The 144179-nt window shown below is 41.1% G+C and overlaps 1 protein-coding gene across 1 annotated transcript; it reads right to left on the bottom strand.

The window, feature by feature from the left end:
• Window positions 1-76772: 76772 nt before the first annotated feature.
• On the bottom strand, window positions 76773-134942 carry LOC147718849 (uncharacterized). Its single transcript, XM_086967250.1, has 4 exons — window positions 134577-134942; window positions 99452-99932; window positions 79209-79306; window positions 76773-78191 (listed from the first exon to the last, which is right to left on the bottom strand). The coding sequence occupies exons 1-4, from the start codon at window positions 134940-134942 to the stop codon at window positions 76773-76775; spliced, it is 2364 nt and encodes a 787-aa protein (XP_086823376.1).
• Window positions 134943-144179: the final 9237 nt, after the last annotated feature.

Below are 144179 nucleotides of genomic sequence, written 5' to 3'. Positions count from 1 at the left end.
ACTTTGGTGTTTGTGGACGGAATCGGCTGAAATTTTCAAGAAAATGGCACATTTTGTTTCTGAGCAGGCCCTGACAATTTGGGGGGGTTTCGTCAAGGGGGGGGCTGAGAAAAAGGGGGGTCCCAAAACACGTTTTTCCCATTCATTTTTCCATAGGGCGGTTGGCCTCACTTTTAGCTCGAACGGCTGAATGGATTTGTACGAAACTTGGCAAAATTGTAGGGAATAATAGCCCGATGTGCCTTTGCTAGGTCTCAATATATGTGCTCCAGTGGATTTTGAGAAATTAACGTTTTAAAAAACAGATATATCTGTGACAGCGTCCCGGGTAGCGCTCCGGTTCGCGTACTTTTCGCGTAACGGAACTTTGCGAAGCGAAGCTGTTTGGCTCTCCGGTGTCTGTCAACATTCTAAACAGTCCGGAACGGCCGCCATCTTGTCTCTCGGTAGGATCGAGAGACAAGAGGAGGAGAAAAACGAAGGGCGAATTTAATGAAAGGGGGCAAGGTAGACCCCTCTTGACCCCTTAGGAATGATGTTGGGGTTACTAAAGGGTCACGTGGGGCAAATAAAAAAAAATTGATTTTTCGCGGTAGAAGCGCTTCCCGGTTCGTGAATCGGGTCGCGAACCGGTAGCGAAACGGGAATTCGCCATTTTGTGTTTTGTTTTAATTAAATTACAAGATGGAGGAAAAACAATGTGGGAAATGGGTATAAGGGGGTACGGGAGACGTATCCTGACCCCCTATGTTTTCTGAGGGTGGCTGAGGATGCTCATATATGTTTATACATGTCTTCCAGTGGCTGCGCGTGAGCTGATTTTTTTTTTTTTGCTGCGTGACGTCTGTTAACATTCGATTCGAAGGAAATCAGGAAGTGTTGACCGCCATTTTGTCACTGCGAGTAAATATATTGTTAAAATAATTGTTATAAATGAATCCGTATTGATAAACATTGTCTGCGCCATCTTGCCTTTTTTCCAATGCCACACTTTTGTCGTGCACGGCAGCCATTTTAGATGCCTTGACCAGACCCACTCTCTGCACGCCGCCGATCCTCAGCATGGCTCCCCACCCTCGCAAGCATCTCCCCCACGCACTGGTCACCCCCGCTCTCTCTCTCATGCATGGGCCATAAACCTCCCCCCATCTGCGCTGCTCTTCCCTGAGAATCACACCCTGTGCGCGCCCGACCCCTCCCTTTCACCCTATTCACTACTGCACCCTCTGACACTTCTCTTCCTCTGTGTCCGATTGTCCAGCCCGGTCCCAGGCTATCACCTAGCCCTGCGGATGTAGTTTATGGCCCCAACTGTAAAGAATCACCCCTCTTCAAAGGAGTTACAGTAGATCAAGGCCCCCACCCCATGAGATCCATCACACCACACGCGTTCCTACTATCTGATAACGATCCTGTATTGTGATTGGGGAGGGGATTCTCACTGTAAAGGTGTGTGGGACCGAGCCTGAAGCGGATGCCTTTTTGTACATCAAAGTCTTCACAATTATGTGTCACATTAAAAATATATAGCACTCCAACAAAGTAGTAGGATTATAACACTTTAATAACTTATAAATATATACAATGCTCCAACAAAGTAAACACGTTATAAAAAAAGACATTTTAAACAACTATTTCCATGGCAGCCTGCTGCAACATCCATCTCAAAGCATTCACCGTCCGCTTGATACTGTCCTTGCCCCTCCTTCCCCGGAGTAGCAACAATGGGCTGCTTTGGTCTGTCTTTTAGTCGGCTTTGGGTTATAAAAAGCCTACAAAATCCGTCGGCCTGTGAGGTGGCGTCAGTAGCGGACCGTTGTGTGAATAGGCCGAAGGCAGCACAACGCGCCGAGATCCGGACGGCACCCAGGTGGTGTCCAGCAAGTTGCCGCACTGGTCTGGCCATCCTACAATGCTGCGCCGAAAACGGCATGGGGCGCCCCGGGGGGGGGGGGGGGGGAGGTTGGCACGACTGGGCCTCCCCCGCCTCCCCAGGTGGAGGCTCCTCTGCTGCAGTGGGGCGCTCCTTAGTGTTTCAGTCGCCATTCAGCTGAATTGCGCCCCCTCTTGCGGCACTGTGCCTCATCCGTCATTCAGCTGAGTTGCGCCCGCTCTTGCTGCTACAGCGTCTCGCCCACCATCCACTTGAATTGTGCCCACTCTTGCGGTGCAGCGATAGGCGGCTGCCACAGGACTCTCAAAATGGCGGCCGGCTCTTCGGATTTCGGCCTGGTCCACTAAAATGGCCCTGGGACACATTTGAACTCGGACATTTGCCTGCTAGGTCTTGGGCCCCATTCCCGAAAGTGTCCCCTCAGCCTTGAAGATTCTACAAAAGTCATCGGGGCCCCCGACTCCCGCAGGCTTCCGGTGGGGAGCGGCTGCCATGATTGCTTGCGGAATGGCCACGACGGAGCCACGAGATGGTGGTGCTCTCATGCTGACGCCAGCTTCAGTCTGAAACATCCAGAAACACTGTAGACTACCAATTCGATGACTTCCGGTGGAGCCCCAATGTGACCCGGTAGGGAAGAACTTGCCCTCCCCTCTTTTGACTGATGGTTCTTGTTGCCTATCCCCTCTGTTGTCATCTAACGGAACCTTTTTGGACTGCCGAGTGAGAAAAAAAAGGTGGGGCTTTCATCATTTGGGGAAAAAAAATGTTTCAATCCAATGAAAAGTGTTATTTTTAGGTCATATGATCAAGCCTTCCATCATTAGGAAACCAAAAGTAAAATGAACCAATGAAAAGTTTTATAAACAAGTCACATGACCTGTTATGCGGCTTTAAGCTATAAAAAGCCTACAAAATCCATTGGCCTGTGAGGCGGCGTCAGTAGCGGACCGATGTGCGAATAGGCCGAAGGGAGCACAACGCGCCGAGATCCGGATGGAACCGAGGTGGTGTCCAGCAAGTTGCTGCACTGGTGTGGCCATCCTACAATGCTGCGCCGAAAGACGGCGTGGGGTGCCCAGGGGGGGGGGAGGCGGCGCGAACGGGCCTCTCCCACCTCCCCAGGTGGAGGCACCTCATCTGCCATGGGGCGCCCCTTAGTGTTTCACTCGCTGTCCAGCTGAGTTGCGCCCGCACTTGCTGCTACAGTAGGCCGAAGGCAGCACAACGGTCCGAGATCCGGATGGCACCGAGGTGGTGTCCAGTAAGTTGCCGCACTGGTGTGGCCATCCTACAATGCTGCGCCGAAAGACGGCGTGGGGTGCCCCGGGGGGGGGGGAGGGAGGGGAGGCGGCGCGAACGGGCCTCTCCCGCCTCCCCAGGTGGAGGCACCTCATCTGCAGTGGGGCGCCCCTTAGTGTTTCACTCGCTGTCCAGCTGAGTTGCGCCCGCACTTGCTGCTACAGTAGGCCGAAGGCAGCACAACGGTCCGAGATCCGGATGGCACCGAGGTGGTGTCCAGTAAGTTGCCGCACCGGTGTGGCCATCCTACAATGCTGCGCCGAAAGACAGCGTGGGGTGCCCCAGGGGAGGGGGGGGAGGCGGCGCGAACGGGCCTCTCCCGCCTCCCCAGGTGGAGGCTCCTCAGCTGCAGTGGGGCGCACCTTGGCGTTTCACTCGCTATCCAGCTGAGTTCCGCCCGCTCTTGCGGCACAGTGCCTCACCCGTCATCCACCTGAGTTTCGCCCGCTCTTGCGGCACAGTGCCTCACCCTCCATCCAGCTGAGTTCCGCCCGCTCTTGCGGCACAGTGCCTCACCCGCCATCCAGCTGAGTTGCGCCCGCTCTTGCGGCTACAGCGTCTCGCCCACCATCCAGCTGAATTGCGCCCACTCTTGCGGTGCAGCGATAGGCGGCTGCAACAGGACTCTCGAAATGGCGGCCGGCTCTTTGGATTTGGGCCTGGTCCACTAAAATGGCCCTGGGACACCTTGGAACTCGGACACTTGCCTGCTAGGGCATGGGCCCCATTCCCGAAAGCGTCCCCTCTTTTGACTGATGGTTCTTGTTGCCTATCTCTTCTGTTGTCATTTAACGGAACCTTTTTGGACTGCCGAAAGGGGTTCTGGTCCGACCGCTGGTTGGTGGAGACATTTTGACTATATCCTGGACCTGCCCGGCCTCGCCCAAAATGGTGCTGGTAAAAATGGGACTCGTAACTCCTTGTTGTGTACTGGTTGCCCAACCTTGATATCACGAGATACGTATGCAGTTTTGAAGCACATGGCGGGCGGGGACGAGTACTGATTGAACATTTGGACATCCCTATTGATATTAAGTTCTGATGTGTTATTGATTACTGTACTATTGAAAGTTCGAATTAACGTCACCCATGGTACTTGCCCGCAAATGTATATCTAGATAATTTTATTGTAACTGGCCCTGTCGTACTTTAATTATAAAATGTACGTCCACCGATTCCGCAACTGTTAGACACCTTAGTTCTTGCAACCTAATGGCCCGCCCGTTACGTTCTTCTACAGTGTAAATGTCCCCTCATCATATACGATTGCAGTTTGCTCCGTGGCCGGTTCACGTGGTTATAGGACCGTATTTGTATACTGACATTTTCACAATAAAGGTTTTTAAAACAAAACATGGTAGTAGTACCTAGATTGGTAAAGTTTTGAATAATAGCCACTGTTTTCGAATCAGTAAAAGGCAAGTGAAATAAAGCAGCCCGATTACATGACGGTTAAAAGGTATAATACGCAGGAAAGCTGTAAAGATAAATGGTCAAGGGCTGTTGTGCTTTCCACTCCTGCAACATAAAGTGATCGATAAGAATCCGATATTCATGCCTATCAGCGACTAAGACAGCAGGTCGAGCCTCTTTTGTTCAACGGCTTCCTCATGGGACGAAGAAACGCCCTTTTTCTCAAAATAGGAATATTTTACTTGCAGGACAGTTGTAAATTTCCCGGGAAAATACATTAGCCTGGAACATTGTTAGTGATAAACTGTATATGCATCTGGGTCCTTTGCTTTACAAGTCAGAGTGAGAAAAAAAAAGGTGGGGCTTTCATCATTTGGGAAAAAAAATGTTCTAAACCAATGAAAAGTGTTATTTTTAGGTCATATGACCAAGCCTTCCATCATTAGAAAAACAAAAGTAAAATGAACCAATGAAAAGTTTTATTAACAAGTCACATGACCTGTTATGCTTACGTTACGCGCTGCGCGCCGCGCCCTGGATCGCTTCCGGGAAGCTGCGCCTCGTGCACCGGAGCACTTCCGGTTGCGCTAACGCGGCGCGTCATATGACGCATTACGCGACAACGCAGGTCCAGAATATAGTCAAAATGTCTCTACCAACCAGGGGTCGGAACACAACCCCTTTCAGCAGTCCAAAAAGTTCTGTTAAATGACAACAGAAGGGACAGGCAACAAGAACCATCAGTCAAAGAGGGGAGGGCAAGTTCTTCTCTACCGGGTCACGTTGGGGCTCCACCGGAACTGATCGAATTGGTAGTCTACAGTGTTTCTGGATGTTTCAGACTGAAGCTGGCGTCAGCATGAGAGCACCACCATCTCGTTGCTACGTCGTGGCCATTCCGCGAGCAATCATGGCAGTCGCTCCCCACCGGAAATCTGCGGGAGTCGGGGGTCCCAGTAACTTTTGTAGAATCTTCAAGGCTGAGGGGACTCTTTTCGGAATGGAGCCCATGCCCTAGCAGTCAAGCGTCCGAGTTCCACGGTTGCCCAGAGCCATCCATGCAGGCCAGGCCCAAGTCTGTGGAGCCGACCGCCATTTCGTGAGCTCTGTAGCAGCCGCCTGTCGCTGTACTGCAAGATTGGGTACAATTCCGTTGGATGGCGGGTGAAACGTTGTAATAGCAAGAGCAGGCGCAATTCAGCTGGCCGAGCGAGGCACTGTGTCGCAAGAGCGGGCGCAAGTCAGCTGGTCGAGTGAAGCGCTGGGGTGTAGCAGAGAAACCTCCACCTGGGGAGGTGGGGGAGGCTCGTTCGCGCCGCCTCTCCCTTCTAATGCACCCCACACCGTCTCCTGGCGCAGGTATATGTGATGGTCGGACCAGTGCACCGCAGGACGTGTCTTCAGGTCAAACGGATTGTGGGACAAGGTGTGGAGCAGGCGCAATTATCTCGGGGGCCTCTGTCAAGTGGTTCAGGGAGGCACCGCATCACATTGTTTTCCAATGCAGTCAGGTCCACAAAGAGCCCCCACTTACTTTGAGAATAGTGAAGCTGCAGCAGGTGCAAATAAGCTTCAGACAGTGTTACAAGCGCTGCTCGGAACCCTCCACTATGGCACCCAACATCCAGGACTTATGCCATTTGTGCAAGGCAGTGACATCGAAGCATCTCAGGGACCAAGCAACATACCATATCCAGAGTCCTTCCCACAACCTCTGACTTCCTTCTTACCTAGTTATTGTTCTTTCACTCCCACTCCAGGGTTTTAGTCTGTGGATGGAAAACCATGACCCTACACTCACCTATGAAAATCTTACTATTGATGGTTGATTTTGAGCCACAAACACAAAGGCTTGTTTGGATCGATGTTGCAGCAGGCTGCCATGTAAATAGTTATTTAATAAAACGTTTTACCCTGTTACTTGTTGATTTTGAGCCCCAAATACAAAGGCTTGTTTGGATCGATGTTGCAGCAGGCTGCCATGTAAATAGTTATTTAATAAAACGTTTTACCCTGTTACTTTGCTGGTGTGTTGTATATATTTATAATATTTGCATAGGGTTTGTCGTTATTTTGGGTGGGGTGGGCGGCGGAGCCGAGCTGTCTTGCAGCCATCATGGTGTCGAGCTCAGTTCCTCTCACTAGTTTCGTATTTCTCATGAGGGGTTGTTCATAATGTTTCTATTTTTGCGAGGTCAAAAAGAGATCCCATTAGTGGCCTACTAATTTTGCTTGATTCCTTTTGTTTTTTTAACGATTTTTCACTATCTGCAAAGACTAAACAGAGTATTGCGACTCTGTGCTTGTTTGTAAATAGAGAATGAACCAAAGAGAACCAATTCCAAAACAATAAATGCTAGGATAACAATCAATCAAATGGAGAGGGAAGCAGGCACAACGGATTACAACGGGGGCAAAGGCCTGCGTTACCTACCCTTCACTATCTGCAAAGAGAGAATACTCCTAAAAGAAAAGAGGAGGGGGGGCAGCGTTCAAAGCACATCAGCGTGCATAAACACGAAAATGTTTTTACCTACCACATACTTGACATTTTAAAGCTTTTGATATTTGCTATTAAAAAACCATTGAAATTCACTGAAAAAACCATAGGTTATAGACCATATATAGTTAGGAATTAGCATTTACAAAAAATTGAAAATTCACTGAAAAAACCATGAGTTATAGACCATATATAGTTAGGAATTAGCATTTACAAAACCTTATTTTACTCACACAAAACCATTGAAATTTCATATATAGTTAGTTGCACGAACTATATATCGCGCACCCGCAATCCACTGCTGATCATGTCACATATTACATCATTCATGACATGATCAGTGACATCACTGATGACATCACTGATGACATCTCAAATGACATCACTGATGACATCACTGATGACATCTCATTTGACATTACTGATCACATCACTGATGACATCATTCATGTGATAATACGGTGAACCTCTTCAGACTCTAATATAATCTTAGATACACTCTGAGTAAATAGACACTCACAGACTGTCACTCATCCATGGAGTTACTCACACACCTAGTCAGTCATGCAAAGAATCAATCACACTTCCATTTCCTCAACTATACAGTTATACACACCTTACTTATTCAAACATATACTAACACATATTTACTCTCTTATATAATCCCTGATACAAGTTCACAATGATCCATACAGCCACTCACAAATTCACTGGCTCTTATGCACAGTTATTTATATATGTCAACTCTCACATGTACTGTGTTTTACATATGTACTTACTTTGACATGTAGCACTGAGATATCCATTCACTCACCAATACACTCATGCACACAGTCAACCGCCCATACAGCTGTTTCCACATGCACTTTTGAACCCATACATCTAGTGAATCAACTGCTCACACATCTATGCACAGAGTCATACACCTCCCAGCCACCCACACACACACTCAGTCTCCCATACAAATACTTGGGCAACCAATCAATAACCCATATACTTAATCATAAAGCTACTGATCAACACATGCAGCAGTTTACAGAACAACAGACATAATGATGCACAAATTAAGACAGTTTAGTCACTAACCCATGCACTCAGTGAGAGACATTTAATCACTCACTCATACAGTCAGTCATGCACCTACTAAATCCTTCATCCAGACACTTATACATCCACTCATTCTTCAATATGTAAGACATATTTTGACTTTTCAGAAACATACAGTCACTGGATGTTGTCATCAGTGATGTCATCAGTGATGTCATTTGAGATGTCATCAGTGATGTCATCAGTGATGTCACTGATCATGTCATGAATGATGTAATATGTGACATGATCAGCAGTGGATTGCGGGTGCGCGATATATAGTTAGTGCAACTGACTATATATGCGAATTTCAATGGTTTTGTGTGAGTAAAATAAGGTTTTGTAAATGCTAATATTACCTACTGGCGGTCGCCAGTAGGTATATATAGTTAGGATTTTTTCCCTATGGGACTTTTGAAAATTCTATGTCTAATAACTTTGGCGTTTGTGGACGGAAGTGGCTGAAATTGTCAGGAAAATGGCACATTGTGTTTCTGAGCAGCCCCTGAAAATTTGGGGGGTGTTCGTCAAGGGGGGGCTGAGATAAAAGAGGGGTCCCAAAACACGCTTTTCCCATGTTAATTGCCATAGGGCGGTTGGCCTCACTTTTAGCCCGAATGGCTGAATGGATTTGCACGAAACTTGGCAAAATTGTAGGGACTGTTAGCCCGATGTGCCTTTGCTAGGTCTCAATATATGTGCTCCAGTGGATTTTGAGAAAAATAACGTTCAAAAAAAGATATATATCTGTGACAGCACTCCGGGCAGCGCTCCGGTTCGCGTACTTTTCGCGTTACGGAGCTTTGCGAAGCGAAGCTGATTGGCTCTCCGGTGTCTGTAAACATTCTAAACAGTCCGTAGCGGCCGCCATCTTGTCTCTCGGTAGGATCGAGAGACAAGAGGAGGCCAAAACAAAGGGGGAAATGACCATAAGGGGGCATAGTAGATCCTCCCTGACCCCCTAGGTTTGATGAGGAGGTTTTTTATTTTTTATTTTTTTGCGTGGGAAGCTCCCGGTTCGCGAACCGGTAAGCGGCCCGGGGAGTGTACTATGAGGGAAAAAGAATTATAGACTTTTCAAATATTGTATGTTAATTGATTGTTCGTTTTGTTGTTTTTTTTTATTTATTTATTTATTTTGATTAAATAAAAATGTATTGGTCAGAATTTTCATAGTTCAATAAAACTTCCAGCATTACATCATCTGGAATCTCCTCAAACATGCATGTTTCTATGTCTTGTAAGCTTTCAATAAATTGTTCATCAAAAGACTCATCCATAAAATCTTCATCCAAAATTTCTTCAGTTAAAATCTCTTCTGTTGTAATGTCGAAGGAAACATTGATTTTTTCGTGCTCCCCTTCCATTTTCTTGCTGTAAATTGCATAAAAAAATAATTATATTAGAAGAGTTAGGGCACTGTTGGGTTTAAGTTCAGACAGGTAGTTCTGTTTTTTTAACAGTGAAGTTAAAGTAAGTAAATTCATAATTATAGCAGAGAAGTGTAAGTCAATCAATAAATATAACAGAGGAGCCTATCTGTATCTATAACTATAGTAGGGGGACAGTAAATAATTATCAAAAAACGTTTTTACAAATTAATTTAAAGTGCCACTTACAAATTATCAATTTACTTTACAGGGAGGTGAAAAGGCTCTTGAAATGTAGTTCAGGAAGTAGTAGTGAAAATGGCTGTGTTTCCTTCTCTTCTTTTATATATATTCAGGTACATGACCAATCAAATGTCAGGAAAAAAAAAATGAAAATGAAAGTAACATTTTCATTGGTTGTCAATTCCAACACTTCAGATGTGCTTTGTGAAGTAATTTACCTCAGGGTATTTAGATAGGTCTACAGGCTAAATGGCTAAAAGGAATTCCAAACAAATTTATGAAAATGGCAGGGAATGGTATGTAGTATGAGCTAATCTATATTTGGTGAAAGTGTTTCCAGTCGTTTTACTGTAAGTTACTTTCCCACCTTTTTTGATGGACCGCTTCCCGGGGAGCTCCCCGGTACGCGAACCAGCAGCGTTACGGGAGTCCACCATTTTGTGTTTCAGACGAATTAAGATACAAGATGGAGGGCAAATAATGTTCAGAATGGGTAGAAGGGGGCACGGTAGACGTATCTTGACCCCCTAGGTCTTCTGAGGGTGGCTGAGGAGGCCCATATGTGCGGGAAAAAAACATTTTTTTTTAGAAATTTCGTGCGGTTAGCTTCCGGTTCGCGTACCGGGTAGCGCTCCGGGGAGCGTAGTTTGTTGAAAATTAGAGAAAAAAGTTAGAGTAAAATAATAATTGTGAGTGATCAGATGTAGGGTAGCTCTGAGAAGAGCTTTTGGGTTTATGGTACATTTAGGTACTTATAAGTAGGTACCAATGCACAGTCTTAAATTCAAAATGAAAATTCTGTTGCCCTCATCTGAGAAGTGAACTCCATCTCCTCTGTAGATATCTTGCATGCATTAACGCAAGTTATTGTTGTACATGGAGCCCATTCCATGGTCTCTCATGTAAGCTGAAACAGATTTGTTTACATGCTTCCTCGACTTCTCAATTTGTGGACAAAATTGGTTCGACCACCTCCATTTCTGTCTTTGGCATATATTTGAATATACCAAGGCAGTTTGAGGAAAAAGTGCCATTAATTGCTCAAAGGTGTCCTTTAAAAGCATTTCCAGACCTACCCCAGTCAAAGTGCCCAAATCATTACCTCCACAGTGCACAATTAACAGGTCAGGTTTTGGCAAATGCATAAAGGTTTTCACCAATGGTATCAATTGGTGACATTTTAATCCTCTGTGGCCCAACCACTTAATTTCCACATCTTGTAAATTGAGGTTAGGTAAATTTCTGTTCTCAGCATACCTTTGAGCCCAGTAGATGTAACTATGTCCAACAATTCAGACATAAAACATGGTGAGAGAAGGTTGTGCTGCAGTCAGATGAAGTGTGGTAATGAAAGGGCAGTAGGAGTTTGTAAAGAAAAAAAACTGTGGAGTTTCAGTGCTAATGATTCATTAGCATTGATTGGTGGATTTCCATTTCTGAAAACAGAAAGATAGGGTGCATGGATGTGTTCTTTGAAAGATGTAATTTGAATGGTCAAGAAAAAATCATTTAATGAAAGATTGCACTGGATACGCAGGTGCACTGAGAGTTCAGAGTTCAATTGAAACATTGTTGTGTGAACTTGCAAACATCAGAGGTCTTTCAGGAGGTGGTTGCTATGCAAAAAAGGCAGAGAGGGCAGAGGGGGGAAGGGTTTTGATTTGAAAAAAGTGAGGGAAGAGTTTTGATTGGCTAACATGAGAGATATGTGTAAGGAATATCTGCATTTCTGTGCTTTCTATAGCTTCAGCCTCTGGAGTGCATACTCTTTGTTCTGCTGAAGACAATTTGGTGTATTTCTGAGACTGTTTTGAAACTCATAAAGAATTTGCTAAGGTGAGAAAAGATGTATTTAATTTAGATAGACTATAGTATGCTTTAAGGACAAAATTATGAAGAAAGCTGTGTTTTTAAAATGTTGCTTTGTCTAAAGTGTTTTACAAATAGATTTTGTTTCTTTGAGAAATTGTAATTGAAAATAATGTGAAGTATTAGCACTGTCAGGGTGTTTTTGTACATAGGAGCTGTGCAGTGGTTTCAAATTATTACTTGAAAATCATTTTTGAGGAAAAGGAATGCTTTTAAAATTTATCACAAGGAAAAAATGGTGTCTGCTTCTTTATAAGGCATTTGAGTATCTCTGATGTTATTTTTCCCATTTTAATTTTAGAGCTTTCGCCGTGGGGCTTGTTCCTTGTAAATATGCTCCCACCTGTGCTTGGCAAAATTAGATTTTGATTCTCTGAGTTACATAGCCATGTTAAAAGTGACCCAAAAATGGTGCAAGGGCAATCAAAAAATGCTTTCATGTGTCTTAAGGACATTTTAAGTCATTTCCTCTTGAATGTAGGTATACAATTGATTTATATGTTGTGTTTAAAAACGTTTTTTGAAATCAATTACATTTCTGGATATGTACTGCTAGAGCTTCATAGGTTGTTTGGGGCATATTTATAAGGCATTTGAGTGTCTATGATGTTATTTTTTCCCATTTAAATTGAAGAGCTTTCTCCGTGGGGCAAGTTTCTTGTAAATATGCTCCCACCTGTGCTTGGCAAATTTAGATTTTGATTCTTGGAGTTACATAGCCATGTTAATAGTGACCCAAAAATGGTGCAAGGGCAATCAAAAAACGCTTTCATGTGTCTTAAGGACATTTTAAGTCATTTCCTCTTGAATGCAGGTATACAATTGATTTATATGTTGTGTTTAAAAACGTTTTTTGAAATCAATTACATTTCTGGATATGTACTGCTAGAGCTTCATAGGTTGTTTGGGGCATATTTATAAGGCATTTGAGTGTCTATGATGGTATTTTTCCCATTTAAATTGAAGAGCTTTCTCAGTGGGGCAAGTTCCTTGTAAATATGCTCCCACCTGTGCTTGGCAAATTTAGATTTTGATTCTTGGAGTTACATAGCCATGTTAATAGTGACCCAAAAATGGTGCAAGGGCAATCAAAAAACGCAATCATGTGTCTTAAGGACATTTTAAGTCATTTCCTCTTGAATGTAGGTATACAATTGATTTATATGTTTTGTTTAAAAACGTTTTTTGAAATCAATTACATTTATGGATATGTACTGCTAGAGCTTCATAGGTTGTTTGGGGCATATTTATAAGGCATTTGAGTGTCTATGATGTTATTTTTTCCCATTTAAATTGAAGAGCTTTCTCCGTGGGGCAAGTTTCTTGTAAATATGCTCCCACCTGTGCTTGGCAAATTTAGATTTTGATTCTTGGAGTTACATAGCCATTTTAAAAATGACCCAAAAATGGTGCAAGGGCAATCAAAAAACGCTTTCATGTGTCTTAAGGACATTTTAAGTCACTGAGGAAACACAGGTGATGTAATTGTGAATTGAGGAAAAGAAACTCCACATTTTTCAATTACATCACCTGTGTTTCCTAAGTTTATGAATAACATTGTGCAGATGAAGTTTAGGTCTGTCCACGGACACAAAAGAGATCTGGCCTTTGTTCAAGAGTGAAGTGGACATGACTTACTTCATTGGTAGGCCTTCACATGTATTATCTTTTCTGTATTCTTCAACAAGCGTAAATCTCATCTGCAACCGTGCGTAGGCCTCACCTCAAACAAACCTCTGGATAGGCCACACCTTATCGTCATCCTGAATCAATCATTTAAAATGTTAGGGACAGATTTATGATAGGTGTATGCCTGTTTTGTACCACTGTGCGTCACTTTTGTGACTCAGTGGTGGTGCAAAAGATTTGCTATGTGGCGACATATTTACAACTTGATGCATCTAGGCAGATGTGTCATGCTGTAAAGTCCTGTGCCACATGAAACCTGCGTCAGGTTTCATATAGGTGTTTTGTTGCAGGGTGGGCATTCAACAATTTTACCATTATAGTCTCTGAGATTTGTGTCTTAGTCAGCAACATCTCATTGTTGTTCTCTTTTTTTAAAGATAACAACAACATCAAGCATGAGTGATAATGAGCAATCAGTTGATCTCGATCTTATCGTTGAACTTGTCATTGAAACGTCAGTGGAAGTAGATCCCTTACATCTTTTAAATCCTGAGGATGATGAAGAATATGATGAGAATGCCGATTTGTCAGAATTGTTTGACTGAGGGTGGGAAGCTGATCTGCTTGAGCCTATGTAGTAAACCGTTTCATTTAAAATTAAACAAAAGTTCAAAAATAGTTTGTGTGTAGTGTCTTTATTAAAATAATCAAATATGCTCATAAAATTAGTTCAGATTCACATATAAAACAACACAGGTAAAATGTAGAAGCATTCAATTTTTTTTCTAAACTTGCCAATGCACTAAAAATTGTTCTATGTTAAAATAATAAGTAGGGTGTTAAGTTTTTGATGACTGTTATTGATTTACTGTTTGGTAATAGTGGTTAATAACATTTTTCATTATATTTTACCACAGATTCAACTGCAGATCATTTCAAAATTTGAAAATGCCAACTAAGAATCGAATTAGAAAGGCTACAAAACGTCAAAGACAGCAGGTTCATCTATTACTGCAGCAGTCCTCTACAAAAAAAAATTGTCAAGTCACCAAGAAAGCTCCGGGTAAGACCACGAAATCATTCATAAGAAATATTTGTAGTAAAAAAAGTATTTCTACAGAAAATGTTTCAGTCCAGAAAAAGAGAAGCAATTTAAACGGAAAGGAAAGACCAATCATAAATGTTACTGCTAGAGCAAGAGATAACTCTGTGCATGATAGTAGAAGGAAACAACAGTTTAGGGACATTCGAAAACGAATGATCCGCAACAGGATAATAGTCAATTTGTTAAAAAATATTAAGAAAGGCCAACAGAAAGTGGCATTTTATAAGAAAACGAAAAATGTAGAGAAAATTATTGATCAGGCTTTCGAAATTAAGCGAAAGTTATTTATTTTGGTAATCAATAGAATTAGGAAACTAAACAAGGTAATTTCTGATTTCAAATCAAATAGTAGATGGAAGAGAGTAGTTAATCGTAGTAATTTTTGTGAAGTTTTTTCCGGAGAATGGATGCATAGTTCAAGTTGTGAGGCATTTTTTAATGAGGAGAGTTATTTCCAGGATAATGATTTGGTGCTTGCAGTTGACACCAGTGGTCGAGCTTATGAAGTGAAAGATGGTTGTCCAGTTGAAAAAGAAAAACTTGTGACAACAGAGACAGAAGAGGTGTTAGGTAATGAGGTTTTAGGAAGACGTCCTAAGGGTCCTGTGTACTTTTGGAAGTGTAGTAGTATTTGCAGTGTGCGACAGGATTCCATCAATTTGCTTTGTGATTTTGTACGGACATTTAATAAGAAAAGTTTGAAGCAGAAAATGAAGTTGTTGCAAAAATTAGATCCTTGCAGAGTGAGAGAAGTGACAGGTTTGCATGGTCATTCACTGGCTTGTCTTTCCAGGAGAGTATGCCAGAGTGTTTTTCATCATTTCAGGATGCTAGCAGTGCATCATAATAAAGTGAGGAAATTAGTGAGAATGTTGCATTATGCTAAGAGTCCAGCAATTATGCTTAAACAATTATGTGCAGCTCTTTTCCATGGTTCTGAAATAGATGTTAAGAATATTTGTGAAGAAATTGAGTTTTGTTACTTTGGAAGTAAAGATGAGAATGTTCAAATTGACCCAGAAGTAAAGGGTAATGTTGAAGATAATGTACAAGTTTCTAGTACAGATAATTTTCAGAAGGAAATTGCTACGTTTCAGGTGAAATCAAGTGAGAGGCCTAATTTCACTTGTGTGTGTTGTCGATGCACTTATTATAAGAATCAGATTAAGTTAGTGGATTTATATGCAAAAAGTGAAAGGGAAAATAATAGTGAATGGAAGGATTTCGCAACATACTTGATGGTAGAAAATTGTTTTGATTTGGGATCGGATCAACGTGTTTGTACTTATTGTTGTAACAAATTAAACCTAAACCAGATGCCAGCTAGGGCGGTTCATAATAATCTGGAATTGGTTGAGATTCCTTCTGAATTGAAGGATTTAAATACTTATGAATCTATTTTGATTCAAAGTATCCATCCCTTTCAGGCTATTGTAAGAATGGAGCCAAAGACAGGGAAGTTACCTCCATCTGATTTACAGAGAGGATTAAAGGGAAGAGTTGTTTATTTGCCTCTAGATTTGAACAAAAACATTAACACAATTGGAGTAGAAAAAGTGGAAGAGGAACCTCTGGTTATCTTAGTTAATGGGGTTCCGACAAAGAATAAGAAAATATGGCAAGATTTAGTGGATGTTAGGAAATTCAAAAAGGCAACATTGTATTTGAAAAAAAATAATAAGTACTATAAGAATGTATATGTTGCAGAAGAGGAAGTAAGTGATGAAGAGGATAGCGATTTGTGTGCTGGCCAAATTGAGAAAGTAGAAGCCTCTAAAAGTGAAGAAATATATGAACATTATAGTGTTCATCCTTTGCATTCCAAGGAAGTCATGGGGAATGCTATTGAGTTGTTTCAAATGAAACAAGCCAAAGGGAGTCCCATTAGTGTTTGGGTGGAAAGTTTGGAAGCTCGGTGTTTCCCACAGCTATTTCCAACAGGTCAAGGAGGAAGATATGATGAGCGACCTCATCAAATTCCTGCTTCTGAATACCGGACTTTACGATTGTATGCAGAAGATGCTAGGTTTCGACAATGCATTCCCTATTTGTTTCATCTCCTGTTTGAAAGCGATCTGTCTGGACTGTCATATGCAGTGAACCACATCTTGAAAAGTGGTATACAGATGCGAAACATCTCGGCAAGTGACTTTATGGATAAAGTCAATGTCCAAGACAGTATTTTGGATTCTCACCTAATTAATCTCATGGCGTGTCAGCGTGGTACTAATGAGTACTGGTACCGTTGTCATGGTGATTTAAAATGTATGCTGAGGAACTTAGGAACTCCGACATGGTTCCTCACTCTGAGCTGTGCCGAGTATGGCTGGGAAGACTTACTTGAATTTCTACGAGAGGCAAATGGAAACATTGAAAACATCGAATTCAAGACACCCGGAGAACTGTGCTCTTTGGATCCAGTCAATGTATGCAGGTACTTCAATCATAGATTTGAAGCTATGATGTCTTTCATCATGAATAAGAAGAATCCACCTCTTGGAGAGGTGTTGGATTTCTTCTGGAGAAAGGAGTACCAAGCAAGAGGTGCTCCTCATATACATATGCTGCTGTGGATCAAGGATGCACCTAAATTTGGAACAGATCCGGATGACTTAGTGATGAGTTTCATAGAACAGTATTCTACGTGTGCTGTTCCAAACGCAAAGGAGAAGAAAAGCCCAAGAGAACAAGTTCTACGTTTCCAAAGCCATCGTTGTGGAAAGTACTGTCGTCGTAAATTCAGAAACAAGGACAAGTTCTACACCAAATGTCGTTTCAACTTTCCACGACCGGTGATTTCTAAAGGAAGAGTAAACAGTTTGATATCTTCTCTGCGACATAATGTGACGAGGAAATCACCCAAAAATACATACAATTTGAAAAGGAATAAAGAGTCCAAGTACATCAATGACTACAACCCAGTGATTTTGTCCATGTGGAATGCTAACATGGATATACAGTTTGTGGCTGATAACTGTATGGCTGTGGCTCGGTATGTGACATCTTACATCACCAAAAAAGAAAAGACAGAATTGAAGGATATGTGGGAGGACATTTCCCATGAAAAGAGCCTCAGCAAGAAGTTGTACAGTTTCAGTCTGAAGATGTTGTCGCATCGAGAAATCGGAGCTTACGAATGTTCCGACCGGTTGTCTTCAGCAAGTCTCTATGCCAAATCCAGGAGTATCGTTTGGGCGAGTCTTGGTCTTGCTGCATAGCGTAATCGAGTTCTGAAACCTGTGCGGGAAATTGAGTATTTGGCGGAAAAGGAGCCAAACAGTACCGACATTTTGAAGACCAACATGTTGGATACATATTATCCAAATCGAAGTAGTCACCTTGAGAATGTTTGTTTGTATGAGGTTCTACAAAATTACATATTCAAGAGGAACATCAAAGAAGATATTGAGAAAGGAGTGCATGCTGTAATTGGAAGTGAGGGATGTCTGGTCAAGCAAAGAAAATGCCACTTGGTAAACCATCGAAAATTGAGTGGCGAATCTCCAGAAAAAAAGGAGTTTTTCTATTTAGCACTTTTGCAACTTTTCAAGCCTTGGCGTGCAGAAGAGGAACTGCTTGGAGATTTCCTCTGTTATGAAGACTCTTTCACTGCCGCCAAGGAGACCATAGAATGTCCTGCTTTTCCCAAATATCAAGAAATGTTGACTTTGGAAATTGAGCAGGAAGCAACGATTGCAGCCGAGATTGCCAGAGACAGTTCTCAGGACAGTCAGAGTTCTGTTTCATTGAGTTAGGATCCACTAGGAGGACCTGTTATCGAAAATGAAGCTGCCACTGCTATGAATGAAGTGGAAAGAGCCATGGCACATGCTCAGGAGGAGGCGGTTAACTTAGAAGACTTGGAAAAACAACTCAACGTTGAGCAGAGGAAAATATATGACGAAGTTACCAAGCAAATTGATCATGGATTAAGTCATGAGAAGAAAGAGTGCTCGTGTACGTCGTTGAAGCCTGTCCGACTGTACGTGAGTGGAGAAGCGGGAACTGGAAAAAGTTTCCTCATTAAAGCAATTTCTTGTTATTTGCAGGAAAGGACTGAGTCATCGCTGTCTTGTGTTGTCACCGCTCCAACTGGACTGGCAGCACATAACATTAAAGGTATTACTTTGCATCGTCTACTGATGCTGCCAGTGGAGCATGACAACAAATTACAATACCACAAGTTATCTGGAGATGCTTGTTGTGAAGTTTCAAGAGTCTTGAGGAAAATGAAACTTCTTATCATTGACGAAGTAAGCATGGTTTCCAATGTCATGCTTGCCTTTGTGCATTTGAGAATGCAAGAAGTTCTTAAAACTGAGTATGATGTGTTATTTGGTGGCAAACACATCATTGTTTTCGGAGATCTTCTGCAGCTGACACCCGTGAAAGGACAACCTGTGTTCAAAATGCTCACGCATGAAGATACCAGGAAGTGCCTAGGGAGCATTGGCAACGTCAATATATGGTTAAACTTCAATTATGCTGAACTGCATGAAAATATGCGTCAGGCGAAGGATGAAGATTACAAGAATATTCTACAAGATGTTAGAATTGGAAAAGTGACCGAGCATGGGAAAGAAGCTTTACAAGCACGATTACTGTCAAATTTATATCCAGAACAAGACGTTGTGCCTGAGAATATTTTTCAGAAAATTACTGAGAAGAAATCCGGAATATGTTTGATGCCAACTCTTGCAGAATGTGCCATCTTCAACAACAAAATGTTGCATTTAGAAAAGCAAGAGATTGTGAAACTGGAAGCTATTGACAGAATAGAGCATATGGGATCAACAATTATTTTGTCTGAGAATTTGAAATCAAAATTGGATTCATTAGAGAAGACTATATCTAAAACTGCGGGTTTTGAAAAGACTTTGAATGTGTGCTTAAATTGCCGAATCATTTTGAGAAGGAATTTACATGTTGAAAGAGGTCTGGTAAATGGATCAATGGGTAATGTTGTTGATTTTGAGAAATACAGAAGTAGGGATGGAATTGAATTTTTAAAAATTAAATTTGAGGAAGTACAGCTAATTGGTCGTTGCTCTGCTAGGTTTTTGCTTGTTAAAGACTTATATGTTCGCCGTAAGCAGTTTCCTGTTTGCTTGGCATATGCGGTGACAATCCATAAATCGCAAGGTTTAAGTGTAGACAGTGCATTGGTGAATATTGGCAGTTCTGTGTTCAAGGAGGGTATGGCATATGTGGCATTGTCACGAGTTAGAAGTTTATCGGGATTGTACTTGATTGACTGTGATATCACAAACATTTGTGCGGATCTAGATTGTGTAAAGGAATACCATAGGTTAAGAAGAGAGTATGCGCCACATTTGCCTCAATATCCTTTGTTTGAGAAACGTGTGGTAGGCCGGAAACGAAGAAATATCAGTAATAGTAGGGAGGTTGTAGCAAAAAGCCCAAAAGTCGATGCTAATGTAGTTGGTAATGTTGTCTTTTCATTAGAGACTTTAAAAGAACAGATTGTGATCAATTTGGAACAAAGTTTATGCTGTTTGTTGAATTCTGTGTTAGAGAAATGTAGCACTGATAGAACAAAAGTAGAAAGTGTGTCTGAAGTTCGTTATCTGTTAGACGAATGTTCAGGTCAAACAGAATTCTCAGATAATATTCTGCAGGATTGTCAGGAGTTTTTAATGTATATGCTTGATGTATTGCAAGATGAGGGTGTAGATGTAGATCACCTGTTTGGACTTTCTTATCATTGGCAGCATGACTGGGAGAACTGTAGGGTATCAAGTACTACTAGTGTAGACTCAGAAAGATTTATATATTTAACTTTGCCAGACAGTAAATCAGTGTCCTTTAATAAGCCTGTAAAAGCAGCTGATCACAACATGGAGTGTAGCCAATGTAAATCTGAAATGATGTCAACATTATTTATACGAAGATATGGCCAGTATGTCATTTTAATGTTCCAACGATGTAGGCCTGATGGAACAAAATTGACAACTTTAATAAAAAAATGTGTTGCTTCGCAGTTGTCAATATCAGGAAGGACTTTTGTAACTGCAGCAATTATATATCATGACGGTCCTTCAACAACATCAGGACATTACACAGCTTATTTAAAGTCTAAAAACGGCTGGTCATTCTGCAACGATTCTGTTATAACTTTCAAAAAAAATTGCCGTATGACCTTAAAAATTCTTACCTGGTGTTTTTAAAACCAACATTTTAGGGAAAGAATCTCGGGATGTGCTCTGAGGAATTTCAAGAGGTTCATGGAGTAGAGGGAATGTAAGTCTGCAATGCTGTCTAGATTATTGGTCAAAACTTTTGATTATAATGTCATTTTAAAAATCCAACTATATAAACCTGATGCAAGTAAGTCTGCTTCATAGTAAGCAGTATCAGTGTCATAGGAAAAGTAGAACATGAGTGAGCAAGAAGGGTAAGATATTAGTAGTCCAGGATTGTGAAAGTGATCTTAAACGTTTTCTTTCTGAAACTTGCGAAAATAAAAAATGACGGAATTCCAAGAGTTGTAAATCGCTCTAACATGATTTGGCCATGTGGAAACATGTGGTAGAATGTGAGAAGTCTTTTATCGTATGTAACATATTTTTCAAAACGATAGAGGTTTTCTTTCAGAAAGTGGCGGGCTGAAAATATTAATAGCACAACAGAGTGTAAGCTGTTCATAGGACATCCTTCGACGTCATGGAAAGTAAGTTAATTTCAAGGAGTTTTGAATTATGATTTCTTATGTTGTATGGGTTTTTTAAACACAATCATTTTGATTGTGTTTTTTTTTCCCCGCTGTTACATGATGAATACCTTCAAGTCACTGATTTTAGTGAAATTTGATACATTCTGAGAACAGCAAAAATAAACCATTTAACATGTATAATTAATTCTCTACTTTTTGTACTTATGATATACATTTAGAAATGTGAGGTAGACATGGAGAAACTGAGGCTTCTGTAAGTGTCAAAGTTAATGCATACAGTGCTGCACTTCTGGGTACGGTTTTATTTTGAAACCTGAATAGGCCTCACCTCAAACAAACCTCTGGAAAGGACACATCTTATTTGCATCCTGAAACAATCATTTAAAATGTTAGGGACAATTTTATGATGGCTTTACATCTCTTTTGCGCTGCCATTGCATCACTGTTGTGAGACATCAGCAGTGCAAAAGAGGCACCATGTTCCAAAATAGGCCTCACTTCATCAGCATCAAGATACTGTTAGTTTAAAATATATATCTTTAGGACTGTGTAGGGGGCCTAGAGAAGCAGAGGCTTCTGTAAATGTCAAAGTTGTTGAAAAACTGTTTGTCCTTCAACCTTTTCCCTTGTATTTTCTAATTTTTAAACACATGTTTTAAAATTTTTCAAATGTTTCTTCTCTCTTTCACAGATTGAAAGTATGAAAAAAAATTGAATAAATTATCAAGAATTTTAAGGTAAATGTTTTCTACTCTTTTCGTTACTTTTCTATCACATTCACCTACTATAGGGCTTCAGTCTATAGAGCTTTAAACAAAGTTTAACTAAATGTGGAAATTTGGAGCTGTGCCCGTGGCTTTTAGGTCAATGCGCAAGTGCATTGACCTAAAACGCATGTGCACATTACCAAATCGCCGCCTGTTCCCTCAGGCGCACTCCTCCCACACCTTTGACGTGAAGATTAGCTTCACTTCAAAGGCCCCGGCTGCTTTACACCCTCATTCTGCTGTCCCCGCTCCGTCCCCTCCCCTGTCCGCCGTGTGCATTTCTCGTCCCCCCCATCCCCCACAATAACGCCACTCACACATGCAAGGCCACTCACACACGCAACGCCACTCACACACGCAACGCCACTCACACACACAACGCCACTCACACACACAACGTCACTCACACACACTACGCCACTCACACACGCAATTCATCCACGCAACGCCACTCATCCACGCAACGCCACTCATCCACGCAACGCCAATCATCCACACAACGCCAATCATCCACGCAACGCCACTCATCCACGCAACGCCACTCATCCATTTGCAAAACCAAAAGGACAAACTCTTCTATTGTGAGACCTATTGCATTTTCAATGCTTGATTCTTTCACTTCCTTATCTATTTTGTTTTCCACAATTATATCCTCTTCCATCTTTTCTTCGGTAAATAAATCTATTAAACAGCATCTCTGGTTTAGTCCCTATAGCTGTCTTTCTTTTAACATTACTCCCTGTTTACTTCCCTTGACCTAACTCCTTTATTTTTTAAAAAAAAATTTGGGGTTAGCGCCCGGTTCGAGTACCGGCGAGCGAACCGGAAAGCGAACTAAAAAAAAAACAGCTTGCCAGAGTGTTACACTTTCTAGCAATTTTTGTATAAAGGGGAGGTAGTTCTGAAAAGAACTTTTTTTTATGTTTTTGTAGTTTTATATATTTTTTTCTTTTTTAAACATTATTTGTTTTTTTTGTATTTTTCGAACAATTTTATGTTTTTTTTGTTTTTTTTGAAAGGGAAAGAACAAAAAACAGGCATTGAAAAGGGCTCAACAGGAGCAAAAAAAAAATTATTGCTTGGGGCGTTTAGAGCATTGGTGTTTTTCAAATGCTAAATTTATTAATTTAACACTCATATTAGCACATGAAATTAAAGTGCCACAATATAAACAAGTTAACTTCATATGAAGACATTTTTTTGGGATATTTGGCACTGTTTCTCGTGCCTCTGCAACCGTCAGAGAAATATCAGCTGATGTCCTGGCCACAGAAGTTGGAGGGTTCTCTTGCATGTCACGCATCTCTGCCCGGCTATAATTTAGTGGATGCCACCTCTGCATATGACGGTGCATAGTGTGGTTCCCATAACTGTACTTTTTTTCAGTGCCCCTGGATAATTCATCTTGGCATACAAGGCACGTAACATAGCGTGCATTAACTTTTTTCTTTCCTGCTGGAATAGAAAAAAACTGCCAGATAAAACTATTTTTGTAATGAGATACCCGGGGTAACTCTTTCAAAAATCGTGGTGCCTCTTCTTCCTCTTCCTCTTCTGGATCCTCTTCCTCCTCTGGGTTTCCAAGGAACTGTGGAGGTGGTCCACTCTTCTTATAAGGAGGTGGTGGTGGTGGGGGTCCAGCAGCTGAAGCTACTACTGAAGCCATTTTTTTCACAGAGCAAAATAGGTCTCCCTTTCTCAAAGTTGAAAGTCAGAGTGAGAAAAAAGGTGGGGGCTTTCATCATTTGGGAAAAAAATAGTTCTAAACCAATGAAAAGTGTTATTTTTAGGTCACATGACCTAGTCTTACATCATTAGGAAACCAAAAGTGAAATGAACCAATGAAAAGTGTTATAAACAAGTCACATGACCTGTTCCGCTCACGTTACGCGCTGCGCGCCGCGCCCCGGATCGCTTCCGGTTCGCGGTCCGGAGCACTTCCGGGAGCGCTAACGCGGCGTGTCATAAGACGCATTACGCGACAACGTGATATGTCACGCTTCCGCGACGCGTCACAATGTTGATTTCTAATGCGGCAGTTGCGCAAACGGAACGTTTACCGGTTAGCGGACCGGGTCGCGGCATCAAATTGAGCTAACGGAAAGCTTCCCGGTTCGCGAACCGGCAGCGAAACAAAAAAAAATAATTAAAAAATATATATAATTAAAAACATTATATTACAAAAATGTTAAATATATTTTTGAATTAGAATAAAATACATTTTACAGCTTTTGATATTTGCTATTAAAAAACCATTGAAATTCACTGAAAAAACCATAGGTTATAGACCATATATAGTTAGGAATTAGCATTTACAAAACCATATTTTACTCACACAAAACCATTGAAATTTCATATATAGTTAGTTGCCCTAACTATATATCGCGCACCCGCAATCCACTGCTGATGATGTCACATATTACATCATTCATGACATGGTCAGTGACATCACTGATGACATTACTGAGGACATCTCAAATGACATCACTGATGACATCACTGATGACATCATTCATGTGATAATACGATGAACCTCTTCAGACTCTAATATAACCTTAGATACACTCAGTGTAAACAGACACTCACAGATTGTCACTCATCCATGGAGTTACTCATGCACCTACTCAGTCATGCAAAGAATCAATCACACCTCCATTTCCTCAACTATACAGTTATACACACCTTACTAATTCAAACATATTCTAACATATTTTTACTCTCTTATACATTCACTGATACAAGTTTTCAATGATCCATGCAGCCACTCACACATTCACTGGCTCTTCTGCACAGTTATTTATATATGTCTACTCTCACATGTACTGTGTTTTACATATGTACTTACTTTGACATGTAGCACCGAGATATCCATTCACTCAGCAATACACTCATGCACACAGTCAACTGCCCATGCAGCTGTTTCCACATGCACTTTTGAACCCATACATATAGTGAATCAACTGCTCACACATCTATGCACAGAGTCATACACCTTCCATCAACTCACACACATACTCAGTCTCCCAAACAAATACTTGGGCAAACAATCAATAACCCATATAGTTACTCATATAGCTACTGATCAACACATGCAGCAGTATACAGAACAACAGATATAATGATGCACAAAATAAGACAGTTTAGTCACTAACCCATGCACTTAGTGACACACATTTAATCACTCTCTCATACAGTCAGTCATGCACCTACTAAATCCTTCATCCAGACACTTAAACATCCACTCATTCTTCAATATGTAAGACATATTTTTACTTTACTGCAACATACAGTCACTGGATGATGTCATCAGTGATGTCATTTGAGATGTCATCAGTGATGTCATCAGTGATGTCACTGACCATGTCATGAATGATGTAATATGTGACATCATCAGCAGTGGATTGCGGGTGCACGATATATAGTTAGGGCAACTGACTATATATGAAATTTCAATGGTTTTGTGTGAGTAAAATATGGTTTTGTAAATGCTAATTCCTAACTATATATGGTCTATAACCTATGGTTTTTTCAGTGAATTTTCAAGGTTTTGCAAATGCTAATTCCTAACTATATATGGTCTATAACCTATGGTTTTTTCAGTGAATATATATATATATATCTGAGTGTGTGCTCTATTTAAAGTGACCACAACTGCATTTCCGTTATGTGATCAAGGGCAGTCCCTGCCCGAAACGCGTCATGCCTGCTGAAAATGCTAAAATGGATAATAAAAGCTCGTTTTAACACTCAGGAAGTCGTGTGGTGGTCCTTACCTTCTGTGGTCTCGACGGACGAGCAGATATTGCTTTGCATATATATATATATATATATATATATATATATATATATATATATATATTACACCTACTGGCGTCGCGCCAGTAGGTATATATAGTTAGGATTTTTTGTCTATGGGACTTTTGAAAATTCTATGTCTAATAACTTTGGCGTTTGTGGACGGAATCGGCTGAAATTTTCAGGAAAATGGCACATTTTGTTTCTGAGCAGCCCCTGAAAACTTGGGGGGGTTTTGTCAAGGGGGGGCCGAGAAAAAAGGGGGGTCCCAAAACGCGTTTTTCCCATGTTAATTTCCATAGGGCCTTTGGCCTCACTTTTAGCTCGAACGGCTGAATGGATTTGCACGAAACTTGGCAAAATTGTAGGGACTGTTAGCCCGATGTGCCTTTGCTAGGTCTCAATATATGTGCTCCAGTGGATTTTGAGAAATTAACGTTCAAAACAAGATATATATCTGTAACAGCGCTCCGGGCTGCGCTCCGGTCCGCTTACTTTTCGCGAAACGGAACTTTGCGATGCGAAGCTGATTGGCTCTCCGGTGTCTGTCAACATTCTAAACAGTCCGGAGCGGCCGCCATCTTATCTCTCGGTAGGATCGAGAGAGAAGAAGAGGTGAAAAACGAAGGGGGAATTTAATGAAAGGGGGCTAGGTAGACCCCTCTTGACCCCCTAGGAATGATGTTGGGGTTATTAAAGGGTCCCGTGGGGAAAATAAAAAAAAAATTATTTTTCACGGTAGAAGCGCTTCACGGGCCGCGAACTGGGCCGCAAACTGGTAGCGAAACGGGAATTCGCCATTTTGTGCTTCGTTTTAATTAAATTACTAGGTATAAGGGGGTGCGGGAGACGTATCCTAATCCCTTATGTTTTCTGAGGGTGGCTGAGGAGGCTCATATATGTTGATACATGTCTTCCAGCGGCTGTGCGTGAGCTTTTTTTTTTTTTGCTGCGTGACGTCTGTTAACGTTCGATTCGATGGAAATCAGGAAGTGTTGACCGCCAATTTGTCAGTGCGATAAAATATTTTGTTATAAATGAATCCTTATTGATAAACATTGTCTGCGCCATCTTGCCTTTTTTCCAATGCCACAATTTTGTCGTGCACGGCAGCCATTTTAGATGCCAAGCCGGTCCCAGGCTATCACCTAGCCCTGCGGATGTAGTTTATGGCCCCAGCTGTAGAGAATCCAGACATGCCAACCCTCCCGATTCAGGCGTGAGACTACTGATTTCAGTGCTAGTCTCCCGCCTCCCGATTTCTGCAAGCAAAAACCCGGGGGAATATTACCAACAACTAGCGATAATTTTTGTCTCTAACTTGTTTAGAGACAAAAATTATCGCCGCACATCGGCGATTTTTATCGCAGATAAACCTTGCTATTAAAAAGGTTTATCGCAAATGCGATAAAAAACGGCCGCAATGCATGAATATCGCTGAAAAGTCAGCGATATTCATGCATTATCGAGCAAATGCTCTTAGCCATGTTATCCACCTTCCATTGGATAACATGGCTAAGAACTGCTCAGGGCAGGTGTTAGCTTTTTGAGATATTCGCGCTTAGCGCGAATATCTCCAAAAGTTGGTAATAGGAGATAGCGATGTTAGGGACTGTTTCCAGTCGCTAACATCTTGGCACGCCCACTTTGCATGTCATTAGTGATAAATATCACTGACATGCAAAGCGGGGCCCAAGATGGTCGCTATCTCCTTTTAGCTGTCACTAACTGGTGTTAGCGACAGCTTGGTAATAGGGAGATAATTTTATCTCCGCTTTCTTGGCTTTTAAAGCCAAAAAAGCGGAGATAAACCCCCTTGATAATATGCCCCACGATTCCTCGGGGGTTTCAGGTGACAGGGCTTGGTATTGTGTTACGTGGTAATTCTTCCAGGAAACGTCAGAGGGTCGATGCAGGGGTTCTAGAAGGGGTGATAAACCATGTAAGCCTCATGAACAAGCGCATGGTGTTTTAAAGATCTGTGAAGTACTCGGGGCGGCGGTGTGTGTGTGTCCTCTTTCAGGAGCGGGCGGGGGGGGGGGGGGGGGGGAACTGCCAGCAACTTGCCAGGCCAGGCAGTGTTCAACACTTGCATCACCCTTTCTCTGCCTGCTATTGCGCTCCATGCTTCGGAATGGTAAGAAAAAGAACGTGCATTTGAGTTTGAAATGTCCGATCCTGTAGCAGTACACTTGCAAAGCCCACACATGACAATAACCCGATTCAAGGCCCCATTCACCCGATTTTTTAAAAATATATAACACTCCAACAAAGTAGGATTATAAAACTTTATTAACTTTTAAATATAACGAACGGAACAAAAACTGTAACAAACATTTAAACATTTTTGACCAAAAAAAGCAACAATGGTCAGAAGCTGTCTTTTGTGCGAATAGTCCCAAGGCAGCACAACGTGCTGAGTTCTGGACGGCACCCAGGTGATGTTACCTGGGTGCCGTACTGGTTTTTGGTTTCCTACAATGCAGCTCAAAAAAACAGCGTGGGGCGTCCCGGGTGGTGGCCTCGTCAGTAGCGGTCTGTTGTGCGAATAGTCCCAAGGCAGCAGAACGCGCTGAGATGTGGATGGCACCCAGGTGATGTCCAGTAAACTGCCACACTGGTTTTGGTATCCTACAATGCTGCTCCGAAAATTGGCGTGGGGCGGCCCGGGGGGGGGCGTGGGGGAGGCGGCGTGAACGGGCCTCCCCAGGTGGCGGCCATCCAGCTGAGTTGCGCCCGCTCTTGCGGCTACAGCGTCTCGCTCACCATGTAGTTGAGCTGCTCCCACTCTTGCAGTGCAGCGATAGGCGGCTGCCACAGGACTCTTAAAATGGCGGCCGGCTCTTCGGTTTTGGGCCTGGTCCACTAAAATGGCCCTGGGACACCTTGGAACTCGGACGCTTGCCTGCTAGGGCTTGGGCTCCATTCTCGAAAGCGTCCCCTCAGCCGTGAAGATTCTACAAAAGTCTTGGGGGCCCTCGACTCCTGCAGGCTTCCAGTGGGGAGCGGCTGCCATGATTGCTCGCGGAATGACCACGACGGAGCCACGAGATGGTGGTGCTCTCATGCTGACGCCAGCTTCAGTCTGAATCATCCAGAAACAAGGTGGGGCTTTCATCGTTTGGGAAAAAAAAATGTTCTAAACCAATGAAAAGTGTTATTTTTAGGTCATATGACCAAGCCTTCCATCTTTAGGAAACCAAAAGTAAAATGAACCAATGAAAAGTTTTATAAACAAGTCACATGACCTGTTATGCGGCATAGGGCTACAAAAAGCGTAGAAAATCCGTTGGCACGTGAGGCAGCGTCAGTAGCGGACCGGTGTGCGAATAGGCCGAAGGCAGCACAACGCGCCGAGATCAGGATGGCACCGAGTTAGTGTCCAGCAAGTGGCTGCACTGGTGTGGCTATCCTACAATGCTGTGCCGAAAGACGGCGTGTCCAGCTGAGTTCCGGTCACTTTTGCGGTACAGTGACTCGAACGCGCCGAGATCCGGATGGCACCGAGGTGGTGTCCAGCAAGTTGCCGCACTGGTGTGGCCATCCTACAATGCTGCGCCGAAAGTCAGTGTGGGGTGCCCCGTTGGCTTATGAGGTGATGTCAGTAGTGGACCGATGTGTGAATAGGTCGGAACCAGCACAAGGCGCCCTGCACTGTTGAGCCTTTTTCAATGCCTGTTTTTTGTTGTTTCCCCTCCATCAAAAACAACAAAAAAAATATAAAACTGTGCAAAAATACAAAAAAATCAAAAAATGTTTAGAAAAGCAGTGCTTGTAAGACTGTCTGAAGCTCTTTTGCACCTGCTGCAGCTTCAATATTGCCCTGGTGTGGCCAAAGATCGCCCATGACATAGGCGGCCGGCTCCCGAGGTCCGGCGGAACTTTTTTCCTTTTCCTTTCTGCTTCTTGTCCCACAATCCGTTTCACCTGAAGACACGACCAGGTTCCTGAATGTGTGCAGGGGGACGCTATTGATTGAATGAAAATGGCGGCTTGAAACAAAGCTGACTCAAGCGTTGCTGTTGATGCTATACAGACAAAAATTGGTTTTCAGTTTGTACATTCTTCAGGATTTTTTTTTCCATCCAAGGCTGATTGAGAGTTTGTAGAAAAATGGCTTCAGATTTTCCACATATTACTCTTCAACATTCTTCCTAAATGTAACAATGTGAGACTCACTAGGAAAACGGCTGTTTATCTTTCCTTTCAAAATGCTGCCAACAATATTTTCTGAATGGAAGACACCATCTTGTAGCATAAAGGGCCGAAAGGGGTTCTGGTCTGGCCGATTGTTGGTGGAGACATTTTGACTATATCTTGGACCTGCCCGGCCTCGCCCAAAATGGCGCCGGTATAAATGGGACTCGTAACTCCTTGTTGTGTACTGGTTGAACAAGCTTGATATCACGAGATATGAATGCAGTTTTGATGCTCATGGTGGGCGGGGACGAGAATTGATTGAATATTTCTACATCCCTATTGATATTAAGTTCTGATGTGTTATTTATTACTGTACTATTGAAAGTTCGAATTAACGTCACCCATGGTACTTGCACGCAAATGTATATCTAGATAACTTTTTTGTAAGTGGCCCTGTCGTATTTTAATTACAAAATGTACGTCCACCGATTCCGCAACTGTTAGACATCTTAGTTCTTGCAACCTAATGGCTCGCTCGTTACGTTCCTCTATAATGTAAATGTCTCCTCATCATATACGATTTCAGTTTGCTCCGTGGCCGGCCCACGTGGTTATAGGCCCGTATTTGTATACTGACATTTTCACAATAAAGGTTTTTAAAACAAAACACGGTAGTAGTATTTACATTGGTAAAGTTTTTACTTTTAGTCACTGTTTTCGAATCAGTAAAAGGCAAGTGAAATAAAGCAGTCCAATTACATGACGGATAAAAGGTATAATATGTAGGAACGCAGTAAAGATAAATGGTCAAGGGCAGTTGTGTTTTCCACTCCTGCAACATAAAGTGATCGATAGGAATCTGATAATTAGGCGTATCGGCGACTAAGACAGCAGGCCGAGTCTCTTTTACTCAACGGCTCCGTCATGGAACGAAGAAACGCCCTTTTTCTCGAAAAAGGAATATATTTTACTTGCAGGACAGTTGTAAATTTTCCGGGAAAGTACATTAGCCTGGAATATTATAACATATATGTTTAAAAAAAAATAATGTTCGAAACCAATAAAAAGCGTAATTTTTAGGTCATATGACCAAGCTTTTCATCATTAAAATAACAAAAAAAAAATGAACCAATGAAAAGTTTTATTAACAAGTCACATGACCTGTTATGCTTACGTTACGCGCTTCGCGCCGCGCCCCGGATCACTTCCGGGTGCGCTGACGCAGCGTGTCATATAACGCATTACGCGACAACGTAGGTCAAGAATATAGTCAAAATGTCTCCACCAACCAGCGTTCGGAACACAACCCCTTTCAGCAGTCCAAAAAGTTCTGTTAAATGACAACAGAGGGGACAGGCAACAAGAACCATCAGTCAAAGAGGGGAGGGCAAGTTCTTCTCTACCGGGTCATGTTGGGGCGCTACCGGAACTGATCGAATTGGTAGTCTACAGTGTTTCTGGATGTTTCAGACTAAAGCTGGCGTCAGCATGAGAGCACTACCATCTCGTAGCTCCGTCGTGGCCATTCCACGAGCAGACATGGCAGCCGCTCCCCACCAGAAGCCTGCGGGAGTCGGGGGCCCCCAAGACTTTTGTAGAATCTTCACGGCTGAGGGGACGCTTTCGAGAATGGGACCCAAGCCCTATCAGGGAAGCGTCCGAGTTCCAAGGTGTCCCAGGGCCATTTTAGTGGACCAGGCCCAAAACCGAAGAGCTGGCCGACATTTTGAGAGTCCTGTGGCAGTCGCCTATCGCTGCACCGCAAGAGCGGGAGCAACTTAACTACATGGTGAGCGAGACGCTGTAGTCGCAAGAGCGGGCGGTAAACAGCTGAATGGCGGAAGAGGCACAGTGTAGCAAAAGCGGGCGGAATGGCAACTAAAACGGTAAAGGGGCGCCCCACTACAGCGTGTCTTCAGGTCAAACGGATTGTGGGACAAGGTCCAGAATAGAAGAGTCATCAAAAGGCAAAAAGTTCTGCCGGACCCCGGGAGCCGGCCGCCTATGTCGGGGGCGATCTCAGGCTACACCAGTGCTATAAGACTTGGGGAGGGGGTCGGAGCCAAGCGTCTTCTCCGAGTCCGTGCCATCACACCGCCCCTCGGGGGCCTCCGTCAAGCGGTTTAGGGAGGTACCATATAACATTGTTTTCAAATGCAGTCAGGTCCACAAACGACCCTCACTTACTTTGAAAATAGTGAAGCTGCTGTAGGTGGAAATAAGCTTCAGACAGTCTTACAAGCACTGCTTTTGTAAACATTTTTTGATTTTTTTGTATTTTTGCACAGTTTTATATTTTTTTTTTGTTTTTGATGGAGGGGAAACAACAAAGCACAGGCATTGAAAAAGGCTCAAACTCAGAACTCTGAACTATGGCACCCAACATCCAGGACTTGCCATCCGGATCTTGGCGCCTTGTGCTGCTTCCGACCTATTCACACATCGGTCCACTACTGACATCATCTCATAAACCAACGTAATGTAAATAGTTATTTAATAAAATGTTTTACCCTGTTACTTTGCTGGTGTGTTGTCTATATTTTTAATATTTGCATAGGGTTTGTCGTTATTTTGGGCGGGGTGGGTGACGGAGCCGAGCTGTCTTGCAGCCCTCATGGTGTGGCGCTCAGTTCATCTCACTATTTTCGTATTTCTCATGAAGGGTTGTTCCTAATGTTTCTATTTTAGCGAGGTCAAAAAGAGATCCAATTAGTGGCCTACTGATTTTGCTCGATTACTTTTATTTTTTTACACGATTTTTCACGATTTTTCACTATCTGCAAAGACTAAACAGAGTATTGCGACTTTGTGCTTGTTTGTAAATAGAGAATGAACCAAAGATAATCAATTGTAAAACAGTAAATGCTTGGATAACAATCAATCAAATGGAGAGACAAGCAGGCACGACGGATTACAACGGGGGTAAAGGCCTGCGTTAACTACTCTTCACTATCTGCAAAGAGAGAGTACTACTAAGAGAAAAGAGGGGAGGGGGGCAGCGTTCAAAGCACATCAGCGTGCATAAACACGAAAAAGTTTTTACCTATCACGTACTTGACATTTTACAGCTTTTGATATTTGCTATTAAAAAACCAATGAAATTCACTGAAAAAACCATAGGTTATAGGCCATATATAGTTAGGAATTTGCATTTACAAAACCTTGAAAATTCACTGAAAAAACCATGGTTATAGACCATATATAGTTAGGAATTAGCCTTTTCAAAACCTTATTTTACTCACACAAAACTATTGAAATTTCATATATAGTTAGTTCCACTAACTATATATCGCGCACCCGCAATCCACTGCTGATGATGTCACATATTACATCATTCATGACATGGTTAGTGACATCACTGATGACATCACTGATGACATCTCAAATGACATCACTGACGACATCTCAAATGACATCACTGATGACATCTCAAATGACATCACTGATAAAATCACTGATAACATCTCATTTGACATGACTGATCACATCACTGATGATATCATTCATGTGATAATACCATGAACCTCTTCAGACTCTAATATAACCTTAGATACAATCAGTGTAAACAGATAGTCACAGACTGTCACTCATCCATGGAGTTACTCACACACCTAGTCAGTCATGCAAAAAATCAATCACACCTCCATTTTCTCAACTATACAGTTATACACACCTTACTTATTCAAACATATACTAACACATATTTACTTTACTCTCTTATACAATCCCTGACACATGTTCCCAATGATCCATACAGCCACTCACACATTCACTGGCTCTTATGCACAGTTATTTATATATGTCAACTCTCACATGTACTGTGTTTTACATATGTACTTACTTTGACATGTAGCACTGAGATATCCATTCACTCACTAATACACTCATGCACAGTCAACCGCCCATACAGCTGTTTCCACATGCACTTTTGAACCCATACCTATAGTGAATCAACTACTCACACATCTATGTACAGAGTCACACACCTGCCAGCCACCCATACACACACACTCAGTTTCCCATACAAATACTTGGACAACCAATGAATAACCCATACAGTTACTCATATAGCTACTGATCAACATATGCAGCAGTTTGTAGAACAACAGATATAATGATGCACAAATTAAAACAGTTTAGTCACTAACCCATGCACTCAGTGAGACACATTTAATCACTCACTCATACAGTCAGTCATGCACCTACTAAATCCTTCATCCAGACACTTATACATCCACTCATTCTTCAATATGTAAGACATATTTTAACTTTACAGAAACATGCAGTCACTGGATGTTGTCATCAGTGATGTCATCAGTGATGTCATTTGAGATGTCATCAGTGATGTCATCAGTGATGCCACTAACCATGTCATGAATGATGTAATATGTGACATCATCAGCAGTGGATTGCGGGTGCGCGATATATAGTTAGTGGAACTAACTATATATGAAATTTCAATGGTTTTGTGTGAGTAAAATAAGGTTTTGAAAAGGCTAATTCCTAACTATATATGGTCTATAACCAATGGTTTTTTCAGTGAATATATATATATATATATATATATATATATATATATATATATATATATATATATATATATATATATATATATATATATATATATATCCCAACACTTTAGTTGAGCCCTCTGTGGGAAACTGCAACACAGTCGGAAATTTGCATCCATTTCATTCAGGATCAGATGCAGCATGAGACGCACTCCGGCACAGGCATCTCTCCTGCTCCTTCCAAACTGGTTTCGGGATCATCCTCCCTTTATCAATGGCAGCTGTTCACTCGGAGAACCTTGCGTGCACTTTCATACTCAAGAGCCTGCCCATGTGGGCGTGTCCAAACGGAATTGTGGTTCTTGTAGTGCTTTATGATAATACCTCAGGTGAGTAGGTTCTGCGTGGCAGCAAAATTATTTTAAAAGTATTAAAACCCATGTGGGCAGATGCATTGTGTCATTAGGCATCCAGCTGTGTTTTTTCATCTGGTCACAGGGCTCCGACCTCCCGTAGAGATGACACCGGTTTGTGCCATCACGGGTCCGCCCTGGAGCGGCATACTTCATTCCCGTGGCTGGACTCGGGCCGCAAAACATCCCAACACTTTAGTTGAGCCCTCTGTGGGAAACAGCAACACAGTCGGAAATTTGCATCCATTTCATTCAGGATCAGATGCAGCATGAGACGCACTCTGGTACAGGCATCTCTCCTGTTCCTTGCCAAACCGGTTTTGGGATCATCCTCCCTTTATCAATGGCAGCGGTTTACTCGGAGAACCTTGCGTACACTTTCATACTCAAGAGCCTGCCCATGTGGGCGTGTCCAAATGGAATTGTGGTTCTTGTAGTGCTTTATGATAATACCTCAGGTGAGTAGGTTCTGCGTTGCAGCAAAATTAATTTAAAAGTATTAAAACCCATGTGGGCTGATGCATTGTGGCGTTGGGCATCCTGCTGTGTTTTTTCATCTGGTCACAGGACTCGGACCTCCCGTAGAGATGACACCGGTTTGTGCCATCACGGGTCCGCCCTGGAGCGTAATACTTCATTTCCGCAGCTGGACTCGGGCCGCAAAACATCCCAACACTTTAGTTGAGCCCTCTGTGGGAAACAGCAACACAGTCGGAAATTTGCATCCATTTCATTCAGGACCAGATGCAGCATGAGACGCACTCCGGCACATGCATCTCTCCTGTTCCTGTTATATATATATATATATGTATGACATTTTTATTAACTAAAAACTATTGTGAATCATTTCTCTGCAAATAGCAACCATTTCTAAACACAATAAATGATAAAATGATTACTCATGACAATAAACAGCAATATAATAAATATAAAAAATGCACTGTAATCAATAGTGGAGAAAGGTTGGACTTCAGAGGGCTTAGATTCACTATTCCAAATCCAGTCTAAGCAACAGTAGGGAAAGAGTTAGACTTCAGAGAGGTTAGATTTACTATTCCTACCCCAGTCTAAGCAAACCTAGGAAAAGCACAGGACTTTGGAGGGGGTTATATTTGCTATTTCTACTCCAGTCTAAGCAACCATAGGGAAAGTGTTAGACTTTGAAGGGTTAGATTCACTATTCCCATTCCATTCTAGTAGCTGTAGGGAAAGCTCTGGAGTTTGGAAAGGGTTAGATTTCCTATTCACACTGCAGCCTCAGTAGCACTAGGGAAAACCTTTAACTTGCTCAAGGTAGGATACAAGTATGATCAGGTTCTAGTTATAAACATGATCTATTAGTCTGTCCTTGTGAACACTTCATCCTCCTTGGTTTAACTGTTCACATCAACAAGTACAAGCAGTTCACTGCACCAATATTTGCTATATTTTTACAGTTCTATAGATGTGTCATAATATTATCAAGGGACCAACAGTTTTCAGGCAAACAAAACAGTTAATGAGTAACAGTTTTCAGGCAAAGACAATAGTCAGTAAGGAAAAGCTGCCGGAAACACGGTTAATGTTAGGCTTTATTTCTTCACAGGGAAAAGATTCACTACTTTGTTCATAGTAAGTTATGGTCACTTGATATATGTTCTGAATGCGCTGTAAACAAGTGGCGTTTCTACCACTTAATATGTACACCCTTTCTTGTGCTAATACTTACCTTTCCTTCCCTTCTTAGATATCCAGGTGTAGAAGTGACTCAGAGTTGGAGCCCAGGCATCCAGTCACAGGTGGGAGGATTAACCAGGACATACAGCCTCTCAAGGTGAGTCTCAGAACAACAAACAATTTCCAGAATATGAGCACAGCCTGAAATATTGTCTGTGCCCAAAATGGCCACCACATCTTGCAAGTCTTCAATCTTGTTAGAGTTTGAACATGTTTTTCTAGTTTTTTTCCCTCAATCCTTATTTTCCATGTATGCACTAAGAACGCTTGGTAAAGCCTTTTAATGTACATGCTATTTATGGAGCAGGGGCGCTCTGGGAGCATTTAGTTTTATTGATCTGTGCCCCCTGGAAGAGTCACTCTTTGGTGAGGTAGTGGGCTTGCAGCGCCGACAGAATCTGATTATCTCACAAGTCAATGGGCCCAGATTTATCTGTGGTTCATGAATGTAAAAAGTGATGTCAGTGGTGCACATTGTGATCACTCATTGTGATCACTTTCCTCTGGTGGTGAAGCTGAGGCCCTGATGTGCATGATGTTGCCTGAGATTAGCCGCTGGAGGCACCATAGCCCATGAAAATAAAAGCGTCAATATTAACCCTTTCGATGCTGATGACGAGCTCAGCTCGTCATGATGCACGGTTGAGCTGTGCTGATGAGGACCAGAGCTCGTCATGAACAATGGGAAAGAGGGGGCCTGCAGCACAGGAGGGGAAAACACCTAGCAGCCAAGGTGTTAAACACACTTGTTGTGTCCTACGGTTGATAGAGAATGGATCGAACAACATTTCATTCAGTCATACGGGGGTGGCCAGGGTACAGAGGAGAACTATGTGGCCCATATATAGGGAGCTGAAGCTCGATTGCCCCAGTAATGGAAAGAGATAGGGCCATTCAAGGAAGCCAAAAGCCTTGGTGGCGTCAAGTAATGCCACTACAGGTGAGACCAAGGGTTCTAAATGGTGCATACTACAAAGAAGGTGGGTAAATTATGAGAAGATTAGAAGCCCAGGATAAACCCAGATTGATCTTTGCTTATTATCCTAGATTAACAAGGTAAGACGATGGTTGGCCAGTATCTTGGCAAAGATCTTGTTATCTATGTTGATCATAGACAACGGGCAGTAGGGGTCGCAATGTTACTCAGGTTTGCAAGGTTTGAGGGGTGCCACTATGACTACCTGGCAAGGGGTGGAGGAGGAGCACTGCTAGCTAAGGATTGCTGCTCAAAATTAAATGGTGGATGAAACCTTGGAGTTAATTACTGGCATATCAGTGCTAATTTGTTTCTCTAAGTCTTCTATTTCGTTGATAAGAAGTTTAATATGTCTAGGATCTTACCAAATGCTTAGGTCCATCTAGGTTTAAAAGCATTTATTTGCTGGGAAGAGGGGCACCTCTGAAGAAATAAATTCCAATAAATGTGTGTCAATGTTATTATTAAGTTACATCAAAGAAATCAGATGCATACAATTAGGGGTTCATGAAAAATCTCCACATACATTGACAACAGATATTCCAAATATTATCCATGAAGGTTTGCTAGTCATCACTGTATGTAAACCTACTTCCCTGATTGTCACTTAAAGAGTATGACCTACACATGGGAACTGGACCCTTGAAATTGAGTTTAGCAATAACTAAAGGAACATTTGTGTTACGCATTGTTGTTTTAGTCTCTGCTGTGATGTAACCGTGAAACCATCTTCAGGGCTGAAAAATCGAATAAAGATCCATGACTTCCTCAAAACTATTATTAGAGAAACAAGGAGTCATGAAAATCTAAACTAATAAGAGCTGCATTAGGACATACACCCGAAATAAGATGATAATAATCTGCAATGAGTGTGTGCTGATAGGATACCCTCACCATTACCTGAATAAATAGCATTGTCCAATATGCATATCTGAATGTAGGCAACTAGACATAATATCGAAAAAAAATAGAATGGATAGAATATCGAAGTCAAGATATAGAATTGACATAATATCGAATGGACATAATATAGTGGTTAAAAATATCGAAATGCAGGTAAGTAATATCGACTGTCAAAATATCAAAGTACATGATTTAGGCATTAAAATATATTGAATTTTTGATAATATCGATTTTTTTAAAGTGTTTTGTATGTAAGTATATGTGTTAAAAGTGTATATTATTTTTGTAATAACAAACACACAGTTCCGGTATTTAGCCAGTACCCGCTCACGAGTGGGTCGTTGTTAGGGTCCCGGAGGCCTCAATATCTGCATTCAGGGATTCTCCCATACGAAGAAACGTGCAACGACACACAAGGAGTTGCTGTGCTTCAAAGGTTTAATTGGCAGCAAAAAACAAACATTTTTGTAATGTATGTTTAATTTTGTTAAAGTAATGAATTCTATGTTATTTAATTTTTGTGTAATTTAATTACGCAGCTGGTTGTGGCTTTATAGGGGAATAGGGTGGGAAGTAATTTATTTATAGTAAATTGAACATACATTTTTAGGAATTATTAATTATTTACAATTTCATTTTGAGTTTTAGTTGTGTAGCGGGTTGTGGGTTTATAGGGCCGTAGGGTGGGAAGTAATTTAATTGTAATTAAGTAAATATTTATTTTAATGTATTTGTATTGATAATTAATTTATCATTAATTCACTATTATTTGGTAATTATTTTTTATTAATTGATAATTGTGTTAATTGTATGAATGTATTATTCGGAGTAAATTGTGGGTTTAAAGGGGATTAGTGTGGGACTTAATTAAATAGTAATTAATAATTATTGACATTATTTGTTTGTCTGATAATGTATGTATTGTTAATTAATTATTAATTTGTAAATTGTGTTATTACTTGCTACATTTTTGGTTTTGAAAATCAATTGGTTGGTAATTAATTATTAATAGGTAATTAATTTTTAATTACTAATATTTATTGGCATTTATAATTAATTATTTTTTAATATATTTTGTAATTGGTAATTCATTTTAATTAAGTTTTTATTTGTATTGATAATTCTTTTATTTTTATTTAAATATAAAATCATTACTTTCCCTACTGTTGCACTCACTGGAGTGGGAAATAGTAATTTTTACCCCTATGCTATCCAACGCTTTTCCTACTCTTGCACTCTCTGGAGTGAGAATAGTAATTTGTATCCCTTCGCTAACCAACGCTTTCCCTACTGTTGCATTCTCTGGAGTGGGAAGAGTAATTTTTACCCCTACGCTATCCAACGCTTTCCCTACTGTTGCACTCACTGGAGTGGGAATAGTAGTTTTTACCCTCCCGCTCTCCAACACTTTCCCTACTGTTGCACTCACTGGAGTGGGAGTAGTAATTTTTACCCTACTGCTTTCCAACGCTTTCCCTATTGTTGCACTCACTGGAGTGGGAATAATAATTTTTACTCTCCAGCTATCCAACGCTTTCCCTACTGTTGCACTCAGTAGAGTGGGAGTAGTAAATGTTACCCTCCCGCTATCCTACGCTAAAAATATTGAATATTTTTTAATAATATTAAGTTAATATAAATATGTATTAAAAAATAAAAATGTATATTTTTGTACTTACCTGTTTGTAGATTGGAATTTGGTATTTTGGCATTCTATATTTTGTCCACAATATTTTGGCAGCTCGATATTTTGGCATTGTATATATTGTGTCAGTGATCCCTGAATGTACCCTTCAAACCAAATTAGATAATACATTTGAAAATAATGATAAAAAAGTAAAGAAGAAAACATCCCTTCACCTACTTACATATGAATTAAGTCAAAGAAAATATTTAATGGCTTACTGATTAGTGAGTGAATCTATTACTTGGATTAATTAATTCCCTTTGTCTGTAGAAAGTAATATGCAAATAGCCAACAAGAAAGCTACATTTCTACAATGGATAATCATTGTGCTCAATTTGGAAAAATCATAAAAGTTATGTTTACATAAAATATGGCATATTTACTCTCCCTATAAGTAATGGAGTTTGCATAAATGTCCTAAAAGAAAGTAAATTGAGTGCTTAGTACCCATCCGATTCTATGGGATTAATCAAGCATAACATGGTTTGAAGGAGTCACCTTAAGGTTCAAGAGTTGCCTACATGTCATTGACCATATTATTCAAATGAACCTTGTAGAAAAAGATAAGCTAAAAAACTCCTCAAACTATATTCCAAAATGCCAAAAGCACCATTTATTAATTTAGAGAAACAAGATGCATATTAGGGGGTTGATTCCGATTAGGGAAAAAAAACGTACGTACGATTTGTATCCTGAACCCTCTCCATAAGAATCATACCCGGCCGTCCGAGTCGCGTAGTACGATCTGTATTCCGTGAATCCGTCCAAATCGTAGCGATCCGTACGTGTTGCAAGGCTGAAACCGTGAACCGTACGACTCGTACACATATGCCGTACGACTCGTACACATGCTGTACGACCCGGCGAGTTCGATCCGGACCGGGTTATGAGGACGCGATTCGTACGGTCCATGTCAGGTAAGGGCGAGTCGTACGGAAAAGCACACAAACACATACACACCGTACGGTCCGTACCCCCCATGATCGCAGGGGTACACCCCTGTGATCATGAGGTGTACGAGCCGTTCCCCAATGTACAATGGGTGTACGAGCCGTACCCCATGTACGATGGGTGCACGAGCCGTACCCCATGTACGATGGGTACGCCCATCGTACATGGGGTACGGCTCGTACACCCCATGATCACAGGGGTACGGCGCGTACCCCTGCGATCATGGGGGGTACGCACCATACCCGGGGGTGGCGTTCCGTACCAGTTTAGGTGCAAACTTTGCTTTTACAGCTGTTTTCAGCTCCCGTAAAAAAAGGGTCATACGGTGCATACCCGACATGTATCGTACTTGCTGGGTCGTAAAAACCAGCCGCGAACCGTACAGATGTCGCGTACAGCGGGTTCCGAGAGAGAATCGTACAGAGATTAGAGTCGTACGGACCTCTGTACGACTCCTACGGAGTACAGCTCCTGTTACGAATCGTACTTCGTCGTACATACGGGGGACGTTGCAGGGCATGATTCGTACGGGAAAAACGCTCCGAACAGATTTTCCCGAATTGGAATTGGCCCCTAGATGTGTCTTCTACATTTTTTCCTCCTTAAGTACGATTAGGACTTCATTTAGGCCAGTCCGCTGTAAGGGGATAAAAATCTAAAGTCACTTGGTTCCTGACTGCCAAAGGTGTAAGTGGAAAGTGCCGTCTATGGGTATTTGGTCATGCTGGACCAGGATATTTTCTATTTCAACTCCAGTCTAAAGTAAAAGTCTAGGTCAAAGTAAAAGTCTCAGACCAACTTCAGTGGAGTGTGGGTCAGATAAGATAAGTGGTTGGGACTGGTTACGTTTTTACCTTCTGACTTTTTTGGAGCTTTTTCTCTCAACTTTGATCGACTGGGTTTTTGGATCTAGTTTTGATTTTGACAAATCTGGCCTGATGTAGCCTAATTCCTCTGTTAGTCCTGGAGGTCTTTGTCTTAGTTTTCAGCTGGGCAAACTTGCATGGTCAGGCCGAGTAGCAGTTTAACATTATGGAGCTTTTTCACAAAAGTTGGCAAAAAGTTTCAAATCTTTCAGATCTTCTTCTGAAAGGTTCCTTGATTGTCGGATAGGGTCCACAGAACCAATTAAAGGTTTAGAAGCTCTGGTTTGCCTCTTGGTGTCTTGGAATCTAACTCCCACAAAGCACTTGGCCAATCCAAGTAAAATCCAGGTGAAGCTGGTCAGGTAGAGTTGTTGAATTTGATGTTGCAGGTGGCTACTTCCAGAACTTTTCTACCTGTTGCTGTGGCTGGAAGTCTACTCCTTATCTTTCAAGACAGGCATAGTCCTTCTGTTGTAAAGCCTTTAGACTGCAGGTTGTGCAGTCCTACTGAGTGCAGTCCTCTCTGGTGCAGTCCAGGGGTCCAGCAGAGCAGTCCTTCTTTTTCAGATGTTTTCAGTCAGGAATCTGAGATGCTATTGCAGCTTTTTCATATTTATTCCTCATTCTGGGCTGGCATGGGGGGAACTCCCCTTGCAATGGGTTCAAGTTGCCACCCTCAACCAAAATAGCCTCCTGGGAAGTGTGACATATTTTTGTCCAAAAATGCACATCTCAGCAAAATCAAAATGGAGAAAATTACTCCTTTGAGTGCAAGTCTGGCAAACCCAACCCACAGGTGTGGTTAACTTTCCCCTACACTTCCCTTACAGTCCCTCTACTCATCTAATTAGAGGGGCTCCCATCTGGCTGGGGATCAAGCCTGTGACATCGAGGCTTCTCCATTGAAAAACAGTTTATCTCTCCAGCCCCTTCCAGTCCCCGGCTTATTTAGGAACCAAATCTCCATCCTCAAAAAGTCTGTATTGCTTCAGCCCCAGGTCTCCTTACATCTAACCAGGGTGCAGCTTGTCTCAGGCTGTCTAGGGCTGGTCAATCAGAAGCGGCTGCTACAGGGCGGCTTTAAGTAACTTCAGGAAAGTATGTTCTATAATCATTCCTGCAATAGGTGTAATAAATCTGACCTTTGTAAGTTGTTGGATTTATTATAAATATTATGTTGATACTTTGAATTATGTTGCCAGCTCACCCCTGTCAAAAGGTGGACTTTATTATTAAAGCCTCCCCAATGTTAGCCTATTGAGCTAGCAGCACTGCAATGGGGAAAATTACTTTGGCTACGTTTGCCTCACCTGGTCATGTAATACATGTTTTATAATCCCTCTGCTTTTTTATAACAAGACTCCCTACCTTTGGAGTACATAGGGAAGACCTTAGGAATGGTATACATGCAATAAAAATGTAGTTTTAGTCTTTGGAAGAGCGTTTAATTCAAAAGTAAAATCTGTACACAGTTTTATTTTAAACATACCCTGCAAAGCAAGACTTGTTTTAAAATAACACCAGACACCACAGCAGTGCACACTTAAGGGCATTCATTCCACTGGGGTCTCTAAATATTAATGCCCTACAATATACTAGGGTCTTACAAGTAGCTTGTCTGAAACAACTGTAATTACTGAAATTGCCATAAACATTTAAAGAAGAGCACTGGCCCTGGGCCTACTTAGGAAAACACAGGGCTTATTCAGAGGCAATACCCACCAGTGTTAGTCAGAAAATGAGGTGATCATGGCAATAAATATGACTTTCCTACAGTAGGCTTATTATATGGGAACTATGCTGCCCATAAACAATTGTCTAATCCTGGCTTGACCTCATGAGGTGGCAGCACAAATACTGTTCCATACACTGGTTACCCTTTCAGTCTGCACATCCGTTTGTGGTCGGTGACTTGAGCATAGTCGAACATCCATATCCAGAAGATCACAAAGAGATTTCCTAAATTAGGAACAAACTGAGGTCCTTGGTCTGAGATAAGAACTGAGGAGAGACTGTGCAAACATACAACAGTTTGTAAAAAGGCCTTGAGGGGATTGAAATGTTCCAACATTTTTCAGTTTTTCAGTATTGCCAAGTGATAAAAAGGTTTCAGGCAAACACAACTGTTAGTGAGCAACACGCTCCAGTCAACAGGGTTAATACTATTCTTTCTTTCTCAACAGGGAAAAGATTAGTTATTTTCGCTCAAGTCAAGTTATGGTCAATTGTTGCTTGTTCTAATTGACACAAAATTCGTGGTGCATTAACGCCTGTTATGTATACTCCAGGATATCCAAATGCTTGTCTTTCCCTCCATTCTTAGATACCCAGGTGTGAAGGCGACTCAAATTTGGGGCCCAGGAATCCAAATGCAGGTGGAGGAGCGACCAGGAAATGCATATTCTCAAGGTGATTCTCAGAACAGTAATCAACTTCCAGACAATGGGCGAAGCAATAAAAAGTGGCCACACCCATGATGTCCATCGGTTTTTATGAGACTTCCTTAGTCTCATGACAGTTGAAACAAGTTTTTCTATTCTTTCCCTCATTTCATGGTTTCCCTCAAAGGGCTAAGAGTACTTGAAGGGCCTTTTAATATACATGCCCATCCAGAAACGGGGCACTTGAGGGGCATTTAGTATTATAGATAGGTGCCCTCTGGAAGATGCACCCTCAAGTGACATGGTGGGCTTACAGGCCTGATAGATTTACTATTCTCTCTTCAGTCTAAGCATCAGTAGGAACGGTTTTGGATATCACAGGGGTTAGATTTATTATTCCCACTCCAGTCTAAGCAACAGTGGGTAAAGCATTGGACTTCAAAGGGGTTAGATTTATTATTCTCACTTTAGTGTAAGCAGCGGTAGGAAAGGTTTTGGACCTCGAAGTGTTAGATTTACTATTAACACTCCAAACTAAGCAACAGTAGAGTAAGTGTTAGACTTTGAAAGAATTGCATGATTAATAATGACATTTAAAAAATGTGTTAAAACTATTTACTACATAATAAAGCATAATAAATTATAGTACATAGAAAATATCAATACTATATTAACAGCAATCTTAAAAAATAAAATTTGAAATACAATTGTATGATGCATCAATTTAAGAAATACAACACATATTTAAATGAAAAAATGAGTTCAAATTACAAAAGTCACAATTAACATAATACATAATCAATTTAATAATACATTTGCAACAAATAAATGCTTAAAATAAAATTAAGTCAACTATAATTAACTTGCAACCTATACACCTAAAAACCCAACAACCTGCTAATAAAATAAATAAACTGATCAATTATAAATATTAAAATTAAAATATCCATTAAAATGAACATACAAAATAATATAAACTAGTATTTAAACAATGAACATAATTATTAATCAATTAATGAATTTACAATAAAAAATGTCCTATTGCATTTAGATCACCATGAAGCCACATTCCTTGATGCAGTGTGCTCATTATAACTGCAGTCCGTTAAATCAGTTTAGTCCACTTCATAATGAGGCAAATGTAGAGGGGAGATAGAATACCTAACAGAAGATGAGGGGGGAGCACTACTACAGTAGAATTTTCATGGAAAAGGTGAGTGCACAGGAGGGCTAGGATGAGTTTGCATTGGGGAGAAGGCAGAAGAATTGTTTTATCATACAAAATAGCGAAGAATGAATCACATCATTTTGGAAGATGATTCTTTTTTTATTTTTAAATGTAAAAAAAATACTACAAAATGTTAATATAAAAATAAGTTATTTTGGATACTTTAAAAAAATTACATTATATTTATTTATATTTCTAAATATTTTAAGTAATTTAATTTAAGTCTAAATTATTTTCAATTTTAGTTTATTTCAAGTTTCTGACTCCAATATTTTCTGTAGAAGGGTGTTGCAGCCCCGATGGTTGGCCATGCATTATCCTGGACTTACATTTACAACAGATTCTGGTCCATATTTTGCTGTAGTAGCTGTAGAAATGTGGTATTTAAATAGGAGTGTGATTAGTATTGTGTTGGTGGGTGCACATCCCACCCTATCATCCTCCCTAATCACACCCTTAACCTTAGATCTCCCTAAACCCTCAACAATAGTTGTATACATTTTCCAATTTCCAGCCACTACCCATTCAGACCGCATCAGAATTGCCCGTTTGGATTTGTTTCTGACTGAGCCATTTGGATGGGCTCGGTCAGAAGGAATCCGAATCCGTTTTTTGAATGGCCTTAGATAGAATCGGAGAGCCCGTCCATCATTCAGAAAGCCCACAGTAATTTCTCAGCTGGCTCTTTCCGGCTGAGGGATTAGGATGGCAGCTTCCCACTGCCTTTCTGTGCTGACCTTTCTGACACAGAAGGGCATTGGGAGTCTGTCTTTGGGGGCCCCCAGCTGAACCCTAAGGGTGCAACCCCACCAAATGGCAGCCTAGGGGGCATCTATGGGGTGCCCCTGTTTATCCCTGCACCCAGTGGCAGGCACCTTGAGATGCTTGCCATGGGGTGCAGGGATGAACTGCAACTCTGCTCTTTGCAACGTGAGCAAGCATTCATGTTCAAAATACATGCTCCCATTGTAAAGAATAGGCATGCAACTGAACTGGGTTCGGTCGCATCCTACTGCCTGGGCTGGAACCGACGACAATAGGTCATTTGGTTCCAACTCCAAACCGATGTCCGTCAGACTCCGGTCCATCCGACATTGAAATCGGGCCATAAATCGTATAAGTCCATGTGGAGAGACTTCACAGTCAGGGCAGAGATCTCTACTAAGAACAATATGGGACAGGTGGAGGCATAGGCTTCCACACGTAACTTGTGAATAACATGTTGAAGTGTATTAGTAGCATAATACCAAGTGCAGTTTCTGAGGCAGAAGAACAACACTGCCAGGATATAACCCAAGGGAGGGAAGGTAGAGAGAGCCAAATTAACATCTGCCTAATTAAAGCCGAATTACAAAAATACTTTGCAGAAAAGGCGGCAGCAGAATATTGGACATACAGGGGGAGGGTTTATGAAACTGGGGAGCAGGCTGGTAAGGAATTAGCGCTAAGGATCAGACAAGATTATACTAAGAGCATAATAACAAGCATTCGTGAGAATGGACGGGATGTGGTGGAACCCCAGGGCATCCTTTCAGTCTTTGCTAATTTCTACGAAACCCTGGATAAGGAGGAAATGGATGGGACATATGTAACCGGCAGTTATCCAGATAATGGGCCTAAACTGGTACCAGTAGAGAGAGAAAAATTGGAGCTGGATATAACGGGGGATGAGATCTGCGAGGCATTATCTGACCTGGCTGCTGGCAAGGCGGCTGGGCCAGATGGCATTCCTCTCGAGATGTATAAATGCCTCTCAAGAGAGCTCGGTCCAATATTATTGGACCTATTCAATGGCATCATAGGTACGGGTAAGATCCCGGAAACATGGAAAGATACCAACATCATAGTTTTCCATAAAAAAGGAAAGCCGAGGGAAAACCCAGGGTCATACAGGCCTATATCTTTGATAAACTCTGATACCAAGCTTTATGCCAAGATCCTGGCTATGCGGTTGGGGAGGGTTATTGGCGAACTCGTCTCCCCATGGCAGCATGGGTTTATCCCCGGTCGTGGAACGGCGGACCATGTTAGAAGAGCAATCTCACTGTTTGAGGCCTATGCTGCTGGGGGGAGAGGAGTCGCCATGATCCTCCTTGACGCAGAAAAAGCGTTCGACCGCGTCAGGTGGGTCTATCTATGGAATGTATTGATGACGAGAGGGTTTGGCCCAAAAATCAGGACGGCCATTAAAGCCATGTATTGCGACCCAATGGCCCGAATACAGCTGATGGGCCAGAGTTCGGACAGCATTGGGATAAGCAGGGGCACCCGTCAAGGGTGTCCCTGCTCACCCATCCTGTTTGCTCTGTATATCGACCCCCTGGTTAGGCAGATTCTTGAGAACGGGGGAATACAGCCGGCAGTAACAAATGGATTTACGAGCAAAATATTGGCATACGCCGATGACCTGGCAGTAATTACACCAAAGCCAGCTGAGGCTATGCAGGTATTGGTAGAGATCGCTAGCGAGTTTGGTATGTATTCGGGGTATCGCTTGAATGAGTCGAAGACCCAGGTAATTTGTTCCAGGGGGATAGTTAAAATCGATCAAAGATATGTCGACTCGGCCACTTATCTCAGGGTAATAATTAATGCTGAAATAGGCTCTATTATACAAGATAATTACCTTCCGCTTTTTAAGAAAATCGAATCGGATTTAAAGCGGATGGACTCATTGCACCTTACACTCATTGGGAGAGCCAATGTGTTAAAGATGACCATGCTACCTAAATTACTGTATCTGTTTAGATGTATACCATATTTAATTGAGGAGGGTATGTTAAAAAAGATCGAGTCTATCTTTAACAGTTTTTTATGGCAATATGGTAAAACCAGGAGGGCATTAACATTTATGACCCTCCCCCAGGAACGCGGAGGCTTGGCGATTCCAAATATCAGATTCTACCACTGGGCTGGTTTGTTAACTCAGATGTCCATATTATTTGAGCCAACTTCCAGAGAGAGATATACAAATGATCCTACCTCAGATTTATATGCTTTACCTTCAATTTACGAACTACTGATGGGAAAGGAGGCTGTGGGGGTTTTGTTGAGAAAAACCAGTCGCAGATTTTTTTAAAAATCCCGCTATAAGGCGGCTTTAAGTGCCTGGGATTTGTGGAAAAATCTGCAGAAACTGTTCCATATCCCTAAGATAAATCTATATACCCCGCTGTGGAACTCAGGGTATACACCAAAATTGGGTGTGGATGGGGCTTGGAAGTGCTGGGAGCAGTTGGGTATTCGGACTGTGGGAAATGTGACGTTGAATGGAAGCGTCGCTAGCTTCAACTGGCTGCAAGAGAAATATGGACTCCCTAACGACCAAATCTTTAAGTACTTCCAGGTTTCACAAATACTTAAATCGGCTATGTCTGATATCATGCCTGAGTCATATTGCCCTGTGCTGGGGTATTTGCTAGGAGGAGGAGATAGGATCAGCAGTATATATCAAGCACTTATTGAAAAATCCCCCGACGATCTTGAGAAACACGAGGTTGCCTGGGCAGTTAGACTTCAAGATCCAGATACCGATATCGACAAGGCCCTGAGCTTGGATAAGCAGGTACTTCGATCCTCAAATTTGAAGGTTCAGCATTTTAAAACACTTTTTAACCTGTATTATACACCATCCAAGCTACATGATTGGGGCATGAGAAACGACAGTAACTGCCCCAGGTGTCAGAAAGGTCCAGGGGACTTATTACAAATGTTCTTTTACTGTGAGCAGCTTAGTTCGATTAAATCTGAGATAGAGAAATTTTTAGAGGGGCTGCTAGGCTTAAAGATCTGCCTACCCCCGACAATAATGATTCTCGGGAGTGACAGTAAAACGGCCCGTCTGAACAAAGAAACAGAGGCTTTTATCTTTATAGCTGTTGCTGTTTTACGTATCCTACTATCAGCTGCTTGGAAGGATCCTAATTCCTCAACCTTCCAATTGTGGCTGACCAGGCTTCTTGGTATTCACAATATCGAATCTACTCTATATTCTTATAAGGGTAAGAAAAAACGGGATTTTGGAAAAAAGTTATGGGACCCCTTTAAAATTTGGAGGGAGGGGCAGCTTTGATCACCGGACGATGAGTTTCTAATATGTATATTTATTCGTATATGCAGACCCCTGCACATTTATTTATTGAATGACTAGCGTTATGTATGATGTTTTAAATGTATACTGAAACGTATTATGAAATAATGGAATTTTTCTTCATTAAGATGTATCTGTTTTTTGTACCAATGAATTTTCAATAAAAAAAAAAAAAGAAGTGTATTAGTAGCATAATACCAAGTGCAGTTTCTGAATAGACCCTCAGTATCTATCAGTATCCCTTGGTAGGCAAATAACCAGTCAAAGGCCCTCAGTTAACACGTTTTCTACAAACTACGTAAATAGAATAAACCTACCTATTCCGTAGTCTGTAAACAGTCCTCACAGTCCAGCACTGTTCCAATCTTAAGTGAAGGGTCTGCATTTAGCACTTTTTTGCATACTAATTGAACACTAAAAGCATTGAACATAGTTATTTATTCAGTAGGCAAGTCATATTCACTCCATTCCCGAAGTAATACATGTATCAATTATATATTTGCATTATGCAATTCTTCTGCATTGTAAAAGATTAGAACACAAGCATCTGTTTAGTACTCTGGTAGTGTTTAAGATGGACGCATCACATCTCAGTAGTCTGCAGACATTAGCCTTCACAAAAAGACTGCTATTGAATACTAAACATGACATAAAGTTGTCACATTGGTTGAGGAGGTGATTTAGATATCTTTCCAGGCCAGTGCGCTCCAACACAGAACATCCTACCTAACAGCCATTGAGGAACAAATAAGTAGATTAACATTCAAAACTATTTCTTTTTTAAGCAAATTTAATGCACATTTGATGCACAATTTTGCTATAGTAAAGCTCAGTATTGTGTAGCTATTTCGAATTTCACCTATTTTCCCTTCTAGGAAAAAACATTACCTTTTCCATGTCTGTTGTCTACCTGATTAAAACCTGACACAAATTATTTTTAGGACACATATTTCTGACTACACGAGTTGTATTTTTAAATAGCAAGAGTGGCATTTTGAAGAATGCCACTAACAGAGGGGGTTAGAAACATTTCAAACTTTTTTACCTCTTAGGTGTGCAGGGAAAACATTTATATTTGTAATTTTATGAACATAAATTGCAAATTTACATGCAATCTTCAAGTTTATTGAATTTTCAGCTAACATAGGTTAAGGCCCAGATTTCTGAATCCTTTGCGCTGTACCTCCATTATTCAAGGCAACAAAAGAACAATGCAACGGCTTCAGTAATATTAAAATTGCAAACTTTGTGTAGCTATGTAATGAAGTGTAACGAGCCTACTTGCACTATGTTATGGTACATTTCAACTTAGGAGGAATTCCATGGGTGGAGCATAAGTATTCCCATGCACCCACCCATGGATTTTGGTGCATTCCCAGATTTACTAAAGCTAATAAAAAAATATTATTTGTCCCTTTCCACATGTGCTGAATTCTAGCACACATAGGAGATGAAAATTGCCCTTAAGGTTTGCTTTTGTGCAGGAATATGTAAATTCCTGAAAACCAATCATGCGGATAATGCAGGCACTCTTGCACTATGGTGAATGTGTAGGTATTAGGCAACACACAGTCAACAAGTGCAAAGAGAGAGCAGAAATGCTCCGTATCTTTGTAAATATGGGGCATATCTGCTCTCAACATTTCATGCAATGCAGCACTGATACTCTTGCTTTGTAAGAAATATTAGCATATATGCCTCTTAGTGTTCAAGTTCTGTGAAATAATGCACATGTGCATGTTTTATGATTTATATTATTCTCACAAGCTGAACATCTATTCACACTGTAAAATGTAAAATAACCTTTAAATAAACAGGTCTCTCATCTGGGGGCTATCAACAGAACTGAATTTCACCTGTTTATGTCTTGCACACTCTTTTGTGCCACTTTAACCCCTTCAGCGCGGCGCAAATACTTGCGCTGTGCTGAACGTTCCATTGGGTCTATGGAACCATGACGGAACGGTTCTGTCATAAGCACAGGTCAACCGACGCTCATGACGGAACCGTTCCGTCATGAGCATGGAAGGGGTTAAGTACCATTGAAACCTGTAAGTATAAAGGGTGTTTTTAACTAGAGTGCTAATATATGGCTGAAACATGCCTATGCTCTTATAACAACACATGGTGGTGCCAGTTTGGCTAAAGTACTGTGGCCCTCATTTACAGAGATTTGAGGTATAGCAGTACAACAGGTAAGCAGGAATGCATCATATTTATGTAATATGGTGCATTCCTTTGATTTTCCCCTGCACTGTCCCTGTTCCGGCAGCCTAACGCCAACGCAGCATGGTGCAAGGAGGCCTGAGTTGTCGGCAGGACTGTTTCTGAGCAGGAAGGGACATCTTCCTGCTCAGAAACAATCCTAAGAGACGTTTTCCTCTTTCTGTGTGTGCTGCAGGAGGACAAAATGGGTTGAAATAAAGATATTTCTCCTCGTTACGACTCTCCTCTGGAGGCGTAGGAGTTTGGCTCTTACTCATGCACTGGGGAAATCTGGGGAAATGTAAAAATCCATTCTTGTTGCATGGGAAAACCAACGCAATGCCCAAGAAACGCCTTCTGAATAAAAGCTAAAGCAGAGATTTGCGCTGCCTTGCTCCATATCTATGAGTCCATTCAAAGCCACGCATAGTGGCTTTGCGTGACCTCATAAATATGATTTTGTAATCTGCCCCACTCGTAGATATGCCACTCTCTGTGTGCCGAGGATGCTAGGGAAGCTGGACAGTCCACTTCTGTATCTGAAACTGCAAGCACAGACACACTCCTACTAGTATAAAACAATACAAGGGATTCGGTTTCACTATGGGACACACTCCTACTAGTACAAAACAATACAAGGGATTCGGTTTCACTATGGGACACACTCCTACTAGTACAAAACAATACAAGGGATTCGGTTTCACTATGGGACACACTCCTACTAGTACAAAACAATACAAGGGATTCGGTTTCACTATGGGTTTATTGCTTTGTAGAATCTGCTAATACTGTGATTGTAGTAAAGCATGCGGGCTCGCTTGGCAGCGCCAGGGCACTATTTTTACAATTGAACTCATGCTACTGAATAGCCATGACCCAGCCATTGAAAAGGTCAGATCACTTGTTCTGCCTCAAATGATGTACTTCATCAATCCCACATTACTCATTGAGTGTCTGAGCTCTAACATATTTGACAGCAAATCGTTAATAAAGTGAGGGGAAATAAAAGAGTCCATAATGTAACTACTTCGCCTTTAATTCTGCACATTAATCTCCGTTATTGGCTGTGGCGTGCTTGTGCTCTACCCCATGATGTTTTAATAGCCCCTTTCTCACTCCATATTCGGCATACAGGTCTGTCGATCAATGACAATTATCACTTAATGAACATGTAATGATGGGTAGACCCAGAGAGAAGAGAACAAATAAATCACGAGTTATGGATTACATTGCCAAATAGCAGTGCTTCTTGCTACACAGACGCACAGAGCTGCTTTGTTTAGATTGCATTTTCAGCACTAATCAACACGATCACATGTTCGGAAGTCTGATAATGGTACACATTCGAGGTGCAGAGGAGCAGCGCGTATACACATTGCGACATGTAAACCCATGCAGATAAAACATTTTAACAGCACATGTTAATAAGTATAGCTTCTCCTGAAATGTAATTGGATTAAGGCAATGACGTGGTCTTTTACGTGCATGTATAATTTCATAGAATTGTACCAGGGGTGTAGCTTCATTTGGTGCACGAGGCCCAGTGGCACCGGGGCCCAGATACCCGAGGTACCCTCTGAGCCCTGATTAATGCTTTATGTCACAGCGGCCAGGCGGGCCATTCCTTCCTTGCACAGGGGCCCATGACACACTGACTATGCTACTGATTTGTACTGAAAAAGACTATTCACTGAAAAAGAGAGACTGGAAGAAATGGCACAGCTTTAATAATGGTACTTTATCATCACAAGCAAACATAGATCCTGCTTGCATGTGTTATATATGCAAAGACAAGTGCTCCAAAAGCAGACTAATTGTAATGGTAAAGAAAGTGTTTTACTTTCGTTTTTGCTAGTTTTGATTAATCCAATCTACAATCGAAAATGTACTGCTTTCCAATGTTGTATACATTTGGGGGCAGATTTACAAGCCCCTTGTGCCTCTTTTGCGCCGCCGTTGCGTCACTTTTGTGACGCAGCGGCGGCGCAAAAGGTGCGTCATGGTGCGGGCTATTTACAACGTGACGCATCTGGGAGATGCGTCACTTTGTAAAGCCCTGTGCCTTAAGGAGGCATTCTGGTGCAGGGGGGGGGGGCGTTCCGGCGCAGGAACGCCTCCTAAAAGTGGCTGAGTGAAATCTACAAGATTTCACTCCGTCACTTTTAGGCCAATGCTACGTCAAAACCCTGTGCCTGCTTGAAGCTGGCGTAAGGCTTGACGCAGCATTAGTAGAATGGGCCCCCCCAGAGCATTGCTGGAGCTGCGTCGCGCATGCGACCCAACTCCAGCAATGCGATACCTTTACGGCACAGATGCGTGACGCATCTGTGCCGTTTTTGCTCCATGGTGCGCCGCGTTGTAAATGGGGCGTATCATGGGTGGCGGAGGCATGGCGCACAATTACTGGCACATCCCTGCTAATTTGCAGGGGTGCGCCAGTAATTGTAAATATGCCCCTTGATCTGTTTTGAATTTTTCAAGTATTGCTTGACTTAATCTGCACCGATTATCATAAACAGAAACAAGGCGTTTAGATACTTCATTTTTAATATTTTATCTTGTAAGGAATCCTACTTATCTGTTTTTCATCAATGTCAATCTGAATCTTTTCAGATCTGGTGAATTCTGCTACTAGTGCTTCTGCTTAGTTCCCACACCCATAGGTTGAACCAATCTGTCGGACTGAAACAAAGAATGTTCAAATGTCCAAATAATCTGAATGAAGAAGACACCATAGGTCCAAAAAGGATTTCACTGAAAAAGTCTCACATAGGGAGATATGTACCAGGAAGTGACGGACCGCGACGTTAGACTAATTAACTTAGCGCCAAACTCCGCCAGTTCTGAAATGCAAGGCTGCACCATAGTTACAAAAATGTGGTGCAGCCTTGCGTTTCTCCTGGCAATGGCGCTAAGTTTAGCAACTTAGCTCCAACGCAGGCACCGTTGCACCATAGTGCAAGGGTGTCTGCATGCAGGGGTGGATTGTTTATGTTTAGGAAGGTTTCCCTTCCTACACATAAACAATCTTAAAATGCCATTCTGTCACTTTTATGTGTGCTGATTCATGCAAATGACAAAATTGAATTTTTTAAAGGTTTGTTTATGTACAGGAAGGGACACATTCCTGTACATAAACACACCATGGCATTTTGCTTTTTCCATGTGTGCTGCACAAGGCAGCACACCAGAATTTACCTGGTCTTAATTTTGGTGCTGCCATCTATGTAGGCCACCCTTGCACATAGGGGACAGCGTCAAAATGAATGGGTGTTGCGGTGGATCACCCACGCAACACCCACTGGACCCTTATGTTGAGTCTTAACACTGCCTTGTACATGAGGCGCAGCCCCTATCGCCACCACAACGTCGGTAAAAGTGACGTGGTGGTGGCTATAGGGGTTTGTATATATGCCTCATAGTCCCTGCCTGCATTCTGCCTTCCTGTTCTCCATTCTTCAACATCCTTCAAAATTCCAACTCCTTGGACATCAAGAATAACATCATCAAATGTACACACTCTAAAGGAACATTTAGGGACCGATTCTGATGCGGTCAGGAAGGGCTATGAACCACGGTCGGTACCCTCCTGCCCACATCTTACACTGCTGTTTGAATTCCTTTCTGACCGAGCCTTTCTGAAAGGCTCAGTTGAAAGGAATTCAACTCGGTTTTTCGGTTGGCCTCTGCCATCCGAATACTCTTCAGTATTGCCCTGGCATTCTCTTTCCAGCCGAGGGAGTACAATGGCAGTTTCCCACTGCCTTTCTGTGCTATCTTTTCCAACACAGAAAGGCAGTGGGAAACTGTCTTTGGGGGACCCATGGATGCGAGGCCGCCGAATGGCAGCCTAAGAGGCACCGAAGGTGCACCCCTGTTGATCCCTGCACCAGCTGGCAGGAACCTTTGGGTGCCTGCCATGGGGTACAGGGATGAACTACAATTTTGCACTTAATAATGAGAGCATGCATTCCATGTGGAATGCATACTTCCATTGTTAAGTATAGGTTTGCAACCGAAAAGGGTTGGGTCGCATCCTACTTGCAGGTCCAGAACCAAGAACAAGAGGTCGTACGGTTCCAGTTCCTAACCAATCCATGCCCTTCTCCATCTTTCATGCCACATTCTGCAGCTGTTGAGGTTTATTCGAATAATCACTTGGCAGATTTTCTATTGATTGTCAACAATACTTTTACTTAATTTGATATGTGATTCCCAAAACAGAAAACTTAATTCAGGAATCACTGCTTTCATACAATTTAAGAGATGTAATGTGTTTATTGTGTAACACCTCAGCCACAGGATCGATTCCTACACTTCCCCCTCTGCTTATACATCTCTGCTGAGATCTTCCTGTTCCCCCTTTATGGAGAAATATGTCGATCCATAGCATTGCAGAGGGACATTCCTTAAACAGGTCAAGCTGAAAAAGACAATGTTGACTCATATCTGGAAGGACAGGATAACTCCCACATGGTTTTGGAAAATCACATTGAAGTAGACAGTCAACCAACCCTCATGACCAATGTAGCAGTGCTTCTTACTACCTACACCCACCATCATTGAATGAGGACCAGCATTTCACAGTGCGTGCTCGCACTTGGCCTCGTGAAGCATCTCATGTCAACCAAGCATTGTTAACTAACAATACATCTGGAAATACCCAGTTGTTTGGTGTTCTTGAGCATTCCATGCTGCAAATGCAGCATCTGCAACATGAGCAGTTAAAATAGTGAACAAAAAACTGCAACACATGCAGCAAATCATGTAATTTGGCTTCAATACTGTGCTTAATCAATTGGTGGAAAACCAATAAAAAGGAAGCCTCAAAAATGCACTTGAGTAATTATGTTTACAACTAATAGAGGATAATACCAATCAAATCAGTAGAGAGAGAAGAACTGCTGCATGTATGGATGAGTTAACTCATTCCATTGGGAGATTAGCACATCCCTTTAAAGTAATTGAGGCAGACAGTCAATCTTCAAGTAGAAATGGTCCACTTTTGTGGCGTCTAAAGGAGCCTAGCGCACATTACTTTTGTAGTTGAGGCATGACAAATTGCCCTATAGCTAGTGGGGCAGCTGAACACCAATGACATCTCTTCTACAGAAGCCCACTCACTGCAATGCAGCAGCAGCTGAACTCCTAATGCACAACATGTGGCCATAACACATAAAGGATGCAACCGCAAAAAGCTATTTATATCAAAGTACAGTAAGTACCAATAGTGCTTTATATGTGTGTTTTCACTGACTTAACTGACTGCTCTTCCGTCACAAGGACAGTGAGGGTGTAATGCTGCCCGCTCACCTCCAGTTGTATGGCTTTTACCCACTCCTAGCGAGAGCTAAGATATTGCCCTGTGGGAGTAAGAGTAGGCCCGATCTCTTAGTGCACACTTCTCTCTGAGGTGAGGCTGGGTTTGGAGATTGCAACCTGTCTACATTTGGGAACAAGTGTAGCCTACGTGGCTCAGGCAGTAGGGCGGTCACGCACCATTAGGTGAGCCCACACAGCAACCTTTTCCACTGCAGCCTGCAACGGGGACCACAGCCCCTAAGAGACCCTGCACCAGGGAGGTGCCAATGAGGTGCAGCAGCGCATGGAGGTGCATAAAATCACTGCAGGGCTCCCGCAGCACAGGAGCACACATGGCAAACCTTTCCAGTGCAGCCAGCACCTGGGACCACAGCCCCCAAGAGACTTTGCACCAGGGAGGCACCAGCGAGTTGCTGCAGCGCCTGGAGGGGCATAAAATCACAACGAAGCTCCCGCAGCACAGGACAGGTGCGGGCATGCCTTCAACAAGCGTGGGCCCATCTGCGCCCGTAAGGGCCCGGAGGAGGCTGGACTGGCTCATCCTCTTTGTCCTGCTAATCCTTCTCCTGTCTTTGGGTCTGTGGTGTTGAAATCCTGTCCCCTAAATTACATGACGGCCTAAGGTAACCGTTTTATTTTCCCCTATTTTGAGCAGACACGAGGCAAATTGTACTATGGGGAAGCGGAAGCCCACACCTGCCTAAAAAACCACTGACACTACTCTCGATGGTTTCCTCCAAAAGGAAGTAGGTGCTATCATTAAAGAAATTGAATGTGCTGAACGGAGACTCTCATTAGCACCATTCCCCAATCCACTTCCCACTGCTCCTATTAACAATGATCTCCAGTTGGATATCCATGAAATAGTCACTATCCAGAGACCGCAACTCCCAATTTCGCCCACTGTTATAGTTTTGAGCCAGGGTGATCCATGTGCTATATGGGACAAAGTTGAGCCTACCACCTGCGCAACTGTGGAGCAGATGGATTCACACACTGCACCAGACGGAAAGATGAAAAGAATTGAGATGGCGGTGTCACCCACAAATTAAGTGACCAGTCACCAAAGACTGAGAGAACTAAACAAACTCATACATTAGGAACATTTCTAAATCTCATACGGGGTGGAAGAAGTATAGGATGAGTTTGATAATTCAATTGGAAAATGTATTAAATCAGTTCAGGAGGCCTTGGCACCTATTCTAACTAGATTGGCCAGTGTAGAGGAGCAACTAGCCCGAGTTCTTCAGGAGCTAGCAGACAACTTGCCAGCAAAAAAGCAGGCGGATAGGGTAATACAATTAAGCAGCATAGCTGAAGGGCAGGGTGTTGTTCTTCCTGGTGCCTCCTAGGATGGGGTGGCCCCCATAAGAGCCTCATCTATTCCAAATGGTATGGCTCGCTTTCAAGATTCCACACAAAATAGTGCAAATATTAACCCCCTGGCCATGACACCGAGGGATTCTGTGACCCAGGGAGATGCCCCTGGGAATAAGTGAAAACTGGGACATGGGGCTCTGTATCACACAAGACCTGACCAGGTGGGTGGGGGCAGAGCCCTTCCTGGAGCTACAACTATAAACAATCTACCACAAGGCTCATTTAGTGGGTGAGGGTCCACAAACATACTAAATTTGCCTCATGAATATACACCCTACACTTTGATCCTGAGAGGATTACAGTTGTTGTCCCCTGTCCAACAAGAAAGCTGTCAAAGCCTCATCAACAAATCAGCACATTGGTGTTCCAAGAAAACTCCACCTCATTGAGGCAGGTTTGAGTATATCATCATGGCCAGGCGGGTGAGTTGGGTGGGTTGTACAGCCAAAAGCATGCAAGGGGAGTGTGTTGTGCTGAATTTTAGTGATGCGAGGTGTGTGCCTTTTGCTCTAAAACACCTCAGGGATTCACTTGGCGAACTTATAAAGGCTCGCCCATTGGAATTTTTCTATCACCCAACCAGGTTTTTACCATAAGTCAGCGGCCTGTACAGCTAAGACGGAACACATACCCCCTGCTCAGTCCCTCTTTACTCCCCCTAACCGCTTTGATGCCCTCTCAGGTTTGACTGGGATCGACTGACTGACTGTAGTATCTGGACAGCTAGCCGATAAGAGATGTGGGGGTCCCCAATATTCTGACTCAGGGAGAACACCACATTTAGGTGTATCTGGCCATATAAATCTTTCAGAATCCTCTGGCACAAATGTGTATAACTTTATTTCTGTAAATGAGAACACAAATTACCCTGCAACCTTCTCTATGCCCCTAAATGTAATCACTGAGGGTAGTCATGGAGGTGAGGGGTAAGGGCAGATAGCTCTTGTTAACACCTTCGCTATTACTACTACATCAGTGGACCTAAAACAGGGTCACCTCACCCCTCCATTTAAATTAATTTCTTTGAATATTGCAGGTATTCGCTCTAAATTATCAAATGAGGTTTGGTTTGAGTACATTAGGGTATTTGACATCATCTGCCTGCAGGAAATATGGTTTAAAGAGTGCATTGTATTGGATGGCTGTTATGCATTTACTGTTATTGCCACCCCTTCGCTGGCAGGGAGGGCAAAATGAGGGTTAGTGACAATATTTACAGTTAAATACGGTTCCATAAAAGCCCTCTGTGTTAGTTTGCCACCTTGGTATCAAGTGATCATGATTTCAAACCTGACGCAGGTCAGGTTATTATTGGCAACCTGGTACTATAATATTTTTGACCCAAATAGCTGTCACTTTATAAAAGCCCTACAGATGGAAATCAAAAATGTTTCGGGGAAGTGGTAGCCATTATGTATCCCTAAGGTGGGAGGTTTTAATTGCACCTAATTGCACTAAATGAGTCTGTGGTCTCTCGGATAAAGAGGGTCAACCACTGGTGCAGTTTTATCCATATACCACAGGGTGAGGCATTAAACTCTAGTATCATTGAGAACGACCTAGATAGTTTGATTAGAAGCTCCTCAGCTAGTGCCCCACTATATTTGGTAGTGGTAGGGTAAGTTTTATTGATTTTATGTTTTTTTCTAGGGAGTTCTCATCGATTGTCAGTGAATTTGAGGTGGTACCCAATTCTTATAGCGATCACCACCCACTCACTGTCCTTCTTAGTATAACATCTCAGGGAGGGATGGGTGATGGCTGCCTGATTTATTATAACCCGAATAAAGTGGTTCGATTAAAGTGGGATAAGATAAACCCTACCCAATTTGAGGCTGAAACAGTTAAAATAAATTATGATCTCATGATGAGGTGCTTCCAACAAGGTTCCCCCTAGCTCGAGATTGTCCGAGATTTTGAAAGGATTTGTACAGAATAATAGATTAAACCACCCTGTCGGGTTAAATGAGTCTCAAGAGACACGGCGGTTTGATGCTGAATGTACTAAAGCCCATGAGAATTTAAAAATTGCCCTTCAGATCAGCCCTCGTAACAGAACCCACATTATATGTGCCAGATGATTATATAAAAGCACCATTAACAAAAGGAAAGAGGAATTAAGGCGTTTGGCCTGGGAGGACTTGAGGATAGCAAGTGCTCTTAAAGACAGTAAAAGTTTTGGGATATAATTAACCGTGCACAACTTACAGAGGAGGTGAAAAAATTGACTCACTGATTTTGGGTGACACTTGGGAATCTCACTTCTCAGTTAAATTTAACTCAAGCTGCTTCCAGTGAAGGATCTGACAGTGAATTTAGCCTTGGCCTCCCACTTTAGTGCCTCTCTCACAGCGACAGATGTTGAAGAAGCCTTCACAAAAGGAATCTGCATAAAAACCCAAGGACCTGATGGGGTCCAACTAGATTTGTTTAAAAGAAATACCTACCTCTGGGCACCCCTGTTGACTAATGTCTTTAAATCAGTTGTGATTGGCCCCATCAGAAAATCATGGAAGGAGGCCATTTTTGTACCTGTGCATAAAAAGTGCAATAGGAATGACCCCGCCTGCTATAGGCCGATTTCCCTCATCAACGCTACTGCTAAGGTGCTGGGGATAGGCGTCATTGCTCAACTCAAGGCTTGGGCCAGTTCCAAGGTGGTAAATTCAAAAACCCAATACTTTTTCCGGAGGGAGTTGTGTACCACAGAGCAGTGCCTGAATTTGTCCCTGATTATTGGAAAGTACATGAAGGCCACGAGGGGTTCTATCCACCTGGCCTAATAGACTTGTCCAGTGCTTTTGATACTGTTAACAGAGAGAAATTGTGGGTGCTAATAGGGGGAACGGGCATAGAGGAAGAACTGATTACCCTCTTGAGAAGACTCCATGCTAACACCACTGTGGCTATAAGATATGAATCACAGGGGAAAAAGACCAAGCCCATTGTCTCCAAAGAAGGCATTCGGCAGGGGTGCATTTGAGCTCCTTTTCTTTTTTTGATTTGCACTAATGGTCTAGAGGCATTCTTATTAGGTAAAAAAAAATGATTTCCCCAGTATTGGGGGGAAATCAGTCCTGCTTCTTTCATATGCAGATGACACCATGTTCATGGCTTTGACTGTAAATAGCCTACAAAAATCACTCAATGCCTTCACAGATTTTATGTTGGCTATTGACCTAAAGGTTAATTTGAAAACATCTTATGTTATGGTGTGTGGCCCTAAAATTACAAAAACTAGAAGTTTTAGCATAGGGGCAAGAGTATTGAGAAGTTGAAAAATTGTACTTATTTACGGATCGTATTTAACAACGAGATGAAGTGGGAACCACTTGCCACTACAAGAGAGCAACAGACAAGTAGGGTTATGGAGGGCTTTTTCCGCTCTGCCTACAAGCTAAGCCACAAGCTGGTGGCTGAGTTAGTTACCCTATATGAAGCAAAATATTTATCTGTTGCATCTTACGGGGTACGGGGTGGGACCACCATAAAAGTCGCCTTCTACAAGTTATGGAAAGCAAGTTTGTAAAAAGGCTACTGATGACTCCAAATAGTGTCCCCACACTTTTGTGGTACCAAGAACTGGGGATGGAATATCTAGAGGATCGTATTGACATCGCCCCCCTGCTCTTATGGGCTTAAATCTGGTTTTCAGAGGAATTAATGTTTTCTAGGGAGGTGATCAAAGATTGCATCAACTTGGACAGGGCACTGTTTAACCCCTGGCTTCAATTTGTGAGGGAAAGGCTCTTTGAGATAGGTTTCGGAGAGTGCTTTGACAATCCGACGAGTATTCACAGAAATGCCACGGCCATTATAAGAGGCGCACTATCTCAGGGCAATCATATGACGCATGCAATCTAAGGCGACAGGTCCCACTTGCTCATTCCTGGTCAAACAGCAATTTTATCTAACTTTTACTAATAATGTACATACACGATTTTTTTGAACCAGACTCCATCTAGACACTTTCTACTGGTATACCCAAAACAAGCGGGGTGGGCCGACAAACTCATTCCTTGTCCTTGTGACGTCATGGCAACCCAGAGCACACTGCACTTTATGTTATTTGCTGCCTCTATAAAGAATCAAGTGGATGAATTTTAGCACCAAATTTAAGGGACCATGCCTTGTACATACGTTGATGGGTTCCAGTATTTGCAATCATTGGCTACTCCTGCTATCTGTATTGCAATTTCAAAATACATCAACGCTGCAATGGCCATTAGAAAGCATTATGAACAATAGCTAACTAATTGGAAGGCTACAATTTTTATTATGTAACTTTAATCATCATGAAATGTTATGGTTGGTAATATTTTTAATCTATGTGATCTTATCAATAAGAATATGTACATTTTAACTTGCAATGTTTGTTTGTCAAACGTTTGTGGTCTTTGCACCGAATAAAGTTATTTTGAATTGATTTGAATTAACTGACATTGGATGTGGACAATACTTCCCATTATGTGATAAAAGTAACAATGTGATATAACAATTTAGAAAACCTGATAATAATTGCTGCTTTAGTTTGACGCATCAAACAAGGATTGTAAATAATATTTTGTTTGTACTTTCACATATGACATAGTGTAAAGTATTTGTTGGCAAAGCAGTCATATCACCATCTTCCCTCTACTGCTCTACTCTCCTCTGTTGGCTGCTGAACAGGTGGTTCATTATCTTCTTCCTCCAAATCCAAGTCTGACACTGTGATATGTAGGCCTCAACGGGCTGCAATGTTATGTAGAATGGTACGTTGCCAGTATTTCGCATGCAGTTTCTGGACAATATTGCACCACCACTGTTATGTATGCACTGGGAATAAGTGTTCAGCTATTCAAATGCCTGTGTCAATCACACCCCTGGTGCAACGGTGTGCTGTGTTGTATTGCTTTTCATTTTGGATAGTTGGGGATGGGTAAGGTGTCATAATCAATGGACGTGGGTCATACGCACTATAACCTAAAATTAAAAGAATTATTGTGAGCTTTCTTTCATTTTCTATTTGATAAAGCAAACATGAGTCATTATATTTAATATCATTACCTGACAAATAGCCATCATCAAACTCCCCCCTTTCCATCTGTCTGTATATTACACTGTGCCTAAACAACAAGAAGTCATGTGTGTTTCCTATGTATTGTGACAAAAAGAAGATTCCTTTCTGTGGTTTTTAGTTAAGATCTTTAATGTAACTTGTAAAGCTAGACACCTTGCTAGAAAACTATTCTGTCCTCAATTACACATATACCAATCAAAACATAACATAGATTATATCAAAACAAATATTTATTAAAAAAGAAAGGTTTTTTATCAAATAACTTGATATAAACAATTTCTTACACATAAAATTTCATACATATTTCATTATAAGTCACAAAAAGAATTCAATATATCAACATGTAGAAATTCAGTATTGTCGACGCGTTTCGGTGCTTGGATGGTTGGAACACCTTCCTCAGGACTATGTTAAAAACTTCTTCAATCTAAAAAGGTATATGTAACATTCATTAGTATACAGTATATGAGGATTTTAAGTCTTTTTACAGAAAAAAAATTTTTGGGCTCATACGGTGTCAAAGCTACGAGTAATCATTGTATCTTACATTTATAGCATTTTTCAATTTGCGGTACCAGTCACGATCCTGGAGTTGAGGTAGCCTTATATAATGTCCTACGCCTCTGCTTTTTCGTCAAAGGATCTGTATATACAACAATATTCAATTTTAAAATTATAAAACATCCAAAAATGGCATCTTGTCTCTGCAATGTTCCATGCTGAATTTAATTGTGGGCATTCTGTTGTTTATCCATTCATGGAAGTTTTTTAGATTCTCCTCTGAGCCAATCCACACAAAAAAGATGTTGTCTATAAATCGATACCAGTGTGTTATCCATTGTGCAAAGGGATTGTTATTATAGACAAATGTATCTTCATACTTTGCCATGAACAACACTGCCAATTCCGGGGCAAAAGGGCAACCCATGGCCACTCCTCCTACTTGAAAGAAGAACTCTCCATTAAAATTGAAGTAATTTCTCTTTAAAGCAAATTCTGCAAGATTTTTAATGAATGTGGTCGGTACCCTATGTGGTCTCTCACGTTCCTCCAGATATAATTCAAGGACATTAATTCCTTAATTTTGGGGTATTTGGGTATATAGAGAAGTGATGTCCATCGTGACCATTAGATGAATATTTTGTCAAACTCAATAACAGAGAGTTTATTTGTGAAATCAGGTGTGTCCCAGGTAAGCGCTGTGTTGCAAACACCCCACACCGAGCCATATAGCTGATAGGAACAGGACCAAGAAATTAATTGAGCCGCTCCTTTTGCTCTTCTTGTTTTTTAGAACGCTGGGAGTCAGGCAGCTTTAATCGGGCTAATAAAACAAACAAGTAAGTGAGTGTAAACTGGCATGTGGTTGAATGTTTGAGGATGTGGTTAAGATCAAGTTAGTTGCTGATTATGGTTTTTTTGCATTTTTGCATTTTTTGTAGCTTGTGACTTCGTGGACATTTCCAGTAATACTCTGATGAGCGCGAGGTAGGTGTGGAAAGTTGTAGTTTTGGGGAGAGGTAACGTAGAGGCAGTTACCCAAAAAATCCTAAAAGCAACCTTTTGTGCTTCCATTATAGATATTGGTCCTGATGAGAACTCGCAAATAACACGAGGTCGAAACGCGTAGACTTTATGTTACAAGCCAAAATTACTAATTAGTAATTGAACAAAAATCAAAATTGTGTATATATATGTTTTTGTTTCAAAACACTTATTGGCTTTTTGTTGTGAATACTGAGATTCCAGCATACACTGTACCATTGATGTCTCTTTGTGTTGTTTGTACTGGTATGATTGATGAATGAGTGTGGATGAATGTACAATAGAATGTAAATCTTTGTAAATAGGAGAGTTGTTTTTGATATATTGAATGTCACATTTGATGTTGTGTACACCAGGTTTTAACATTTGTTTACCTTTGGCGCAACTTCGGCGCACGACCGCTGTGCGCGCCCGCTGTGCGAGGAGAAAAACATCCCGTTCAAATGTGAAGGGTCACGAGTCGTTAAGTGGTGTATGGGATATGCCCATGTAACCTTCTATATATTCGCAAAACCAATCAAGAGGTGCGTCTAAGAATACAGCAACATAAATCAAGAATAAAAAACAATGTTGCAAATGCACCCCTGGTAAACTATTGGAAAGAAAGAAATCATAAAGAATCAGAAATGACATGGACAGTAATTTCAAAGGTGGAAAATGACGCAAGAGGTGGTGATTTGGACGCCAAACTCATAAGAAGAGAAGCAATACTGATAGTCAAGTTCAATACAGCATTGTCAGGACTGAACGAATTGTCAGAAATGTTCAAACTATGACAATAACAATTCCAGTGATAGGCTAATCTGATCAGCAGGCTGGACACTCCAGGCCACAACATGGAACACCAACCCATTAGCAATGTACTCCCCACTGAATCTGCCAAAACATGACCACACTCATGTTGACCACTTGTACAAACTGACCATGCACTGGTTAGGCAGGCGAAGATATGTAGTGATCAACTCTAAACCAGAAGGGAAACACGATTTAAAATCACAGAATCATTAAAAAACTGGACGGACGATATCAATAAAAAAAAAACACAAATGTCGAATTATCACTGTGGCCATTCTTACCAGCACACAGGCAGTCCAACTAAGCCTGACACACCAGCGGGACGCCACTTCGCTCCTGGGGCCCTGACGCTGTGGTCTCGCCGCCCTACTCCATCGCGGCGGCTGGAGACTACAGCTCCCAGAGGGCTGAGCGACAACTTCCGCCCACTTCCTCCCGCAGCGCGCCCGGAGGCGCTATTAAAACTGGGTACTTCCTTGGCGGAGCGGGGACCATTCTTACCAGCACGCAGGCAGTCCAACTAAGCCTGACACACCAGCGGGACAGCCACTTCGCTCCTGGGGCCCTGACGCTGTGGTCTCGCCGCCCTACTCCATCGTGGCGATTGGAGACTACAGCTCCCAGAGGGCTGAGCGACAACTTCCGCCCACTTCCTCCCGCAGCGCGCCCGGAGGCGCTATTTAAACTAGGCACTTCCTCGGCGGAGCGGGGACCATTCTTACCAGCACGCAGGCAGTCCAACTAAGCCTGACTAAGCATCGCGGACGCGCGCAGACGGCGCCGGGCGGAGCCCGGGCAGAGGGCGGGCCGTCTGTGGCCGTCCGGGGACGACGAGGGACAGGACGGGCCACCCCTCTTGGCCCCTACGCTCCTCTGACAATATACCCAGGTACTGCATTGTGTGTATAGGGAATTTGCATAGGGTATTGAAGCCCTCTTAAAGCAATTAGCCAAATCCCTACGGCATCACACAAGAGGATTGGTAGAAACCTACGCAGCACAGAGCTGTTGTGACAAGGCAGGAGTCTTTAAGGGAACTATGTCTACCCATCCCAACACACGCTCGGCTGGGAACAAATCAAACAAAAGAGCGACCCCTAAACCAACACGGGTGGAAATAAAGGAGGGCGCCCTCGCAAAGGGGAATAAACCCACAGCAATCAACCTAATGTTAAAGAAAGTCTCAGGGGAAATTGAACGCATGGAACGGAGTTTATCCTCCTCGCCCAACCTCATTGCTATCACTCAAACACCCTCTAGAGACTTATTGATAGCAGATAGCCCAAATATCCTGGGCAGTGTATCCCAAGCAAACAATGATATAGAGGATGTCCCCTGTGCACAAACCTCAGGCCCAGAAACCTCTGAGCTCAATGACACGACCCATCGGAAAAAAAGGAAGCGACTGGGGAGGAACAAGGGGTCCCAGAGACAGAGGAAAGCACTAGTAAGAGACAATTCTCCAACACACATACAAGAGTATATAACAGTTGAAAATAACTCCCAAGTAGAATCCATTCCACCAGGGTGGATCGAGACAGTAGTCAGAGATCTCAAAAAACAGCTAGAATCCTTCATTGTGGCACAATTAAAGTAATTAATAAGTAAGGTGGATAAAATAATGTGTGAGCTCTCTAAACAATCCAAGGCACTAGAGCACACACTCGCAAAAACTCCCTCTGACCCATCCCAATCAACTGAGGAAGCCACAAATGACAAGGCAAATACAAAGAGAGTGCAAAATAACAACTGTGTCAGCCACTCTCAACATGCTATTGTCCAGATACATGAGGCCCCCAAAACCGCCCAAAATCCTAAAGGGGGTACTAACGACAACTCTAGAGGGAGACACAATCAAGGTGCGAATAATACACAGAGGGAGAAACCCCCCCTACAACCACTAATGCAATGGAGAAAGGAAGATCGCTCTCAGAGGGAAGGGAATTATAATCACTGTTATACAGACCCCAACCCCTTTTATAACACCAATACTCATGCTCCACACATAGATCTACCCCCCGAGGCAAGTCCTTTTGTAATAATTTTTACAGGGGTACCAGAAATTAGGCCCAACGAGAGAGAAACACACTACCAATTGCTTTCCAAAACCTCCAAGTGGCTGAATATTCACAGACCCTTAAATAATGGGGAAAGAGGAGAGATAGCACACGTAAGAAGGGTAAACTGGATCGGGGGGGAGAAACAAAGATATAAGAGGAGACTGTATAGTCGCAAACTTTACGGACACTAGTCTGGTTGAGTATATCCTGAAGAATCCTAACAGGAATCAAACCAGTACTATCTGCGCACTCCCACTTGGGTATTTTTACCCAAGGACCCAGAATAATAATCGTGTGGGTGATGAGGGAGGGCGGACGCTGGGTGGACCACAGCGCCCATATAGACCTAGACTAGTAAGCCACCCTGAACAGCCCTATTCCCCCCGAGATTATGCACAATGGAGAAATAGATTTGCCCCAATCCAATCACTAGAGGATATTGATTGACTTATATCCACAGAAAATAACTCTGTAGTAAGTTTGGCCACTAGTAGATGTCCAGGCCCAGAAATAGGGGGCAAACGTGGGAGTGAGGAGAGCACACTAACTGGGAGATTAGACTCACTTCGGTGTCAGGGGGAAAACAAAATAACCATCATAGACACACCAATAGCTGGGGAGGATAGATTAAATGAAACCCACATAGCAAGAGGTAAAGAGAAGAGGGAGGGTTTGACCATCCTATCTTGGAATATCGCAGGGCTGGAAGCCAAATTAAAAAGCAAGGAGTGGTTAGAATTCATAAAGCGTTTTCATGTTATAGCGCTCCAAGAAACTTGGGCACGGGATTCGGGCCCATGTCAACTGGAGGGCTATAAGTGTTTCTTTAGACCTGCCCAAGGGACAAATTCGGGCAGAGCAAAAGGAGGCCTAGTATTATATGTAGACTTAGACCTGAAAGGTACTTGGTCATACCCAGACTGTTGGTCAGATAACATACAAGCAGTTAGACTTCTACATCAGGGGGAGAGTCTACTGTTTGTAACTTTCTATAACTCCGGGCCGGTGGAGGGGAATTTCCCAATCTTAGCAGAGCTGGAGAGCAGACTAAATGAGGAACTGGATCAAAGGACAAAGGGGCAGAACCAACTGTCCTGTTGATGGGGGATTTTAATTGTCACCTATGCCCCAAACTACTTCCTCTAACTCCCGATTGGTCAGCTTGTCCACTAGAAAAGGGCCCCCATTTTACACACAGTAAAGAGGGTACAACTCTGATGAAGCTACTAGACAATTTTGCCCTCACTCATGTTATGGATCTAACCGCACTCAAGAGAGGCTAATCCCCAACACTGACATTTAAGGGTAAAGGTGGGGGGTCCATAATAGATTATATAATGATTTCCGCTTGTGCTAGAGAACAGATTTTAAATACCAGGACAGAGTGGAGTCCCTTTAGTGATCACAACCCCATTCTAATAGAAATTAAAGGGAATGATTTAATTAGAAAAGACCCAGGGGTGATCCATCAAACAGAAATCCAACCAATAGACCAAGGGAGACGCCTAAGGTGGTCAGTGATTAATCCCCAAGAATTTTATGTCAAATTAGTGGATGAAGGGAAAGCCCACATAGAGACTTGTTTAGATCACACAACAGAGGGTAGAGGAGTAGTAGAGGCGTTCTAATCCTTAACTAAAATTGTAGAAGGACTCCTGAAAACTAAGAAGCCCGTAAAACAGTTATCCACGCCAAGATGGTTTGACTCTAACTGTTCCAAAGCGCTAAGAGACCTAAAACAGAGTTTAAAAAAGACCCCAAGGGACAAGGTTGAAATCATTCGCTGCAGACAGAACTACAAAACCCAGGTAAAGATCAGGAAAAGGACTCTTCAAAAAGAAGTCTGGGCCGACTTAAGGGAGGCTGGTGAAAATAAGGACTATGCATAGTTCTGGAAAATTATAAATAGACCATGTTTTCACGATTCAAGCTCCCCAGTCATCAGCTCAAATATTCTGCCGGAACAATGGATCGCTCATTTTAAATCCTTGTACAACCAACAGGAGGTAGATACTGGTGATGGAATATGGAGGGGGCCAAGGGCAGAAAAATTTGAATTATCTTTGGATGAAGTACTCAAAGCAATCTTAGGGCTGACACGAAACAAAGCCCCTGGCCCGGATGGGACCCCCCCCTGATCTATTTCTCAGCAATACTGAGCTATGGGCCCCAATGGTATCGAGAGTACTGAATGCAGCAATTAAATCGGGTCTGCCGAGATCATGGTCCACTGCGGTGATTGTTCCGATTTACAAGAAAGGCTGTAGGGACAGCCCGCAGTGCTACAGACCAATCTCGCTTATTGATGTCTCCGCCAAGGTACTTGGGAGGGCACTTCTCAACCGCCTAATAGAATGGACTGACACCCACAACATCTTGGTGGACACCCAGTATGGGTTCAGAACAGGCAGGTCAACTGGTGACCAATGCCTTAACCTATACCTTCTTACCGCTAAGTACACCAAGGCGACTGATGGCACAATATACATGGGGTTCATGGACTTAGCAGCGGCTTTCGATAATGTTAACAGAGCCAAACTATGGTCACTCATGTTTAACCTGGGAATTGATCCGGATCGTATTAACATCTTGAGGGAGCTTCACTGGAACACCACTGCCAAGGTCCGCTACAGTGCGGGGGGGGTGAGTACTGATCCCTTCCCGTGCTCGGGCGGGGTGAGGCAGGGGTGTATCTTGGCGCCATTCCTGTTCTCCCTTTATATAAATGGCCTGGAGAGCGCCCTGATAGCACTGGGAACTGACTGCCCAAAGGTGGGCTTGTGTCATCTGCCAGTACTTTTGTACGCCGATGACGCGGTCCTCCTAGCACGAACGGCTGTTGGCCTGCAGCTCTTAATCAATGGTTTCTCTGATTTCATGAGGAAATTGGACCTCTCCGTCAATATGACAAAATCTTTCATCATGATAGTGGGGAAGAAACCACAGAAGAAATTTGTATTTAAACTGGGGGATCATGTCTTGGACATTGTCAAAACATTTCCATATTTGGGCCTTTTATTCGATGAGAAGTTAAAGTTCGCCCCTCTGATAGAGGAGAGGGCGAGGAGACTAGTCTCAGCTAATGGAGCTATACTAAATTTCGCCCGTCGAATGGGACGTTGGTCCCCAGAGCAGGTGATGACTTTGTATAGATCAGTCAGCATCTCAAAGACCATCTACGGAGCTGAAGTGTGGGGTTTCAGAGATGCACAACCAATACAAAGAGAGGAAGATAAATTCCTAAAAAAATTGCTAAAACTTCCGCTGAGCATCCCCGCAGCAATAACACACGAAGAGCTGGGAACCACATATATAGCCGACTTGATTAGGCTGAGACCTATACTGGCCTGGCTCAAAATTTGGTCAAACCCCAAAGCGGAATTATCCAGACAGATCATCCGGGATTGCCTCATGAAAGAGAAATGCCTTCAAATCCCCTGGCTGAAATATGTTAAAGATACTTTGGGGGATATTGACGAACAAAGGCTATTTTTGGACCCCTCCATGGTGGACATATACTCCAGACACTCTGTACAAAGGCAATTGTTGGAAAATTTTGATGGTAGGAGGAGGGAGCTTGACTCTACTAAACCCTCGGCAGTTGCTCATTCGCTTGTATCTAATCAAGCAGGCATGGAACCGTACCTCTTTTTAATGTACAGTCAACACGAGAGGTTTTTAATGACTCGTTTTAGGCTCAATTTGTTGCATCATATTTTAGCTTATCCATCAGGGTTCACTCAAACAATTGAGCAGAAGGGTGCCTGCAGCTGCGACAATAGGTCTCCGCAGGACACCCTTCATTTTGTATTATTGTGCTCTTTTTATAAAACACCGCGTCAAAGATTCTTAGTGGGTGTTTTAAAGGATTCAAATATTATCCATGCCAAATCTGCTTTACTGTTTTTGCAAAGAGCCACTGAAATGCGGACTCTATTTGCTATCATAAGTTTTCTTAAAATTGCTTTTAAATTGAGAAACACAAGGGGCTGATGAAATTGGTGGGATTGGGAGGTACCTAAAATGTTATATGGAGTCTTGTATCATATTTGCACTTTGGTTCTACTATTCACAAAAACCCTTTTTAACTTGATGCTCTTTTTAAAAAATGTCATGTTGTTCAGAATGTTTTTTTTTTGAGATTATGTATTATTATTACTATGTATTTTCATGATGGTTTTCAACCTTCGAAACAAATAAAAGAACTGAACTGAATACTGTGGCTATTACAGTATTTAAATTAATCTTTTTTCATCAACAAATGCGATCAATATAATTTAATGGACAAACATAAACAAATAAAGCTTGAATTTGAAAGAAAACACTCGTTCAGCCATTTATAATCATCACATAAATATCGGAACGTTTCCGTACTCACTTCCCATGATTCTATGCGGACCAGGAAGTGAATGCGAGTAGGAAAGCATTTCGAAGCTGTTAGAACAAAGACTCAACAGCCACAGCGAATTCCGTTTGAAGAAACGAACGCGCTTTGCCAGTAATGCTCCGAAAATCGGATGGGATGTAATTTTCTAACTTTGAGTCTCCCGCTTGTTTACAGAACCAAACACGGAAATTCGTTGACAGCGTACACAATGCGCCTGATTCCCCTCTCCAGGTAAGCTCTGTGTTGCAAACACCCCACAACGAGCCATATAGCTGATAGGAACAGGACCAAGAAATTAATTGAGCTGCTCCTTTTGCTCGCCTTGTTTTTTAGAACGCTGGGAGTCAGGCAGCTTTAATCGGGCTAAAAAAACAAACAAGTAAGTGAGTGTAAACTGGCATGAATGTTTGAGGATGTGGTTAAGATCAAGTTAGTTGCTGATTATGGTTTTTTGCATTTTTGCATTTTTTGTAGCTCGTGACTTCGTGGACATTTCCAGTAATACTCTGATGAGCGCGAGGTAGGTGTGGAAACTTGTAGTTTTGGGGAGAGGTAGCGTAGAGGCAGTTACCCAAAAAACCTAAAAGCAACCTTTTGTGCTTCCATTACAGATATTGGTCCTGATGAGAACTCGCAAATAACACGAGTTTGAAACGCGAAGACTCTATGTTACAAGCCAAAATTACAAATTAGTAATTGAAGAAAAATCAAAATTGTGTATATATATGTTTCTGTTTCAAAACACTTATTGGCTTTTTGTTGTGAATACTGAGATTCCAGCATACACTGTACCATTGATGTCTCTTTGTGTTGTTTGTACTGGTATGATTGATGAATGAGTGTGGATGAATGTACAATAGAATGTAAATCTTTGTAAATAGGAGAGTTGTTTTGATATATTGAATATCACATTTTGTGTTGTGTACACCAGGTTTTAACATTTGTATAATAATCTGATAAATCATACACTTAAACAAAAGTGAAAAAATCCAAAATAAGAAAGAAATAAAGGAATTGGATTAAAAACCATCAAACATACCATCTTACCTGTATGTTTTGACCAAATAGTTGTCATATCCATGAGTTAGCGGCATTTGCACCTATTTTTGTTCATTTTAAGCTTGTGGCAAGCTGTGCCATTGGGAGCCCAGACCCAGTGGTGGTTTTTCTGTTTTCTACAAGTGGCTTTAGAAGTGCAAATATTTTTAGTTTTACAGCGCTACTTAGCCTACATTTGTCAAAATCGTACGTCAGTGTGATGGAAAATGATCAGCCTGACTTTGAAAATCCTCTCCTGTCTCCGTATCCTCATCTGCAGAGCAGAATGTATTTCCATCCTCCTCTCAATCACACACAGCCATTGTGAAAAATCATGATAAATTCTGGGCCACGGTTTATAATCTGCAGACAGTTATCACCTTAAATGATTTGATAGTAAATTGTATGTGCAAAGGGCCATTTTGCAACTCACTAATTGTGAGGGCTTTGAACAAAAGGTTTGCGAGTTGCAATTATAGTCTATAAAGGAGAGTGGAAAAATAGGGTCACAATAAGTAGCGATCCGCTAAACAGCTGCATCACAAAAAAAATCAGTTGCAAATGGCTTTCCTTTTTTTTATTATTTTATTTGACAAGCAAGTCAAGGAGATTAACATATCCAAGTACAAAATCAAAAAAATAAGATACATCGAGTACAATTTGGCACGAGTTCATATTATAACAAATGAAAAAAAGAGGAGACAAAAGTAAAAGAAGTAATTCCTAATCAGGATATATCACTAATGGGGAACATCCATTACAACGCAACTATTACAACGTAGTGCTATTACAACGCAGGTATTACAACGTAATTTCTATTACAACGCATGTTTTTACAACGCATGGTGTTACAACGCTAATGCTATTACAACGCATGTATTTACATTGTATTTTATTTTTTCTAATTTATTTTGGGTATTTAGATACATAGTTATTTATATTTTAATTTTATTTAATTATTATTTATTTAGTAATACTTTTTTATTGTTTTTAAAAATAAATAAATTTTATATATAATAAAAAATAATTATAATAGTTAGTGATTATTCGAAGATTTTTATATATTAATTTATTTAAGTTATTATTTATTTAGTAATAATTTTTTATTGTTTCTAAAATTAATTACATTTTATATATAATATAAAAATAATTTTAATAGTTAGTGATTATTAGAACATTTTGGGTATTTCAGATATATAGCTATTTATATATTAATTTTATTTAATTATTATTTATTTAGTAATAATTTTTTAATAATAATTTTTATGGGGGTATTAAGATAAATATATTTTTTATAATTATATTATTTGTTTTAGATATATATATATATATATATATATATTTATTTAGTTTATTAGTCTTTTTAAACATGTAGGAAGTATTAATATTCAGGAAATTATTTATTAAAAATTAAGTATTAATACTCAGGTATTTTTTGCAACATAAATATCATGTTTGTTATTATATTATTTTTTGGTAGTTTAAATTAAATATTAAATAAAATTAAAAAGTAAAGAAGATTAAAAAATCAAGTATTAATACTCTGGTTTTTACTTAAAAATAGAATTAATTTTTGTAGAATGTTACATTTGTAATAATTAAATCAATAAAATATTCTTTTTTGTTTATTATATTTTTTATCTAATAACAATACTTTTTTAATCATTTTTAGATTCATATTTATACTTTTTCCCACGCTTTTGTATTGATTTCAATGAAGCGTTTTGTCCTTTATTTATTTCGATGACGTCTTCAATGCGATCCACGGGACAGTTTGGTATGCTTTTAAAACAACTGATGCAGGAGGGAGAAGAAGGAAATAAGTGTAGACAAATGGTAAGTGATAAAAAACATAATTTTTGATGACTTTATTTTAATTAATAACGTTAAAAATAAAAATAATAAAAGTAGAAACCACATTTAGTTCGATTTAAATTTTGTTTATTGATGTTAATAAATGTAAAAAAAATATATATATTTTTATTTCAATTGCAAACATTTTTATGATTTTTTTTATTAACAAATTAAAGATTTAGGAATTAATATAAACATATGATACATTTTAATGTAATTGTCCATTTTCTATTTTGATGTTTTTGGATGACGTCTTCACGTTAACGTCGACGGAAGCCGCCATCTTGGATTTTCCGATTGCTGGAAGTAGCAGGATGCTGATCTGCGCTAAAGGTAGGAAACTTTTCAAACTTATTTTACACTAAAACATAGTTAAAAAGATATGTATAATGTAATGAGAGGTTAAGTAGAGGTTGCTTATTAAACTAATAGTTGTTTTGATTATATTTCAACATGTCGCCGAACATTTCACTGTTATATGCCATCGTCGGGTTATTTTACGGGAAAAATAAATGGTAAATATGTTGGTAAACATATAGTGATGATATATATTGTATACATTTTGAACGTAATATGTTTTGTGTAGTTGTAGATATGTTTGGATTCTTTTCATTAGACGAACACAGATAGGAAAGGTTAGAAATAATTTATGGGAAAACTGATTGCATTTGGCTTGTTATGTATTAGAGAAAACTGGTTTCTTTGGATTTAAAAGAGAGTTCGTTTTTCAAAAACCATGCAAGGTTTCGTTTTTTGTTTTTTAGAGAATTTAGAAAAATGTTCTCAATTGATTGATATGGTTACATTTTCATGTTTACGTTTTGTTTGAGAGAGTTGATATCGAGGTCCGTAATTTAAGAAAGAAATTGTTTACATATTGGAAAAAAGATGATTTTTCATTGCAAGTAGTAATTATTATTTCGTAAAAATGCCAATTAGATTTTTTTAGTTAGTGAGAAATACTGCAGTTAGGTTGTTTAGTTAGCAAGAAATACTGCAGTTAGGTTGTTGTGAAATAAAAAATGACATTTTACGTAATTTAATAGTTACACAAGGTCATATTTTTTTGGGAAGATTTGTTAAAAACAAACAAAAAAGCTTTAAATTTAAGCTTAGAATAAAAAGTATCTTAGCTTTTAAAAAACTTTTTCTGTTTGAAATAGCACAGAAATTTTTGAAAATATAAAAAATAAACAGATATATTTTTCGATATTAGTACCAGTTTACTAATATAATTTTTCACAAGCCAGCATCACTTTTCTCAAATAAAGGGGTGTCTTTTTGTATAGCATATATTTTCTTTGAACGTTCAAAATGTTGACAACATTTAAAATAAATGGAATGAAAATTATTTCCATTTTAGTTTTGAAAAAGATTTATAAAAACTATTATGTTAGGGTTTTGTTCTTATGAAAGAGATAAGAAAAGAAATTTTTCTTATTTTTAACAGGTGTCGTTTGAAAAAAAAATTGTAAAAAAGGTAAGGGAACCCGACAAGTAATAATTTAAAAAATGTTTTAAAAAATGTCAAATGAATTAAAAAATTTAAAAAATAATTTAGGGCAAAGCAGGAAAGTAAGTTAGAGAAAAAAAAGTTAAAAATGTAAAATATTAGCAACATTCTCTAGGTAGTCCAAAGCCACACACAACGAAAATTGTTGTAGTATACCCAATAGTCTCTCAGACATTTCCTTTGTTTGCCTTGAAGGACGTGGGTTTAGAATACCTGACAATGCCTGAGCAAGTCTCATTTCTTGAAAACTTTGCTCCTTCTTCAAAGTTTTCAGGAAAGAGTAGAAATTAGGATGGTGTTTGCCAATCGTGTGACTGAAGGAGTTATGCCATCCCTCTATGGCATTATTTGTTTTTGCACCACCTTCTAAGCAGGTTGAGTAGCAATTCCACCACTCCACATGGTAACGTGGCTTCCTCCTGCGACCCGACCTGCCTAGACGTCCAATCCATGTGTCTTCGAAATAATTTAAAATGGGTGCCAATTTTTCCTCATTTTCTACAAAATATTCTGACTCTGAAATTGCTGTGTAGTAGTCATCTACACTATCAGGTGGTACAAAACAAAGTGCAGTTAATTTTTTTAGTTCTACTTGTAATTTACTATCAGACGAGTAATCTGCAACCAGGGATGTTTTTTGAAGTTTACGCCAATATGCCTGGGAAAAATGAAAAAAACATCCCTGAATTTGGGTATCCGCGTACAATTTGTTGATGACATTCATCATTGTCAATTCAAAATCTAATATGATTTTCCTAGGACTTTTTCCAGAAGTTTTTTCTTTAATTACTGATAAGAACTCAGTATAGGTTGCAGATTGCTTATCTGGTAGTAAACTGTATACTAAAGGAACTACATTATTATTAATTTGAGCATGAATACTGTAAATTTGGGTGAATGGATGGGGTGTACTTTTAAACGTCCCATCCATCATCCAAATTTCTGTATTTTCTAATTTAAAAAGGTTACGGGGAGTGCTAAATATTAACATGCGTTTGAGAGGGTTTTGGTTATCATACAGTAGAAAAGGTTCATTAGAGAAAGAAAGAGTTAAATCATGAGGAATTACAATGTCAGCAAAAGTTTGAGGAGTAACAGTTTGTGTGTTACTTGCCTGCTTTTTTCTTTGAATTATTCTACGCAAATTTGGGATTGTTGGCATATTACAAGCAACATGTCCAGGGACATGTTGTGCAACCTCTCTCAAAATTTGACCAGGAGTTTGATTGGAGGTGCATGCAATATCTTTCATTTCATTGATGGTATCGCGTATTTCAATCTCCATTGCAGAGGCAGAGTGGTTATGTTCTGTGGTTCTTACCACAATCTCACCAACAGTAACCGCTCTGCCGCTGCAATGGGCTGTATAATATTGTACACACCTCCAATGTCTCCTTGGTTCACTTAGCCTCTCATTACAGTATACATACCCACAATGTTTAAGTAGTCTGTTCCCTTTTCGAGATTTGGTGTAAGTTGCAGTAGTTTGGCTTGCCATTTCCTGTTGAAAAATGGAAATGTAAATTATATTAAAATGATGATACACACATTTTTGAATTTTCTTAATTACACATATTTTGAAATATATATTTGCTTTTTATGCAGATGTTAATTTTATTTAGTTTTAAGGTTGTTTAGAAATATGGCAAATGTTATTATTATACTGCAATTTCTTAAAATATGCAATGATGTGGAGTTTGAATAGTAAGAGGCATTTTAACACTATCCAGCACTTTCCCTACTCATGCACTTGCACAGAGTAGGAATAGTAAGTGGTACATTTTCACAAACCAGCACTTTCTCTAATTAGCCACTTACCTGGAGTTTTAATAGTAAGTTGCAATAGAAAACTATCCAGCACTTTCTCTACTCATGCACTTTCATGGTCTTGTAATAGTGATTGGCTTTTTTTAAACTAACCAGCACTTTCTCTAAATATGCACTTACTTGGAGTTAGAATAGTAAATGGCACTTGGACACTATCCAGCACTTTCCCTACTCATGCACTTTCACAGAGTAGGAATAGTAATTGGCACTTTTTCACTAACCTGCACTTTCTCTGATTATGCACTTACCTGGAGTTAGAATAGTAAATGGCACTTGGACACTATCCCGCACTTTCCCTACTCATGCACTTTCACAGAGAAGAAATAGTAATTGGCACTTTCTCACTGACCAGCACTTTCTCTGATTATGCACTTACCTGGAGTTAGAATAGTAAATGGCACTTGGACACTATCCCGCACTTTCTCTACACATGCACTTTCACAGAGTAGAAATAGTAATTGGCACTTTTTCACTAACCCACACTTTCTCTGATTATGCACTTACTTGGAGTTAGAATAGTAAATGGCACTTGGACACTATCCCGCACTTTTTCTACTTTTGCACTTTCACAGAGTTGGGATAGTAATTGATTCATTTTACTACTTATGATTCTGCACTTATAATGCTTTTTACATTGATTATTAATTGCTCTGAAATATGATACTTAGATGTGTTTGTTTCTGAAAATTACCTTGTGTTTTGGAAGGTTCTGTTTCAAAAACTGTTCAAAAAAGTTTTGGTATTTGCTGGCTTTTTGCTGATCTGTGCCTTGGAGTGCTTTCTGGTTGGCTGTGAAGAAAATAAGTAGAGAAGTTGTTCAATGTTTAGAAAATCTATCATTTTTTTGGGGTGCTCTATATATATATGTGGGGGAAAAGCATTTACCTTTAAGCATGTTTATAAATATGGCACATGACATTATTATACTGCTCTTTCTTTCAATATGCAATGATGTGGAGTTTGAATTGTAAGAGGCACTTTAACACTATCCAGCACTTTTCCTTTTCATGCACTTGCACAGAGTTGGAATAGTAAGTGGTACATTTTCACTATCCAGCACTTTCTTTGATTAGCCACTTACCTGGAGTTTGAATAGTAAGTTGCAATAGGAAACTAACCAGCACTTTCTCTACTTATGCACTTTCATGGTCTTGTAATAGTGATTGGCTTTTTTTAAACTAACCAGCACTTTCTCAAAATATGCACTTACTTGGATTTAGAATAGTAAATGGCACTTGGACACTATCCCGCACTTTCCCTACTCATGCACTTTCACAGAGTAGAAATAGTAATTGGCACTTTCTCACTAACCAGCACTTTCTCTCAATATGCAGTTACCTGGAGTTAGAATAGTAACTAGCAATAGGACACTATCCCGCACTTTTTCTACTCTTGCACTTTCACAGACTTGAGATAGTATTTGATTCATTTTACTACTTATGATTCTGCACTTATAATGCTTTTTACATTGATTATTAATTGCTCTGAAATATGATACTTAGATATTTTTATGTATGAAAATTACCTTGTGTTTTGGAAGGTTCTTTTTGAAAAACTGTTCAAAATAGTTTTGGTATTGGCTGGCTTTTTGCTGATCTGTGCCTTGGAGTGGTTTCTGGTTGGCTGTGAAGAAAACAAGTAGAAAAGGCGTTCAATGCTTAGAAAATGTATCACTTTTTTTTGGGTGCTCTATATATATGTGGGGGAAAAGCATTTACCTTTAAGCATGTTTATAAATTTGGCACATGTTATTATTATACTACTCTTTCTTTCAATATGCAATGATGTGCAGTTTGAATTGTAAGAGGCACTTTAACACTATCCAGCACTTTCCCTTCTCATGCACTTGCACAGAGTAGGAATAGTAAGTGGCACTTTTTCACTAACCTGCACTTTCTCTGATTATGCACTTACCTGGAGTTAGAATAGTAAATGGCACTTGGACACTATCCAGCACTTTTCTACTCATGCACTTTCTTAGAGTAGAAATAGTAATTGGCACTTTTTCACTAACCAGCTCTTACTCTGATTATGCACTTACCTGAAGTTAGAATAGTAAATGGCACTTGGACACTATCCCGCACTTTCCCTACTCATGCACTTTCACAGAGTAGGAATAGTAATTGGCACTTTTTCACTAACCAACACTTTTTCTGAATATGCACTTACTTGAAGTTAGAATAGTAAATGGCACTTGGACAGTATCCCGCACTTTTACTACTCTTGCACTTTCACAAAGTTGAGATAGAAATTGATTCATTTTACTACTTATGATTCTGCACTTATAATGCGTTTTACATTTATTTTTAATTGCTCTGAAATATGATACTTAGATGTGTTTATTAATGAAAATTACCTTGTGTTTTGGAAGGTTCTTTTTGAAAAACTGTTCAAAATAGTTTTGGTATTGGCTGGCTTTTTGCTGATCTGTGCCTTGGAGTGCTTTCTGGTTGGCTGTGAAGAAAACAAGTAGAAAAGGCGTTCAATGCTTAGAAAATGTATAATTTTTTTGCCTGCTCTATATATATGTGGAGGAAAAGCATTTACCTTTAAGCATGTTTATAAATATGGCACATGTTATTATTATACTGTTCTTTCTTTCAATATGCAATGATGTGCAGTTTGAATTGTAAGAGGCACTTTAACACTATCCAGCACTTTCCCTTCTCATGCACTTGTACAGAGTAGGAATAGTAAGTGGTACATTTTCATTATCCAGCACTTTCTCTAATTAGCCAGTTACCTGGAGTTAGAATAGTAAATGGCACTTGGACACTATCCAGCACTTTTCTACTCATGCACTTTCACAGAGTAGAAATAGTAATTGGCACTTTTTCACTAACCAGCACTTGCTCAAAATATGCACTTACTTGGAGTTAAAATAGTAAATGGCACTTGGACACTATCCCGCACTTTCCCTACTCATGCACTTTCACAGAGTAGAAATAGTAATTGGCACTTTTTCACTAACCAGCACTTTCTCTGATTATGCACTTACCTGGAGTTAGAATAGTAACTAGCAATAGGACACTATCCCGTACTTTTACTACTCTTGCACTTTCACAGAGTTGAGATAGTAATTGATTCATTTTACTACTTATGATTCTGCACTTATAATGCTTTTTACATTGATTATTAATTGCTCTGAAATATGATACTTAGATGTGTTTATTTATGAAAATTACCTTGTGTTTTGAAGGGTTCTTTTTGAAAAACTGTTCAAAATAGTTTTGGTATTGCCTGGCTTTTTACTGATCTGTGCCTTGTAGTGCTTTCTGGTTGGCTGTGAAGAAAACAAGTAGAAAAGGTGTTCAATGCTTAGAAAGTGTATCATTTTTTTGGGTGCTCTGTATATATGTGGGGGAAAATCATTTACCTTGAAGGATGTTTAGAAATATGGTACATGTTATTATTATACTGCACTTTGTTTCCATATGCAATGATGTGGAGTATGAATAGTAAGAGGCACTTTAACACTATCCAGCACTTTCCCTACTCATGCACTTGCACAGAGTAGGAATAGTAAGTGGTACATTTTCACTATCCAGCACTTTCTCTGAATAGGCACTTACCTGGAGTTAGAATAGTAAGTTGCAAAAGGAAACTATCTAGCACTTTCTCTTCTCATGCACTTTCATGGTCTCGTAATAGTGATTGGCTTTTTTAAACTAACCAGCACTTTCTCAGAATATGCACTTACTTGGAGTTAGAATAGTAAATGGCACTTGGACACTATCCAGCACTTTTCTACTCATGCACTTTCACAGAGTAGAAATAGTAATTGGCACTTTTTCACTAACCAGTACTTTCTCTGATTATGCACTTACCTGGAGTTAGAATAGTAAATGGCACTTGGACACTATCCCGCACTTTCCCTACTCATGCACTTTCACAGAGTACGAATAGTAATTGGTACTTTTTCACTAACCAGCACTTTCTCTGATTATGCACTTACCTGGAGTTAGAATAGTAACTAGCAATAGGACACTATCCCGCACTTTTACTACTCTTGCATTTTCACAGAGTTGAGATAGTAATTGATTCATTTTACTACTTAAGATTCTGCACTTAAAATGCTTTTTAGATTGATTTTTATTTGCTCTGAAATATGATACTTAGATGTGTTTATTTATGAAAATTACCTTGTGTTTTGAAAGATTCTTTTTGAAAAACTGTTCCAAATAGTTTTGCTATTGGCTGGCTTTTTGCTGATCTGTGCCTTGGAGTGCTTTCTGGTTGGCTGTGAAGAAAACAAGTAGAAAAGGCGTTTAATGCTTAGAAAATGTATCATTTTTTTGGCTGCTCTATATATATGTGGAGGAAAAGCATTTACCTTTAAGCATGTTTATAAATATGGCAAATGTTATTATTATACTGCACTTATAATGTTTGGAACATTGCTTTTCAATTACTATGAAATCTGTAAATGCAATGTATGTATTCATGGAAATTACCTCCGTTTTATGAAGGTTGTTTTTCACAAATTCATCAAAATACTTTCGATTTTGGTTGTTTTTTCGACGTCCTGTGGCTTTTGCTACTTCTTCGGTTTGGCTATAAACAATACAATTTCAAAAGTTTTATTTCACTGTGGTGTTTTTTAATCATTTAAAAAACGAAAAAATAATTTATTAGTGGACATTATCGTACGATTTTGTATTAGCAGTTTTTTTTTTACTTTTTCCTATGAAAGGGAACCTTATTCTTTATGTATATAAATACTCTATACACTGTATTTTCTTTCCGTTTAATCATATTTATTTTTAGTATTTGGGGTTATTTAATGATCTGAGTGGGGGTATATAGAGGGTTCGTTTTTTTACGTGCTTTGTTATTTTCCTTTAATTAAATTAATTTAAACAAATAATTTATATTTTTATAAACAGTTCTTTAATTTCGAATTTTTTACTATACAGTTAATGTTGCAATTATTGGTTAAATATTTTTCTATAATCCACTTTATTTAATGGAATTATCAATTTTTGTTTTCCAGTTGGGTCTGCTTGAGATAATATTTCAGTACACTTTTGAAATATACGTATTAATTAATAATAAATCGTTTAGCATGCATTTGGATGTACGAATTAATAAATATTACTTTTAAGTCATCTCTCATTAGTTTAGAAATGTTTCCGTTTCTATAAATTAATTATTAAACTGTTTATTTGTTATCGAAATATTTTAAATCGTTTTATTAATTATATTATGTTTATCGTACATTATATAAATTTATTTCTCTTAAAATAATTTTTATCTCTTATTTCCGTTCACAATGTTAACAAAAAAACGAATTAACCTTACATATTATGTTTTAAGTGTAACTAAATTAATGTATACTACTATATTAATTTATATAATATTTAAACAGTTTTTAATAATATTACGCTAATAATATGTTAACCTAAAACATTTTAGCAAATCGTTTTAAATAACTTACTGTTGTATGAAATAGAAATGCTTCTACGGTCGCTTTCGGTGATATTTATGTCAAGAGGTCAGAGGGTCAGGTTTTCACGTCTGATTACTCTGCTAGTTGATAATCAACTGTTTTCAAAATGGTGGGATACGTCTATTTATAAGTTTTCTTCATTAGCATTATATTTGTCGTAAATTATATTGTTTTCTATCTTTTTTTAGGGGATTCATTTTATGAGGAAACTTATAATTTAAATTGTTTTATTTAAAAGTAAGCTTCACAAACTTTTGTTCCGTTTTAGCATCCATTTTGAATGTCTTGTTGACATTGGAGGGCATGGAAATAGTAGATGGACAATTTTTTTCATTGCTGTGTTTAAAATGGCGTTCATTTGTTTGTAAGGTCATTATTTTTGTCCATCGACTATTGAAAACTCTTATTTTTTCTTGATATCCTAAAATTATATATATATTCTTCTGCGTTGTTACGGAATTGCATGGTATACAGTATTATTTTAAGTACTCGAGTATTAATTTATTAATGTATTAAATCGGTATCGTATTATTATTATAATTTTTGCACCCATTTTTAAATATACTTAGCCAGCCCTAACCTCTATTTTCCATGTAAGCCGTACTAGGTATTATTTAATAAAATGTAATTATATATTTTCTTTGTGTGTCATTATAGTATTTGATGTTAAATAGTATTTTTTTTTATAATCAGGTATTAATTTATTAAATAATTAAATCTGTTTTATAATACTCGGGTATTATTAAAATAAATAATTAAATCGGAATCGTAATATTATAGTAGTTATATGACCCGTTTTTTAATACACTTACCCACCCAAAACCCCTAATTTCCCTGCATCCCGTGCCAGATTTTAGATTACAAAAAAAAAAAAATTATATATAATGGTATGCGTTGTAATTTATTATTTTTTAATACTCGGGTATTAATTTATTAAATAATTAAATCTGTTTTATAATACTCGGGTATTATTAAAATAAATAATTAAATCGGAATCGTAATATTATAGTAGTTTTATGACCCGTTTTTTAATACACTTACCCACCCAAAACCCCTAATTTCCCTGCATCCCGTGCCAGATTTTAGATTACAAAAAAAAAAAATATTATATGTAATGGTATGCGTTGTAATAAAATGCGTTGTAATAGTTCTTTTTAATCAGTAACACTATTTTACGATGTAATAGCATGCGTTGTAAAAAATCGCGTTGTAATAACATTTGTGTTGTAAAAAATGCGATGTAAAAGCATGCGTTGTAATAACATGCGTTGTAGTGACACCAATCCATCACTAATAGTTAATAGCATTGTAAACCAAAAAACATACAAGGTTTTAATTGTTACTGGCATTGCAAAAAATTACCCCATATTTTGGTAAACTTATTTTTAGCTTTAATTCCTCTATTCCTAGCAATAGCATCTTCCATAGTGTAAATTTCATAAACCAATGTCCACCATTCGGTTGTATGAGGAGGGTTCTGAGCAATCCAGGCCCAAGCTACCACCAGTTTAGCACAAGCCAATATAATATTTAGAAGATCTTTATAGATAGAGCTAGCAGGTTATATGGACACTAGTACCGCGGTGGCATTTAATAGAAAATTAATCAGTTGATTTTAAATTAAAATATTTTCTATGTCCAACCAATATTTCGCAAATGATGGGCACGAATATATCATATGTATGAGGTCTGCTGCCACCAGACCGCAGTTAGGACATTTAGTGCGATCATTATAGACATTATTTTGTGCCCATTTTGAAATTTTTAATGGAGTGTAGTACAATTGACTAATTGTCCTACAGGATTGGAGTTTCAAGCTAGAGGACTTGATGGCTTTACTAATATTGACTAAGGCAGAAGAAATGTTCTGGGTTGTCACATTAAATCCTAAGCTAGCAGTCCATTTTAGTGCCAATCCAGGGGCTTCATCAAAACTATTTTGACTGAGACACTTGTATCCCGGACTAAATAATGATTTTCTATGCACCGAATAAAAACAAGTCCATATATCTGAGCTGGTAATTTCTACCAGATTCATTTTACGTATTAAATAATCCTTAACTTGAAGATAATTAAATCTCATTTTTTCGGACATTTTATACAATAGTTGCAATGTTGAAAATTGTAAAAAACCATCCGAACCGTAAAGATCCCCTAGTGTCTCAATACAATAGTTAGCCCATTCTCGGGCAGTTTTATCTCTAAAAATATCTGAAAGCCCAGGTTTGTCCCATATTGGCAACTCTTTATGGAAAAACGAAGTATTGCACTTAGTCAACATTTGTTTCCATATTAATACAGCATCTCGCGCAGTCTTAGATTTTACACGTTTGAAAAAATTTGTGTCTTGTACATTTGCCAGGAATTGTTTGGAATGACCACTGAGCATAAATTGGTGGAAAAAATATTGATTATTAACGACAAATAGGCTACGAAGCCGACCTAGGAAAGAGGCAAAAAAATAAGCTTTAAAATCAGGGAAGTTTAAGCCTCCCTTTTCGAGTGGGAGTTTTAATATAGTAATAGACCTACAAGCCTTCTTATAGCCCCAAATGAAACTACTTAGGATGGCTTTCCTACATCACAAATAACACTTTTTACATCTCAAAGCCAATTGCGACCAATTTGTGATTCATCAGTGCTTCATACATCTAACTCTAAAGCAGCTAATGTTTGGCTTGCCAAATTTCATAAAGATCTATCTACATTAAAAAAGAAACTAATGGTAGGTGTGAAAAAAGTTTATTGTTCCTCATTTTTGCTCCATGGGAAAGTTTTCCAACAGATAGAGCAATAACTCCTGAATGTATTTACAGCAAACTTGGCATGGCCTTTGAAATTAACTCAGAAATGTCGCCTTTTTGATTTGGTGTATATCTGCTATGTATTCTTTTAGATATTCATGTTTAAAAAGAAGTCAGGCGGAATTTAAAGAGTTAAAACATTTGTATATCTATGCTGTGTAAACTCTGAATCGATCCGGTCAATAATATTTTGAATTTGTTACACAATGTGATTGACTGAACTAGGACTGAAAAATATTTTTGGGCCTAATTTGAAACTCATGAGGCAGTGCTGACACGAGAGGGTTTGTTCTGTGAAAACCAAAATCCACAGCCATAGTGGGGCAATACCAAAGATTACTTACCCTAAAGCTTGAAGGACATTCTGAAAAAAAGCACTATTTTTGGAATATGATTGGCAAGTCAGAGCCTACTCATGAGCTCACCTAAAATCAATTATTTTGTCCCTGAATCTCAGGTCAGAGCTGATTCACAATTTAATGTAGTGTAAAAAAGTACAAACACAACCAAACACTAAAATTAGTGTCTGGCTTTGCTTGGGAACAGGAGGTGTGGCACAGGGCATGTCAGAAAGCCAGGCCAAGCACACAGCCTTTGGTGGTCAACATCCCCAAGGATTAGGTGTAGGGTGCCCTGTGCCCACCATATATTAGGCAAGGCTGAAGGGTGTGAGCAGCACTTGTTGGGTAATCAATGTAGGTTGGGCGCAAAGCTTTTCCACAAGCTATGTGTAGCTGCTCAGCCCATCTCCAATTGTCAACACTCACACCAGGCAGCCAAGCATTCCAAACATGTCCATCACACCAACATTCTAAATAGAACACTCACACTGGCTATGCAACTAGGAACCAGGGCCCAGATGTAGGTAAAATAGATTTACCGATTTTTAATTACCGAATTCTACCGATTCGGTAATTAAAAATCGGTAAATCTAAGGGGTGGATATGTAGGAACATCCAGATGCTCCTTTTACCGAATCGGTAAATATCTGTATTTACCGATTCGGTAAATACCGACCGGTAATGCCCCATTCATTCCTATGGGCTTTGAAGCCCATAGGAATGAATGGGGCATTACCGGTCGGTATTTACCGAATCGGTAAATGCCGATTTTGACAAGGGTGCAGGGGGTGTCACTTTGACATCCTCTAGCACCCCCAAAAAAGATTTGGGGGCCATGTGGCAGGCATACCTGCCCTAAGGGCAGGCCTGCCTGTCATATGGCACAGGTGTGCATGAACACATGTGCATGCACACCGGAATCGGTATTTTACCATGAAGTTGGATTTCATGGTAAAATACCGATTCTGTAAGGCTTGTGGGACTCAGAAGAGTCCCACCTACATCTCATTGTTACCGAATCGGTAAAAATACCGATTCGGTATTTTACAGATTCGGTAAATTTACCGATCGGTAAATTTACCGAATCTGTAAAATATGTGGCCCTACATACCATTTTGTGAATCTCGGTCAGTAACGGCCGAAAATACCGATTTTCGGCCGTTACCGACCGACCTACATCCGGCCCCAGGTGCATAGAAGCAGTATAAACACAACAGGATATCACACTATGCTCTCTAGAACCCCCATCACATATGGCTGAAGGCCGTGCACAGCAGGGGATCAGCAGCAACTGTAGATTGGGTGCAGTGGTTACCGCAGTTTATGCAATCATGCCTCACTGTACACATTTAACCCTTCGACGCTAATGACAAAGCCAGCTCGTCATGGGTGTTACCTGCGCTGCGCGGATGACGAGCTGGCTTTGTCATGAATAATGGGGATCATCAACCTGCAGCACAGGAGGGGAAAACCCATAGCAGCCAAGGTGTTAAAGGCTGTGCATAGCCGGAATTGAAAATTAAGTATGACATCATAACAAAACATATACGATTAACTAATTGTTCTGATTTAATGGTTCTGATTCAAAAGTGTAAAACCACTAATGATTACGAATGCTCACAACATACGATATAACTCAGTGAGGCATTGTCCTTCCTAAAAGGTGGGGAGGAAGTTCTACATCAGCTATACTGAGGAATCTCACATCTTCCACAGTTTATGTTTGTGATTAAAAGTATGAAGTTGGAGAAGATGGTCTGGAGCAGCTGCCTCACACTTCCATTGAACTCAATAGTATGCAAAAGCTAAAGGATAAAGCATCTAGCAAATACCGCAGTGACATGCTGGTTCATCTGTAAAATCTGGAGGGACAATTAAGGACAGGAGCAGCACACATTTGCCCTGGTGTCATCCTCACAATTTCAATTATGACACTAGTCAGAAAGAAGGCTCCTTTGTCTCATAAAAAAAGTTAAAGCATAGTGACAATCTTAAAACACTGGCGCAGCTGTCAGTTGCCCCACAGTCAGATGTCTTGCAGTTCACTCCTTGGTCAATAGTAGAAGTGGAAAAGGCACCAGGAGGAATCACCAGTTCTAGGCTGCTTTTTAGCAAGGTCAGAGGTAATTATATGTGAGACAGATTTATGGGGATGAGACTCACCTCCTCTTAGCTTTTTGATAATGCGGTAGTGAAATGAAATGCGGGAAGAGACGGTGGTGTAGCTCGCCTGGGACCTTGTGAATCACGTGACTGGAGGAACAACCACTCAACCCTGTCTTGGAAAATGCTGGGTGGAATTTAAAATAGGGATGTGTTCCAAGTCAAGTAACACTGGTTCTTGGGGATGGCAGAGAGTGAGAAGAGCAGGTTAGTACCTCATTTCCCTTAATTCGGAAGGGTATAGTTTCATTGAACCTCAGTCCTTGGTTCTTTGCATGCTACATGCGGTTCGGGATACAGGACGTTTTATTTCTCCTCTCTTTTACCAAAACCATATTGATCGGCCTTTGTGACATTTTGCATAAGTGGAAAGATGTGTTATTTAATAGTGGCGCTCACTATGAACTACTGCTTTTTGTTATCTATACATCGTGATCAACAGTATATTTTTTAGTGAGTCACTTTTCCTCACATAAATAGCACAGTGAATAGTGAAGCATATTTAAATGTCCAAACAATAACATTGAACTTCCTGAGCAAACTGACATTTCTAAGCATAAATCACACAATCACATTGGACAAATTATGTCTGATAGTGTTTTTTCAAAATAGTGTATATAAACTCACCAAACCTTGAAAAGGCACTGAATGAGATTGAGCCTGCGATACCATCCTTATTTAGTTAATTTCTTTTCCAGCCATTTTTCGTTTGCCACTGAGAACCAACTCCATTGGAAGATTCATTACAGTTATGAAATCTCAATTTTGTCCCTCTCTATATTATGCCCTCTTAATTAATCAGCACCAATGTGGCATTTCCACAGCGAGTCTCTTGTAGTTTTTGTTTTGTAAAATTTGGTACAAGTTGATCACATGGTGGAGAAAACAATATAATCAGTGAAGCATTAAAACAGCTTTTCTTATGGCGCGCTGTGCAATACCATAGTTTTCTTTTCAAATCCTTATTGTGGACAACTCTCATGTATCCGAGGGCATCTAAAGTGTGTTAACCATCATAGATCTGCTTCCTCAGTTCTATGCCTGGCCCCTGTTGAGATTAGCACATTCTGATGCAGTTAGGTGGCAACACTGTGAGAAAAGTGCAGAACATTGTTATTTTTACAAATATTAACACAACATGTTGATTTACTTAGCTATCCGACTTGCTTACGTATCACAGCATATTACCTGTATTATGACCTCACTCCTACAAAATTAGGGACCGTATCACTTAAAATGAGCACAGTAAGCATCTATTTTAAACTCAGACTGACTGGTTTCTTACGTAGTGGAAGAGCAGGAGCAAAATGTATTATACCACCTTAAACAGTGCTAAATTATTTCTTGCCATGGAAACTTTAAAGTAATGTTCTGCTTTTGTCTGCAAATATAGCAGCAAGTGTTGACATATCCAAAGTAAACACAGTATCGTACATATGCAACATATTTATAATACAAAACGCCATACATCGCAACAGAACAGTCAAAACAGAATGAAACTAATGGAGAACCGTACAACACAATTGCCTTGTAACAACGGAGCATTAAAACACCGTAGAATTAAAAACAACAGAACACATCCAACCACAACAAAATATCACATACGAAATAAGCACGAACGTTCTGTTCACACATCTTCAGAACCTGGTTTTCTTAATACCATTGTAAAAGTTGTTTGAGGCAAATCCTGATTTAATTTACCTCAAAGGACACAAAATAGTGGCAGCCAAAAATGTGTTGAGACTCTTCCCATGCGCTCTGAAAGAAGTGTTAAATAGTTGACGGGATGGAGAGATCTATGTTATCCCCTTGGACTGTGATAAATTGCTGCTTTTCACAGGAACTTAAAAAGCAAATGCTCCTTTTAGATGGAAATGTGACAGCATTTGTTGATATATTTTAGGTAAACACAAAAGTACAGCAACCACTGTACAAGAAAAGATCGCATTGTGGAAGCGCAATACTAATACACGACAGGAAAATAAAACAACTTAACAAATCCGACAAAATCCCACACAAAAAAATATGTTTATACATTCTTATCACACCTTATCACCTGCAGAAACCTGCTGTCATGAAAGTTAGAAAAAGATGGTTGCATCAAGCACTGCCTTAACTTACCACCCAGGACATGAAAAAGCACCAGTCAAAATATTTTGAGATTTAGCTCTTTGGTACTTGATTTACAGACATGCAAGATTGAAGAGCCCATCATCCTATCATGTACAAAGGGATTTGAAACCACTTGCCTCTGAGATAAATTGCAAGCAGCTGCCACTGTGATGATGTATGATGTTTAGTGTATTTATGATACAAAGTTGAAACAGTTACAGAGCAATAAATCAGAGAAAACAGTGTAGAGAACTTTAGGGAAGACTGCTGTCAACCTTATCCACTCTGTGTCGTAGGCATGGCACATTGCACACACCGTTGACCTTAAAGGTCGTATTCCTGAATGCTCTGTCATTGACTCTCTGCTATTCTCCAATTAAAAAATATTTTCTTTCATTATAACTTTGAAATTCCTATATAACAGGTTTACATGTCACATTCCTCTGTTTTATTTTGAAAGGTAAAAAATCCATTTCTAACTGCATATCGAATAGGCACTTTAGTTTGACACTCGATCGCTCCACTTTATCTAATAAAGTTGAAATGCAGTTTTGTTCTGTGTCATCACCAAAAAGCTGCCTCCCTCCTACTTTCACACTTTTCCCTTTTGCCTGGCACCCCAGTCTCACACAATGTGATCAATATTTTGAACTGCATTCTCATCCAGTTCCTGTAAATTGCTCTTACTTTGTAGTCCTAGTTCCTGTTCTTCTTTACTTGTATTGATTGTGTTCTTGATCATACCCTGCCGTAACTGTGGGGCATATTACCAAGCAATAGCGATAATTATCGCTATTGCTTGGTTAGAGACAAAAAATTACCGCTGAGCTGCGGCGATTTTTATCGCAAATAAACCTTGGTATTACCAAGGTTTATCACAAATGCGATAAAAATCAGCCGCAATGCATGAATATCGCTGAAAAGTCAGCGATATTCATGCATTACCGAGCTAATGCTCTTAGCCATGTTATCCACCTCCCATTGAATAACATGGCTAAGAACTGCTCAGGGCAGGTGTTAGCTTTTGGAGATATTCGCGCTTAGCGCAAATAGCTTCAAAAGTTGGTAATAGGAGATTGCGATGTTAGCGACTGTTTTCAGTCGCTAACATCTTGGCACGCCATTAGTGATAAATATCACTGAAATGCAAAGTGGGGCCCAAGATGGTCGCTATCTCCTACTAGCTGTCGTTAACTAGTGTTAGCGACAGCTAGGTAATAGGGAGATAATTTTATCCCCGCTTTCTTGGCTTTTAAAGCCAAAAAAGCGGAGATAAACCCCCTTGATAATATGCCCCTGTGTTCTCTAATAAATGTTGTTGGCACCCTGTAACAACGTGCATCTTCCTGTTCATAGCAGAATGGATACTTCCTGTCAATTCTATGCTCAATCTCATGTCATAATTGTAGTATTCGCCCTAAACAATCAAATGAATTACATCTTTTTTCACACTGGTTTTTCAATTTAGATTCCTTTCTCAGCCTCCCTAGGGAACATTTGACTTGTTCATGCTTTTGTTCTGATTCTGGGGTTCGTGGACTTGTAAAAAAGTGAAATATTAATTGGTGTGGATGTTAGCATGCCTCAAATAATAAAGTCAGTAACCGTCTTGGTGAAGTCAACGATTTCAAAAATGTAAAACCGAAAACCAACGCCTGATAGCTGTGGCACAGATTAAACAGGATTAATTTAGAGAATATGTAAAGTATTTCGAGGTACGAACACAGTTAAAATGTCAAGGACATTACAAAATACAAATCCCACACCAATGAAAGAAAATAGAGAAAAATAGGACAAGCAACATGACAACGATAGGAAAAAAAAAAACCTACAAGGGCAATCAGAGAAAAAGATTTGCAAAGATTTTAGTTGAAAAAAGAAAAAAGAAAAAAAAACACCCTATATAGGTCAAAGGTAACGGTAAACCGATACCAATGAAAATTTCAGGACAAACCTAATGGGGCCTGGGTCAATTCATATCAAATGTATTGATTCTGGTGAAAGTCTGGAAATTAAAAAGTTTTCAAAGTTTATAAATCTCACTTCAGAAAGGGACTTTGTCACTTCTGTTAAAAAAAATGTCGACATTTCTTCCATTTCCTAAAGCAGAATGGGACTTTGTAATTTTTTTAGAAGAAACATTGTCCTTTCTTTGTGGAAACTGTAGCCCCTACCATGGAACTGAAGGCCAGATACCTGAAGTAGTTTGGCCCCCTGTAGCGGTCTAGAACTCTGGAGACTTCTCGTTGAAAACGTTCAGTCCCAAGGCACAATGATTCTTGGTTGATTTTTCAGAGGTGTTGTGGATATTTGATTGGGACAAAGCTGAAGTTAATTGCTGTGGACTTGCTGGTTGGATACTTTGTCTGGCCGTTTCTCCTAAAGGTCCAAAGAATAAGTATTCAAAAGTTTTCAAACTTTTTTCTGGTGCCGAAACCACCACAGGAAAACATATCTAACACTCCTAGGATCTCAGGAGAAGGCCTTTAGAGACTCCCATTGTGTCAGGCATAGGCCAGCAGCAGGGTCCAGTCCAGTTCCATATTCTACTGGTCAGCTGAGCACTCCAAGGAAAAGGCCTCATGCAGCTTGTTGTTGCCCTGTAGCCACACAGGACATCAGCCAACGGACCCTTAGAGCCCACATCTTTGTCCTGGGTACAAGCTGGAGCAAGTCCAGTCCTTCAAGTCTTCCCACATGTTTCAAACAGTTTTTACACTACTTCACTGGTCTTCCTGCCAGGGTTAGAAAACAGCTCCCCACTGCCAAGCCTTTGTCCTCGCCCTGGGAGCAGTTTTTACATCTGAGTAAGGCCAAGGACTTTATTGACCGCTGCTGGAGAGATAGTGGCAATTACCCTCAAAGAGCTTCGGGCAGAGCAAAGGTAACTTAAAAAAAATGTAAAACATATTTTAAAATATTCCAACTTCACCAGTTCCTACTAGTCAGCTAAGCACTCGAAGGAAAATGCCTTTTGCAGCTTGTTGTTTCCCTGTAGCCACACAGGTCGTCAGCCAACTGACCCTCAGAGCCCATTTCTTTGTCCTAGGTACAATCTCGAGCAGGTCTTGTCATTCAGGCCTCCCCACATACCTCTAACAGTTTTTTCACTTCTTCACTGTTTTTCCTGCCCGGGAAGGAAAATACCCCCCCACCCCATGCCTTTGTCCCTTCTGTGGGAACAGTTTTCATAACTGATTAAGATCAATAACTTGATTGACAGCTTCTGGAGAGCTAATGGAAATCACCCTCAAAGCAGGCAGGGAAAAGGTACCTTTCCAAAACTAAAATATAAATCATTTAATAAAGATCCAACAATATCATTGAGTTTTGGCTTTCAATAAATGTTAAAAATTGAGTTTAAATTAGTTTTTTAAGGACAGACAGGACCTTCCACAGTGAAAATAAATGTGTTTGGGCTTTTCAATACAGGAACATTACATTTCAATGTGTCTCATGTTTAAATACCATGCAGCCTGCATTGTGGGCTACAAGCCCTATATCGAGGTGAAAATAATATTAAAAAGCACGTTTTCTCCTGTCAAATTGATTATATTGAACTGCCAGGCTGCCGGTTTAAACTGCAGCAGCCAGGCTACAGTGGCAGGCCTGAAACTGTGTTTTTCTTGTAACACTGGCAAATGGCACAATAAGTGGTGGAACCCACTTGTGAAATTTAACTTTCCATGCTATTGGTCAGTTTATAGGGTATACTATTGCCATATAGGAGAATTAAATATGATAGAGCTAAGCCTAGCCCACCCAGAGAGTCCTCCCTGCAAGTGCATAGGACTAACATGGCCTAAAAGGTAATGCGGCTCATCCTGCCTCCTAGGTCCATCTTTTCCCCCAGTGAGGACCAGCTCTACTCAAAAGGCAGGCAGCCAAAAGAGGCTACTGTCAGCTATCAGTGTTTGAATACAATACAGGCCCCTAGCCATCCACTGACACACGGATGCTCCACCTTCTTGTCTGGAGAAGGTTTGACTCTTAGCCTTTGTATCAGCAAGGAGTCACCCAATTGCTACTGAAGGGTCCTTGGCCTCTTACACTTTTCAGAGTAGGGAGGTGTACCCTCAGGTTGTAGACACCATCCTTACACTCCCATGCCTGCCCTCTGAAGGTCTGTTCTCTGAGACTGAGTATATGCCTGGCAGTCCAGGACTACTTGGGTGGAAACACAGTTCCCTTCAAGTGTGGAACACTGCTGGTAGGTGGTTTATTAGTAGGCGTAGGAACCACTAGCAATAAGGCAAGAATCACAATAAAAGGTCCAGTAAAGGTCTCAATAAATGATTCCCTTGCCTAACCCTTGGAAGCTGGCTGCGAGCAGGCAGGCTTAACATGGGAGACAGGTTGCTAAATCATTTAAAAACATGATTAAATAAGTAGTACAGAACACATTATAAAAACCGAAAAGCCAATTATAACAATCTGAAATATTGTTATGATTAAAATGGCACCAAAACTGGACAAATACAGTGTAGGGCACCGTAGGTATGAATATTCAAAGAATAAACACTTTCCAATGCCTAAAAGCCACACTTTGAGACATCTGGTTGTGCCTGTCAAGTTGTGACTTTCTGACGTGGTCACTTTTTGGAGCTGTGTCTCTTGATGTAGAGCAAGGCTCCTTATAAGGCTGGCCTTGGGTTAGACAACAGTAGCTTGACTCAGCCCAATGCCTCAGTCAACTCCTGGAAGTCTTGGTGATGAAAAAACTGCTCCTGAGCTTCAGCGGGGTAAACCTGAATTGCATGCCGAAGTCACAGTTCAAAGCCCCGAACTTGACTCTAAAGGACAGTTGGGTCAACTTATAGAGTTTTTGGACAAAAAAACCTCAAAATCTTCACAAACTTCTGGATTGTCTTCCAGAAGATAAGTTTGGAGTTCCAAGGTGTCCACAACACCAACCCAAGGTTCCAGAAGCTTTGAGTTACTCCTTGGGATGTTAGGGCCACATCTACCACAATGCACCTTGACAAATACTTTAAAGTCCATCTGAAGGTGGTTCGTGATTTTCTTCTTGCTGAAGACGATGCAGGTTGAACTCTTTTAACCTGTTGCTTTCAGAGAGTCCACCTCTTCACTTTTCAAAGTAGTCAAAGTCCTTAGGGCTGTAGTTACATAGTGTGCAGCAGGTGCAGTCATTCAGAGTGCAATCCTCTTGGTGCAGGCCAGGGTTCCAGCAGGGCAGTCCTTCGTCTTCTTGAAGTTTAAGTTTAAGGCTTGGATCGAAGTTGCTGGGCCGCTTCCCATATTTATCTAGTGTTATTGGGGAGTACCACAGACCAGTGAATGACAGGTTCTTCCAAAGTCTGTCATATTCTTGCCCCAGAAAGCAATGTTCTTCTTTTTTTTTTTTTTTAAGTTTGAAGTTTATTAAGGAATGAAGTAGAAAGCAGTAAAGCAGTACAAGAAGAAACAATCATAAGTTATAAAAAACACAACATCTCTCTTACATTACAGTGGAATTGGTCATGAAAATAACGTAAAAAGAAACAATATGTATTGAAGAAATGCAAGAATATTGAGGAGAAGGAAAAATCATTAAAAATATAAATCTTAGAAATAACAATAAGAAAACATAGTGTGTATCAATAAACTGATATATATTAAGACAAAACACTCATGGTGGTTTTTGAACTTCTACATTGCGTAATGGAGAAATGGGAGGTGGTCTGGAGATCTGGGATAGATATTCGGTAAGGGGAATCCATAGTAGGTCACGTTTAATTGCTAGGGAAATAGGGGATACAAAATGTGTGTCTAGACGATGGTTAAAACACACTGCGTTCCACCATGCAGTGAAGGAAACATCATTAGCCTGTTTCCAATGTGATGTAATATGATGAAAGGCTATGGCAATCAGGAGGTCTAGTAGTTTGAGTTTGAGGTGGGGTCCAGAAAGATCAGGGGAAAGGGAACCTAGAAAAATATGAAGGATGGAAAAGGGATGAGTGATGTTGAAAAGTTTTTGGAGTTGGGACCAAACTAAATGCCAGAAATGGAGAATGGGAGGGCATTCAAAGAGCATGTGTTTCAAATCAGCTATAGGACAAGAACAGGACCAACAGGTGGAAGGGGTGTCTGATGAGAAAGATGATAGAATAAAGGGAGTGTATAATGTACGATTATAAATAAAAAATAAGGTTTGGGTAGTATTGGCAGCTCTAGATGTTTTGTGAATTTTAGACCAAATTTTATCCCAAAAGATAGGGAGCCAGTTTTGAGACAAGTCTTCTTCCCAAGCCAACTCAACCTTAGATTTAGAGCGTTCAGTCGATGATTGTAGAGTTTTATATAGAAAAGAAGCAGAGGGGGATTGGTCAAGGGCATTAGAGATGGAAAGATGAGGTATAGGAATAGAATTGGTAGTGGGAAGAGCGGAGAGATATTGGAGAAGGGATGGGATCAGCGATAAATATTGTTTACGAGAGGAGGAAGGTAGTGAAAATTGTTCTTGAAGAAGGTGAAAGGGGAGAGGATCAGTATCAGAAAGAAGTTGAGAAATCCATTTTAAACCACGAGAGTGCCAAGATTTCCAATAGAGAGAGCGATTACGAATTTGAAGGTGCTTATTATGCCAAATAGGTTGAGTGTGAATAGAAGAAGTAGAAGGATAAGAGGATAATAAGTAAGGCTGAAGAAGGGAGCGAGTGCGAGAAATTATAGGAGATCGAAGAGAGGAGACATTAGAGGAAAAAGAAAGAACTTCACTGAAGTCATAGGGATGAAGGAAGGATGATTCTAGCGTGAGCCAAAGTGGAGGATAATACGGAAGATCTGAAGAGAGCCAGCGTAAAGCTTGTTTTAAAGAAAAGGCAGTATGATATGCTTTAAAATTGGGGAATTTGACACCGCCCATAGATTTATCCCTCTTCAAAACAGAAAGAGCTATTCGAGATCTTTTTCCTTTCCATAAAAATTTCAGCAAAATAGAATCTATTGACTTGAAGTAATGATTTGGGATGTGAATAGGAGTCATAGAAATGGTGTAGAGAACCAAAGGCGCTAACATCATTTTTATGGAGTCCAAGCGTCCCCACCAAGAAAGAAAGAGAGGATTCCAACGTGTGGTAGAAGTAGTGATCTTAGTAGAGAGGGGATTCAAAATTAAATTTGAGGGTATCAGAAAGGCGAGGGGCGAACCAGACACCCAAATATTTAATCTTAGAGGGTTGCCAGGAGAAGCCAGAGGTATCAAATAGATGTTTGTGGCATGATGGGTTTAGGGGGAGTATTTCACATTTGTCCGTATTAAGTTTATATCCAGATACATTAGAGAAAGCAGATACTTGATGAAGGAAGGAAGGTAAAGTTGTTTGAGGATCTGAGCAGTAAAATAAAATATCATCCGCGTAGACCGATAACTTAACCTGTTGTTGAGGGCCATATTTAAAACCAGAAATGTGCTCATCTCGTCTAATTTTAGTTAAGAAGGGCTCTAAAGCTAGGATAAATAGAAGAGGAGATAGAGGACATCCTTGACGGACTCCTCTTCGAAGAGGAAAATAAGCAGAAGTGATACCGTTAGCAAAGATGGAGGCATGGGGACTGGAATAAAGTAAAGAAATAAGAGAAATGAATTTAGGTGGAAAACCAAACCAACGAAGAGCTTGAAACATAAAATCCCACCCTATTCTATCAAAGGCCTTTTCGGCATCGAGGGAAATGGCAGCTAGAGGAGATGGAAGAGAGGCCGTTTTACTTAAAATGTTAAAGAAAACACGAGAATTATCGGACGACAAGCGACCTTTAACGAATCCGGATTGCTCCGGGCCAATAAGTTCTGGTAGCAGAGGGTCGAGTCTAAGGGCTATAATTTTGGCGAAAATTTTATAATCAGTATTTACCAGGGAAATTGGGCGATAATTTTTACATAACGTATGATCCTTATCTGGCTTGGGTATGAGACAAATTAATGCTTCTTGAAAAGATCCCTGAGAAGATCCAGATTGGACAAAGGACTGAAATAATAGTAAAAGCTTAGGGAGGAGAAGGGAGGAGAAGTGATTATAAAACTCAATAGTAAAACCGTCCGGTCCTGGGGCTTTGCCTCTACGGAGGATCGAAACAGCATGTGAAATTTCAGAGGCGGAAATATCCAAATCCAAGGATTGAAAATCTACATGAGAAGATTGAGGGGAAGGGATATCTTGGAAATATGATAAAAGGTCATCAGGATCAGGGCTAGATTCAGGAGTGTATAAAGTTTGGTAAAATGAGACAAACTGAGCTAATATATCTTTGTCTTTGAACAGAGAAACACCGGCAGAATCTAGCAAGGACTCAATCTTTGTTCTTTCTTTGCGTATTTTTAGGTAGTTAGCTAGAAGTTTGCCCATTTTGTTTTGACCTCCATAATAGCGGGAGTTACATTTAAGAAGAGAATTGGAAGCTGCGTTAGTAGTAAACCTATTAAATTCAATTTTGGCAGAAAGAAGTTCACGAAGTGAAGACTCAGAGGTAGATTTATAATATGTATATTCTAGTTTCTTAATTTTATCCAAAATTTGAGTTGACTTAAGAATCGACTGTTTTTTCTTTTGAGAAACAAAATTAATGATAAATCCTCTAGCAGCTGCTTTAAAAGAGTTCCAAACAGTGACAAAGGAAGACTTAGGGAGGTGGTTTAGTGTAAAAAATTCAGTGGCAAACTCTATAAATTTAGTGGTGAAAATGGGGTCCAAAAGTAGAGAATTATTAAATCTCCAACGTCCCGAATTAGGGGAAAAGGGAATAAGGTCAATATCGACAAAAACGGGGGCATGGTCTGAGATTAGAATGGAACCTATTTCTGAATGGGTGACTAGTTGTGCTAGGGATTTACTGAGAAATAGATAATCTATACGAGATTGAGAATGATGAGTGGGGGAATAAAACGTGTATTCTTTAAGGTCAGGATTACATAATCTCCATATGTCAACTAGAGCATAGTTTTGAATCGAGGTAGTAAATTGGGAATGCATCTTGGAAGGGATAAATTTAACTTTGGAATTCCTATCAAGAAAAGGGTCTAGGACTTGGTTGCAATCACCACCAAAAATAACATATTGTTCATTAAGAGTAACTAATTTGTCAGAAATAGCAGGCCAAAACAACTTATCAACACCTGTAGGAGCGTAAACATTAAAGATAACAATAGGTATTTTATCAATAAGGAGCTTAGTAATAACCCAGCGGCCACTGTCATCATTTTCTTGAGTTACAACAGAAACACTTAACTTCTTATGACATAAAATAACAGTACCATTTTTCTTACCTAAAGCAGGAGAGTGAAAGACATGTCCTACCCAGCAACGTTTAAGTTTAGTAGCTTCTGCGTCCGAAAGGTGGGATTCTTGTATTAGAGCTACATCGGCCTTAAGCCGTGCCAAGTGGGTTAGGATGCGCTGACGCTTAATGGGGTTATTTAACCCTTTAACATTCCAAGTAACTACTCGGAATTTGTAAGTTTAATAAAATGATATGAGGTAAGATACATTAAGAGACAAGCGAGAAGTTGAAGAGAAGTGCAATAAAAATGCGAGAAACATGAAATGTAAGAGAAAAAGAGCAAAAGAGAATAGAGATGATACAGTAAAGGAATAGAAGAGAAAGATTTGAGTAAGGGAAGAGAAAAGAAAGGTAATAGAAAAGATAGAGCGATGAGGACAGAAAGGAGTAACATCGTAACTAACAACGAAGAAATCAAGAGAATTGAGGGATGACGACATCAGAAGAGGACGACATCAACAACGGAGACTCACATCGTCGAACACCGTAGGAACCAGCGAAGGAACAAATGAATGGAAGTATGGATACACCGGGATGAAGAGACACAAGGTTGGGATCTGTGGAAAGATAAAAATTGGAAAAAACATTAGAAATACATACGAAGAATAAAAGAAGAAGAGAGGACCAGAATAATTGTACAACGGGGGTAGGATATAGAAATAAGGAGGTAATCAGTGAAAAACAAGCATTAGAAACAAGTGACGTGAGGTTCCGTGACGGTTCCGTGACGATTTGAACCCGTGTTTTCAAGTTTGTCGGAAATACATAATATTAGTATCAGCGAACCGCAAATGATCCATTTAGTATATCCTGGTGTTTTCGCTATGCTACGAGCAAGAGCACTCCTTTTATGAACACATTTCTGATCTACCCACGGCATCCATTTTAGATCATGGCCGCCATTTTGTGTTTCTTGCCCTCACATATGCAATAGCCTCTGATCACTTCATTTCGATTAAGGACACGTAACTTTAGCCGGAGATTCACCTCTTTCATGACACGTGCACCTTAAACCAGATCACGCTGTAGCTGCATGACTCGACAAAGGCTACCTCCTCTGCCCGAGGCCAGTCCTGCCAAACTGGTCTTCGTGTCCATTGTCCTGATCATGATTAGGCGGCCGAAGCCGGTAGCCTTGCCCATTTACAACCCACAAACATCCCTTATCCCACTTTTCTATCTTCCACACCTGGCTCTGTTTCTTTCTTTCTGAATCTTTATTAGGGGGAGGTAACTAACTTTACGATGAGGCGGTCCGGGTCCTGAATGCAATATTGACAGGGAATTGTGACAAACTAGTGGGAACCCCTCTCTTCGCAATGTTTGGCCTCAGATATTATCGACGGTTCCTGTGTAACGCCCAAATATTTATTGTTTTAGACACAAAGGTTTTGGGAATGTATTACATGTAAAGAATTCGCCCCCAGCTTAAAATTTAGTATATAAGGAGCAACCCGCTTTGTACAAATTGAACAGGCTCCTAGAATCTGCCCATGTGTGGTTTCTGTGACTTCTGTGTCCCTGCAGTAATAAACCTTTGGTCTTTGACGCCACCATCGAGAAGCCCGTGTTTCTGTTCATTTGTGCACCAAGGCAGGTGGAACTCCGGGGTCTTTGGGTGTTGTTCCCTGACACCTCTGGACGGAACCAAAAAGTCCAGAACTCCAATTGGCGCCCAACGTGGGGCGACGTCATTCGGTACCGGTCCAAAAGCCTGAAGAGTTCGAGAAGCTTCGTGTGAAGATTCCTGAGGGAGGCGCCCCACTTCATCGATCCTGGCATATCGCAAAAGTGGCCCGAAGTGCTCTTCCACGAGGGTTTCCCGTTCAGGACGGCTGCAGTGGGCCGTTGCCTTGACCGTCGCCCTGTCTTGGACCCGAGGTGCAGTCCTTAGTACAGCGAAACGTGACGGGTTTCTCCTTGGTGACGTCTTCAGTGACTCAGTTAAGTATTTAGTGATAGCTAGCTGGTTACTTTTGTGAGGATTGTTAAAATCCTTGATCGGTTCTTGGTTTGGTTTGGTTTTGTAAGATTATCACTGGTTGTTCTAGTTATGATAATCTATTTGGTTTAGTTTGGGTATCGATACATCAGTTCGTTTTGGTAGGCCTAAGTTCTTGGTTCGAGTGCACATATTTGTTCCGTGTTTTGTTTGTTTTGTGTTCCGGACTAAAAATGGTAAGTCGGAAAATGTTGTCTTGTTTTGGTTGCAACCGTGACTCACGATTGGAGGACTCATGTCTGGTTCCTCCGATTGGGACTCCCCTATATGATTTATATTGTAAGCATGGCGTGGGTCCTATATCTTATAATGAGGTATGGGTCCGTTATTGTAAGAAGGATGGTGTCTTTAGTTGGCCACTGCATGGTAGTTTTGAACCCGAGATTCTCGACAACTTAGAAGCGAAATTGTTCAAGAAGAAAGCCCGGCCGGCAATGTTTGATTCTTTTCGTTACTGGCGAAAAGAATCCAAACAGAGAGAAATGAAAAGGTTGAAGAAAGAACAGAAAGAACAAGAAGAGTTAACTCTAGAGCAAGCGGCTAAACAGTTGCAGGCTAACGAGTGTGAGAAAGCCATAGATGTAGCAATTAGAGAGCATAACCTAGCGATTGACAAGTGCTATCCTGCCTTGCCATCGAAAATGGCTAAGATACTGGAGGATTCCGAAAACGATCCTCTGTTATCTTACCTGTTAAGGTCACCTCCACCGTATGCACAAGGTGCTACGGCTCCACTTGTCCCGAATGTTCAATTGCCAGTTGCTGGACAACCTGGTGTTCCTGCTCCTGTCCCTCAGAATCAAGTTCCTGTACCTCCTGTGATGAATTTGAATGTTCCTACAGCTCCTCCTCTTCCTACACTGCCAGCCTCTATACCTACTTCTGTACCTACTGCTCCACAAACTATTTTCCTCGATACTCCTACTGTTCCGTTATCTATTCCTACCTCTACTGCGTTCTCTACGTCTGCGAGTGTGCTAACTCCACTTTCTGTTCGTCGAAGAATCACTGATTCTGTTACTAATATGCTGTCTCCTTTATATAAAACTTTAATTAAGACTCCTACTCCTGACTCTGTTCAGAGACGGAGTCAGCTTCCAAGTACTGAGGAACGGGGAATTTTAGATTCCACGGCTCTCAGATGGATTTCGAAGAGTAGAAGATATAGTACGAGAGATGTGTTAGACACATTTATGCAATGGAAGGAACCAACGCAACGGTACGTCTTTGATGAGATGTGCTCGTTGTTACGTGAGGAAATAGAAGAAGATGATGTCGAATCAGATTTGGAAGATTTAATTAGGGTTCAAAAAGAGTTTGCTGCTGGAATGATAGTGGGTGAGAATATAAAGGAAGCGATGGAACTTATTTTAAGTTTTAGGAATGATCCATCTCTTCGTTCACCGAGAGACTTAGAAAAAGGTAAAATGAAGCTAAGTCGCCAATATCCTATGAGGGAGGTTCCTCCAATCTGGCGCGAAGCAATACAACGTGATGATAATGCAGGAATTGCAGCTGCTCCAGCACAGTTCCAACGAGTGTGGATACACATTCCATGGAAGCGAGCTGAAGTTTTAGCGGTGAAACAGGCCTTGCCAGATCCACGTAAAAATCCAGCCGGATATTACAAGGAATTAACACAGACAGTTGAGGCTTGTATAATGAACTTAGCTGACATCGATATGTTGTTTGGTAACGTAGTTCCGCAACCAGTGTGGGCTAAAATTCATAGAGAGGATCATCAAGCTGCCTTAGGTGGTGATTGGGCAGCTATCACTGCAGCAGACGGTCAGCAAATAGGTGGTGCGAAACCCGAACCCCTAATCGCTAATCTTCCAGGTAGAATAATTGATCTAATGAAGACTCTGATGCCAGCATTGCGTGTGAATTGGGACAAGCTGTCAGCATGCAGGCAGAAGAAAGACGAAAGTGTCTCCGACTTCTTCACGAGGTTTGAAGAGACTTTTGTAGATCATAGTGGTCAGGACATGAGTACAGAAGGAGGGCAAAGACTGTTTGTCGATAAATTTGTGCATAATTTGTTACCCGAATTATGCAATAAATTAAAGGATTCAGAAAGTGCTTGGGCTGTATCTACGACAGCGCAGATACTTGCGACTGCACAGTACTATGAAAATAGGGATAAAGAGGAAAAGGAAAAATCAGAGAAGAAAACGAAAGATTTAAAAACTAAAGTTCTTTTGCAGCAGGCGTATCCGCCTCGCACGAATCAGACTAATACGCAGCAAGGTTCGTACCAAAGGACAGATTATGGCTCATCAAGACCTCAATACCAGTGGAATCAGTGTGCGTACTGTAAGAAAGAGGGTCATTATAAAAATGAATGTCCGATCTTAGCGCAAAATAATGCAGCAGCAGCTCAAAGAGGTCGTGGTGGTTTTGTGCAGAATTCTGGAGGTCGAGGGCGAGGTGCTATGCCTCCACAAACGAATGATCGTCCCTCCAATCACTTTGATCAACGAAATGGACAATCTGCTCAGCAAAATAGATCTCAACAGTACCTTGTTGAGGACTATAATGAAGTAGATGAGGGTTTTCAGCAAAATGGGTACTAGGACAGCCATGGACAGAGAGAGGGAGTAGTATCAGTTCCAGTGGATCAGAGTGGGCCTTATGTCGCAGTAGCAACATCAGGTGTAGTCGAACCGTTTCTGTTGGATACTGGTGCCGCAAAAAGTTCTATCATTCATGCGAAACTCCCTGGCGCACCTTTGTCCGGCTCAACAAATGTTTCCGTAGGTTTTTCAGGCGCCCCTGTTTACAACCCGATATCTGGTCCTTTGTCTATTTCTGTTGGACCATGCCAATTGAAAGCACCCCTGATTTTGACGACAGGTTGTAATGAAAATCTGCTTGGTTTAGATTTGTTAAAACGACTATATGCGACATTGTACTGTTCTCCGGAAGGAGTACAGCCTACGTTGGGTAAAAATATCACCTCTCCGATGTACTTGTCAATGGACGCACTCCCGCCAGAGCTACATTCACTCCCTGACTCTCTTTGGGCGACTGGTCCTAATGATGTAGGTCTCCTAGAAATTCCACCGTATGTGGTAACTTTGAAAACTAATGTAAAATTTCCAAGAATCCCCCAATATAAAATATCTAGTGAAGGAGAGCGTGCGCTTTTATTGATTGTGCAAGATTTGATTAAGAAAGGTGTGGTTGAAGAAACTAGAGGAAATGTCTGTAACAGTCCTGTATTGCCGATTCTGAAGCGAACTGATCCTACAAAACCTCCAGTGTACAGGTTTGTCATAGACCTTAGAGAAGTTAATAAGATTGTAGTCCCGCAGTTTCCTGTAGTGCCAGACATTACTGCCTTGTTGACATTGATTCCTGCCACAGCCACATGGTTCTCAGTTATTGATTTAAAGAATGCCTTTTTCAGCATTCCGATAGCCGAAGAAAGTAGGGATATTTTCGGCTTCTGTCTAGGAGGTCGCAGTTTCAGATTTAAACGCGCTCCACAAGGCTATTGTGAGAGTCCATCCATTTACAGTCAAGCATTAAAAAGCCAGTTAGATTCCTTTGTCCTTCCTCCAGGTTCTGCTCTAGTACAGTACGTAGACGATCTTCTAGTGGCTGCCGATGACAAGGAAACTTGCAAAGCAGCTACAATTTCTTTATTGCATCATTTGTCTAATTTGAATCACAAGGTGTCTCCTTCCAAAATGCAATACTGCTGTCAAGAAGTGACCTACCTAGGTCATCTCTTGTCAAAGGAGGGAAGGAAGTTGACCCCAGAAAGAATAAAAGCAATTACGCAGATGAGTGTTCCACGCACACAGAGAGAAGTACGTGCCTTTCTAGGTATTACCTCTTACTGTAGGCAGTGGATCCCAAATTTTTCTCTTTTAGCGAAACCATTGGTAGCTTTGACTGGGAAAAATGTTCCGAGTCCGGTGCCATGGTCTGATGAATGTCAAGAGAGTTTTACTGAATTACGAAAAGCATTGTGTTCAGCTCCTGTATTGGGTACACCCGATTACAGTAAGCCATTCACGCTCTACGTTCACGAAAGAGAAGGTTGCGCGTTGAGTGTTCTGACACAGAAGTTTGGTGATAAACAACGCCCTTGTGCGTATTTTTCATCAACATTAGATCCGGTAGCCAGAGCGTTGCCTAGTTGTTTGAGAGCTACAGCGGCAGCTGCAGCTTCCATTCGACAATCTGCTGGTTTGGTGATGAATAACATGCTAGTGGTCATGGTTCCTCATGCAGTGGATACACTCATGAACCGAACGAAGACACAACACCTTACTAGTGCGAGATTATCTGGTTACGAGTTGACATTACTAGCGAGTCATATTCAGATCAAAAGATGCAATGTATTGAATCCAGCAACATTGTTGCCGACTGATCAAGAGTCGAGTGATTCCGAGCCACATGATTGCTGTTTCAAAACGGAGGAAGAGACAAAAGGACGCATTGATTTAAAAGATACTCCGCTATCAGATCCGGATGGCACGCTGTATGTGGACGGGTCATGTTTTAAATTGGAGAATGGTGATGTGACTGCTGCTTACGCAGTAACGACTTTGAAGACGATTGTGGAGACTGCAAGAGTGAGTCAGAATTCTGCCCAAGCTGCAGAATTGATAGCTCTAACGAGAGCGTGTGTTTTAGCTGAGGGAAAGAGAGTGAATGTGTTTACAGATAGTCAGTACGCATTTGGCGTGGCCCATAGTTTTGGCCGGTTGTGGAGAGAAAGAGGTTTCATTACGACCCATGGGACTAAGATCCAACATGGTCAGCTAGTTAACGACTTGTTGGAATCTCTAACCTTGCCGACTGAAGTTGCGATTGTAAAGTGCAGTGCTCATAAAGCAATCACGGATGATGTTGGTCGTGGGAATGCTTTTGCTGACGAAATTGCTAAACAGACAGCTAGAGACACGATGAGCAGAATGTATGTTGCTACGTCTGCAAGATGGATTGCTGAGTCTGGAATGTGTGAGGATACTATGGAAAGTGTGAAAGAAATTCAGAAAGAAGCAACTGAGGAAGAGAAACGTGTATGGAGAGAAAGTACGGGCAAGTTGGACTCGAATGGATGTTGGATTGATTTGACAGAACAGCAGCGTTGGATGTTGCCCGATGCGTATGTGCTTGCAGTAGTGACGATGGCGCATGGAGTAGCGCATATAAGTTCTAAAGGGATATGTAAGATGTTAGCTCCGGTCTGGAAGAATGAGGGAATCAGTAAGTGTGCAGAGAGAGTGGTGAAAAATTGTATGGTGTGTTTGATGCATAATCCTGGCAAGGGAACTCCAACTCCAGCTGGTCATTTCGCTCCTCCTTCCTGCCCCTTTGAAGTGATTCAGTTAGACTTCATTCACATGGAGCGCTGCAATAATTTGAAGTATGTCCTGGTGGTAGTCTGTGCTTTTTCCAGGTGGATAGAAGCATATCCATTAAAGGACAATACTGCCCTATCAACTGCCAAAATTCTTCTCAAAGAATTTTTCCCTAGATATGGAATGCCACGGATTGTATGGTCAGATAACGGAAGTGAGTTTATAGGGAAAGTTATGCAGAGTGTGTGTGCCGGCCTAGGATTGAAACAGAAATTTCACAGTGCAAACCATCCCCAGTCTGCTGGTTTAGTCGAGGGTTACAATGGCACCCTCAAGCTAAAAATAGCCAAAATACAAGCATCCACAGGTTTAGCCTGGCCAGACGCACTTCCTTTGGCCTTGTTATCAACGAGAGCAACAGTACATTCTAGAATAGGGCTTAGCCCTTACGAGATAGTCTTTGGTCGCCCGGCAAATATCTGGGGTGTACCAAGGCCTAAAGAATTTTGCTCCATAGAATATCCTATGTTGATAGACTACCTTTACGACTTGACTGCTAAATTGAGTCTTATTCATCAACAGGTTTTCGATGCTTTGCCAAAACCTCCGGAGAGTCCAGGGCATCAGCTGAAACCAGGAGATCTGGTTGTCATCAAGAACTTCGCGAGGACAAAGAACCTTCAGCCGAGATTTGTGGGGCCTTTTCAGATCTTACTGGCAACGAGGACAGCAGTTCGTGTAGCTGGCCGTAAGCACTGGATACACGCATCTCATGTTAAGCGTGTTCCTTTGCCGCTCCCTTACGACGACTGGGTGAAAAAGCGAATTGGTGCCTCCGAATCTGAAAGCACACCGAAGTTCATCTCTTTCAGCGATGCCGAATTGATTACTGACACTCCAAAATCTGACTCTCCTCCTGAAAAGACTCCTTTGAACACTGAACATTTGTCTCCAGCATCAGAAGAAACTTTGCTATCTGCGAACTTAAACTCTGCAACAGCTGCTAGTGATACACTATTTTCCGATCAGACAGTACCAGCGAAGCAGAGATATAACCTAAGAAGCCATAAAATGGACAAATAAAGCAGGCAACTGCATATTGTGATTTTGATATATATTGAACTTTTGCCTTCAGCCAGGAAGTTTGCTATTGTTTATTGTTTTTAAAATTGCCTTGCCGTCTGGGTAGCCGTAGGGTCGTGGCTGTGTGCCTAGTTTGAATTTGCAGGGGTCTGACACAAGGTCGATCTTTCTGTTGGTTCTGGGAACTCCCAGAGCTGATAGAGGCATTTTCATCTACGTACACATCATCAGTGGTCGCGAGCGGATTGTAGAAGATGGAGCTTCCTGCGCTGCAACGAGAGAATGTGATTTATGTTCGCAGAAACAGACTTAATAGAATTCTTCATAGCAAATGCTTTTTGATGCAATGTGCCATTACATTTTTGATTGTCTTAGCAACATTGGTGGGTGGAATCGTCTTTAGTATAAATTTAATTTTTGTGCCAGTTTCTACAGTACCTCCCCTTGATCCTGCTATTTCTACTGTTTCTTCTATACACTCTTTTCACTCGTTTCCGGAACATGAGCAAGCCCGACGCTCAGAGTTCACCAACAACACTTTTGTACAGCTCTTGCACCAACACCAACTGGTAGTTAACACTACAGACTGCTGGGTGTGTGGCTTGATACCCCACACTATGGATAAAGGTATTCCCTATCTGGTTTTGCCTTACAGCTATAATGGATCATTTCAGGCCTTCCAAACCATCTTTGCTTATGCCCTTGAAACCTATCCTCCACGTCCACCGCGTTCCACTAAATATAACTCCGCTAACAAAGCCTTAGTCCAGGGAATTATTGACATGGTCAAGGACGTCAATAATACTCCATCTTACCCTAGAGACGAATTGCGAGTATATTTAAGTTGGAATACTTCAGAGTATCGCCTTAGTTTAGGAGAAAGCAAGCGTAAAAGCTCAACTCCAATCTGGGTCGTACCTCACCGAGGTCAGGTCTGTTTGCAAGGTAACGGGAGAAATCCGAGAGCTCAGCTAGGGAAGAGTGAGTGCGTAGAGACTTACGTGTTTCCGGCTAACTCTTCCCCTGCCTTTCTTACTGCTAGGGGTACCTACTTCATTTGTCGAGACAGAGCTTATACATGGTTGCCTGCCGACTTTTCAGGATCATGTTATATTGCTCGATTGTTGCCTCCGACATACACTGCTTCATCTGATTACCACAGAACCAGAGTAGCGAGAGGTGTCTTCAGCAAGGAAGATACCGCTGGTCAGGAAGCTGGAGACTTCTTCAAAGGCTTCCTTCCGTTCTGGGGGCCTATGGCCAATAGTAGAAACATACGTCAGCTAACACGGGTAGTTGAATCTACTATTACCGAAACTGCTGGTGCCCTTAGCAATCTGACAGCTGAGCTTCAGGCGGATAGGCTCATGACGTTGCAGAACCGTATGGTTCTAGACGTTATACTTGCAGATCGAGGTGGGGTATGCAGAATGATCCAATCGAGCTGCTGTGTCTTTATTCCTAATAATGCTCCAACAGTCTATGAGGCGATCTCTAAGTTGCACAAGATTTCAGACTCCATACATGTAGACAAGGGAAACTGGTCCTTTATGGAGTGGTTTTGGACTCTGATATCAGCGTGGGGATGGAAGGTTCTAATGGTCATTGGTGTCATCTTAGTATTCCTATTCTCATGTTGTCTGATTATCCAATGTGGTCCTGCTCTGTGTAGTCTTTGTGCTGCAACTTGTCTCAGAAAGCCACCTACGTTTGGAGAAAAGACACGAGAAAGGATGATGATACAACAGCATGTCACTGACCTGATGAGCATAGAACTAGATTCTGACATAGACTGAGTAATTGCCTATGTAAGGGCAAAAGGAGGGTCTGAGGTTCCGTGACGGTTCCGTGACGATTTGAACCCGTGTTTTCAAGTTTGTCGGAAATACATAATATTAGTATCAGCGAACCGCAAATGATCCATTTAGTATATCCTGGTGTTTTCGCTATGCTACGAGCAAGAGCACTCCTTTTATAAACACATTTCTGATCTACCCACGGCATCCATTTTAGATCATGGCCGCCATTTTGTGTTTCTTGCCCTCACATATGCAATAGCCTCTGATCACTTCATTTCGATTAAGGACACGTAACTTTAGCCGGAGATTCACCTCTTTCATGACACGTGCACCTTAAACCAGATCACGCTGTAGCTGCATGACTCGACAAAGGCTACCTCCTCTGCCCGAGGCCAGTCCTGCCAAACTGGTCTTCGTGTCCATTGTCCTGATCATGATTAGGCGGCCGAAGCCGGTAGCCTTGCCCATTTACAACCCACAAACATCCCTTATCCCACTTTTCTATCTTCCACACCTGGCTCTGTTTCTTTCTTTCTGAATCTTTATTAGGGGGAGGTAACGAACTTTACGATGAGGCGGTCCGGGTCCTGAATGCAATATTGACAGGGAATTGTGACAAACTAGTGGGAACCCCTCTCTTCGCAATGTTTGGCCTCAGATATTATCGACGGTTCCTGTGTAACGCCCAAATATTTATTGTTTTAGACACAAAGGTTTTGGGAATGTATTACATGTAAAGAATTCGCCCCCAGCTTAAAATTTAGTATATAAGGAGCAACCCGCTTTGTACAAATTGAACAGGCTCCTAGAATCTGCCCATGTGTGGTTTCTGTGACTTCTGTGTCCCTGCAGTAATAAACCTTTGGTCTTTGACGCCACCATCGAGAAGCCCGTGTTTCTGTTCATTTGTGCACCAAGGCAGGTGGAACTCCGGGGTCTTTGGGTGTTGTTCCCTGACACCTCTGGACGGAACCAAAAAGTCCAGAACTCCAGACGGTAGGGGACATAGAGGGAGACAAATCGAGAGAGCAAGATAAAACAAAGATGGCTAAACAGTTCTTGCAGTGTCCATGTTAACAGTTTCGTGACGACGAAGGAACTCTTCCAGGACGAGTGGGTCTTCAAAAGTAGTTGTTCTTTCCTTGTATGTCACCTTGAAGAGGCATGGATGTAGCAGTCCATAACGAGCGCCGAGATCTCTCAAACGTGGTCTTAAATCAAGGAACTGCTTTCGACGATCAGCTGTGACTTTAGCAACGTCCTGAGAGAGGTATAGCCTGTGTCCTTCCCAAACAATTTGTTTTTTAGTCTTTGCTGCTGATAATACTTGAAGAAGATCAGTATACTGGAGGAACAGCATGATGACTCCTCTGGGCTTGGTGGAGACTTTAGGACCAAGGCGGTGCGCACGTTGAATATTTAGAGAGGTGGAAGAAGGAAGATCCAAAATTTTTGTCAAAAATATTTGGAAGAAGGCTGTCGGATTGGATCCTTCTGTAAGTTCCGGAAGATTATAAAGGCGAAGGTTATTCCTCCTGTTGCGATTTTCCAACTCCTCCGACTGTCATTTCAAGAGAGAGATATCCTTTTCCAAAAGTGTAATTTTTGCGCAGGAAGTGTGAAGAGTTTCTGTAGATTGTTCCACCAATAAAACCCTCGATTCCAAAGTAGACCATTTGTCGTGAAGGAATTGTAAAGTTTTAGTCGTCTCAGCCATGAAGGGTTTGAGTGCACGAAGCTCCTCCAGAATAAGATCCATTGACGCAGAATGCGCTGAGGAATCTGGAGATGGAGGGTCTTTTTTCAGACGTTTTATTGAGGCAGGTTGAAGACTCTTACTAGGTGTAGTAGTTTTAGGAATTGCGCCGTGAGCAGTGTTTGGTTTGGTGGGAACAGAGTCATCCATAACTTGAGGCGCAGAGTCAGAGTCTGAGGAAAGCTGTGGTTTAGCTTTGGAGGCTGTAAGCTTGAGGTTACGAAGCTTCCCCATAAATAATGCTCGTCAACAAAAATATATACTGTCTCCTCAGGGAAATCAGGAAGATTGTGGAGAGAGAATATCACCTCATGTCTGGGAGAAAAACAAACTGAAGCGCTGGCAAAACCTAAGAGTCAATGTGGAGCAGCGTGACAGAATGTTGTAGAACGTATGATAACATACATGAGTAAATAGCGTTCAGTTAGGATATAAGAAAAGACATCGTTGCTTCCTGTCACAGAGTCAATAGACACCCTTTACAAATGAAACGGTAAAGTGGTGTAGAGGAGACAGTAAAATCGAGAGTTCGGTGTGTGAAACAACCGCATTACGTATATTGCAGTGGAAAAGCGGCGTTTGAGGAAAGGGAATGTTGCGCGCCGAGACTGGCGAAAATGGCGGCCGCTGAAGAGCGAAGCGCGTCACTGGTAATAAAATCTGACACCGCCGGTTCCGAGGAGAGCAGTTTAGTTCCCCCTGCTCACCTCATGTTCCGGCGGCGGAATCTGGCGACAGCGCTCGCATTTGCTTGAAGAATGCGGAGAAAATCGCCGGTTCCGGTGGACGGCTGACGGAGCTCCGAGGTCAAGCCGCCATCTTGTACGGCGTTCAAGCCACGCCCCCCAGCAATGTTCTTCTAAAATCCAAAATTGAGAAACTTTCTTCTATAGGTCAAGATCTGCCTAAGCCAACCCACTGGTGTGGCTAACTTTCCCTAACACTGCCCTGCCAGCCTCTCTAATAATGCAATTACTAGGGCTCCTTTCTGGCTGGGATGGAGGAAGTTGGGGTGAGCCTGTGTACTGCCCTTACCCTCTCACCAGATGTCCTTGTTTCTATGCAGGCCACTTCACAGTTCATCAGAGCGGGTTGGCTAAATCTGTCAAAAGTTGATCAATCGGAAGAGACTTCTGGAAAGCAAGTTCTATAACGTATTTTATGTAATAGTTATAGTTAATCCAACCATGGAAAATTGTTTGAGGCAAGATGGCACCGGCGTGAGCGGTCGCACTGGTCTCGCTCTGGAAGCCTGAAGCTGGAGGTGGCTGGACACTTGTTTAACAACTGAATGCACAACTGAATTAGCACAGTTTTTCTGTTTTTTTCCGACTAATATGCTGTGATGTTCGTTCAGTCTGTGGTTTGCCTCATGTTCCTGGCAGTAATTGCGGGAGTGTAGCACTGTTCTGGAAGGCTTACATTTGCAGTCGGAACCGGAGCCGATCTACCAGGTCTATCGGAGGGCATATCCGAACGATTCAAGGACTGGGCCGGACTCAGGGACCCAAACGAACTGAAGACCGAGAAAAAGCAAAGTGCCTCTCGGATGTGACTAAGAGAACAGGTGAATGAGAGTTAGTTGCGCTTGGAAGAAATACTAGTAAGAAAACACAATATCTGTAAATCTCCAAGGATAAGGTCCTGGTCACCCACCCAGAACCAAACAATGTGACATTATAGGCAAGCCACAAATGTAAAGTTGAAAAAACAAATAGTATATCCTGAGCTAAAAATTCATCAATATCAAAGTCCAATTATTAAATCCAATGAGTCAATGTATCTTCATTTCATCTTCATTTATTTTCCAATTCTTAAGTAAATCCAATCTTCACCAAGAGAACATACATTAGCCGCTGCCAACACGTGTTTCGTCTTGGTCTGGTGACCAAAAGACTTCGCCGGGGAGAGGAGTGTAGTGAAAACCACATTAGAGGCGATTAGGTAAGGAGATCACACCAAAGAGGAACGAGGAAATGATAAAGAAGAGAGCATGAGCTCGCCCACTATATGGCTAGAATAGATTATATTGGGGTTATAAAGGGTGTGCCTTCATCTGTTCTTGGCATCCACTTTTGTGCTATAAAGCAGAAGGTGAAACAATATATTGTCAGAGATTGAGTTTGACCCTCATAACTAGACGAGGTCAAACATCATAAAAGTAATTTAGACATAAGACCCCAAAGTACGGGGTTCCTGTACATATAAATGAGCAATAATGGGTCTGTCTAAATAAAAAAGACGATGATTTGGCACTCACTATTTAAAAGTAGTTCCACGTTTCCAAAGTATTCTCCAGGTTATCAGTTGTATACGTAATTCATTAGCCGGTCCTTAAAAGTTAGGAAGAGAGTATTGTACCCAACAATAGTCGTGCAAGTAGATTCCAAACGACCCAATATAGCGTTTGGAGTTCACTCGTGTCCTAAGGAATGAGAACAATCTCCGTATAAATAATATTGTCCGTATAGAAATACCCAAGTCTCAATCATATAGAACAATAAAGTGTTATTTTCTACTGTATATTAATGTTTGGCCATAGTGTGAACCCAAATTCAGAGCAATCACCTATTTTCAACAGTCCGTTATGATAGAAAATCCCTAAACAAGTTAAAACGGAATAAATCCCGAGTTATCGTAGGAAGAGTGATAAACATGCCCCCATGTTGATACAATCTATAATTAGCATTTAAAAAAATATTAAAACCCAAAAGTGCCATGAAGATCTTACCTCCGAGTACAGAGCGAGATCATTAAACTTCTGATGCAGGCGGCGTACAGCAACGGCGCCATGTTGTTCTACTCCTATTAGTTACGATTCCCAAGCAATGGGAGTGAAAAACGGACAAAAAGTTAAAGCGCGAGTTACATATTCAAGGGGGAAAACATAACCACCATCTTGTATTGTGTTTTTATTAAGGAAATAAGCGAGTCAGCAGGCTGAATAGGCCGAAATACACTAATGTATCGCGACAAAATGAAGTCCAAATGGCATTATCCCGTATAAGGTTAAACATATAATAAATATATCTGAAACTAATGAATATTAAAAAGAACGTAAACTCAATAAGACCAATTACTGAAAGAGAACAAGAAATTCTTATAAATTTGTAACTACTTTACACGTAGAAATGCGATCCGAGTTCACTACTTTGTAGATTATATAGGACATTCCATTCAATTCTAAAGTTGGAAACAGATCATAACAAAAGTAACCCTATTATCAACAGGGTACTTAGATTGTGCATAAAGGCAAATATTAAGCCATCTTCAAAGGGGGCGATCATGAATTGGACAAAATACATTTAAAAGACATCGGGCAGGAGTGAAAGATCAGTCCAAAGGTTAAACTCATTAATTATAACAAAGGAAAAAAAGGTGTCAAATAGAATAGACAGAAGACGGAAGAGAGAAAAACAAGTGAAAAGAACATATGTATAAGCAACACGAAACTGCAATACACAGTAGTAAGATACATCCTAATGTTATAAAAATACAATCAGCAATTATATCAGTGAATTTCATTGTTGAGTAGTCGATCCAATGATAAACTAAAAGAACAATATACAGATACTAAATTCATATAAAGGTCATATTGATTGGTTCATAGAAGGAAATGAAAAAGGGGGCAGAGAGATGATTACATTAATCCATAAGTAATCAACATAGGAAACATTGTAACTCCTCATCGAAATTTCGCCCCCTTTCCACTGCATGGACCCTCATGATCCAGCGTGCCTCCTGTTGTCTCAATTTAAGTTCTCGGTTTCCACCCCTTACATCTATTGGTACCATTGCTATGCCATGAAATTACATTGTCAGATGCTCCATTTGCGATGAGCAGTTAATTGCATGTACTGCTATAGGAACTCTATCATCTCTGTTTTTAAGGGCTCTAAAGTGTTCACTGACCCTGTCCTTAAGTTTCCTAATAGTACTCCCTATATATACCTTCTTGCATATATGACATAAGTTGTATTGCAGTCTATGTGTCTTGATATGGTAAGAACTAGAGTCATTATAATGAAAGGATTTGGTACCCTGCAATGACATTCTGCACATACTACAGTTCCCACATCGAAACCATTATTTAGGGTATGTAGCCATGATAGCTTATAACTGTTTTTAGGATAGCTTGGACTGATCATATTTCTAATCGTAGTACCTCTATGGTATGTAATCGAAGGGTGGGCCATTATATGTTCTTTCAAGGAGGGGTCAGATGTAAGCATGAACCAATATTTCTTAAAGATTTGATAAATTTGTGTTGACCAGATACTATAACCTGTAACAAATCTAACTGGATTCTTAGTTTCTACAGGTTTAGATTTGATTTGTAAAGTTTCTGTTTTTTTTAGTTTAAGAACTCTATTTCTAACCATCCTAACTACATCCTGTCTGTATCCTCTAGATAAAAATCAGTAGCACAGATTAAGTATTCAGTGTCCTCACTGCAGTTACGATGGGCTCTATAGAACTCACCATAAGGAATAGAGTTAATCTGGGACTTCGGATGTGAACTACTACCATGTAAAACTGCATTACATGAAGTTTCCTTCCCAAACAATTTGCTGCAGAGTTTGCCAATATGTACATATAGTTTTAGATCTAGAAAAACTATTTCAGAACTACTGTAATTGATAGTGAAGTTCATATTATATGAGTTATTATTTATATAAGCAAAATAAATCCAAGAGTTGTGTCTCACTGCCTGTCCAGATAAAAAGGAGATCATCAATATATCTTCCATAATAATTGATGTATTGGTGCCAGCCGGCACCACCAGGGCCCCAGATATGCACCGTTTCCATCTACACCATATGTAGGCAGGCAAAAGACGGTGCAAATCCGGAACCCATGGCAAATCCGCATTTCTGGCGGTACCATTTAGCATTGAAGAGAAAAACCTTGTTGTCAAGAATAAGTTTTGACATAGTCAGCAGCATGTTGGTGTGATCTAATAGTTCAACAGGTCTTTTATAAAGATAGTATTCTAATCCTAAAATACCCCTGTTATGTCCAATGTTAGTATATGATTCAGAAAAGGGGGTGGTGATGAACAGAGTGTCTGAATTAAGCAGACCACTCTTACCCAGTCCAAAGATCAGGGCTTGATCCATCACCGTTATTTATCTCACTGCACCATCCCAGCTCAGAACCTGGCTATATGCAAATCAGTCTGTCCCTGGCCCAGTGCATCATGGGAACAGGGCAGACTAAACTACCAAGCCAATTCTTCACCAGAAAGGAAACAAGCTACCGGGGACCGGTTTCTGGCATTTCAGCCTTCTTCGGCCCGGCTTGCTTGAATCCTGATGGTGCAGTGAGAAAGGGACTCATGTCTGAGTATACCCTGCCACACCTACAGCGGCCAAAAACAATTCAGAAAAGGGGGTGGTGATGAACAGAGTGTTTGAATTAAGCAGACCACTCTTACCCAGTCCAAAGATCAGGGCTTGATCCATCACCGTTATTTATCTCACTGCACCATCCCAGCTAAGAACCTGGCTATATGCAAATCAGTCTGTCCCTGGCCCAGTGCATCATGGGAACAGGGCAGACTAAACTACCAAGCCAATTCTTCACCAGAAAGGAGACAAGCTACCGGGGACCGGTTTCTGGCATTTCAGCCTTCTTCGGCCCAGCTTGCTTGAATCCTGATGGTGCAGTGAGAAAGGGACTCATGTCTGAGTATACCCTGCCACACCTATAGTGGCCAAAAACGATTCAGAAAAGGGGGTGGTGATGAACAGAGTGTCTGAATTAAGCAGACCACTCTTACCCAGTCCAAAGATCAGGGATTGATCCATCACCGTTATTTATCTCACTGCACCATCCCAGCTCAGAACCTGGCTATATGCTTTTCTGAATCATTTTTGTCCACCTTAAGCGTGGAAGGGTATACTCAGATGTGAGTCCCTAGCTCATTGCACCATCAGGATTCAAGCAAGCCGGGCCGAAGACGGCTGAAATGCCAGAAACCGGTCCCCGGTAGCTTGTTTCCTTCCCAGTATAAGAATTGGCTTGGTAGTTTGGTCTGCCCTGTTCCCATGATGCACTGGGCCAGGGTCAGACTAATTTGCATATAGCCAAGTTCTGAGCTGGGATGGTGCAGTGAGCTGAAAAACGGTGATGGATCAAGCCCTGATCTTTGGACTGGGTAAGAGTGGTCTGCTTAATTCAGACACTCTGTTCATCACCACCCCCTTTTCTGAATCAATGTTAGTATATAGCTGTGAGACGTCCATGGTCACCATCAACATTTCAGGTTCCCAAGTGAAATCATTCAAAATATTGAGTACATCCTTTGTATCTCTAATGTAAGAGTCTAAGCCAATCACATAAGGACGGAGAAAAATATCTACAAACTCTGACAATTTTTCGGTGGGCCCCCCTATACCAGATACTATAGGCCTCCCAGGTGGGGAGGTGGTATCCTTGTGCACCTTTGGTAAGGTATATAGACATGGGTAGCGGGGGCGATCCACCGTTAGATATTTATATTCATCGTCTGATAAAATGGTCTCATGATGGCAATTTTTCAAGTAATCATTAATCTTTGTGACAATTGAATATATGGGGTTAGATGGTAATTCAGCATACCAGACTTGGTTACTTAGTTGATCTAAAATCTCTTGATCATATTTTGATTTGTCCATTAAAACAACATTTCCTCCCTTGTCCGTTTCTTTGACTATAAGAATAGGATCCTCAGCTAAAGTTTTAAGAGCTGATCTTTCACGTGTAGTTAGATTATTTGAATAGAGGGATATTTTTGACTTGGTGATCTTTTTCTCTAATATATTAAGTTCCTGCATAATAATTTTTATAAAAAGCATCAATTTTGTTATTCTTAGACAATTGAGGGGTCCATTTCGATTTACTTTTCAGTCCACTGTCTTCACTAAAGTTAGTACAGTAGTCAAGTTCTTGTAAAACACGTTTCAGTGTGACAGGGTCATTTTCATTCCCAGCGATAGAAAGTAGTAATCTTGTTGCTTCCACATCCTGAATAGTAACATCCCCCACACTTTTTTAGATGATTGACTTTTCTCCACGCCATTTGCTGCAAAAAACTTTTTAATTTTCAATTGTCTGATGAATTTGTATACATCGATTTTCACATCAGTCACATTACATAAGCCAGTAGAACAAAAGTTTAAACCATTTTTCAGTGCTGTTAATGTTTCTTGGGAAAAATCCCTATCAGTCAAATTAATTATTTGGATATCATTAGTGCAGTTCCCCTCCCCTGGTTTGCCTTCAAAGATCTGGTCTGGTAATGGGTTCTTGCGCCTGAGTTTGTGGCCGCCCCTTTTACCTCTCTTGGACCTACAGTGCCCTCCCCTCTTTGGTCCCGTTGTCTCGAATTGCCAATCCGTATACGTTGGACCTCCTTTAAAAAAGAGGAAGAGGAAGAGGGAGGTCCCCCACTTGTCTGATCTTGATTGATATTACTAGCTCCTTCATCCCCACTAGCTGATAGGCTGCTAGAGGATATTGTATTGAGGCTACTGGTCGATTAAATCTTATTATCCTTATTAAGTGTATCACTTGTGACCAATGTGTCGAATCTTTTAGCAAAGGTAAAAACCCTGCCTGTGGCATAGTCGTGTTCATCACGTTTCAATTTCCGTGCTTTTCTCTGCTTAATATCCTCCTCATATTTATTTAACCCCTTGCGCGCTAGCGGTTTTCCAACTGTGTGCTGGATTTTTCAAAAACCTGTGTTACATCATGAGCTCAGCTCGTCATCAGCAAACGAGCACATTAGCTGATGACGAGCTGAGCTCGTCATCAGCATCGAAGGGGTTAAGATCTCATTCAAAATATCATAGTTCTTTTTGGTCCCTTCCGTTTTCTGTAAATCCACTATTTCTTTTTCCAAGATGTCAACCTCCTGGATAATTTTAGTGACTTTTCTTTAAGAATTCTCTATAAGTAAGTTCATCAACCTCATAGAATTACCAGTCAGTTCTTTTTCCCAAATTAAGAGGAGGTCCTCTTCCAGGTCATCATACGTGGGAAAAAGCTGTGATCGAAGACCACGTGGGACTCTATATAGTCTTTGGTACTCTTTCAGAGTGGTTCCATCCCACCATTTACTAATCTCTTGTTTCTTTAAACGTTCTAACCTTATGAATTTAGATTTTAATCCAAAATTAGATCTAGATGTGCCTAAAGCTACAGCTTTATTGACCGAAGCTCCAGCGTTAAGACTCTTGAAGAGGTCATCCGCCACTTTGTTACGATCATTTCGAGAACACATCTTAAATGAGTACAGGGCACAAATGCCACGGATCTTCCCTGCTGCACCCTCAATATACAATGAGACAAAGACAACAGGTGAATGAGAGTTAGTTGCGCTAGGATGAAATACTAGTAAGAAAACACAATATCTGTTAAGCTTCAAGGATAAGGTCCTGGTCACCCACCCAGAACCAAACAATGTGACATAAAGGCAAGCCACAAATGTAAAGTTGAAAAAACAAATAGTATATCCTGAGCTAAAAATTCATCAGTATCAAAGTCCAATTATTAAATCCAATGAGTCAGAGTATCTTCATTTCATCTTCATTTATTTTCCAATTCTTAAGTAAATCCAATCTTCACCAAGAGAACATACATTAGCCGCTGCCAACATGTGTTTCGTCTTGGTCTGGTGACCAAAAGACTTTGTCAGGGCTGTAAGTATTATAATAGATATTATCACAAATCCACTCAAAATCCATAACACCACATAGTTAAATATACAGGACAGTCCATATAAAAACAAAGTGGTCTAAGAAAAGGTCAAAGCTATTTTATATTCATAAAGTGACCACAATAAAACAGTAAATAAGGTCTATCAGGATCCTAATGCAGGAATTTCATCAAAGAGTATAGTGGTTTAAGAATTGTAGGTCATATATCAATTGTTTAATATACAATATCCTTAGAAACTAGAATTGTTTCCAATTTCCAAATTATCAAGAAGAGAAAAGGAAGATTTTATAGAGTTAACAGGAGGTTGATTCTAATAAGAGAAGCACCATAGTTAGAAATGTGTAGTGGTCACATAGAGACGTGGAAAGATAGGAAATAAAAGGGTAATAGCCTCATATTCCCAAAAAACACCATAACCATAAGTGAAGAGACGAATCAAAAAATGTGAAATACAAAAAAGATGAGTGTAGTGAAAATCACATTAGAGGCGATTAGGTAAGCAGATCACACGAAAGAGGAATGAGGAAATGATAAAGAAGAGGGCATGAGCTTGCTCACCATATGGCTAGAATAGATTATATTGGGGTTATAAAGGGTGTGCCTTCATATGTTCTCGGCATCCACTTTTGTGCTATAAAGCAGAAGGTGAAACAATATATTGTCAGAGATTGAGTTTGACCCTCATAACTAGATGACATCAAACATCATAAAAGTAATTTAGACATAAGACCACACAGTACAGGGTTCCTGTACATATAAATAAGCTATAATGGGTCTGTCCAAATAAAAAAGACGATAATTTGGCACTCACTATTTAAAAGTAGTTCCACGTTTCCAAAGTATTCTCCAGGTTATCAGTTGTATACGTAACTCATTAGCCGGTCCTTAAAAGTTAGGAAAAGAGTATTGTACCCACCAATAGTCGTGTAAGTAGATTCCGAACGACCCAATATAGCGTTTGGAGTTCACTCGGTCCTAAGGAATGAGAACAATCTCCGTGTAAATAATATTGTCCATATAGAAATACCCAAGTCTCAATCATATAGAACACGTTTCTGAAATTAGACGTCATTAAACTCCAAAGCAGAGGCAAGGCCCAGGCAGGTATCATTGAAGACCTAATGATGAAAGTAGAAGATCTTGAGAATCGGGGCAGAAGAAATAACCTCTGCATCCTTGGAATCCCAGGAGGTGCAGAGGGCAGCGATCCAAAAGGATACATTACTAACCTCCTAAAAACTGTCCTGCCTGAACTTCAAACATGGGAACTGGATCGTAAAGTTCAATGTGTTCATCGCTTTCCTCTTACACTCCCCAAACATCCTCATAAAGGAAACCAGTACCCGAGATCTCTTTTGGTCTGCTTCGGAAACTTTCTCTTATGAGAATCGATTTATGACCTGGCTCGACTAACGAGTAAAAGAGAATATCAAGGACACAAGCTTTTTGTTCGCCCGGATTTTGCCCACGCAACGGTGGAACGCCGCTGGAGGATGCGGCAAATCTTTGCCCCGTTTGAACAGATTGGAGCAACTGTCTCTTAATCCAGCACGGTTAAGAGTAATTTATAAAGGACTATCTAAGAACTTTACAAGAGAGATCCAAATGGAGGCTTACCTCAGGAACTTTCTGAATCGAGAAAATCGGGAGAAAAATCGGGGGGGGGGGGGAATAAGATCCAATAATAACTGATACTCAAAGTGGAAACTTCTATATAATTAAAATTATATATAAATAGACTACCAGAAACAATACACAATAAGGAAAGGTTTAGAAGGGGGATAAGTGAGACCACTGTGGGAACAATTGTTACTCTAGCTGTGTACTTATAACAATATAACCAGATTATTGGAAACTACAATTGAAAAAAATTCTAAAAGCTAGCCATCTGTTAAATTATGTGTTTACAGTTTTTTTTTTCTAATTCAGGCGACCTAGCGAGCGGTGATGCTTGGATCACTCGGACGCCCACACCTGGGTGCCTTATGACTCAGGAAGCCTCAAGAAATGGTGTGGGGAGGTGGGGGGCGGGCTTTCAGTGTCAGCCGGGGGTGGATATACAGCCAGGACATTAGGGTAAAAGACTTTGTTCAATTTTTTTATATAGCGGGTCCAGAAGACAAGACAGATCCAATAGGTACTAATGGCTAAATTGAAAATGTTGTCCATCAATATATGTGGGTTGAATGATACAAACAAAAGATAGAGAATCGCAATAGGTTTAAAATCAATTGGTGCAGATATAGTCTGTCTGCAAGAAACCCAAGTTGAGGGGTCCCAGACACACTTACTAAAACACTAGGATATAGGGTTATTACTGCTACAACTCAGCCCAATAAAACTAAAGGAGTAGCTATCCTGGCACGAGGGGGTGGAATACAGTTTGTAAGATTTATAGCAGATAAATCAGGCCAATGGGCCATTGCGGAATTCTATTCTGAAAAGGGGAATAAACTTACAGTTTGTTCTGTATATGGCTGTGTTACCGATAACCCAGAACTATTGAACTTTTTATCTAACGAATTAGTGCATTGGCCTGTCCCGCTGATTGTTTGTTGTGACATTAATTTAATTTTCCCGTCTAAGTGGTCCTCCCTGCAAAACTTCAGCTATCATGGGAGGAAACCTAAAACTTTTAATGCCCTTAGGGATCTTTGTAGCACTCATTCGATCTCCGACTGTTGGGAGATGAAATTCCCAGCCAATCCTGGGTATAGTTTTTTTTTACACCCCCATCTTAAATTTGCCAGACTGGATTATTTTTTTGTATCTGCTGTCATATTATCTCACTGTTTGGTAGCTCGACTACCAAGGGTTTTTTCTGACCATAACCCATTAAATATTACCATACAAATCGGGGAGCAACCAAGTGTTTTACTGACCAACGTTAAATATTGCAATACTATGGGAACCTGAATAACAGATCCCAGATTTTCTGAATAATAACTTAGAGAGGGCTCCCCTAAAGGTTGTCTGGGATACATTAAAGGCCGGAGTAAGGGGAGAAACCCTTAGATTTTCGATTAAACACAATCAAGAAGCTAAACAAGAATTAATTAAACTACAAAATTATTAGTAAAGAGGAAGATTTGATAATTACTGTTAAGGATTATGCCGATATAGAAGGGGCAGTAAGAAACGTGGCAATTGCAAGAAATTTATTAACAGAAATACTTACTACTAAAGCTATAATAAAAGCTACCCTGAACAGAGAGAAAGTTTATGAACTCAACGAGTAGGTAGGACATCAATTGGCCATCCGCACAAGACAACAGATTAGTGATAATGTAATTATTAAAATTAGAGATCCCATTAGAAGCATTACCAGCGAACCCAAAGAGATTAGGGAAGCATTTCATAATTATTACGAGGATTTATATACTGAGACTGGGAAGAATCAATCTAAAATAATGCTTATCTGGATCTTGGCATAGGGATTCAATTACCTAAAACCGACAAAGAAAAACTTGAGGAAACACCACACTGGATTGAAATCCTACTGTCTATTAATAGCCTACCAACCGGCAAAGCTACGGGCTTAGATGGAATTCCAACTGAATTTTACGCTAAATTTCATAAACAATTAAAAGAAATCCTAACTAAACTGGTAATCCAGGTATTTCAGGGTGGCCAAGCACCTGAATCATGGAATCAGGCCAAAATCATCGTCTTTCCCAAAAAAATAAAGATCTGACGGAATTAGGGGCTTACCGCCCCATTACCTTGATAAATAACGATGCAAAAATCTATTTTAAACTACTTGCTACCTGACTTGCCCCGGTACTCCATAAAATAATCTCCGTCTGGCAGCATGGATATGTTCCTGGTAGATCCACCACAAATCACATCCAGAGGGTGATCACACTCTTTGACATAGCGGACGTAACTTGAGACGCTATTGCACTAATTCTTTTAGATGCCGAAAAAGCTTTTGATAGGGTCTCCTGGAAATATCTATGGACCGCTATGTCAAGGAGTGGGATCGGGGAGGTATTTATCAATGCGGTTCGCATGATGTATGCTAACCCAAAAACCGTTGTCTCGATAAATGGTGAAAAGTAACAAGAGGAACAAGGAAGGGGTGTTCCTGCTCCCCGTTGCTATTCGCCATTTTTATCGATCCGTTCATCCATAGACTGGAAAAAAACCCATCTATAATTTCAATAAAGACTCTTAATGGTGAAACTAAGTCCTTAACTTATGCTGATGACATCGCTATTGTCACAGCCGATCCGAACAAATCTGTAGAGGAAATGGAAAAAGAAGCAAATAAATTTGGTGAAATCTCGGGGCATAAACTAAATCAAAATAAAACTCAAATTATAATCAATAGCAAATGTAATTTTGTGGATGATAGAGTAACAGACAAGGCAATGTATTTGGGCGTCAATTTTACTGCTAATTTAAATAACTGGTAAAACTTAATATGGATCCCCTAATCAAACAAACCGAAAAAGGCCTAAAAAAATTATATAATTTAAATCTTACAATCATAGGAAGATGTAATGTAATTAAAATGTTATATCTTCCTAAATACATTTATTACTCTTCCAATAGATAGAGGAGGCCTCGCACTCCCTAACCTAAAAACTTACTGGTGGGCAACAATTCTTAAATATAGTAGCCTGTTACTAAAGACTAATCAGGAGGACACTATAGAGAGATCTGTTCCAACCCCTCAGGAACTTATTCTAGGTAAACTAGTGGGCGCACATTTGTGGTGATTGACCTATGACTGCCATTTTAAGAAAGTGCGATTCAAAACTTTAAAAGCTATTTATTCTGACTGGAACCAGGTTCGCAAACATTTAGGGTTAGGTCGGTTTTCATACTATTTCGACTTTTATATGTAATCAAAACCTCCCGGAGATTTTTTCGGATTTGTGTATGACTCGGTGGATTAGACTTGGTATAGTCCAAGTCGGTTGTCTTTATGAGCCAGCCGGCTTCATATCATTTGAATCTTTAAAAAATAAATATGGCTTAGAACATAGGGACTTTTTTAAATACCCACAGGTGAGGGGTTATATCATGAAAAAGATGGGGGGAAGTGTGGCTCTTCAGAAAATTGAGTTAATAGAATCTGTGGTACAGTATAGTAATGTTAAAATCGGGGTAATATATAATAACCTAACCATTGGTTTTCCCGATGATATGGATAAAAACATACTTAAATAGCAGAACAAACTTGAAATATCAAGTTTAGCTATCCAGAATTCATTTCAAATGTCTCAATCGCTACTAATGTCTTCGAAGGTACACGCCCAATTTTATAAATCTTTTTTCTCTTTATATCATACACCTTATCAACTAGCTAAATGGAGTACTGGCAAAGGGACTTTCTGCCCCAGATGTATGATGCCAGAAGTAGACTTAATACATATGCTCGCTACATGTGGGGCATTATGCACTATTAGACACAATATATCTACCTTTCTCTCTGAAATACTTTAGACACAAATAGAAATTACAACAGCAGAAATAATTCTGGTGCTAGACAACTTGAACATCCGGATAACATAAAGGGATTTTTCTTGTCTCCATGGCAGTGTTTCGAATTTGTCTAGCCTCTGGGTGGTTAGACAATGTTCCACCATCCTTTCAACAATGGCGGGCCCGACTACTCTCAACCTATAGCTTGGAGAAAGCAATATATAGCAGGAAAGGTATAAAAAAACAAAAGAAGTTTTTAGAAATTTGGCACCCACTAATGCATTGGATTGAAGGTCTAGGATAGATTGCTTTATTTATTTCTCTATTGTTATTATTAATTGTCTTGTTTTATTTTTCTGAATCCAATTTTTTGCTATGTTTAGTTTATTTGTTGTCAGTCGATATGGATATTCATATTGTTTAATAAAGCCTGTATCGGGGTGTGGGTGGAGGGAGGGGGGGGGTTGTCTCAAAAAAACAAAAAATATGGAAATTTCCTGGAATTTCTGCAATAAAGAATTGTTTTTAAAAAAAGGAAAATTGTTTCAGTTATTCTATCATTTTAATACTTTGAGTATATTTGTAGCTTACTCCCGTCAATATTAAAACGTTATGAATGTATTCCCATCTTAGCCTTTTTAGCCAATGTACTACAATGGGGAAAACTAAATTGGCAGTTTTTCCCTCAGCAGGGCATATAAAACTGTTATTAAAATGTCCCTGCTTATTTGTACATGGCACTCTACCCTGGGGCACCTGGGGTAGACCTTAGGAGTGACTAATACGCAAAAATAAGTTGGTCTAAGACTTTGGAAGTTCCTTTAATTCTGAAGTTCAATTGCATGTAATTTTATTTTAAAAGCAGCATAAAAAGCAGGACTGCTTTTAAAATGACAGCAGGAAAAATAGCAGTGCACACAGGTAGGTTGTCAGTAACAATTGTAATTACACCTATTTACCATGTACTTGTAAACAGAGCACAGGTTCTATGTCTGGTTAGCAGAGTCCAGGGTACAGTCAGAGTCAGACAGACAGAATCTAGAAGTCAAAATGGGAGCAAAAGAGTGAGCGCAAATTGCAAAACCCCTGGTTTCTCTGGGTCTTGTAGGCTTCTGTCTGACCCAGGTCCCTTGTCTTCTCTCACTGTGACAGTGCAGTCAGCTTAGTTAAAAAACAGCAACCAAAGTATGCTTTTCCATTAATTTTCAAACAGTTATAACTCTATGGATAATATTAGTCATGGGTCAGACCAAGTTAGTTAATATTTTATTGTTTGATATATATTCACATAAAGAAATCAATGAGCTCCCTATTGAGACATGAAGAAAAGCAACCACATACTAACACGTAAAGTCAATCACATACAATCACAGTAAAAAGAAACACATTCGACACATTAAAAACATTATTTGAATTCCCACACATTACTGGTTCAATATGGTATGGCCAGTGATAATTTGCAAACATAAGAATGAGGCCAAAAGGAAACTATTGTACTGATGCACAATTCAGTGAAAAGAGCACATTTTGGTTTGGTATACCATATTCATCAGGGTGGTGAATTTAATTTTTTGAGGTGGCACAAATCATCCACCCTGGACGTGTAGAGGAGAGAGGGAGCTCCCATCCAGTATATATGTGGTTATGTGCAGGTATCAATAGTCTCTCCTAGCTGGAAAGATGGCGGAGAAAGAAGCTAATGCTCCATCAGAGAGTAAAGTGAGCAATATGGTCATTGGGGTCAGGATGAAACAATAAATTAATGAATAATCTGATTTCCACTGAATTCCTCTTCCTCATATGCCAATGTTCAGGGGCCCTCTTGCTACCTGACAGTGCAATCAGCAATTCTAGATTAGAAGTGGCCTCACCAGTGCTTCTGGTGCTTGGTGTCCTCTTCTGGCAGAACAGGTAACCCTTGTCCCTTGGGTGTTCCCACTGTGGATGGAATCCACCAGCTACCCCTCAATCTTCTCCCAGACCTCTATAACCTACACCTATTGACAGTACTTCTAGAGGATTTTGTTTTTAGGGCTTCCTGAGCGACCACCCCTCTAAGCTCTTTTCATGCCAGTAGTCGATCACGACCAAGGAAGCACTTTAAAGGCATATAAGGAATGAACATAAAGTTACTCTGGGCAAGTAACCCATTTCATTACCGAGGCAATGAGGCAGACAGATTGCCACCCATGGACATACCACCCATGGACATTTCCCTAACTCTATCCGCCTGCCACTCGTTCTTGTTCTCCTCAGTTAAGAGTATTCTCCAGCGCCAGGAAACCTGCAAGTTGTCAGCTGCGCTATATAAATACTTTAAATAATAATAATAATAACATGCTTGACTCTGCAAACATATTCTTGTAGATACTGTTCCGAGAAACACCAGCCTTTCCACTCCCATAGGTTGGCTTGCACGCGTTCCCCCAAAGTATGACTATGACAGGGACCACATTAACTATGACCCAGTGGAAGTGATTCCTATCACCCTTAGGGATCAAGTGCTTACTTTCTTGGGCGAACCTCCAGGCTACTTGCTATTAGTGCATTCTCTGCTCACCATCTTACTTTGTAGGCCCACCTCGTGGTTACGGGCTACTAGAGGCTTTTCCATGTAATATCCTGCACATCTATACAAGTCAAATATGTGGGGTGTGTCTATTAGGGCTACTGCTAACCTCCCTCTTAGGGAAAGAAGAATCTGTATTCAGTCAAAGTACCTACCCATTTCAAAGTATTTTATTTTCAAACTGCTTACAAAATGATTTTGTATTACATATTTATACATTGAAGCAATAGGATTTATATTATTAAAGCTGTTCTGATTCATGTGGCTTGGTGATATTGGGAATATATGCTCTTTAGGATAGCAAGATAATCTGAAACTATTTATCATTGGCAGGGCTATTTTCGTCTTGTTTTTTGCTAGATTAGCTCTCCATGGTCCATGTGTGCTGTTATAGTCCAATTTGCTAGCAATGAGGGCCTGGGTGTTGCTTCTGCAGTTGTTGGAGGTAAGCCACTTGAAAATCTTCTTTGAGCATTTGTGTGCTTGCCCTGTCATAGGGAGGTGTTTTTTTTACTACCTTTCTGAGGTTTTCTATGGGTGATTTGGTTGGGTGTGGGCTTGAGATCAGCAGGCCACCAAGTGGAATCCCATAGTGAGATATCTTTGCTGAAAATGGCTACTTCATTTTGTCTGTATTAAGCTTGAGGCAGTTGATTTTCTTACATCTGGCGAGTTCAGATATGCAAGTGGAGAAGTCGTTCCAGGAGTTCGATGCTTTGTTGAGGAGAATAAACTAGGTGTTGTCTGCGTAGGATATACCATTGATTCCATGGGCACAATGATGTTGATAAGTGGGACCATGTAGGTACTGAACAGTGTGAGACTGAGTAAGGATCCTTGTGGTTTTCCACATGTGAGTTTGGTGGCTGATGAGGTAAATGGAGTCAGCCAGATTGAGTAGCTGTGTCCTGTGGGAAAAGAGAAGATCCAGCAGAGCACTGGTCCATGATGTCTGACATGGTGACATTGGCTAGGACTGTAAGGCCTGCACTACTGCACTACTGCAGCAGGACACCTGTTCAACACATGTACCCACATGAATAGGTAGCTGAAAGTACCCAGTACATATGCCTCATACTGCTGTGAGGCATATGCACTGGGGATCCATTGCAGGATCCAGAGGAAGCACAGACAGCAGCAGCAGTGGATTGTGGAAAGTGGTCCGGTAGCATGTTGTGCAGGCAAGTGAGGTCCCTGGGGGCCTGGGAGGCCTAAATATTTGCTTCAGAGGCATTTTCTTTGACATTACACCTCACTGATAGGCCAAACATGGTTGCATTCTGTGACTCTGTCCAATCCATGGAAATGAAGGATTCCGACACGTCTTTCGCATTGTCTTCACTCACCTTCAGGACGCCCTAGGATTGCAACATTGTTGTATGCATCCAACTGTATTCCCAGCACACAACTCAAGCGTTTTTTGATTTTGCGTCCATCTCCATGACAGTCCCTTGCCAATGAGTTTGCACGGCTCGGTAAAATGACTACCCAGCGCTTATTTTTTAAACAAGACACATCCGTCTTGATACGAATCTATGGGCTATGTGTGCGCACAGCTCTGTCCTTGACGGTATGCTGTGTTTGCTCAGAAATCACCTGCATCGGGTCTGATTGCATACGCATCCAACATGCATGAACCGAGCCGTGCTCACGCATTGCCCATTGGCATCAATGTGATCTGATGCAGGCGATTTTAATGCATACACATCGTACAGTCAATGGACAAAGTGTGTGCACAACTCGGTCCAAGCATGTACGGCGCGTCTGCAAACAAGTCAGCCACGTTGGATCACATTGGTGTGACTTGCAGACGGTTTTCACACAGATTTAAGTGCAATGTCCACACCTTCAACACCACAGCATGTCCCACACTGTATCCCATGGCATGGAGGGCTGTATCACCTGTGTGCGCAGGGGGGCAACATTTGTATACTTGAATGGTCCTTAGGTGTATGCACTCCCAGGCTGGGCAGGAGTTAATGGGGACAGATTCGTTTTGGTGTGGTGCACCTCACAAAAGTAATTTCAAAGTTTTGGCTTATGGGCATTCGTCATGGACACGGTACCAGTTTGGAAATGTGTACGACCTGTCACATATAACATGCTCACATGTTTGCATGTCATGTACATCACAGCCAGACCCATGGCTACAATCATGACCTACACACACAGTCTGTATGCATGTTGGGTGTCTGATGTTTGTTGTTCCATGTGCCCAATGTGAGACAGGGTCAACCATGTGCCTTATGCATCCACATTTATGCTGCGTGTGTGTCTCTGGGACGTACATGTATGGCCTGCAGGGTCCACAGGGGCCCCTTACTGTGGGACACATGATTGGTTGTGGGATGTCCATGATACAAAATGTGTTTCCAGTGCAGATGTGGAAATACATGGACCATGGCTATCTTCCTGACATGGAGTTGTGATGCCTGTGAAACATCAGTCCTCACTTGTCACTGTGTTTTGTGTTTGTAATGTGACTGCAAACCATGGGTACTGTGCCACATCCCAATGATTTGCCATTGCACCACAAGGAACTCATGCACACATGTGTCAATGATATGTGAGATGATGGCAATGAAGGTGACATATGTGTCCATAACCAACTGCACACACCTTATTCAATTGTGAATAGTTATGATGTATAATGTGACTGTTTTACAAGGTTTGTGCTACATGGGTAGCTGAATGTATAATGTTACTTTGGCCATCTCTGTACTGCAGGGCCCCAGCAGTCCATAGACCGTTCACTGACCTCGAGACCATCGTGGAAAGCGACAGCATCTGACGTTACCGCTTCACCAGGAGCATGATTGATGAATTGGCGGAGCAGTTGGCACCAAAACTGCTACCTGGCCGCACATACCCGACAGCACTGACACCAAAGGTGAAGGTGATGGCAGCCCTGCACTTCTTAGCCACTGGTACCTTCCAACACACTGTAGCTAGTGTTGGTGGTATGTCACAAATTATGTTAATCCGTGTGCTACGAGATGTCTTTGAGGGGATGTTGATTCACCTGGACTCCTACATCAAGTTCCCTACCCCGGGTGAACTTACAGAGGTCAAGGATGCCTTCTATGGACTGGGTAGGATGCCAAACGTGATTGGCTCAATCGATGGCACACATTTGGCCCTGATATCACCACGGGCACAGTAACAGACCTACCGCAACCAAAAACATTACCACTCTATCAATGCTCTTGTGGTATGCCTGGCGGACATGGTGATTACACATGTTTGTGTAAGTTTCCCTGGTTCTGGCCACGATGTCTACATCATGAGTAGGAGGCGCATACCATTGATGATGTCACAGATGCCAAACCAGCACGCCTGGCTTGTTGGTGTGTACTGTTTACCAATGTGTGTGTTTTGCAATGTTGTCTCCCACCCCCTTACAATACTCAACTTATGTGTGATTCTTTGTATTTAGGTGACTCTGGATACCCCAACATGCCATGGTTGCTGACACCCCTGAGGAACCATGTGACAGCATCCCAGATGCGCTACAAACAGGCACATGGCAGAACCAGGCGAGTCATCGAGTGTACCTTTGGTCTCATGAAAAGCTACTTCCACTGCCTGGACAAGACCGGAGGGGCCCTCTCATATGATCCTGCAAAGGTGTGCAAGATCATCATCGTCTGCTGCATGCTCCACAACATGGCAGTGCGGAAGAAGGTTCCTCTCATCCAAGACGATGATGACCAACATCCACCACCTGTGGAGGATCCTGGCCTGGGCCACGAGGCCAGTGATGATGATGATGAGGGTGACATCCGCACACAGCTCATCAACAACTTATTCAGCTGAATGTTAGTTCACAGGGATGTCATGTCAATGTCCTGAGTAAGCCTGTGATGTGTTTGTGCAGCTCAGTTGCTGTTTGAGTTTGCCAGTGTGGTACTTGACTCGAAGCATGCAGTGATGTGTCCTGTCATATATTCTGTAGTCCACATTGGTGTTGACATGCTAAGTTGTTAGTATGTAGGTCTCTTGTGACATGTCTATTGCATCTCCATCCGGTTCTGGTGTGCTTCTGACTGTGTCTCATTTCTGTTCTTCCCAAGGTACTGTGCTAGTTCCAGGGGCATGTCTGACACCGACATCCAGATTCCACCCTTAGAGCGCAATTTGACTACACTTGGTGACCCTGTGCCCACTGTCATGTGGATTCACCTTGATATTGTTTGTAATGTACAGGTGCTTCACTTAGTAATGTGTGTTGTCTGTATTCACACATCTGACTGACATTTGGTAACCTCACCTTTGGATTTGTTGACAGTGACTGTGGAAAGGTGTGGTATCTGTGCATTCCACTGTATATCTGGGAACCATCTTTGTAGGCAATGTGTCACATGTCCATGGTGAGTATGTGGTGTGGAGCCCTATTGCTATGTCTCCCTCATAGGTCTCACATCATCATGAGTCACATAACGGAAATGACATTGGTGTAGTAGTCAGCATGCACTGTGTTCTTCAGCATTTCTTCATCTCCATGACACATACCAAGTTGGAATCACAACATAGGCAAGTATAGTGTAATGGTGATTTTATTTACATACATGTGTGGAGATAGTGCTGTACATGAACTTTAGAATCCACAGTTCACACATGAGTCAGAAGTATTGGTAGATGAAATGTCCTGAGTGAAGTCCATATTCATCTTCTACATTGGTACAACATGGACCCTCCATGTCATGATGGGGACCTGTGTCATGTGCAACAAGGTGAACTCGTTGCACCCAAGGACCAACATCCAAAACAGGTTCTGGGTTCCTGGGGGATGTGCAGGGACAACTGTGGCTCACTCGTCCTGCTTCGGACGACCCCTCCTCTTCTTCTGTGGGGGATCCTCTGGCATAGGCGCTGACAGTGCATGAGTCTCCACCAGATTCATTCTCCCTCCCTGTGGCATTAGCAGATGTTGTTTCTTGAGATGTTCTGGGCACACAGGGAGGTGTGGACATAATTGTGCTGATCTGGCAGAGACAGGTCAATATGTCCATATGCACCGCCATGAGTTTGTCCCACTTGGCCTCCAAGCGGGCATGATGGGCAGCCTGCTCCTGCTGCATGTCCTTGAGGACCCCCACTACCTGGCTGAATACTCCAGTGCTATGCTGGTACGCATCTATGATGCGTTACAGTTGGGGGTCATCAGGCAGTCCAGGCCCCTCTGCAGACTGTGCCCTCAGCCTAACACCACTCCCACCACCCCTAGACACACGCGCTGTACCTGTGGTGGCAGGTCCAGTTGACCCGGACCCCCTTGCCTGTTGCCACTGGTGTCATTGTTGGTAGCATCCTGGGTGGCAGGGGCCCCTGTGCTGCTTGAACATGGTCTCCTAGGTCGGTCCGTGTTGGCCGGGGTGTTAGGTCTGTGGGCAGATAGTGTTGGCATGGCTGATGGGGGTGCAGGCGTTTCTGATGGTGGTTCTGCCTGATGACCCACACCGGTGGTACCAGGTTGATTGTCGTCATTCGAAGAGGACCGAGCCAGATCGACACCAGAGAGCTCCTCCTCCACCTGAGTCTGGGCTAGTGACTCATCTTCACTTGGTGCTGAATCCCCAGTGGCACCAGGTTTGGAAGAGACAGACATTGCAAGCTATGTTACTACAGACATCAATAGTTGAACTATGTATATTGCAACAGGGAGGGGGGAAGGGGTACTGATATTTTCATCTTGCAATGGGTAGTACTAACAATGAAGGAGGGGGCAGTGGATCAAAAATCCAGTGCAGCCATGATATGCACATGATTTCATTCCTTAGTAAATTCCCTCCTATAATTATAAAGGAATGGGGCCGTGCTACCAGGATTGTCGCCTCAATGTACTGTAGTTGCATTTACTTAGGTTCACCTTTACTGCAAATATGATGTGCCTCCACCTGGAGGTAGACTGGCTGCTTTCCCAGTAGTGTCCGGAGAAGGTTTTAGGTCTAGGATCACATGGGGCTACTACATGTTGACCAACAGTGACCAACGCTGGTGTGGTGGATGAGTAGCTGGATCCACACACAACACCTTTGTCTGTAACTTCATACATCACAATGTTCAAAAATGTTCATTTGTCTTTGTGTGTGTTTTTGACTCACTGCACTTGTGCACAAACACATACTCTCAGTTTTCTCCTCTGGGCACTACTGGAGAACCAGCCAAGTTTCCTCCAGCTGGAGGCACAGCATATTAGCAACAAGGGGGAGCCAATGATGATGCTGCCACAGTACACTGATGCAGAAAATCATGATGTCACACACTACGCATGTGTACATATGCATGGCTTTCAATGGAGGCAAAACAATCAGTTATGAACCAGGTTTCACAGGAGGAGTAGACCATTCACCCCTCCTTGATCTTTGTAACAATGTTTTATATACATGACATTTGCAACGTGAAGTCAGGATGCATTTCTGAACACTACATTGTCTTCAGTTATCACAGACAGAGTCTAATGTTGTGGTAGCGCATTGTCCTGCCAACATGGAGCCGTTTAATGTGCATGTTGATGTGTACACATACCCAGCTCATGTATGGATTTCCATGTACATGGAAATTGTTACTCAAAGGCTATCAGGTCGCTGACACAGGAGTGTGATCCCTGTTCACATTTGACTCTTCTTCCCTGTGAGGGTGTGTGCCTGTGCTGACAAGATGGCTGACAGTGCATTCCTGGTGTTTGTTGGTGCTCAGTTCCCAACAGGGCCTTGTGCTTCCCACAACAGGACCCAATGTCAGACATTTTGTCAGTCCATTTCCACTCCCTGTGAGGTGGGCATGGTGCAGTGTGGGCTGGCTGGGCCATGTCGGTGGCTGCTGTTTGTGAGGGACTGCAAATCCCAGCATGCTCTGGGCTACACCCCCCTTCCCAGCATGCCCTGACTTTCCTCCTTCTGACCACTGCATCCCTGTGAGGGGGTGTGCCTGTGCTGACAAGATGGCTGACTGTGCAATCCTGGTGTTTGTTGGAGCACAGTTCCCAGCAGGGCCTTGTGCTCCCCACAACAGGATCCAGTGTCAGACATGTTGTCAGTCCATTTCCACTTCCTGTGAGCTGAGCATGGTGCAGTGTGGGCTTGCTGGGCCATGTAGGTGGCTGAGGTTTGTGAGGGACTGCAAATCCCAGCATGCTCTGGGCTACACCCCCTTCCCAGCAGCACTGCTTCCCTCCTTCTTACTCTGCTTCCCTGTGAGGGGGTGTGCCTGTGGGGACAAGATGGCTGACAGTACAGTCCTGGTGTTCGTTGGTGCACAGTTCCCAGCAGGGCCTTGCAGTCCCCACAACAGGACTCAGTGGCAGACTTCTTGTTAGTCCATTTCCACTCCCTGTGAGGTGAGCATGGTGCAGTGTGGGCTTACTGGGCCATGTAGGGGGCTGAGATTTGTGAGTGACTACAAATCCCAGCATGCTCCTGGCTACACCCCCTTCCCAGCATTCCCAGACTTCCCTCCTTCTGACTCTGCTTCCCTGTGAGGGGGTGTGCCTGTGCTGACAAGGTGACTGACAGTGGAGTTCTGGTGTTTGGTGGTGGCCAAGTCCCAGCAGGGACTTGTGCTCCCCACAACAGAGCCCACCCCCAGGGTACCTGCCAGCCCATTTCCACCCCCTGTGAGGTGAGCAACCTTCTCAGAAAGCTGGAAGCACACCGAGATCAACGCCCTGCTGAAGAAACCCAAGGCGGACCCCAACGACCTCAAGAACTTCCGGCCCATCTCCCTGCTCCCCTTCCCGGCGAAAGTCACGGACAAGATCGTCAACAGACAGCTGACCCGCTACCTCGAAGACAACAACATCCTGGACCCATCCCAATCCGGCTTTTGCAGCAACCACAGCACCGAGACCGCACTCATCGCCGCCACCGATGACATCAGGATCTTTATTGACAAAGAAGAAACAGACGACCTCATCCTTCTGGGCCTATCAGCAGCCTTCGACGCGGTCTGCCACCGTACCTTAACAGCACACCTCTATGACGCCGGAATCCAAGAGAAGGCCCTGGCCTGGACCACATCCTTCCTCTCCAGCAGAACTCAGAGCGTCCGCCTCCCACCCTTCCGCTCCAAAACCACCGAGATCATCTGCGGTGTTCCACAGGGATCATCCCTCTGCCTGACACTGTTCAATATCTACATGGCACCACTCACCCACATCGCACAACAACACAGCCTCAACATCATCTCCTACGCCGACGACACCCAGCTGATCATATCCCTCACTGAAGATCCCCACACCGCCAATAGCCAACCTCCACAAAGGAATGAAGGCCGTTGCCGAGTGGATGAAGGACAGCAGGCTGAAGCTGAATTCAGACAAGACGGAGGTCCTCATCCTCGGCCCCACCCCCTCAGCCTGGGACGACCCCTGGTGGCCAACATCATTGGGATCAGCCCCAGAACCCACCGACCATGCACGCAACCTGGGGGTCATCCTCAAATCCGCCATCTCCATGACCAAGAAGTTCAACGCCGTCTCCGCTTACTGCTCCAACACCCTCTGAATGCTCCGTAGGATTTTCAAATGGATCCCCTCTCACACGAGGAAAACCATCACCTAGGCCCTCGTCACCAGCAGACTGGACTACGGGAACGCCCTCTACGCAGGAACAACAACCAAGCTCCTGAGACGGCTGCAACACATCCAGAACGCCTCAGCACGACTGATCCTCGACGTCCCCCGTCGCAGCAACATCACACCCCACCTGAGAGGCCTACACTGGCTCCCTGTCAACAACAAGATGACCTACACAACGCCTGACCAGCATACCTCAACGACCGACTCAGCTTCTACACCCCCACCCACAGCCTCCGTTCTGCCAATCTCAACCTCGCCACAGTTCCACGCATCCGGAAAACCACCGCCGGCGCCAGATCCTTCTCCTACCTCGCCGCCAAGACCTGGAACACTCTCCCTACCAGCCTACGACACACCCAGGACCTGCTGGCCTTCAGAAGACTTCTCAAGACCTGGCTCTTCGACCAGTAGCAGCCCCCCTCCACTCTCCCAGCGCCTTGAGACCCTCTCGGGTATGTAGCGCGCTTTACAAATGTAATGATTGATTAATTGATTGATTGCAGTGTGAGCTTGCTGAGGCATGTTGGGGGCTGAGGTTTGTGAGTGACTTCAAATCCCAGCATGCTCTGGGCTACACCCCACTTCCCAGCATGCCCTGACTTCCCTCCTTCTAACTCTGCTTCCCTGTGAGGGGGTGTGCCTGTGCTGACAAGATGGATGACAGTGTTCTGGTGTTTGGTGGTGCCCACGTCCCAGCAGGGCCTTGTGCTCCCCACAACAGAGTCCACTCCCAGGGTACCTGCCAGCCCATTTCCACCCCCTGTGTGGTGAGCATTGTTCAGAGAGGTGTTGATGGGGCAATTGTGAGGGGGTGCATTATCTGTGACAAGCACACCCTCATGCTTTGGTATACACTCACTTCACAAGCATACCCACTATTCCTTCCTGTCAGTCAGCTTCACTGTGAGGTATTGGTTGTGGTGGCAGGGATGTCTGACAGTGTTAACTCAGATTAGTGCCACTGCCTTGCCCTATTTATTGTTTGGTTTGTACATGTCATGACACAGTTACAAATCACTTTGATGTGACCATTATTGTGTTTGTCTGACTAGCATAGACGTCTTGGGCTGATTGACTTTTGTTTACTGGGCCTTTGCGCTCAGTGCATGGTTTCACAGTCCCCTTAACGGTGCTCTGTGTGTATTGCGACACAATATTGGGCATATTGGTTGTGTACTCACCAGGCTCTGGTATGTCAGGTAGGCCATGGATGCCCTCTGGTGGTAGGATGTCACGCACCTTCTCCTCCCAGGACCTGAAGTAGATTGGTTTGGCAGGAAGGCCACCGCCAGGGCGCTGACTCAAGGCGTGTTTCTTCTCAAGGAGCTTTTTTACCCTCCTGCACACGTCATACCACCTGTTCTGGATGTCGGTCTTTGTCCAAAATGCTGGTGCTTGTGCGTTCACTTTGTCCGCGATTCCGTCCCACATCTTGTTTTTCTGTGACATGGGGGTCCTTTGTACCAATGTTCCAAACAAATGTGGCTCCACTCTGAGGATCTCATCTACCAATATTTCTAACTCAGTGCCTGTGAACTGTGGATTCTTCTTAGGGGGCATGGTGATGGGTGGTGGTGAGGAGTGATGTGGGTGTGTGGGTGCTAGTGAGGGTGGGTGGGTGTGTGTCTGTTTTGTTAGGTGCATATGTGAGAGCTTTTGGAGGAGTGCTGATGGTGTGTGATTTGTGTGATGGGTGAGTTGTGTGTGTATCTGTGGTTGGTGTATCAAGTTGTTCTGTGCTGGCTCCTCTGTTGTTGTTGTTTTTGCAAAGGATCATGGTAGTGTAGTTTCGCCTTTTTATAGGTGGAGTTGTGGGTGCGTCTTTTTGTTTTTTTTATTTTTTGTGTATTTATTGACTTTGTTAGGGCTTGACTGGTCCTTTTTTGTGTTTTCGACATTGTTTTTGGTGGGCATGTAGGAGACGTTCTTCTGACCAAGTCGGACTCTTATGTTGGCTTGTCCGGGCTGCTCCGTGTCTTTCACGCTAATTGTGTTCAGGGTTGCATGCAAGTCTATCGCAGTGGTCTCTCTCACTTCAGGTACGTTTTCGGTCCGTGTCGGTCGTGCGGCTTGGGCTCCGTGCAATTCGGTCTCATTTCATGCATTTGGCATCGTACTGTGCGGCTTGGACATCACGGGCACGTATCGGTCGGGTTCATTCTGGGTTCAGTTCGGTCGGTGCAGCTCGTGTCCATTTTCCGGCCAGATGGATGAATTTTGTACGGATCGGTCAGACGGCTTGGTTTTCGTACGGCTTGGTTGTACAGCACAGGCTTTCATAGTACTGCACGGGTCGTAGGGTTCGGGTAGGTGCCGGTCGGACTCCGTTCCGGGTACAAGTCTGTCGGGCCTATTTCCGACCCGAATCAGAATTGGCCCCTAAGTATACAATAGGCTACAGATAACACTTTTGCCTACCAAGTGAAAAAATTAATTGTCCTAGCGTATGTACCTGTTACCAATGAAGAAGAACATTACAGCATACTAATAGATAGCCCCTATTACGAAAGGAATGAAGAGAAAATAGCACCACACCTCAACTACTATGATGATACATGGGTGGGAAGGCTGCACCGATCTGGACGTAGACGCCAACCAAAATACTACATTGCTTGGTGGAATGTGTACTTAAGCACACTAAACCAGGGAGCAACAAATAATAACAGTGTAGAAGGACGGCACAATGCAACTACTAGTAGAGGAAAACCTACCCTACAAAAACTACTAAAATCTTTTCAAAAAGAACAGAGTTACCAAGAGTTACGCAGAGAACAATCAGTAACTCAAATTGGTCCAAAATTAAGAAAACAAACTAAACAACTGTTTAAACTACTACAAAGTCAGGTGACCCTATATCCTTCGACACCAGGCCTAGACTATCTATCTCTAATAGCCAAAACCCTCCTCTAATTTACCTATTCAGAAATACAAATACACAATAATATGCAAAATAATCAGTTAAATAAATATTATATTTTCAGAAATAATATATAATTGTCATACATATTTATTTAAATATAGTAAATATATATGAACATTTATAGATTATTTCTAAAAATTTAATAAATGTCACACACAATTAGAATAACATTTCCCAACCAAATAATGTAAAATAAATAAACTTACATTTCATGTAGCAGAAGAATATGTAGTCCAACAACTTGCAATACGTATACTACACTGGTAATCCACGATAAATCCAAAAAATACCCAAAAATGTAATGCAAAAAGGCAATGTCACCAATAAAAATAAATCCTCGATAAATCCAATAGATCGAAACCCTCAAAAACCTGAATAAACGTAAAAACAGTAAAAACACGCTCCAGGAAATCCCTAGAGAAAAAAGTGTGGTAACTTTATTAATTAAAGTAACATACACACACTTTTAACATCTTCTTCTCCAGCATAAATTCGTAAACCTTAAAACCCGAAAAATAATTTAAAAAGTTAATAATCGCTCCAGGAAACCACAAAAAAAGAAAGAAAGTGTAACAATCTTAGTTTAATAAACTAATACACACTTTTCATTTAAAAAAAAACACATTCTTCTCCTGAACGTAACCGCGATAAACAGGAACCTGTAAAAATATCGAAAACAAACCCACCCACACAAAACCCCCAAAACATTGCAATAAATAGAATAACATGAATGTACAACATAAAAATAAACACATATGTAATAACACAATAAACTAAATACACTAGGCCTAAAAAAGTCACTCACAACACCTCCGTAAAAATTCACGAACACCTAAAATATACCAAAATCACGACCAAATAACTAAAATAAAACTACCAACCTCCTAACTACACTCAAACATACGTATTTTCTAACATATAATACTTTAAATTTACCTTCCCTTGCCAAACGCGACGTAGCTTCCAACCGCAAGCTTCTCCGGTCATGAATGAAGCAAAATACCCTTACACGGTTAGAAAATAGTCCCAGTGTAATGAATATGTTAAATACAATTTTAAAAATGAAAAACAAGCATTATACTTGACTGTAAATGTTATTAAAAAAATCTGTAAGTTTAACAATTACTGTATAATTAATTACCCTTTGTAATTAATAATATTAATGAATAACACATTCATATTAATTATTATTATTCATATTTTCTTTTATGCATATAAATTTTTTAAAAATACATATTAAGCATATACAAATTGTAAAAATATACTTACCTGTTTTCCATTTTTTGTTAATACAATTTAAAAATGTAATAATTAATACTATTATTATATATTTTATATTATTAATTAAATATATGAAAAACAATTAAAAAAATATTCTGAAGCTGGTAATTATTGTCAATAAAAAATAATAATGTTAAAAAAATCTAATGCAAAATATACTATATATATGTATTAAAAAAACAAAAATGTTATAACAAAATATGCTATTTGAATTCAAAAACAGTTATAAATGTTAAATAAATATATATTTTTTTTATTCTTTCTATGTTATTCAAAATTAGGATATTTTTAACTTCGATATTTATTACTGAAAAATTCAAACAATATTTTACACTTCAATATTTTATTATTAGATATTATTGTAATGTCGATATTTTGACTACGATATTACTTACATTCGATATTATGAATTCGATATTATGTCTACTTACCGTTTCCTCCATCAGAACCTCCCATGCTCAAGCTCTTTCCAACTTGCCTATACCCCGTCTCGCATTGCGGAGCAAGACCTTGCCCTCACACCTTCCCCAGTTCACCAGCTCCTGCTTCCTTCTATGAATATTAGGGCCGTCTGTCGCCTTCCATCTGCTAGTGATTTCCCACTTTGCAAGTATGAAGGCGAGGTCCTGAAACCTATCTGTGGTCTTAGTTTTGGTGGTGTGTGGTAACAGGCTAATTAGGACGTGCACCGGGTTGCATGGGATTACCCTCTCCGTTATCCTAGTTTTCTCCGGGGTTATACCTCCTGCCAGTAATTTTTTAGGGTTATGTCATATGAATGTTTTTCCTGGAGGTCAGGGGAGCTGTTTTTTATGTGTAGCTGTGACACTTTATTACCCATCGATAATATAAAACATTTATTTGTTTAAATCTTTCAACAAGAACCGGTGGTGTCAACTCCCTGATACGTGTGTTATCTATCTAATTGGAATTAAGTTATACACATTTTTGATAATGATCTTTGTATGTCTACTTTAACTTCCCACTTTTTTTTCGGATTTGAAAAAATAGAGAAAGCAGAAAGGCTGAAGTATGAATTTGTACAATTATAATTTGTCAGTAATCTTCCAGTTTTATCAATACTCAGATATAGTTATGAAAATGTCACTTCCTTGTCACAGAGTCTGATACACCACCATATAGGTGGAAACAAAAACATTCCCTTCTAATATTGTGGATGGTTGCATACTTGTTTCCGCAGAGATCCTTCCGTAGAATATCCACTTGTAGTTGTAGCCGTTATCTCGGTGTCATTTGGGTCCATGAAATGTCCTTATTCAGTCCCATCAGTGCACTGCATAATTGATATGCTCATCTTTGTTCATATCTCAGAAAATGTTAATTTGCGGCTGATGAGGCCAATTTTTCAATAGTCAACCAGGTGAAGTCGTCCTCAGAGTGACCAGCGGACACAAAGTCCAAATTACGACTCTTGCGGTCTGAGGTCCAGCAACCTACCCCCCGGCAGTCCGACTGCTCAATTACAATTTAGGCGGTCAGACTGCCATTGCAACACCGCAATGGCAAGGAAACCACAGTTCCCTGGTGGTGCGGTGGTCAGAGTCTAAGCAATATGCTGGTGATGTCACTGCGCCACCACCATGCATATTACAAGTTTCAGGATTACCAACAGTGTCATGGAGGTCTTGACCACATGAAAAGGCTCACAGTCCTGAAACAAAGGAGGCCTTACATGGCCCCCTGTTACCCAAGTGGATGGGAATTCACACAGGGAGAACATTATGTGCCTTGAATATATGCATACACCCATGTTCCTGCATGGCATGGACTTTACAGACAAGTCCATGCAGTAATTATTATTGGCATTCTCATTGTGGTGCCCATTTTCAGAGCCACCGTAGTGGTACTGCCATAAAAATCCCACAAGAGATGAGGAAACTAAGAATCTGTTGTGTGGTGTACACACAAGTTTGATGGCGCAGGAGCAGTCCGTCAATGTGACGGTCCACTCCCGGATCAACAAACTCATAATCAGGCCCAAAGTGCTGCACCAGTTTAATGATGGTTTTCCTATGCCAAAATGGACTTTGGTGTTTCTTGATATA

The sequence above is a fragment of the Lissotriton vulgaris genome, chromosome 4_1, assembly GCF_964263255.1.
Source record: "Lissotriton vulgaris chromosome 4_1, aLisVul1.2, whole genome shotgun sequence".
Lineage (NCBI taxonomy): Eukaryota > Metazoa > Chordata > Amphibia > Caudata > Salamandridae > Lissotriton > Lissotriton vulgaris.
The sequence above is the reverse complement of the archived record's forward strand: the minus strand, read 5'-3'. Positions and strand labels throughout refer to the sequence as shown.

Excerpts from the sequence above, each read along its gene's own strand:
- LOC147718849 (XM_086967250.1), bottom strand. The coding sequence starts at position 134,942 with ATGTCTGTCTCTTCCAAACCTGGTGCCACTGGGGATTCAGCACCAAGT. Across the intron at positions 79,307-99,451 it reads ACATGCTGTTTCGATCCTCC|CCAACCAGAAAGCACTCCAA; the intron begins GTAGAGGCAAAG and ends TTTTCTTCACAG. Across the intron at positions 78,192-79,208 it reads AGAACCTTCCAAAACACAAG|GAAATGGCAAGCCAAACTAC; the intron begins GTAATTTTCAGA and ends ATTTTTCAACAG.